Here is a 144,179-nt window from a genome sequence, read left to right on the forward strand (position 1 = left end):
ATTCCAAGATCAAGGTGTCAGTAAGGCTGGTTTCTTCTGCGTCTTTGGCTTGTAGATGGCGGTCTTTTCTCTGTGTCTTCACGTGGTCGACCTTCTGTATGCCTGTTTCTCAGTCTCTTCTTATAAGAACACTAATCTGATTAAGACCAATCCCGATGACTTTGTTTTGCCCGAATGACTTTTTAAAGACTCAGTCTCCAAACACAGTCATATTCTGAGGTACTAGGGGTTAGGGCTTCAGCACATGAATCTGGGGGACACAATTCAGCCCATGCTCCGCATCTGGCATGATGCTCGGACCTGCCGTGGCCCAGGAGCGGGGGCCGCAGGAGCACAGCCCGCCAGGGACTGGGGCGGGACGGGCCAGGGGGTGAGAGCAGAGCCTGAGAGCCCACCTGCACTGGTCCCCCTCCCACCATGTGCAATGACAGATTCCCTTCCCGTTAACCCCGGTGGAGTTGGGGTTTTCAAAGGCATCCTAAGGAAGGGACGTAAACCCCCCAAAGTGAGAATTTGAGCAATCGGTGTTTGCAGGGCTCCTTGGAGGGGAGAGGGGTGCCCACTTTGTTTCTTCCTCTTTTGGAGGCTTGACTCCTTGGCCCAGCTTGTGAGCACATGCACACACTGCTGAATACCTCTGCCCACCCCTGTCCCCCCAGTCATTCATCCCTGGGTCCCCACCTCCCTCCTCAGCCACACCCCGCATCCTCCTCCAGTCTGGGTTCCGGGCAGGCAAGAGCACCGCCGTGTCCCGCGCAGCACACCTTCACCGCGCTGCGCCAGGCAGGTGAGCTCTGCCTCCTTCTCCTGCCAGGAGCCGTCTACATGACAAGCGGAGACTAAGAGCTGTTCTCGTCCCTACAAAGCAGAGACACTGGGCGTTTCCGCCACACAGAGACGGGGCTCCGTGCTGAGAAGTAACAGAAGTACACGTGGGCCATTCTGAAAGCACAGGGGAGGGACGGCGTAGGAAACCCGGGTTCAGGGAAGGATCCTAGTGCAAGCGCCTGTCCTGCCCCGCCCCCCAGAGTCTAGGGCGGCTGATGGGGGTGGGGGGATCAGGGCTCCTTTCCATTCCTTGGCCACATCCAGAAATCCCGTCTACTCGGCCCCTCCTCCCACACACTCATTCCCGAGTTCATTCCAGGCCAGCTTCCATCAGGGTGAGGGTGGAGGCCAGCTCCCTGGGTGGGAGGGATTCCAGCCGTGGGAAGAGCAGAGCTCTGAGGACATCGTGTTACACCCACTCCAGCGATGTCAGGAAGCGCAGGAAGGAGGGGCTCCAGGCACAGAGAGTGTACGAGGAGGCCTGGGCTGGTGCCGGACCATCTACGCCTTGCAGACGCCCTGCGACTGTGAGCGCACTCAGGTCCTGCTGGGAAGATGCCCCCCACCACGCGCGGTCCTGGGGGCGCTGCTCCGCCTGGCACCCACCCCCTAAGAGCCGGGATCCCCGTGGCCTTGCTGGCCTTGGACACCCCTTTGCCTCCAGGGTGGGACATGTGTTTGGGGAGATGTCCTGATTGGAGTTTGGACTTCCTGCTTCCCTTATGCTTTTCATGTGGCTGCATCAGAGTTGGTTTTGGTTGCTAAGAAATGCTCTATTAATTAAACACAGGGTTGAGCAGTGACAGTATGACACTAAGCACACAGGTGTGCAGAGAACAGCCCAATGCCCAAGCAATGGTCAGGCCACTTCTCACGACAGGCACCTCACACCACACAAGTGTCTCCCCAGATTTCCCTCCCAGGGCACCGAGGCGTCGATCTGTGATTGCAAACGCAGAGCTCCCTCCCCAGGTCTGAGGCACGGTCCCTCAGTGAGCTCTCCGTGCCTACCACCAGCTCAGCTTTATTTCATAGGCTGATATTTTGCGGGCTATTAGTCGGTGTGAAACACTATACTAACGATCAGATCGTTATGTAATGGAAAAGAACAAATCTGACTCCATATTAGATCTGTTCCGTTGGCTTTAACTCTGTGCCCTGTTTCCTGGGCTTAGTCTTGTTCTGCATCTTTTGTAAAAGAATGTTGCCTTTAGCCTGAGGTATTCAGGGGAGCCCATTCTCAAGGCTTTGACCTTTAAGGATATTAACACTTTTGCACTCATATAAACATAACAAGTTGCACAATAGAAAGTAACGTTTGTTTTGTTAGAGGTTTTACAGGGGCACCATGACCTCACCCACGTGAACAGCTGCAAGAGCAAAGGATTCCAAGAACAAAGAATTCCTACACCAAGAAGTTTGCACCATCAACCACACCCCTCCCCATTTTAATATGAAAGGAGCCTGAATTCTGACTTGGGGAAGATGGTTCCCCAGGACATTCGTCCCTCATCTTCTTGGTCTGCTGGCTTTCCAAATAAAGTCACTATTTCTTCCCTCAACACCTCATCTCTTGATTTATTAGCTTGTCGTGTGGCGAACAGAACGAGTTTGGACTCGATAACAATTATAACAGTGTATTAATTCGACATGGGTAATGAAATATTGTCACCTCCATCGGGCGGGCTGGCTGTTGCACATCTGATCTCCTCATCCCTGCTTACCAGAGGCCTCCTTGCTTTCTTTTGTAGGACCAAGTGGGTACTCGGTGGAAGACCTCTTTGGAGAAAGGGCTTCAGTGTCATTTAAAAAGCAAAGATGAAAGTTTAATACTCCTAATTGCTTTCTATTTTGTTTTTCACAACTAACAAACATGCTTGGGCTGGATCTCTAGGGGGAGGTGAGAGGAACTGGCAGAAAATCCCAGCTCGGAAAACCCTGATAAAATTAATGTGTTCTTTTACATCAGAGGCATTGTTTGCCAGGCAATTTTCTAGCACACGGACCCCATGGGCCACAGGGTGGGGCTCACATCTGTTCACGAGGAAGTCGGATGCCAGCCCGGTGGAACTGAGGACGCCGATTAGCATGAGGTCCCAAGAAATGCTTTCTTTCTCACCTTGATGGGCTGATCTTAGTGTGAACATCGTGGCCTGCATAACAGCAAAGTAGTTTGAAAGTTGGCTTTTAAAGATTTTAGGGCATGGAATTCAAGTTGTTTTTGTAAAAAAAGGAGTTATTTCCCCTCCCTGTTCCCCCGCTAGCAGGTGGTACCCCATCTGTGGCAACCAGGGTTCTTCAAGTGCAAGCAACAGCAACTCTGAGGACTTTGCTCTGAAAAGGAGTTTATTAAAAGCATACTGAGTGGCAAATATCCAAATCCGAACAACCTGGGATCCAGAGCAGCCCGTATGAGGGTATGTAAAGGACGCCAAAGTCTGGACACAGGGCTTCAAACATTTCTGTGTTTTTATTACTTTGTGATTCAAATGTCAGGAAAGAATAATCTGCTCAATTGCTCTAAGTGACAACTTGAGAATTCTGATGTGGGAGGGACTTCTGTCCTGTAACGACTACACTGCTTGTGCTGAGTTTGTAAAGGAGCTTGCGAGGGGGCTGGTGGGAGATCTCTGAGCGCCTTGCAGCATCTGAGTTACTTCCTTGTGCCAACACTACACAACCACCCCTGGCCAACGAGAGCAGAAACGGCACTGGCCTGAGAGTCCTTCAAGACCGGGGAAAAGAAAGCAACAGATTCTTTCCACCCTACCTCCTTTAAGCATGTTTTTGGTAAATTCTCCTGACTTGGGTCTCCGGACCTTTTCTAGGGCCTAAAATTACAGTTGTTCCTTCTTCCTAGAGCAGCGCCTGCTGTCCCCCTGGCAATGCCATGGACTGTCTACTCAACATCCATTTCTAGCCCCCTTCTTTGCTGGTAGAAGCCACTTCTTGCAAAAGACTTGAAAAAATGCTGTATGTTTATTTTGACATTCTTTCCTGCAGCAGGGTCATGTGACCTAATTCTGGCCTATTAGACACAAGGGGAAGTCTGAGAAAGACTTGACTTGGATACAGATTTGATGCTGTGAGCCATGGCAGCCATTCTGGGATGATGGGGACAATGCTGAGGTGGAGTCAGTGAGCTGGGCAGATTTCAGTGCTCACAGATCACATACAGGAGGACCACACAGATACTCAGATGGGTATGTAATAGCAAAGAACAAACCTGACTCCATGCTGGGTTGTTCCTTTGGCTCTAACCCTGGGCTCTGTTTCCTGGACTCAGTCCTGCTGGTTCTGCACCTTTTGTAAAGGAATGTTGTCTAGAGCCTGAAATATACAGGACAGCCATTCTCAAGGCTCTGACCTTTAAGGGGATAACACTTTCCCATTCAAACAGAGATAAAAAGTTGCAGAACAGAGAATAACATGTATCTTCTTGGAGGTTTATAGGAACATTGTGACCTGCCCCACGTGGGCAGCTGCAAGAACAAAGGATCCCAACACCAAGAAGTTTGCAACAACCAACCACACCCCTCCCCATTTTTGTATAAAAGGAGCCTGAGTTCTGACTGGGGGAAGACGGTTCTCCAGGACATTAGTCTCCCATCTTCTCGGTCTGCTGGCTTTCCCAATAAAGATGTTATTCCTGCCCCATCACCTCATCTCTCAATTTACTGGCCTGTTGTGTGGTGAGCAGAACGAGTCTGGACTCGGTAACAGCACGACTGGCAGCCCAGTTCCCTGGGAACCTGGGTGTGGTGACCCTGCCTTGCACACGGGGCGGTGGCAGAAGCTCTGCTTCTTGCTGCCCCTTTTCTTTGGTAGTTGCACCTGCTCCCCAGCATGAGCTTCTGAATTTCCCTCTGCGCCTTCTGTCCATATTACCAGTGGGTACTGATGGGCTAAGAGACCCAAAAGCGTAGCATAAAAAGTTAAGTGTCCATTCACTCACATGGAAACAGCTCGGGGGCAAGCACTCCGGGACTCAAGCTCCTCCTGTCTTTCTGTTGAGCTCTAGGATGAGTCTGAGACCTTCAGCTGCAGGAACTCCAGCCAATTCATCCATATTCTAACCAAGGAGAAAGGAGACAACAAGCGGCTACTGTGAGGCTCTCCCAGAAACCTGCTGGCACCCCCCTTGCCAGCTTCTAGTCACAAGAGCTGGGGGACGTGCAGGCCCCACCTGGGCACATTGCTGCCCCGAATAGGCTGTTGCCAAGGAAGACGGGAGACTCGGTGCTGGCGGCGCCCCAGCACTCTGCAGCATCTTTTTCTTCTCTCCTGTCCACACGGATGCCGACCGCTGGCAGAGGGCTCCCTGTGCTCTCTGGCTGTCCCCACGTGGACCCCGTGCCGGCCTCCTTTCCTCCCTCCCCTCCACTTGCAGTGGACAATGCAGCCCCCGACCTGCTGTGCCACAGTGGGAAGACCCATCCCAGGGCTCCGTCCTCTCCTAAGCCGCCTCTCCAGTGACCGCTCCCTGGCTGCCCACTGGCTGTGTGACCAGGACCCAGCCCTGAGCATCTCTGGCCTTCACACATCCACCTCTGTGAATGGTGGTGTTTCTGTGTGTCTCCTCAAAAGCGAAGTTTAACTACGCAGGATGGCCCAAAGACCTGACCTCCCTAGAAATGACTTACCTGCCTAGGAAAAGGCCACACAAAAGGTCTAAAGTGACAATAGGTCTGCAGGTGGGTCCAGCTGGAAAAGCAAACTTGATGAAAGGAAGCATCTTTGCAATGGACGTGTCTGTGTTATTGACCCCCTCCCCACACTCCCCGAGGGTCTGGTGTCCATCAGCACAAGGGGCGCACGAGCCGCAGTCCCCATTCCCACCCAGTGGCCGATACTGCCTGTGTGTTAACCATCAAATGTTCATAATAGCGTTAAGTTCTTTTTTGAGGAAATTAACATGTTTTTGACAAACCGCAGGGTGGTCACTTTCCCTCCATCCCCAAGAATCCTGACTGAGGTGGTTTTCACAAGGTCTCCAAAATGCATCTTCCATTGCTGGGCTGGGAGAGGCAGCCCTACCTGGAAGAGAACGAGTGAACTCCCTGACAGCTCTAGTGCACGTCTGTTCTGACCAGAGTCCAGCCTTCCAGTCACGGCAAGTCTGCTGGGAGGTGGGGTCTCCCTTCCGACTGAGAAAACTTCAGGGGCTAATTATTCCCTCACCCCTCCTTTCTGGCAAGTGGGTGTAGATAGGACTTAGGCGGGGATGCAAATGCTCTCGCTTGGGCTCTAAACTTCGAGGAAGCGAGTCAACGATGGGGTGAGAGAGGAGAAGGCATCCATAACCTGCAGAGTCCAGGTCCCAGAGCCTCATGCGGGCACTGGCGCTGGTACCTCCCGGTGGTGGGGACGTGGCGGCGGGGGCAGGAGGGGGGGGTCCCACCAGGTGATTTCGTGGCACCTGGCTCTGTTCCCACCCTCCGCCTTCCAGTCCAGTTGCCAAACCGCATTCTCTGGCTTTGATCACAGGTTCTGTGAGCTCCTTGGTAGCCTTACACGAGACTCCTTTTTGCCTCAGATGAACCAGAGGTGTCATCAGCTCCCTGCCACAAAGAGCAGTCACGAGCTTGTATGACATCGGCTCCTATATTGGGACAATTTCCCCTCAGCTTTTTTCTCCATGGACCTTTTCCCACCCTCAGTGTGTGTCTGTGGCACTTGGTGGAGGAAGTGGTAGTTGCCCTGGGTCTTGGAGGAGAGAGAGGAAAACGTGTCAGGAGAAAAAAGCAATGTGAACAAAGTCAGGGCCGCTGGGACCAGCAAGGCGCACAGGGGAGCCAGGACAGGCCCCTGTTGTTGCTTGGGTGCACAGGGGGAGGCACCAAGGAGGGACCGGCAGCTAAGGGGCCGGGAGAGCGCTGACACCGCAGTGCAGCAGCAACCCCGGGCCAAGGAAGGTTCCCGAAGAGGGAAATGGCCTGAGGGAAGCAAAGCTAATAGAGACAAGTCAGGCAGAAGGTCTTAAAAACTCCAATTCCTACGTCTCAAGCTGGGAACCTGTATGGGAGAGTGGTACCTGGTGAGGCAGCCGCTGTGTCACGAGGCCATCGTGGGTCCTGGTGCAGAGATACATCAATGGGCAGCACTTAGGTTAAGGTGTTAGCGAGGAGCGGGAATTTGACCATTGCCATGGAATTGGCCCCTTACCAGGCTGAGATTCCATTACTTGCAGTGTTTAAGCCGATGAACGTACAGCCTGTTGTGCTGTGGATCTTGGGAGGAAGGATGGATTTGACTTCAAAAGTCAATTTAACTTCTGTGAATCTATGAGTCAAAAAAATAAGGAGCCATTCAGGTTTTTAAAAAATACAACACAGCACCACTTGCACGTAATAAAGATACTTGCACACAAAATGACAGTATACATTTTGTAAGAATATACACTTTGTAAGATTATATATACATGAACACAATTGGATGGCTTTCAGGGAGGAGCAGAGAATGAGGAATGGCATATGAGGTTAAAGGGAATCAATCAATCAATTAGTTGAGATGAGAAAGAAAAAGATGAGATCCAAATATATATATTTTGGGGGGGAGGGGATGGTTCAGTGGCAGAGCGTGTGCCTAGCAAATACATATATTTTTGTCCTATAAAAGACGTGAAACCGTGGGATGCCAGTTTCTGATTTAGCTGGTAGGATCAACGTCTCAGTAATCAGCAGTCGGAATCTTATTTTTAAGCTCTCATTATCTTGAGGAATGCTAGACTCGGGTTGTAAATGTTACTTTTATGCTGGGGCATTATTATTTATTAAAGCAATCAAAAGAGAAGCATTTCTCTTTATATTGCCATGTTCCAGCCGGATCTCTTCCTGAGAACTCCATAACTCACATCGCCACAGTGCAGGAGGTTTTAGCCTGCTCTTCATGAGAATATGAGGGAGAAAGTGGAGTTGATTTCTACATTTGTTTTAGTAGGTTTTTCTGGGGCAATTTTCTCAAGTGGTTTTCCACAATTACCTATATCATCAGGGAAATGTAATAATCCTTAAAAGACTGTGCATCATTATCCAATGTATTCGATTTTGGAAATAGGAGGAAAAGTCTCTGTCTCTCCGCAGTGAGATTCACTCTTGTCTGCCGTATATCAAAAGCTGGGTTGCAAAACTGCTTTAATGAGCCACCACAGCTAACTCAGCTTCATTTAATTTAAAAAGAGATGTGAAATTGCTTCTGTGTAAAACTTGACATTCAGATTCCTTACCACTGTGTCCTTACCAGATCAGTCACTTTCTTGGCTCTGTATCCTTTCTTGCATCCCAGACAGCCCCGATGGGATGACTCTCCTTCTGTCAAAAGTGCATTCTTTACAGCTGAGCTACTGAAGGCGTGGCCCGCAGAGAGGCTGCCAGTCTGCAAACTGTCAGTTACCACCGCAAAGCACAGAAAGGGAGGATCTAAGATGTGTAAGCAGTTCCGCATTGCTGTGTACCCAGGGGACGAGCAGTGTACTTGACTTGTTGAGCAAGGAATCGACCAGAGATCCAAGTGCATGACAGATTGGACTTAAAAAAAAAATACAAAATTAAAACCTGGTTCTTCCCCACAGAAAGTTTGAGAAACACTGCTTTAGAATTTCCTCTAATGAAGGTGTGATCTTGACAAGCTCATCATTTGTATCTTACCCTCATGTGTGGAGGAATCCTGCACTGGCTGTAGAATTCTATGTTGACAGTCATTTTCCTCAGTACGTGAGAGACCTTTTCCATTGGCTTTCAGCTTTTATTATTACATTTGAGGAGTCAGCCGTCAGTCTAACTGCACCCTTTTTTATTTTCTTGTTTTTAGATGTTTGCTCTTAGTTTCCTGCGGTTTCACTGTGATTTGTGGAGGCGTGAGTCTTTACTTGCTCTGCGTGGGATTTGGTGTACTCCTAAAACCTGTATTCTGGCATCTTGTATCATTCTGGAAACTTTTCCATGATTATTTCTTCTAACACTGGTTCTTTCTCCCTTCTCTTTCTTCTCCCCTTTAGAAATACCAAATAAAATGTGCATCAGGTATGGTCAGCCTGTTCTCTGTGCCTCGTACCCTCACTTCTGTATTTCACGTGTTTTCATTTCCCTGTGCTGCATTCTGGATCATGTTTTTGGATTATTTAAGATGGTGAGTGTTATGTTGGCGATGACTGTCTGATAAGCCACTGTCTGAAGTCTCTTTCCAACGCTTCTTGCCTCTGTTGGTTGCTACTCATGGTGTCTTGCTTCCCTGTTGGCCTGATTATCCTTGATGGCAACCCTTCCTCCTAAAGGGGTTTATGTTTGCTTCTGCCAAGTGCTTGGGGGCCTGACCCATCTCAGACACTTAAACCAAGTGTCAAGCTTTAGGTGGGCTGAACTGAGATGCCAGGCTTTGGGTTTTGGTGACTTCTGGTTCACTTTTACCCTAAGACTGCTCATTTTTTGGGCACCAGCTTATCTGAGGGCCTTCACATCTTTTGTAAACTCTGGACTGTGATTTGTGTCCACCTCTGTCATGAATTTATCAGGATGAAAATTCATATTTGCCCAGACCGGCAAAGCTCTCAGGACAAAAGTTGTACAGATTCCTTTCTATCTCATCACCTCTTTAAGAAGGCAATTTCTTTATTTTAATCAGCAAATTTTGATTTTTTTCAGAAGGATGATTGGTCCAAATAGCCCACCTCACCATTCCTCAAAACGGGAATCCACCTCTCATCCTGATTTGGAGTAGGGAAGCGACTGATGCAGGAAGCGCTTTTGACATGGTCAACAGGAGAGAATGACCATTAGAGTAAGAGGTCAGGGGGGTCATGTGGGAGAGGAATTTCACTAACCCTTGTTTCTCCAAGACACAAAACAAAGTCCCTGCTTTGACTCTTGGGTCACTTGGCATAATAGCGCAAATGCAAGACAGGCTGGGTCAGATTCAGCTCATCAGCTATGACCCACTTGGTAGATTAGTGGACACTTTTCAATCTGTCCTAGAAAATATTTTCAAAGACAGTTTAGACTGTTCATGCCCATTAAAGCAAAACTCTCCTTTTCTTTAGAAGAATCTACCTGAAAGAGGGGACCTGGGTCTTGTTTCCCACATTGGAGACTGTGGGCTAGAATTGCAAGCTGTGTGGGCAGTTCATTTGCATTTCCAGGACTGGTTCCTCAGCAAACAAATTGGCCTCAAATGAGAGTTGCCAAAATGCTGCATTATGTAAATACTAGAATTCTACAGCAGTGTTTCTCAAAGATTAATGTATTTATAGATCACACAAAAATCTTGTTAAACAGATCTCAATTCAGTTGGTCTGGGGTGGGGCCAGAGTTTCTGCATTTTAAACAAGTTCCCAGGTGATCCCAGCGGTCCCCACACTTTGAGAACATTTCCCAGTGAATTTGGATCTGTGTTTTTTCCTCATGCCAGGCTTCCCCATACCTGGGGAACAATTGAATTTAATGAGGACTGGAATGTCAAGAGAGGAGCTATGTCAATCAGCAATGCCCTGAAGTGCTTATGCTTGTGGAGCAAGCCCATCTCCTCCTTGGGGCCCAGAAATGTGGGCAAAGCAGGATGCCTCATGATCCTCTATGGAAGCAGAACCCCAGGCCAAACTCAGTCAGCAGGTCCACATCTTACTGTCATTGAACATACTAATGAATGGTTGATTTTTTAAAAAATTATTTTTCTTTTCTCGTTTTTTTTTCCCCTCAGATGAATCATTTTGTTTTTATTGTAATCAACCCTCTCCATCTTAATCCTTGCTTGCTCTAAGAAAACACATTTATTTGAAAAGCTCCATCTTTTAGGTGAATAATTAGATGGGAGGAGCTTGAAGGGTGGAGCTGAAGAATAGTTCCTTCCTGTAAAAGTCAGATCTGCTCTTTGCAGAGTTGGCCAGGCAGCCACCTGCAGGTCAGGGCCACGTGGAGAGCAGAAAATATACTGGAAATCTCAGAATCACAGTTACCAGCAGCCTCAAGTCTTAGGTGAGGCCCTGCTAAACTGGGGACAGGTGGGATCCCTTCCTCAATGGTCAGCTCAGATGGGCAGGAAGGAAGGTCATCCAGTTCATACCAGTGAAGAAAATCCCCAGAGTAAGACTCTAAACAGTTAAGCTAAGCCACACCTGGAATTCTCCATCCTCCAGTAGCATAGGATTTGAGCATCCCTGGTTGGGTGTGGGGAAAAGACTTTGGAAGTGTTTTACTGGGAACCAGGTGCCAGGTTGATGGAGGACATCGAGGTTGGATGAGGCCACCCATGGGCTAAGTGCTCCAGGAACCAAAGTACATCCCCGCTCCAGGCTCTGCTCTCCAGCACTGCATCCTCCCTCTAACTCCTTGAGAACCACTTCTGCATAAGGTGGCACTAAGTTCTCACACTCAGTCATCACCCAGACCCTGCTACTCAAAGTGTGGTCCACGGACCAGTATCATCAGCATCACCTGGGGGCTTCTTAGGACTGTAGGTTTCAAGGGCTCACCCGTGACCTCCTGAATCAAAACCTGACCTTTTTACAAGCTCCCCTGGTGGTTCACATGCACATTAATGTTTGAGAAATCCTTACCTAGAGAACAGATAAGTTGTTTTAACTGAAGATGCCCTTCCTCAACCAAGTTTGGAGAACTGACCCCATGTCCTGGCCAGGAAAGCAGATGAGGGCTCTTGGTAAACTCCTTCCTGAGATGGAAGTATCTCTCTAGGAAACTCAAGGTCCTAGATCATGTGTATAGACTCATTCTCACGCTCCAACTTGTGAGTACAGAGTTGCCTAAGTTTTTTTTTTGTGTGTGTTGATACAATGAGATAAAAATATACAGTGTTGGATCATCTTCCTCCTTCTTCTCTTGACTGTTCCAGAAACGGTCATCCGAAAGCCTTAGGGGAGTTGAGATGGGAACATGAAATTTTGGCCCAAATGGAATTTTTGCTGGTGTCACTAATTAAGATTCTTGTCAAAACTAGGCCAGCACCATGTGAGCCAGCTGGCAGCGTGCTTAGAGTCTCTCTGTAAACACGCAGCGGCCTGTGCAAATCAGGAGGCTTTTCTGTCCCAGCACAAGGGGGCCTGAAATAAATCCCAGACAACTCCAGAAGTTTGCCTCTGCCATCAAGATAGTGGAATTTATTGAAAGCCATCTCACAGCACCCAGGCGGGCTGTGGGCCGGCCAGTTAATTGGCCCTGGGAACCAGCGGGTGGCAGGTTTCACTCTTTTCGAACTGCGGGAGGGAGGCCAGTCCTAGCTCTGCTGTCCAGGGCATTTAAAACTGTGCATTTAGGTGATGCTGGTCTCCAGACAGAGTGCACGAGATGTCTGAGTTTCTCAGTGACCCCACAGAACGCCTCTGTCGTTGCTCTCCTTCAAAAAGTTCTCCAGCGCTTGACGTGGCTGCTGGCTGGCATCACTCTGCTCCGCTGTGAGGTAGAAATCATGACTGTCAACTCCTGACTTCCGTACAGTCCCTGAGAGAAAGGAAGGGAGGAGTTTCACCCTTTCTTCTCTAATAGACGGGAGGGGTGATCCAACGGCCTGAAGAGCTAAGTAGTTGGATGGAGCTGGGGCTTGAAGAGCCAGAATTGAGCAAAAGACACCAGCTGAGGGCTTTGCATATTTATGAGCAAATAACCATTTGTTGAGTGGGTGAGCAATCGATTCTCCACAGGGACAGAAGTTTTGTTTGCCATGGTCATCTCTGTACACTCAGAGGCAAGAACGGTGCCTGATAAGTAGCAGATTCTCAATAAATATTTGTTGAATGTGTGAACGGACTGGACCATTGCCTTTGGGAGGTACCTCTTAAAACTGAAGACATTTTGCATCACTGAACCCTCTCCGTTTCTGCCCACCTTCCGCTGCCTACAAAGTCCCCATACTTATTTCCCCTGCATACTCGATGGGGTCTTCCAGGATCTGAGCTGATCCAAGAACTACTGCTTGTGTTAAGGGAAAACTGCTCGTTCATCAAATCAGGACACGAAGACAGGGGCCGAAACCCAGTGTCCAGCTTACAGACTTTTGAAAAACAACAGCTGTGGGGATTTTCCTTTGGAAACTGGCTAAGAGCTGATGTAAGACTTAAGCACATCTTAATGTAAGATCTGAGCACATCTTGCAAGATTGCAAACAATTGCCCTAATTCCCGAGCCTGCTCAGGTGCTAGGTAAAGACGCGGCGTGTTTAGGCTCTAGAATTGTTTGCACAGAGAAGCCATATGAGGGTGAGGTCCTAGAATGCTGCCGGGATACACTTACCCTGAAGCTGAGGCGGTGAGTGGGGCTGATGCGGGAGTCAGAGAAAGTGGAGCACATCTGGTGTGGACAGTGGGATGAGCCTGCCCCCTACAACGGCACTCAGGCTGGGAGGCAGGGAGGACCGGGGCTCCCACCTGGAGCTGCGGTGTGATTCCATCAGCAGGAGAGGGAAGAGCTGCCCGCAGTCTCCTTTCCAGGCTGGGACAACGATGATGTGTCTTGACACCCAAGTGACTTTGCTCAAGTCAAAGGTGCTCTCATGGGAGAGAGGGTTTATTTTTGAAAATCTCTTCCTATTTTTTCCTCTAGGTCTTTCCTACCAAGGGAGTGGGTTTCGTCCAACTGAGTCAAGTGTAGCTGGGAGGGAGGGCGGTCTGACCTCCATCCAGGATCAGGAAGAGAAAGTGCTAATGACATTTCTAGCTGGGTGACCCTGAGCAAGCCTCTCTTGGCCTCAGGAAGACAGGTTACTGCCACTTAGGTGGTAATTACATTTCCCTTGATAAACACCTTGCTGGCACGCGGTAATCACACTTGCGGGTACTTGCTATTATTCTGACCTAGACTTTGAGAACTAACCATACAGTTCACAAGAGGAAGTATCATCCTTGTGTGCCAATCCGGGCACCCCAGCAGCAAGAGGAGAGACGGCGAATGCTTCTTTGCGCTAGCCCACCTTCCTCTTGATCCCTTCATTTGCGTTCAGCATCGGTATCTCCTTAGTAGAACCCACTTGCTCGGATTAGTGGCTAAATTTGGATCCTTCTCTGTAAGTGTGTGTGTGCCTGTGTCTATGTGTATGTCTGTGTGTGTTTTGAAAAGTTCCCTAGACAATCCTGTTACGCCCGTTGACCTCACATCACTATTCCGAAAGATGCCCTGCTGTATTAATTTATGCAAAATCCTTATAGATTACCTTCTGTACATGATTAAAAAAAATTTTTTGGAAGGACTCTGAGACTTAAAGATAAGTTGCAAATACAGTATTTTTTAATGAAACTGTTTGAGATCAGGTTGCCAACCTGACAGTTCATCATTTCTGAGCACTTTAGTGTGTGTTTCCCATGAGCAAGGACGTCCTTCGGGAGGACCACAATGCGACCGTCAAAATTAGGGTACGAAATATGATGCGTTTGCACAGTCTAATCCTTGACCTCATCCCAGTTTCACCAGTTTTCCCCATAATGGCTGTCACAGCATAAGGATCCCACCCCAAATCGTGCACTGCCTTTAGGCATCACGCCACGTTAGCCTCTCCTCCTGGAAATTCTCTGTCTCTCCTTGGTGAGCAGGAACTTGAAGATAATTTTGAAGATCACAACCTAGTAACAGGTAGACTGTCCCCCAATCTGAGTTTGTCTGACGTGTCCAGTCCCCACTGAAGTCAGCTCAGCACGGGCCACTCCCCACCACACTAGGGCTCCCACCCCCTGGGCTGGACCACTCCCTTCCATGCAGATGTCCCCCTTATCCTCTGTGGCTTCTTCATCCCACTCTGGGCCACTGTGGCCCCTCCCTTCCTCCCTTGCTTTGCCTCACCTAATAGCTGTAGGACTGGGCTGTTCAGGAAAGGGACAGGACAGGATGGTTGGTCCATACCAGGATTTTATGATTTGGAATACAAGCCTTGGCTTAGTTTGAAAGATGGTCCTAGTTAGTTTGAATCACCCTGAAACCTGAGCTGGCTTCAACCCCATCCCTCGGATGAGACAGAAACCCCAGTGCCACCACGGATGGTGTCACTGTGACACCTGCAGGTAAGCACAGTCTGCATTTTCTCCATTTGTCATCAGGAGCAAGGATTCCTTCCTCAGCCTCCCCGCTGTGCGGTGGGATGAGCCTGCCCCCTCCGATGGCACTCAGGCTGGGAAGCAGGGAGGATCGGGGCTCCCACCTGGAGCTGCGGTGCGATTCCATCAGCAGCAGAGGGAAGAGCAGCCCCCGGTCCTTACAGCATAAGCAGTGTTCACCTGTGTTCCTAGTTACTGCTCTCTGCTCATTGCTCCCCACACCCAGCAAACAAACAACACTTTCACAACCGTAATGCCTTCTGCTGTTGCTGCAGCATTACGGTTCTAGGTGAGGAAAAAACAAAGCAAACAAAAGCCCTTCTCTATCTAAGTGGCACCTAAAGACTAGGGTTTCACCCGCCCTCGCTTTCATCTCCAGGGCTCTCTGTGGCTCACTGCAGCCACCCCCTCCTGCGAGAACTCCCAGCACCCAGGGCCACTAGGAGCTTTGCCCCGTGGGGTGGGGTGGCCCCCAGGCTGGCCCCATGTCACATGTGACACTGGAGCAAGGACGGCCTCCTGCAGAGTCACCGTCCCGGGTCACACCTGTGCTCTGCTGCCCGCAAGCTCCCTGTCTCACGGCAACACCACTCATCCATTTCAGAACAGGCTTCTACTTAAAAGCATGCTCGTGGCTCCTCGTGTTCGGAAGTGTGAAATCAGAGTTGATGTTTTGGAAAAAGCTTCCTGAAATAATAGGAACTTTGGACTGCTGTTTTCACATAATTTCTTTCAAAGGCATTACTGACGTATGGCTAAGTGTTGATGTAGGCAATGCCACTCGGAGTGGGAGGAACGGCATTTAAAAAACCCTCTTAGCTGTTGGCACGAGCTTCCTGGAATGTTTTCTTTTCTTCTTCTTTTAAATAAATCTTAATGGAACAAATGACATGAAGAAATACTCTGCAAGCATCTGCAGCACGGGCCCCACCCACACCCTCCCCCAGACACCGTCTCGACGAGCCCGGCTGCCTGTTTCGGGTGGGCGTCCCGGGGCTGACTCCCGGCTCCGGCCCCGGGCCCAGGTCTCTGAGCTCGCTGCCCACACGCTGGCCTCTCTTTCCTTGGTGTGGCCGGGCCAGGCAGGGCCAGTGCCCCCTCAGCTGAGCCGGAGCCCCTCAGCTTCTCTCAGATGAGTTTGGCTTTCGGAAGGCACATGGGGGAAGAATTTCCCAGCACTAGATTTGCATTATGTCCCTGCTCTGCCTTAGACATCATTTTAAAATTCCATTCACACTATCTGAGGAAATAGTTTCAAGAAAATAAAGGGGTTGAAAATCCATCTCCTCTGCCAACCCATAATTCCCGCTCTGCCCCACTGTCAACGAATCAAAGAATCATGCCAGCACACGCTAGCTACAGTGACCTTCTCAGGAGGGTCAGAGATGATTTTTAAAAAACACAGTAGGAAGGGATACGGAGCCTTCAGATTGCTTCATTCCTCTCCCTGTGTGGACAGAGTTGGACGGCGTGTCAGCATGTGGTTCTGGGAGTCCCTCTCTCAGCCGCTGCCAGTCAGGGAGAGAAAACGGGGTGGCCAGATGGTGTGGCTGCCGGTGCGAGGCAGGTGCCAGGCGCGCCAGTTCACCTGGAAATGAGGGGCAGGCGTGCCCAGTCCTTCCTCACTCAGGAAATACAAGACGTCCAGGGCACCGGGGCCCAGCTCTCCTTGAGGAAGCCAGGGCCGTGGTGTCATAATGTTCACAGAGCTATCCTGATAGACTCTGGATAGCAAAGAGCTTATATTAAATCCTGCTCAGCCAAGTGTGTCCAGAGAATTCCTCGGAGAGATGCTTAGAGAAGTGATCAATATGGTCTGATCATGACTCTTAGCGGGGCTGATTTTCAGACCGGGTGTGGACAGCAAACTCCCGCAGTTTTGAAATTGGGCAGCTCATGGCCAAGCGTTCATTCTGTGTGAGGACCTGCTCCCGCTGGGGGACAGGGCCGGTGGCTCAGCTCCCCAAGTGAGCTGGTCCAGCAGGAAGGACTTGTCCTTGGCCAGGTGACATGCCCACCTTGCCAGCCTGAGAGGGTGGAGGGTCTGGGGACATTTTCTTGTACCTGTGGTCTATGTATCTGATGTACCTCCTGAGCCTCGTCTGTGATGGGAAGATAACATAATGGGAAGACTGTGGAAAATTAACTTACTATTGTTGATTCTGTTGCTCAAGCATAAACACAGGAACCCACCGAGAAGCTGACAGTCGTCTGCCATCACTAGTTTGGGTTCATAAATATTTCTCATACTGGCCAGCTCTCCATGCCCAACTTTTCTGTCATTAGGCAATATTTTAGTGTTAAGATATTGAAGATAACTGAATCTTGATTCTTTAATCCTGTAAAGCCAGTCAAGGCAGACCCCGAAAAAACAGGACAGGAGGCAGGTACTTTTTGGTCCAGGGGAAGGCAGGGAAGGCTTATACCTGGCTCACAGGAGGCCAGCCTCCAAGACAGATGCTCTGAAGTACTGTCCTCTCTGGAACAGTTGGCTTCCTGCTGGCCCGCTGTTGGCTGGCGCTGCAGCTCCCAAGGTCACACGGTGGCACAGACAGGACAAAGCTTCGTGGAGTGTGCCTGCCCCTCCAGCTCCTGCCCATCCATCTCCCTGCGTGCTTCTTGGCTTGGGGTATGCTCTGCACATTAGTGATGGATACTGTTTGCCATGAGAGTGCTTAGAAACGTACATGAACTCGAGGCAGCGTATCCTGAGCAGGAAATGAGAGGCGAGAGAGGGGTGAAGGCTCTTTTGGAAGGAGCACGGGTCCCCGCAGCCGGCTGGTACTGCCAAGCCTAGCGCTGCTCTCCTGGGCGGGACTCAGGAATCGCGTGTGGCTCCTGCTCAGGCCCGACTCCCAGCAGGAGAGTCTTGTGGATCTAGGTGTGGGAGGTGGGTAACGCCGTGCCCTTGGGGTTTGCGTGAAGGCAAAAACCAGCCAAGGTCTTTTCTATGGAAACGAGGCAGCAGTGCTGAGATTCCAGGGAAAGAAAGAACAGCTAAGACAGCGAAGCTTGGCGGTGGGGCTGCGAAGAGCGGGAGGGCACAGGAGATGGTCTGCGACTGCCTGGCTCTGCGCTTCTGAGGGAGGAACTTTTCAACAGGCTGGTGGTCTGGATCCGGGCAGGAGAGTTATTGGCTGTGTTTAGAGGACATTTTTGGACAAGAGAGGAGGGTGTCCTGTTGTCGGGTACTTTCACCCCTGTCTTGTTAATAACATGCTTTGGCGTCTCCTCCCCAATGGAATAAGAAGACAACATTTCATCGAATCGTACTCTCTATTTATTGTAATAATGGGGTGGGAAAGTCTCAAAGGCTCAGCAAGGCAGCTCTGGGATTGTCTGCGAGCCTGAGACTGGGCTGGAGATGCCCAGGGCTCACCCTGTCTCCATCTGGGACGCTGACTGTACAGCTGAGACGCACGCTGCATTTGTGGCAGATGGCCAGACTGCTCTCAGAGTTCAGAACGAGTATGTGGATATTTACATGTACACAGACATGCCTGGAGCAGCTGTCTGTCCCCGTGCCCCCCTGGCAAACCCCTAGCCAGGGCCCCCCAGGTCAGCAGCCCTGGGCCATTGTCATCACTCCCCCACAGCCCCTCTGACAGCACATTCATGCAGAAGTCCCACGAGGACCGTCCCCTGAGGGTCCGGGAAGCTGTCCTTCACTCTTTGATCCCACAATGTGGTGCAGTTGGAGACAGAGACTGGAGATAAGGAGGGCAGGTGACAAAACACCGTTACTGATTTGAGCTTCTGAAGACCCGCTGGAATTAGCCCGGGGTCCCTTCCGGCCCTCTGCTTTCTTCCACACCAGTGCAGCTTGATGCTAAATTATCCGATTAAAAAATATGTGACAGGAAGCTGTGGGGGGAAGTGACTTTGATCTGGGGTTGGATGTAAATGGGACAAGTTAACAAGGACTTCACTTACGCATTTAATATAATCTACAGGCAACCTGTTACAGGAAAGGTCTTTAAGATGTTTAACAAGCAGTTGCTCATCCATGTCTTCATCAAAAAGCCTCCCAGGGCCGGGTGGCTGCCGCCCTCTGTGCTGGACGTGTGCGCTTCACGGCCGAATGCCTGCTAGGAATTCACCGCGTGGAAGTGACCGCACGGACACGGGTACTCACATCAGTATCGCCACCACGTCAGTGACGGCATCGCTCAGTATCAGCAGCCTGAACTCCCCGTTGAACAAAGGACCCGTGGAAGTGGTGGGACCCCCTGGCCAGCTGGTGCCAAGGTGACAGACACTCTTCTCTTTCTCCAAGTTGCCCAGCACGAAGTGGCTGTCACCACAGGAGTGGTCCCGTGCTGACGGGCAGATGCATCTCTGCTGGGGCGGGAGGTCCTGGCTGCCCTGATGGGGGCCAGCGGTAGGCCCCACACTGGCTGGGCTCCGAGATCCTGGCCCCTCAGCTCCTGCTCAACACCCCTGGGTGCGTGGTCCCGAGCGCTGCGCTGCATTAGCCTCGAGGGTCTGGGGGGCCTTGAGCAATAGGACCCCACCTCGCTGGGACAAGTCCGTCCCACTACCCTCGCCCTTGCCTGGGCTTGGGTCACCAGCCCAGACCCCTCCCCTCTTACGAACTTCCCACTGGGGCCCTTGGCTTCTTTTCTGCCACAGACCAGAGCCTGAGTGAGTTGTCCTGTCTGAGTCTCAGACTCAGGGAGCAAGAGCCCGGGCCCCCCCGGCCTGAGCACGCCCCCACCACGGGCCCCTCCACCGCGGGGCCCTGGGCTGGCCCTCTGCGTCTCCCTCCTGCTGCTGGCGCCTGCTGGCTCGACAGTTGTGTAGCTGAGAAAAGCGCCCAAGTCGGTGCTCTGATGACAGTGAAGATCAGCTCCAAATGGACTCACTGGCATCTCTTTCTCGGGCAAGGGCCGTGCTGAGCATTGGTTTCAACCTCCGCCCTTCTCTGGACCCTGTGTCGACCATCAAGAACTGAGCAGAAGCCTCCTGACTGAGGGGTGGCGTTTGCACTTGGAGTGAGTGGATCTGAGCGTGTCCCCTGAATGCTGCCCAGGGCGGAGGCTCGCCTTGTGCAAGCAGCCCCAGCTGCTCCCGCTCCCCCCGTCCCTCTGCCATCTGTCACAGCCTGCCCGTCTCCAGGGCACACGGGAATCATGGCCTCTTTGGGGAGCCGCACTGAAGCCTTCCATCTGCCCGGGAACCGGCCAAGGCACCTCGTCCCCCCCCCCCCCCCCCACCCAGGGCCGTCTCCACCTCCATGAGTGTATTTCTGTTCTTGTCTACCCACTGCTTGTCTGGAACATAACTTCCTTGAGAAAGGGCCACAGTTTGGCTCATCCACTTGCCTCCCTCCCGTGGCGCAGCCCGAATCACCCTACGTGTCCCACAGCTGGTGTCACATAAACGTCAACTCATTGCCCAAAGGGCTGTCCAGGCAGCTGTCACGGGCACCCAGAAAGATGGATGGAAAGTGCTGTGCATAGGAGCTGGGATTCCTGAGGTGGGGTCCCGTTTGGTGAGCTGGAGGGTCATGGGAGACAGTCCTCTCCCCGACGGTAACTCTCTCTAGGCCTTGGGACAGCCCCCTCTTGTAATTTTTTTCCATTTTACTTTTTAGTTAAAATAGAATTGACATGTAACATTGTATTAGTTTTAGGCACACACCATAATGGTTTGATCTAAAAAGACAAATGAACTTATTTACAAAACAGAAACAGACTCATAGACGTAGAAGGCGAATTTACGGTTGCCAGCGGGGAGAGAGCAGGGCGGGGATACATGAGGAGTCTGGGACTAGCAGGGACAAACCACTTCCTGTTGCTAACAGTCGTTAGGAGCTTCCGTGCTAGGGTCTCTCCTTCTGCAATCCGGTCTCTTCCACACAGAGAGCTGGGGGGTTATTATTTCTCATTTTCAGGGGAGCGGAAGCTCAGAATTTAGCGCTGGGCACTGTGGAGCTAGGGTTCGAATGCTTGTGCGTCCGTTACATTCCTGTTACATCAAACTGCCTCCGTGGGGGTTTTCGCGACCCTGCTGTGGACCAGCGTGGGCGTCCCCCAGGTCCAGCACCCTCAAGTCCTCAGTGGTGTTGTCAGACGGGAGCCTGAGGAAGCACTGCTGTTGAAATGGTACCACGCTGTCTCCGCAGAAGCTGGGCTCTGACCTCCTCTCACCTCCTCGTGCCCGCGTCTGCCTTGGTGGCTTCAGTGGGCGGGGTTTATACGCTCTGATGATTGGTTCTTGATAGAGCTTGGTAACGCAAAATTTTATGAAGACACAAAAATGGGGGTTATTGGGAAGTTCTGAATGTACACTGAAGTGGGAAAGGCCAGTGGGTCTCAGCTAACTTGGCATAACCACATATGATGAACGTTTATGGGATGGGTGTCTTAGTTCCCTGTGGCCATGGTAGCAAACCACCACAGGTTTAGGGCCCTAAAGCAAGACAAATATATTCTCCTACAGCTCTGGAGTCTAAAATCCAGGTGTGGGGGGAGGGTAATTGCTCACGGGTAGAGCGTGTGCTTAGCATGCACGAGGTCCTGGGTTCAAACCCCGGTACATCCATTAGAAAAAAAAGTAAAACAGCTAACTAACTAAATAAAATCCAGGTGCGAGCAGGGCTGGTTCCTTTTTGGAGGCTCCAGGGGAGAGTCTGCTCCTGGCCAATTCTAGTTCATGGAGGTGCCTCCCCTCCTTGGCCGTGGCTGGTGGCCGCAGTGCCCCAATCCCCGTCTCCACCTTCTCATGGTCTCTTTTACACTGTGATTACATTTGGGGCCCACCTAGATAATCCAGGATATTCTATCCCATCCCAAGATCCTGAATCAGGTCACCTCTTTGAAGTCTCTTTTGCCACGTAGGGCGACGGTCCTAGGGCCTGGGGAGCAGGGCTGGGATGTCTCTGGGGGGCAGTCACTCGGTCTGCCGCAGTTGACATCCGGTTTTTATTTCTAATTTCCTCTGACTAAGGGATCAGGATGTGCCACCAGCCCGGTCATTGAGAGGAGTGTCTGCTCCTCTCAGGTCCAGCAAGCATCTCTGTTAGGTTTTTGTGTTTCATCTTAATTCTTGCTTCCCATCCTCAGGTGGGGGATTCCAGCCTCCCCCTCCCCTGACCCAGCCTCTCCAATGAGGTTCCGCAAAGTGTTTCTGGTACCCCACACACCATAGAGTGCGCCTGACCGCAAGGACATTTGTCACGGTATTGCTAATGAGCCTTGGCTTGCCTCCAATGAGCTCTACACAGTGCCAGCTGCCGGGCTTACCCAGCACCCCTGGGTGGCTCCTGGCTGTGGCATCTCACTTTCCCCTCGATTTTGAGGGCTCTGGGCCTGTTGTCCCTGATGCTCTAACGTGCGTCAATCACATGGAGGTTGGGACCCCACTGACAGATGCAAATGACAGGACACTTCCCAGAGCATCATTAAACCCCTGGCCATTCTGGCTGAGTCTGCTCAGCCGCGTCGCACAGAGGGAGCTGTGAGCGAGTCCGGAACCAGAGAGCAGTGGGTGGGGGAGGAGGAATTTCAGTGATGATTAGGTTTAGCGGTAGATGACAGATAATTGTTCTCATGGCCCATCAGGTCCAGAGAGGCCAGTGCACTCTACACATCCTCCTAAAAATGGAATCAGACCCACAAGTGCCCTGGACTACCCGCTGGCTCCTATTTCTCCAGCCCTCAGGGCTGCAACACGCCCTAGGGTTTTCAGTTACCTGTTCACTGGGAACTGAGTGATGAGCACACCCCTGCATTACAAGGTGAAGACTTTTTATGGTGGGATTTATTGAAAGAAGATTAGAACGAGAGCAGCAGACAGCTTTCTAGCTGCTCCCAAGGCTTGCAAGGGAAGCCAGGAAGCAGGGTAGCCTGGGGTTTGAGGTGGTCACTTCCAGCCAGAGGGTGGGCAGGGTGTGCCGGGGCGTGGGAGGCAGGGGGAGGGCAGCAGGAGAACACAGAGGGATTTGTTCCTCTCCAACCAAAATCTATGCAAGAGTTAGAGGACAATAGACACCCCAGTGTTACCCACCACCGTCATCACACATCTCCCTTCCTTCACTCCCATCACACACGTGCGTGTGTACATGCGTGCTCCTGTATCTGTGTGTCTGTTACACAGATACCAGTGCTTATTTTTTCTGAAACATTTGGAAGTCAATTGAAGCTGTCATGACACCTCACCCCTAAATACTTCAGAATTCGTCCCCTGAGACGAAGGGCGTTCGATTACATAAACACCTTATCATCATCACACCCAACCAAACCAGTCATTCCAGGATAAGGTTAGCACATAGCTTGCTTTCACACGTCTCCAACCTTCCAAAGGTTTCTTTTGTGGCTTGTGTTTTTCAGTGCATAAGAGGGAAAGAATTTTAATAGACAGATATGTTTTTGAGAATAGAGAAATTACAGGGGTGGGAGTGATGCCTGAAAAGGCCCGTTGGGGATGTTTTTGGTGTAAATTATTCTGAGAGTCATGCCCTGCCATCATCACGATATCTGCTGAAACAGGGTTTGTCACGGACTGTGCTGTCAGTCTTTTCTCTGCATTCAAGTCCACAAAGAATAAGTGTTGATGGACCCCAGTATTTTTTTTTGAGGCAGATTTCGGTTGTTGTTTTTTTTTTCTGGTGGAGAGGTTGCATAGGCTAGAATAATAAGAGCTACTGTTAATATTTAGTCTAGTGGTTCTCAGACTTTAGGCTTTTTTTCCTCATTTGGATATTTTATTGGCCCCCTTTCCAGTTCACTAATTCTTTCTCCTCCTCTGTCTAATCTGAGACACAACTCAGCTACCAAATTTTTAATTTCAGATAATTTCTTCTCTTTTTTAAGTTGAAATGTTGCAGCAAAGTGTGTCACAGCTCAGTGTTACAGCTCAGTTGTGACGGCAACCTAGATCTGGGTGAGAGACCAAGCAGCACTCGGAGAGTTGGAGAACTCTGGTTTACTACGCCAGCGGACCCAGAGGAGTTAACACTCCAAGCTCTAGATCCTGTCTGTAGGTTTACACAGGCTTTTATAGGCAGCCAGTATAGACTTTGCAACATCATATGCAAATAAAGTATAACAAAGTGGACCCAATCAGGAATGAACTTTTAAGAAATGGACCAATCAGGAGTGAGTTTTATGCAAATGAGGTGTTACAAATGGACCAATCAGGAGTGAGCTCAGGGAACCGATAGTACCTTAAGGGTGAGTTCCAATTTCCTAGAAGCAAGGCGTTTTATAGAGGCAAAAAGCGAGATAATGCCGCTGGGCCAGGGAACGAGATGGCCCTGGCAGGAGAGTAGTGGCCCTGCCTGGGGGTCCTGCCGGTCTTTTTCACGGGGCTTCCCACCTCAGAAGTATCGTTGACTTACGATATTATATTAGTTTCTGGTGTATAGCATAGTGATTCAATATTTTTATAGATTATACTCCATTTAAAAGTATTACAAAATAATAGCTATATTTCCTTGTGCTGTACAATATATTCTTGTAGCTTATTTATTTTATAGTAGTTTGTACCTCTTAATCCCCTGCTGGTATCTTGCCTTCCACCCCCTCCCTCTTTCCACTGGTAACTACTAGTTTGTTCTCTATGTCTGTGGGTCAGTTTCTGTTTTGTTATATTCATGATATGTTTTATTTTTTAGATTCTACATATAAGTGGTAAAGTATTTGTCTATTTCTGTCTGACTTATTTCACTAAATATAATATCCTTTAGGTACAACCCTGTTGTTTCAAATGGCAAAATTCCACTCTGTCTCTGGCTGAGTAGTATTCCATCATATATATGTATATATACAACACCTTCTTTATCCAGTCATCTGTTGATGGGCACTTAGTTACTTCTGTATCTTGACTATTATAAATAGTGCTGCTGTGAACATTGGTTGCATGTATCTTTTCAAATTAGTGTTTTTGTTTTTCTTAGATACATACCCAGGAGTGGAATTGCTGGATCATATGATAATTCTATTTTTAGTTTTTTGAGGAAACTCCATATTGTTTTCTATAGTGGCCGCACCACTTTTCAAAGGTTCCCTTTTCTCCACATCCTCTCTAACATTTGGTTTTTGTAGATATTTCGATGATGGCCATTCTGACAGGTGTGAGGTGGTATCTCATAGTTTTGATTTGCATTTCTCTGTTGATTAGTGATGTTGAGCATCTTTTCATGTGCTCGTTGGCCATCTGTATGTCTTCTTTGTAAAAATGTCTATTCAGGTCTTCTGCTCAATTAAAATTTTTTTTTTAAAAATTGAGTTGTACAAGTTGTTTATATATTTTGGTAACACCTTATTGGTTGTTTCATTTGCAAGTATTTTCTCCCATTCAGTAGGTTGTCTCTGCATTTTGTGGATGGTTGCAGACTTCAGGTTCTTAAGAATCCCTCAGAGTGTTTGTTGAAAGCACAGATCCTTGGCCTCTCCCACCCAAGATTCTGACTTCACTGGGGCAGGGCTAGGAAGCTGGAGTTTTAAAGAACATTCTAGGGGACAACGATATTAGAAGAAAGAATGATCGAATCAGTTAGGCCTGTTGGAGTTTTACTAAAACAATTCTTTCATGGTCAAGAATATACATTATTTAGTTCCCAGTGAGCGATTCACTGATGATGGGCTTCTAGGCAAAAAAAAAATCACTCACACACACACACATACAGACACACACACACAGACACAGACACACGCACACATACACAGACACACACACAGGCACTCTCTCAGCTGTGCATGGACAGTGTTGTGAAGTGATGAAGGGCCTTCCTGCCCATCACCACACCATGTGAATATCTCCTCCACTTACATATAAATTTGGAAAGAGCACTGTAAGAGGAAAATCAGGTGTCCTAAAAGTAGCGAGAAACATGGCATTCTGTAATCTCACTTAATGAAAAGGAAGGTGTGAGGAACCCAAGTCAAGGGCATCATTCCCAGACCGCGCTCTCCTGATGGCCAGAAAGAAGCCTGGATCGGATGACCCAGAAGAAGGAAGAAAGAGTCTTCAAAACTCTATGCGCTAGGTCCGGAGAAAATAAACCAGGGCAAGAGTCTTGAATAGACGACTTCAGTGGCTCCAACCTCCTCCTTCGTCCAGGCCTAACGGGGCTCCGGGGTCCATCTAAACATGATCTGTCTAAAGGCGGAAAGTGCCCCGTCACTCTGTGGGTGCATCTTGAGACACAACAGCCTTGGTGACACAGGGACACTCCTGGGTGGACCACAGCGTGGGTGATCCAGTTCAAACGTTTGAGACCATGTCATCTAGCAGAACAGGAATAAAACTTCCTGGCACTTTTCATCGGGTGAAATACGGTGCAAGAACAGAGTTGTGGCACCTGGAGACGTTACCAACAGATTGGGGGCCTCAGGGATGTCATTTCGGTGGTGGGGACTCCAGGGTTGGTCAGAGTCCAAGGCAGACTTCGTGGAACCAGATATTATGCCAGAAGGCATATTTTGCAGAATGGAGCAATTTTCAAAAAGAGATCAGAGGGCTTAAGGAGCCCTGAAGAGACTATCTGACGGCGAGATGAACATGACCAGAGTAGAGTTTACAGATGGCGGACGGACTGAATTCTCTCCGTGCCTTCAGTTCCTCTTTCATGAAAGAAAAAGGGATTGGCTAAAATAGTTTCTGTGCACAGTTACTCAGAGTAGTGATGCTATTGGGTGGGGGTTGGGGGGGGGGACCAGCCAGCTGGTTGAATGATTGCAATAAGCACTCAAGTTTTGTCTGTATGGAAACATAACTGTATTAATTAAGACCCAGATGGATTTGCTGGTATCTGCCGGTCTAGAAATACCTGTGCTCTGGTGACCTGGAGATGTTTAAAATGCCTGTAGGAGAAAATTTGATGAATTTCAAGAATTTTGCATTTCATGCATATAATGCGTATATTAATATGCATTATGACACTGAAAGAATAACATTGAAAGAGACCCTTTGCCACAGGATATTTTTGAGATATGAAAACAACTTTCCTTGAATCTTCCTTTTTTTGTGAGAAAACACCAGACATTTTTTTTTACTGAAGTGTAGCTGATGTAACAGTAAGTTACAGGTGTACACTGCCGTGATTCACAGCTTTTAAAGGTTCTGCTCCGTTTAAAGTTATTATCAAGTATTGGCAACTCTTCCTGTGCCCCAGTCTTTCCTTGTTTTCAATTTTGTCTTGTTCCCCCATTCAAGCTTTAGACTATCCTGTGACTCTTAGTTCTTAAAGGGGAAATGAAAGTAGAAAACAGAGAAGAAACCTCTTCTTGGATTTTTTTTCCTTTCAATGGGAAAGGCAAGGACTCAATGCAGAAGATGAGGGAGAGAAACCTCATGAGTGAAGACAAGGCTCCCACCTGCTCCTCCCTCCCACCTGCTCCCCCCTCCCCTCAGGCCCTGCACTGGGACAGACGTCCAGCGGTGAGAGGATGGAGAGCCCGGGCAGGCAGGAGAGACATGGGGTCACGCCACCCAGCCTCCCTGGGGCGCGCCACAGCCAGCACCCGGCCCGGCTGCTCAGCTGGTAGGACCGTGTCCTCACTGGTGCCTTTTGGTCTGATTTACCCCAGTTGGGGAGCTTCCGCGAAAATATCCCTGAAAACGTTCAAGAGGAAGATGTGGCACTCTGGACACCTAGCGGGGCAAAGGAAGGGAAGAGAACATGGCTCTCTCTGCACGTGGCTGAGCCATGCGTTGACGGCGCCCTACTTTTCCTTGTCGCGGTGCCACTTTTGTTATCAACACATCGGTGTTGGAGGTGAGAAAGGGGACGCTCAGGCTCTTGCAGTTCATTAGCAGGTGAGAGCCACCGCTCTGCTAGGGCTGGCTTTCCTAAAACACAGGGGCAATCAGCTCCTTTCCCAAAGCACGGAGGGCAGCGCCCTTCACAGTCAGACCCCAGCGTCCCTCGTCCCTGCGGCCTTCTCACCCCCACACCCCCTCCACGAAGGCTCGCTGGGCCAGCCAGGCCCCCCCGGAGCTCACGTGTATTCACCCTTCCGTGCCTCTGCTCCTGACCGCCCTCTGCCAGGAACACTGACTCTCCCTCAATCTCACTTACCCCACGCAGCCCCCCCCCCCATGCACATCCCTGGAATTTAGGACAATCCTGGTCCTCACTCAGAGCCCAGGGAAACATCACGTTCCGGATGCCTTGCGGCCGCCCGCCAGCCCCCCTGGAGGAAGAACCATGCTAGCGCGCGGCACGGTACTTGGTCTCGGTACGTCTTTATGAACTGTGTGCCCACCCTTCTCACGGCAGGGTTGTGCTCCCTGAGTGCAGATGCCAACATCCCTAACAGACTTTCAGTGACGCTTGAGAAGCTGTCACACTTTGTGTTTCTGCACCAAGTATTTCAATGCCATTTATAGAGCGCACTCTGCGTGCCAGACACTTTTTCCCCTTTTCTACTTGCTCGGAGCCTGGGGAGGCTGGGTGGTACCCAGGGCTGGAGGAGGGGGCGGACGGAGCTCAGCAGCTCTGAGTCCCTCCTGCTGCCAGTCCTATCCGGCTCCAGTGCCCCAAACATTCCAAGGTGAGAGGAAGTCTGGGATGCTCTCCAGGGAAAGAGAGGCGACACCATGGTGCAGAAATCTGTGACTGTTGGCAGAGCAGAGCCCAGAGCGAGCTGGTGCCTTTGTGCTTCCGCAAGTAAGGTCATCGGAGAGTGGAGGGAGATTGACGCTGTGGAGGAAGAAGTGGGCTCTCACATCCTGCGCTTGGCCCGAGGCCCCTGCAGGGGCTGGCCCTTCCAGGTCTTTTGCTTGAGAGCCGAATGAGTCATCTTTGGCTGGAGAAGAGCTTTGCAGTGGGGAAAATTTTGGCAAACGTTTACGCTCCTTTGCCACAGATGGAAGTCATATTTCCACAGATAGAGGACACTTGGGATGGGGAACGAGGATGAGGAGCAGAGCCTCGAAGTCCACGTGGCCACCTCCAGCGCTCCATCCCGGTACGCAGCCGGCCCCGCTCCTCGCTGTGCAGAGAGTCACCGTGACTGGGGCGCCGTCCTCATCCTCAAAGGGCCTGTAGGACCAAGGCGGAGGACGAGGCTGACGTGGGCCAGCCATCCGTCAGCCACGACAGCCAGGGAGTCCAGCGCCAAAGTAAACGGCTGTCCCCCTGGCTTGTGCAGGACGGTGTCCCCCACTCTACGAAAGTCTACTTTACACCGCTCTGCTTTTATGAAAACCTACCTTGGTACCTGTTTCCCAGCCAGAAGAGGCCTGAAGCGGACTTTCGCTTTTATGCCGTCTCAGCCTAGGACAGGCTTCACTGGAATGCTCTGTTTTCAGACAGAGGGAGAAGCCTGTACCCTGAAAGGTGCACACCTGGGCCTAAGGTGCGCAAAGCCCCAGGGAGGCCTGGATCCCTTCACTGCATCTAATGTCCTGTCTGCCCAGCAGCCATGCCTGCCCTCTAGGCCAGATCACCAGGGCCACGCTGGACACAGTCCCACGGAAAAATCTGCCCTGCCCAGCGCACTACCCGGTGGATGGAGGCTGTGGTGGGCGGGGTGGGGGGCACACAGGGACAGGGCGTCCACAGCAAATTCTGCAGCCCAGCAACCTGATGGGTCAGAACCTCCCGTGGGCACAGCTGGGCTTGTACCACTGATGCGATGGGATGGGCCGTGCGAGGAAAGTCATCAAATATTCTGATGGCCCTTCTGACTCTGCCATGAAGTCCTCAAACCCTCAATCATCGGTGTCTCCTGCGGGTCTGCAGGTGGGTGGGTTCTTGCAACCGTAAGCCCCACATAGTCCTTGGCCCATGTGTGCCTCGTTGTGCACAACCACCGGTGGCTCCTCCAGGTCCGATTCTCGCCGATCTCCCTCGCGTCCTCACCTCCACGCTGGTGTCCAGTCCTCCACTGCTTGTCCTTTGCTGCCCCAGCCCTTCCCAGCGTCATTGTCATTCCCGCCCTTTCTAAGATGATGGAAATCCTGCACTCAGAGAACAAGAGGGCAAGGTTTGGTTCTTACCTAGGTGAACAGGTCCCCAGAGCAAGGTTGAGAAAATCCCTGGGGCAAAGCCACATGGACACTGTTCTCTATTCTCAACCCGAGGGCAGTGCTCAGAGGTGAGGCTCTGGGCTGACAGAGGGGACCCCGGTTCATGGAACAGGTGGCGTATTTGCAAGTCGAACAGGGAAGTTTTCCCCGTCTGACAATTTTTCACTCTTACTGGTATCGGAGGCCAGCACTGTTCCCAGGGCGGGAGCAGCTGCTCCCAGGTTCTGTGCCAGGGCCTGGAAATTCCTTCCCAGCGGGACTCCTGGTGGCACTCACATCCTCGTCACCTCCCTCTTCCCATGCTGACTGACTCCGCAGCAGGGCGGTCCCACCACAGGAGAGGGAGCACAGATTGCCTTGACTGACTCACGTCCACACTGAGGCGAGTGGAATGGTGGAGCTGGTTTAATTCCAGGAACTCAGAAACAAATCCGAACTCCCTTTGTGGTATGCTCTTCCTGTAAGTTCTAGAAAGTTCTCAGGAGCATGGAGATGAAGGGACGATGTGCCAGCTGGCGCACGCCGTCCTTCGTCCTTTCCAGCCATGACCCTGAAGGACACAGGATGGACCCCTGGGGGAGGGCCCCCACGCTCATCCCTGCAGCAGTCCAGCAGCTTCTGGCTTACAGAGCTGCAGATGTTGGCACGATATGTAATTCCTGTGCTCACTCCCTCATGTCTTCTGTAAGCACGCGTAAGGCTGTCATGCTTTGGGTGGGACAGAGCACCCTCAGCCGGGGGTCGGCATCACTGGCAGGTGGAACGGGACAGAAGCTAGGACTGGATGCGTTAGGAAGAAGAGCTCAGAGGTGGAGGCTGGTGCTGAGAGGCAGCGCGATGGCCCGAGTCATGGCTGGGCAGGTGGCGAGCTCAGCACAAGGGCACGCATCAGCTGGGTTCCTCGCCTCCTGACTGAGCACAATTCGATCTTCATAACAAGACTGTGAGGTCAGTGCTATGCTTATCGTTTTGAAGATGAAGTTGCCGACGCTTTGAAAGGTTAACTTTCCTAAGGCCACATTCAGGACTTTAAGTGATGGAGCGAGGATCTGAACCAGGTGTTCTGGGCCCAGAGCTTTAAATGACAGTACCCCTGAGTGTGTAGTTAGGTAGATGTCAGTGATGCATGACATCTGTCTATCTGTCTAATCTATCTTGTCTTGTCTTTTCTGTCCATCCATTCACCTACCCTCCCATCTATCTGTTGTAGGATGGGCTGTGCGTGGCCATCGGAATCAAGAGGGCAGGGAAATGACATTGAGTCTTTTCCATTCATGGCAGGACCCAACTATTGCCAATGAGGAAGGGAATTTGCAAGAACATGGCAGTGTATCAGGACACAGGCTTGAGACTAGGCTCCAGTCCAGTGGGAATAATAAGAAATGACAGGAGGGGAGTGAAGTGAACCCTGGTGGTGAAAATGCATTTGAATGGCCTGAACAGGCAGGCAGATGGAAAAGCACAGCCTGGCACCTACTGGCAAGGCTGATTCCGAGAATTTAACTGTTCACATACTTGGGGCCCGATAAGTCCGAATGGACACTAGACTTAGTCTTGAAGCAAGGTCCTGGTGAGCCTTGCTAACCAGGTGAGTCGGACGCTAGCCCTTCAGCTGCTGGACAGTGAGCATCCGGGGGCAGGTGGGGGTGTTGGGGCAGAGGGTCAGTGCCGCTCCTAGCCCTGCCCCAGGCTCTGCCCTGTGGCCATAGGTCCTGACATTTGCTGTGTCCCCGCAGCCATGCCTGTGTCCTGCATAACACCAGCTCCGTGGGAGGCAGCACCTCTTGAGTTCTGCCAGCCCCAGTGAGACCGAGCCAGGCCTTCCATCGCCTGGCAAGACTGAGGGGGACGAGGGCAGAGGCGGGCTTCTGGGAGGAAGGCAGGCACACGGTTGCCCCCAGGACCTGGGGAAGGAGTGGGGAAGGAGTGGGGAAGGAAGGCCAGGCAAAGGCAGGGTCACCTGTCTTAATTGCCTTAAACTTTTGTCTCCAGCATTTATTAGAGGGTCACATTTGCACAGGAAACTGAGTTTCCTAGTTCTGAGATCAGTAGCTACTTGGATGTGCACTTGGCAGTGCTTGTGAGAGTAGAAATAATGCCCAGCTGCCCTAACAGGACCAATGTCCAGGAATATACACCAGTGTCCACCAATATACACCAGTGTGTCCACCAATATACACCAATGTCCACCATGTCCACCAATATACATCAATGTCCACCAATATACATCAATATACACCAGTGTCCACCAATATACACCAATGTCCACCAATATACACCAATATACACCAATGTCCACCAATATACACCAATGTCTAGGCTTAAGGAGTCAGACGTCCTCTCTCTCCTGTGTCATGGTCCCAGATAACATGGGGGCTTCACTGTGTTGGGGACCTGGGTGCCATACCTCATGTTTTGGTCTCATCCGCATCACCCATGATGGTTCCCCTCCTGGTCTGCACACCTGCTGTCAGGAGGGAGGAGGAGGGCGGGGAGGTTGTGACCCGTAGGTGAACACATCACCTCCGTGATGTCCCATTAACCGGAGCTTGGTCGTGTGACCGCGCCTAGCTGCAGGAGGCTGGGATATGTATCCTTTATTCTACGCTGGTCCACCCAGCTAAAACCTGGGCATTCTATTAAGAGGGAGATTTGGGGGGATCATCGGCAGTCTTTGTCATAGTCCCCATTTTGGCCAAATAACCACATGACTTCTCTGCTCACAGACCACACCCAGCCCTTCCCCAAGAGACCACCCTGAAGTCCCAGTCACTGTCCCCATGTCGGGGATCTCTGGGTGATTCCTGCCACACTGCCACATCCACGGAGGCTCCTCCGCACAGTGAAAGGAGTCATCTCTCCTCACACTCAACACGCAATGTCCGATGGGCGAGCTGAGTGACAGTCAGCAGGAAGCACTCCCATTCTGAGAAGGGAGAGCTGGAAACACACAGTGGTCGTCGGTCCATATCAGTGACCAGACCCCACCAGGTGGAAGGAGCTTTGAACCCCTGCCCTGGCCGAGCAGTCATTTCCTTGGTGGGCGCCTGGGTACCCTCCGGGGAGAAGGAGCTTGAGCCTCTGACAAATTCACAGGGCAGAGCATCAAACCAGCTTTGAAGTTTTACCTGTGAGTAAGAAAGAGTTATATCAGGGCCCTTTGACAGCAGAGAAACACCCCCCCCCCAAGCAATACGGTGCTTTTGAAGTTTTTTTGACAACATGGAGGACCAGAGAGATGAATTCCTAGCATTCTTGTTACCAGGCCTTTCTGATTTTACGGGAGAGAACCCACAGCATGCAAGCCCAGGGGCGAGAGGGATGGAGCGGCCCACAGACCCACACTCTGGGAGGGCACAGTCGGATCTTGGCCTCGGAATGATGGAATTGGAGCGGACGGTCTCTGATGTCCTGGGTGTTCTGACCCCCGTCTCTGCAGCTCCGCATGTGTCCGCATGCTCTTTTCCTTCCACAGACATACTGCTTCTAATTGGTGGCAAACATGGTCACTGGTGGCTGCCAGATTCTCCCGCAAGGCACAGAGGGTGTCTTGTCTTAGTTCAAAGTCAGAAGTTCCCAGGGCAGCTGGGTCACGTGCAGCGAGCACTCCGACCCACATCCCCAGCAGCAGCAGTGGCGCCGGGTGGCATGGGAAGAACAGCTCCCAGAAGAAGCAGGGGAGGAGGCTGAGCAAACACGGGGCAGGTGCCTGGTGCAGACCTGGGGGGCCATGGAGGACTGAAGTCAAGCCTCTGATTCCACATCCAGTGTACATCCCATGTTCCACCTTTTCTTTTTTTCCTGTTTTTTTTTTTTTTTTTTTTTTTGAGGGAGGCTGTAATTTGTTTTTTATTTATTATCATGGGGGAACTGGGGATTGAACCTGGGACCTCGAGCACGTGCAGCTCTGCCACTGGGCTACACCCACCCCGCATCTTGTCTTCTGCTGTTTGGCTCTGTTGAATTTTATTTCCCTGTCGGTGATAGGTGACCTGGTCGGTGGTGGTTGGGTTTTGAGGCGTCACATCGCAAGTTCAGCAAGGATACACCAATGTCAGGCTGTAATCCTTCTCGTCTCGTGATCCAGTGAGCACTAACGGGAAGAGGCATCAATGTGCTTACTTTCCTCACAGAATAATCCTCTGGCAGCCTGAGCATCACTGATTGAGAGTCAGCCCTAATGAAGCTGGCTTGGAAAAGCTTTCTTGGTCTCCAAGGACGTTATTCTAACTGTGGGGAGGAAATTGTGTGTGCGTGTTAAAGCAGCTTTAATATCTTTACAGAAATGCACACTTTCCAACCTCCTTGCTGGGCCTGACTCACAGGGACACAATCCAAAGACTGAGGACCCTCTCTGACCATCTGCCAGTACCTTCACGACCAAGGGCTGCTGGCCCGTACCCCCGCCGCCGAGCCCCCTCCTCTTCCCCAGCGTGGAAGGATTCGATGGGTTGATTCAAGCGTCCAGGAGACTAACGAGGAAAGAAGTCATAAAACTGCAGACAGAGGGAAGGAAGCTAGCGGACAATAAACATGGCGGGAAGGGTCCCAGCCCATCTGCAACCCATTAGAACGTTGGGCACCCTTCTCCAGGATGGTTTTCCGGTGTTGTTTTCAGCTTCTGTGCTCATCGGGAAGAGCCCACTTGGGAACAAGGATAGGGAGCCCGAGGAAACGAACCCCTTTGAGGCACGACAGTCCCTGGGAGTTTCTTTGAAGGGTCTTGTTGGCATTGGTAGTAAAGTGACAAGTAAGAACGACCCACTGTTCATGTGGACCTGCCCTTAAACCAGCTTCCACAAAACTGATTTTCAAAAGACACAGTGTGTTTAAAATTCAAACCAGAGCCTTCAGATGAACTAGTGAAATACGCTTGTGTTTTTCACGGGAACTGCTCTAATTCTTGTCCTGCCGATAAACCCAAAGTGCTAAATACACGTTTCAGTTAATAGCACGGGCAAATGTTTTTAAACCTTTTCTTGTGCAGAGGTTACCTGCATTTTGACTTGTCGATCCCACAATTCCTGGTCTAAAAAGAAAGCGTTAAATATGCCAGCTGGGAATAGTTCCATGAATTTGACCCAAGCTTCATAACTATTTATAGAATTCAGCTAGAATAATTAAGAAATATTGGATGAAGGAAACTGGATCTAGGAAGTTTCAATAATATGGTCTAAACTTTCCAAAAATTCTTTTGAAGTGAAAAAAAAATGATTTCCATTTTGAAAAAAGTTAAATTTGGGGAAAAGATTAACAAGCAAATTGCTCTTAAGAGGGATGTGAAAAGACAAATATTGTGTTCCTGTTTAAATGTATTTTAAGATGTGTTTTCTGGGAGGAAAAGGGATGCATGCGGTCATTTTAAAAATAAAAAGATTTGGAAATGTCTTTGAGACCGGCCAAGTTTGATACAGGAAGCCTCTGTGTGTGTGTGTGTGTATGTGTGTTAGTGTGTGTGTGTGTGTTACTGTGTCTATATGAGTATGTCTGTGTGTGTCTGTGTTAGTGTGCCTGTGTGTGGGTCTGTGTGTCTGTGTGTGTCCCTTCCCGGGGGACCCCATCCTGCCCCAGGCTGGGGCACCCCTGGGGGAGGGCTCAGACCCTGGGGTCTGACTCTGCCCGGATCGTGGACGTTCTTCACGAGGAGCGTGTGCTTCCTGCTGTGGGCAACTCCCTCAGCCCTGGGGATCCCAGGTCCTTGCCGGGGAAGTGGGGGCCCCAGGATGGCCGAGTGATACACATGGAGCCGTGTCGGGTGTTTGGCCATGACGCGTTCTCCGTGAGTGTTGCTGTTACCGTGACCACGCCAGTCACCACGGCTTAGGGTCTTCTCGGGTCTGGGCTCCGCTGGTCCTCTGCTGGGAAGGCTTCCCGTCCCCCACCAGGTCCAGCCGGCCGCCGCTCCCGCTGCCCGCGGGGGCTTTAGAGGGGTGGCATCGCAGTCGCTTTTCATCCTAGCTTCTGCATCCAACTCGGCTTGACTAGGAACAGGCTCCCCTCCTGCCACCTGTCAGGGGAACGCCTCTGCCAGAGAAAAGGGTCTGCCCCCTGCCCCCGGGTGCACTGGCCGTCAGATGTTCCCCATCTTCCTCACCTGCAGGGCTTCAGGCCGGACCCGCTGAGGACCAGCAGAGCCAAGGCCAGCAGCCTTGGGCTCTGTGCCCTGTGTGCTGCTTGCCCGGGTCCCCGCCAGTCCTGCCCTGCTCCCCTTGTAGGATGTGAGCTGCAGCGCGTGGCCTGGTTCTCCACCTGGGCCATCACCCACGGTCTTTGCGTGGACTCTGGACGTCTTGCCTGGACTTGAATTTCTGAGAGGTCTCAGGATACGTTGCTGTCTGGCTCTCCTTTCTCCTTTGCGGGTTCTTTCCCAGCCCTTCCCGGCTCAGAGAGAGCGAGTTGGAGCCAGTCGGGGAGAGGGAGGAGGGTCACGTGCAGAGCGAGCTTTGCAGCCACCAGACCTGAGCTGGAATTCTAGTTCAGCCACTTTCTTGTCGCAGGGCACCCGGTGGGCTACTCCACCCCTCTGAGCGGCTGTTTCATAGGGAAAGTCCCCCAAACCCCGCTCCTGCTACAGGGGTCATAGGGCCCTTTGAGTGTGTGAGCAACACACCCATGCCTCTCCATCAGGGGAAATTGGTCAGTAATTCACAGGGTGTCGGAGCAGGCCCCAGTCTGCAACCCAATAGTGAAAAGAGAAGCAATTTGTCCAAACTAAATCAAGATGCCCATTAAACCAAAATAGCCACTTGCTGTTTGGATGGAAAATGCCGCCGTCTCCTACATGTCCCATTCAGGAAAAGGGTCTGTGTCCTGTGTCTCCATAAAGCCAGCCTAAGGCTGTGGCCCAGGGATCTGGGTTGAGCGACATGGCCATCAGTGTGGTGACCACTAGAGAGTGTGGTCAGGCCTCCTGGACATCCCATGAGCCACGGAGCCCAGGAAGAGCAGAGGGACACTAATGCCAAGTGTTGGGAAGGTGTCAGACACACCTGACTCGCCTTTCCTTTTGAGTTCTTTTTTGAAAACTGTATCTTGTTTCCTGGTGTTGCAGAAAATTGTGTCACAGCTCAGTGTTACAGCTCAGTTGTGATAAAAACCTGGATCTGGGCAAAGCAGCACTCAGAGAGTTGGAAAACTCAGGTTTTATATGCCAGCAGGCCCAGAGGAGTTAACATTCCAAGCAGTAGACCCGTCTGTAGGTTTACACAGGCTTTTATAGGCTTCCAGTTTACACTTTGCAACATCATATGCAAATAAGGTATAACAAAAGTTGTCTAATTAGGAACAAGCTTTGTAGAAATGGACCAATCAGGAATGAAGGAAATAACCAATCAGAATGAGCTCAGGGAACCAACAGAATTATAGGGGTAAGTTCCACTTTCCTAGAAGTAAGCCATTTCAGAGGCAAAAAGTGGGATAGAGCCTCTGGGGCAGGGAACCAGCTGGTGCTGGGAGATAGTAATGGCCCTGCCTGGGGGCCCTGCTGGTCTTTTTATGGGGCTTCCCACCTCACTGGAACTTCCTTACAGGCTGTAAGTGGTTCAGTGGCTCTCAGTTGAACATTTTATTCAATAAGATTACTTGTATCAGAGTGGTTGAATTGTGGTGTACCCAAACCTCCATCACTTTAGCAGACATTCAGAAAGAAGATCATGATTTCCAGCTTCACCTCCTAGCTGTTTCCCCAAATGACGACAGAGCATCGTTAGAGGGACAGAGCCCCAGGCCCACGCCAAGCTAATCTGGCCACATCATTAACGGCAGACCACATGTCTTTTTTGGGGGGCCCTGTGCCTTTTTTCTGCCTCTGTTTTCCTAGAAAGAGGAGTTAGATTATATAGTGCAGGGGATTAGAAGAACCCCATTCAGTCAAGCATCTAATACTGAGTTATTACCCGAGCCTGATTCTTAGAAATAGACATTGATCCTGCCCACGAGTGCGGCACTGGAAGAAACCGTGGTTTTCTTTTCAGAGGGGAGCAGGCAGTGTTTCCAGGCCCCCACGCTGTGGTGGCAGAGAGGTGGCACTGCCACTAAGCTCCAGGCTGCACCCCTGGAGAGCCTACCACCCAGCCCTAAGAGATGAAAGATGACGTCTCGAAGCATAGTTCTCATGATAATCTCTTTCAAATTAACACAGATAAAGGTCTCCAAAAGTGATCAAGCAACTTCTGACAGAGATGGATGTAACCAACACCCTGTTAAGTATATCCATTAATCACTATTTTTAGAATTTTTTATGAGCAAATTTTTTTCTTTACTATTTCACTTTTCGTTTGCTGTTGACCAAAGCTGCTTGGTTCAGTATTTAAAAGCAAGGCTAGATGCCATTAACTCCCTCTCCCCCATGGATCTAGCCGAGAGAGCCAAGGGAACTCAGCACATCCCAGCACACGGTCCAGAGAAGCCTGCTATCTCCACACTGGTCGCATCAGCCTCTGTCCCTCCCCAGGATCATTCAAAGGCATTTAATAGGCAGCCACCTGTGCACGGTGCTTCATATGACACAGCCCCATAGGAGGCAGAGAAGCTTTGCTTTCTGGGAAGTTGTGCTTGGTTCTTACCACGTTTGAAAACCCAGCAGAAGGTGAGGCTTCTACTCCACCGGGCGGGTAGATGGCGGTAAGGCTAGTGTTGCCAGATCGTGACGCACAGGAATATTCTGTTTGTTTTCCCCCATTTGTGTTCTTGTCAAGCTAAGTAGATGAGCTGTATCTTGGCTCAGGAAGTGAGGAAGTAAAATATGTGTGTGTGTGTGTGTGTGTGTGTATGTGCACACATGCTGCATACCTGGGGGTCCCCGAGAACACGTACATAATGTGTTTCGGCTCTGAAAAGGTAGAAGGTAACAGCCATTCTCCCAACTTGCTTCTGGAGATCCCAAGCAACACATGGTGTGACTGCATATCTGCAGGGAAGGTCCCTGAATCTGAGAGATGGCTCCCATTATGATGGGTTAGAAGTGCCCTTGAGCTGTCACATTTTCTCCTTGCTTGGCAGGCATGTTCTCTCACTGCCCCCTTTAAACTTCGGGCTGCAATAATTCTGGACCTCACAGGAAGTCCCCTGAAGCTCCCAGCCAGCTCGGAGCTCCTCCTCCACACGCAGGTCATCTCAGCCTCCTCTGGGCACTGGTGCCTTGGAAAGACTGTCAGAGCTGCCTGCTGCCCGGGCCCCCGGCCGCACTGTGCCCTCTGAAAGCTCTATGCCTGTGACCAGCCCCTCACCCACCCGTGCTCACAGAAAGGCTGCAACACCCAGTGTTTTCTTCCCTGGTGACTACGCCTTGCTGCACTGAGCCTTCCTCCCTCGCGTCCAGGCTGCGATCCCTTTGGACTACAGCTGCCTTGTCTTTGTGGAGTATCTTTTGCTGTGGGGTCTTCCTGAGGGGCACGTCCCATTATTTCATGGAGTATCACGCCAGGCTGCGGGTGGCAGCCGAACACCAGTCCATTCTGAAGGCCCTGGGAGCCTCCCAGGGCCCCGGATCATCATTTACATCCCATCGTGTGCCTTGGCTGTGAGGAAGGACCGGGCAACGCAAGGCCAGAGGAGGACGTCCAGGGGCAACTCAAATGACGTGATTTTAAGAGAATAATTCTCTTTCTCTGTGATATCAAAGTGACTTTAGGACCATGGTGTCCAAAACGTAGCCGTGGGTTCTGGTCCAAGACGGCGGCACAGGAAGTCCTGATCTCCCCTCCTTCCATGCACACGGACTCTGCAGCTGCACACGGAACAGCTTCCTCCTAAGGAGATCCGGAAGCTGCTGAGGGGCTCTTATGTGTCGGGCAAATGAGCAATAAAGCCCACATCTAAGTGGGGAGGAAAGGCCAAGACACGCTCTCACCACCCACCACCCCTTTCCTGGCCTGGCAACACAGAGTCAGGAGTAAACTCCCAACCCCCAGCTTCTCCCCGAGGAGTGAAGGGCTCGGACCCAAATCCAGTTTCGCCACCTTTAAGACTTCTGCCTGAAGGATGGGCCTCCAACACACTTAGCTGTGAAAGCCAATGGGGCTTGTGTTCCAGAGACCCTCCCCGTCCCCCAAGACTACAGCAAACAAAGAAATGGTTCTTGACAGGCTTGCAAGGCCATGCCGCACTGTCCTTTCAGGAGTCAGTGCAGAGGGAGCAGAGAGAAACTGCCACCTCCCAGTCTCTCCCTGAAAAAGGCCTATTTGCATAGCTTAAAAGCTGCAGCCTGAGGGTCAGGGTCTTATTTTATCAAACTTCTAGGGGCCACCGGATCCCCCAGGGAGGCCAGTGGGATCCGTCTTCCTGTTTCTCTCTGCCCAGCTCCAGGTTGCCAATATGTCACTGAAAGGAGCTTGTGAACACAAGAATAATAAAAAACTAGGCTTAATGAAATGCAGACAGGTAATTTACCTGATAAAGAGTTCAAAATAACAGTTATAAAGATGATCACTGAGGATGGAACAATGCATGAACAAAGCGAGACTTTCAACAAAGAGTGGAAATGTAAGAAAGTATCAAAGAGAAATCACAGAGCTGAAGAATTCAATAACTGAACTGAGAATTCAACAGCGGGGTTCAACAGTGGACTAGATCAAACAGAAGAACGAATCAGTGAACTCAAAGACAGGGCAGTGGAATTCACCCAATCAGAGCAGCAAGAAGAAAAAAGAATGAAAAAGAGTGAACATAGCGTTAGGGACTCAGGGGACACCATCTGCGGAGCAATATTTGCATCATACGGGTCCCAGAAGGAGAAGAGTGAGAAGGCGTCAGAAAACTTATTTGAAGAAATAATGGCTAAAAACATCCCTAACTTGGGGAAAGGAAGAGACATCCAGATCTGCAAAGCCCAGAGAATTCAAAATAAGATGAACCCATAGCCCCCAAATGAGACACATTATAATTGAACGGCCAAAAGTTAAAGACATGGATAGAATCTTAAAAGCAGCAAGAGAAAAACAACTGTTGTGTACAAGGGAACTCCCTAAGATGATCAGCAGAAGCTTCTCAGGCCAGAAGGAAGTGGCATGATATATTCAAAGTCCTGAAAGACAGAAACTGCCGGCCAAGAGTACTCCACCTGGCAAAACTGTTCTTCAAAACTGAAAGAAAAATAAGGAGCTTCCAGACAGATAAGCGGGGTGAGTTTATCAGCCCTAGACCAACCTTGTAAGAAAATTTAAACGAATTTTTCCAAGTTGAAATAAAAGGATGCTAATTCATTACAGGAAAACATATGAGAGTATGAATCTCACCAGTAAAGGTAAATATATAGTCAAATTCAGAATTCTCTAATGCTGCATGAATACCTCGTAATAGCCTACAGTGACAAAGACCGTGGAGAGGAATACTGTCCCACATCCGCAAGCTGCTCAGAGAGGCGATCCCGGCAACGTACACGCGTATCAAAACAGGCTGCAGGTCTTAAACCTGTGCCATGTTGTATGCCCATTATAGCTCAGCACAACAGCCAACTGGAAAGACACTCAGACGAACGGACGGAAGACTGCCCTGTGGCTTCGTTCTGGCTCTGCTCTTTTCAGATCAGGGTTACCCATCTGGGGAAGGGCCTTGGCTGCTTCTCTGCCCGTGGGCTCCGTCTCATATTTCCTGTTACCTGATCCCCCTCCCCGTACCCCCAGCACAGCCTCCAGTCCCCGATTCCAAATCCCGGCACCACAGAGTGCAGCAGAGCCCCAGTGCTGGGTTGTTTATTGACAAAAACTCTCAAAGGTTGCCGCGCTTACCAATTATTAGCATATTAGCTAGGCTGGCCCTGATCCTTTGTGATCCTTCTGGAAGTCGAACCTCCCTGGGCACTTTACAGCATTGGGCTGGCAGGACTGAGCTCACGTCTGGGTTAAGAGGGCAACAGAACGGGGCCGAGTGATCGCCCTTGCCCACGAGGGGCACCCGGGGGGCCGTGCTCAGTCACCTCGTTAGATGCTCCTTTGCTCTAAGGCACTGACTCTGCTGAAGTGCAGGTGGACTAGCGGAGCGGGCAAGTGGACAGCCAGGTACCTGCACAGTTGGCCCCCGCCCTTCCCAGCTCAGTGTCAGCTGTCTGCAAGCACAGGCTACCAGCCACGAAAGGAGCGCAAGAGGCGTGGAGTGAGACCCCCTCCCCGGGGTGTGAACTTCCCCTAAACCTCCTCCTTCTTTCCTCTGTCGGAGTGGATCACACAGGGAGCGACATCGCTCGTTGAAAGGTCCTCCTTTCTGGAGTCCCGCTCCTCTCTCCTGGTGCTGAGCCCGTGACCCCCGCCTCTTCTCTCCGCCAGCCCGGTCACCCCTTGTTCTCACGCTGCGCTCTGGCCCCGGCGTGTCTCTCTCTGGTGCGTTCAGGAGCGCACCCTTGGCGTCCTAGGAAGCCCGCAGAGGAGGGGGCGCCGCGCTCGTGATCTCTGAGAGCCATGTTTGCACTGACTTTCCAGGAGCCACATCATATTTTCATTTCTTTTCAGTTAAAATCAACTAAAGCTTCGACATCTCTTCCTGGTGAGCTGTCAAGTCACTCCTCTCCCTTCCCGCGGGAGAGTGGGTGCTGGCCCTGACCGCGGGGTTTTACATTTATCTCAGGTACCTTTATCTTGCTTAATGTTGAGCAAGTGACAGATTTTTTCGGAATCCACTTTCCCATCTCCCAGATGATAGCGATGCTACCTCGGCTGTCCACCACTCCTTCCTGCTGTGTGAATAAAGAGGTGACGCACGTGAGGGAGGCAGGGCGCCTGCTCTAGTGCCAGCTCCAGGCCCTCGGTGGTGGCTTCCTGAAGGGCTGTCTTGAAATGATTTCTGAGGACCTAGCTGGAAAGAGAACTGTGATCAGTTGGTGATGTCTGCCATGGCGTGTGTCCGTGTGTGTGTCTGTGTGTTGGTGTGTGTACACACTACATTGTTCTTGACACAGATTTGTCATACTATACCCACGCAGGAAATATTAACATTATTAATTCATTAACATTTGAACACACATTAATCATCCCACTTGCATTAGAGTCAGGTGCACTGCGATGAGAGCGGAGCACAGCATATGACGTGGAGGCCCCAGGGCACTGCAGGCATGAGCCGGGCTGAGGGAGGGGAGGGGAAGCCATGACCTGATGCAGGTACTAGTGCGTGGGTCAGCACAGGCTCTTGCAAGGACTTCAGGGAGAGGTTGCAAACTCTGATGCCCACAGGGTTCGCATTGAGGGGGTGACCCAGGCAGTTTGTATGGGGCGCTGGGGAGTGGGGTGAACTAAGGAGCAGATGTTCCATCCAGAGGGAGCAGGCTGGTCCCCACTTCCCGCGTTTACCATCACACGTGACTCTAGGCTCAGTGTTGCCAGAAAGCTCTCCTTTTAGAGAAGCTGAAAATCTGGCATTTTCTGTAAAATATTCCATTTTAAAATGTTGACTCAATTAAAAAAATAACTGTGGATTCAACAGAACACATCTGTGGGCCAGATCTAGCTTCTAACTGCCAATTTGGAACCTCTGTTCTAGATGGCACTAGAAAAGGAAAAATTAACTCTTATTAGCAAATGCTTATGCATGTGCAATGGCATCTCATTCATTCAGGCCGACAGATAATTACTGCCCACCGAAAGCTCGGGGTGAGCAGATGCGGTTTTGGATGAGAGGCATCTTAGGTTGAGAAGTGATAACTCTGAGACACAACTGATTGTAATTAAGATGAAAAGCAGTGAGTGTCACGAGAGAAGTGCAGTAAGAGTGCTGAGAGGGATCTGGGGCTGGGGGCTTCTAGGAGCGGAGTTGGTACTGGCAGGGACGGCACTGGAGGTGGGCCGCACGGGATGGAGGGATTTCCTGGGAGGAAACACACACGATGGACAGCAGCTGGGTGAGAAACACGGGTTTAATCCATTGAAGGGAGGCCCCCTGCTTTGCTTGGGCCTTGGCGAGAGCAGGTAGAGGGACTGTGAACTGGAGAGGCAGGCTATAAAATGTGATGGAGAGCTTTGGAGGAGCATCCAAGAAGTGTGTACTTGACGCATCAGGCAACGGAGAGGCCCTGGAGCTTTTAAGTCAGAAAAGCATGGGTGGAGCTGGACCTCAGGCCAAAATGTACAGCCTGTTGAAGAGGCCGAACGGAAGAAGCCCGGCTGGGGAGCTGTACCGTATGATGGGACCAGAAGAGGAGTGAACCCGCTCTCCCTGTTTGGGGAAATGGGGGAACTGGAAGGTGGGGAGGGCGTCAGGGCAGGGTTCAGTGGGGTGATCTTGAGTTTAAGATGTTAACATCAGTTTATGACGGTACAGAGCAGAGCGCCCAGGTACGCGTGGGGCTGTGGGGTGAGGCACAGAACTCACTGTCCCACATGGAGAGGGAGGGACAAGGAGAGAAGAGAGAGACAGAGAGACAAGAGACAGAGGGAGCTGGAGACTTGGGGAAGCAGCTGCGGGAGATGAGGTTTGGCCATGGAAGCGATGAAAGCGAGAGGGTAAGGGGCTGGGGTCAGGGGGACAGTTGGGGGAGCAAAGCTGTGTGGGGGCTGGACCTGCTCAGTGGGTGCGGGCAAGAGGAAGAGGGTCCAGGAAATGAACTGTCTAGGATGGAAGAGGGGAGCCGGCAGAAAACCAGAACCAAGAAGCCAGTGAAAACTCATGGGAGAGACGGTGAGTGGCTGCTGCTGGCCCGGCAGGGAGTCTGGAAGGCGAGCGCTACAATTCGGCTTTCACACACCCCTTTACTGAGCTGTTCTCAGCCAGACCTCCAGGACCACCTGCGCCCTCAAGCCCGACGTCTGTGACCTACCCTCCGTCTCTCAGGGGCACTGGGCACTGCCCACCTCTTCTCTCTCCGCGGTCCAGTCTTCCTCCATGTTCATCAGACTCACTTGGTTTTCCTTCGGCTGCCCCAGCTCTTCCCGCTCAGCTGCATCTCTGACTTCCTCTCCCCCAGCCGCTGTTAAATGTTACTTTTAATTTGGTTTTTGTCCTCGTTCTCGTCTCCTCTTAATTTCCCGTTTCCATCCTCCAGTGACTTCAGTCGCCGTTTGTATGTTAATGATTCCCAGATCTCATCTCCAAGCCAGAGCTCTTGTCTGATCAGCAGACCCACACCGCCCATGGCCGACCAGGCGTCTCCAGCTGGACGTGTCACGAGGATGTGGAAATCAACACCACAGAAACTCAACTTCGTGTCCCCTCGCCCTCCCCATGCCCCATCCTGTGTTCTTGGTCCCAGTAAATGATTCCATTTACCCAGGGACCCGCGTCAGAACTCATCCTTCACTGCTACACCTGCTGACCCCATATGGGACCAGTCAGCAAGTCCTCTAGATGCTTCCTCGGTGTCAGGAAGGACCGAGCGCTTCTCCCTCCCTCCACAGCAACTGTCCTTGCCCAGGGCACACCGTCTTCTCAAGCTCCTGACTGTTCTCCTTGTGCAAGTCTTGACCATCTTTCATTCATTCTGCTTGTACAGTACATTTATTCATTCTCTCACTAGAGCTGCATACCAATTTGATCATTTTACTCCTGTGTCTTAGGACACTTCTATGGGTTTCCCATCACCCAGAAGGTAAAGTCCAAACTTCTTAACATGGCTCACCAGATCCTGGCTTGTCTTGCCACTGCTCATTTCTCCAGTTTCTTCTCCCTCCCTCCCCACCTCCCTTCCTTCCACCACTCCCCACTCTACACCCTGGACTCCAGCTCAGCTTGAAACTGTTCCCCTAACAGTATATACTTTCTTACCTCCTCACTTTTACATGCCCAGTTCCTTCTGACGAGAGAGCAACCCTTGACAAAACGATCAGTCTCGCTAGATGCTATGAATCCTTCAGACTTCGGCTGGGGTAGCTCTTCCTCTGGGGAATATCCCCGAGGCAGGAGAGTGTTCGGCTCTCTTCCATCATGTCACCAAGCAGTGGCGGCCGCTTGTATATTTCTGCCTGCCTCTCCTGGACTGTAACCTGGTTTATCATTTTCCCTGACTCTTGTGTGGAGTACATTGCCTGAAATATAATGGCCTCTTGGTAAATATCTATTGAATTGGCTATGAATGAGCTATTCAGTTTGGCAGAGAAGAGACAGATGGTGACTTGAATACTCAATTCAATAGGATGCCTTGGATATTTTCTACCTTGGAAGATTTGTAAAAAGTTATGGGTCTTGGGGAAATAAGTCAATGACTGAATCCTGCCTTTGCCCCTAATTAGATGGGGTGAAGTCCATTTCAGTGATCTGGGGCACAGAACCACAGATTATCTTTTAAAAATATAGTTTTGTTTTAGAGCACCAAAGAAAACAGAGTTATCAAAATGCCTAAGACAGATTTATAATTAACTTGTCAATTTGAATCAAATAGATGTGCACAAAGTGCAAAAAAAAAAAAAAAAAAAAAAAGCTTTTGCTCAATCATTTTCCCTGAGTCTTATTTGTCAAACTCTATTAATTTGTCAACACTTTTTTTCCTAGAGGCCATGCAAAGATAAACCTTAGTATAATATTTGATTGCAAATGAGTGAATATAAGAGTCACAGATCATTAAAGCTCAGAAGGAATTTAAAGATCACCTAATTTAAATCCCTGACTTTGTGGCTGAGAAATGAAGTTTTGCCTAGCTAACAAAATACCTTACAGACATCTATTTAATCAACAGGTGTATTGATTACTTACTGTACAAGCTGTTGTGTACAGCAAAGTTGGGGGAGTTACAGAAATATTCGACATTAATCATTTACCTCATGTGAATGGCTACCGTGTACTTGGGCAGCATAAGTTTACATAAACAGACAACTAACTCTACCAGTCAGGGCAAGTGCCAAGTGAGTGCTCGAGATAAGAGTGTGTAGGAAGGAAGGAAAAAGCGGTGACTTGGGCGGGGCTGGCCAGGAATGGGCCTGAAAATCAGAGACCTCATTGTGTAGCCTGTCAGCTCCAGAACCAACCCTTCTGCTCTTATCTGTTTCCCTTGAGTATCAAGCCGACAATCTCGTGCTCCCAGGAGGGGCTGGAGTCAGGCTGAGCTGGAGTTCAGATGCGAGGCCAGGAGTCGGAAGAGGGCCTTGACGGACAGGATGGGCTCGTGTGAACAGACAGGGGGCTTCCCCAGGCTGAGTCTTTGGTGGAAGCTGCACTGTGTCCAGGTGTGGCACAGGCAGTCATTAGGATGCTGAGAGAGTAAGTAGTTCTTCTGTTTATAATAGAGCAGAAAGAGCTTAATTACATTTCTCATTTTCCTTATTAAACCCAGGGTTTTTTTTCTGAAGTTGATTATTTGGAGCCTCCGACATGCCAGCATTATCTCTCTGGCAGGTGACCTTTTCTCTCCTACTTTTCCCTCATCAGTTAGCACTAGAAATAGGTTCTCAAGGAAAACAATTTGAAGAAGAGTCATCAAGTCATAGTTTCAATTTATAAGTGTGTCTGTCACAGACATTGGAAACAAACTTACAGTTCCTGACGGGAAGACAGAGGGTGCAGGGACAAATTAGGAGAATGAGATTCATAGATACAAACTATTATGCATAAAAGAGGTAAGCAACAAGGACCTGCCACACAGCACAGGGGATTGTAGGCAGTATCTTGTAATAACCTAGAATGAAAAATAATCTGAAAAAAATCCCTTGGCTGCACACCTGAGTCTAACACAATATTGTAAATCAGCTACACTTCAATGCTAAAAAAAAGTTGTAAGTGTAAGTGTCTGGACTTTTCTGTTGGTGTTGCTTTCTGGAATGATGCCCTAAGGGTCTGTGTAATCTGGAAGTGGTGTTCCCCCAGCCTGCTTCTGATGGTGGTACCATTAAATGGCCCAGGATTGAGAGAAGTGATTGTGTTCTTTCCAACAGTCATGTACCTCGATCATAGAAGCTATGAAAAACATCAGAGAGCTTCTTTGTAGGTCTGAAGATAGGGGAATCTTTTAGGGAAATTAAGGTCGGAATTAGTGAATTTTTCGCGGGCATAATTAACAGATTTTTCGTGCTTAGCTGTCAAATCTCAATCCTGAGATCTTACAGTTTGTTTTCTCATTTCTCCACTGGTCGGTTACATCTTACATTTTGTTTCTGTTTTTGTTTTTCTACTGAAGTTCAGTCAGCTACAATGTGTCAGTGTCTGGTGTCCAGCACAATGTCCCAGTCATGTGTATACAGACATATATTCATTTTCATATTCTGCAGCCTAAGTTTTTTAGAATGGCCTTCTGCTGGTAAATGTTTATTGGAGAAATGCTTAGCATTCAAGATCCAACCTAACTTTTTAAATGATTGGTCAGTCAATCATTCAAAAAAGATGGTCCCCTTCCATCTTCCCATTTTTTAAATGGAGTTGAGGACTGTGTTTGGCACACATAACAGCCTGGCAGGCAGGTTCTAAACATATCTACAGAAAAGGGTTGAATTCTAAGCTGGTGGTGATTCCTATCTGTCAGCTCTTTGCTGCTGCTGCTGTAGAAATAATTTGTTTCCCAGGAGCTGACACCCCCAACTCCTTTTTAGAAGAGGTAGTTAGTCTTTACTTAGCGGTGGTGCAAAACGAAACTGAAAAACATGACACATGCGTTGCTTCAGAATGGCGTGAGTATTCGTAACTGTCCACGCACCTGTTGAACAGCAGGTGTGCTGTATACATAAACGCAGATCAAAGAGGAAAGAGCCGTGTCTCCTAAATCTGTTTCACCCTGCGAAGTGGTGATGCAGTTCAACGGTGGAATGAGGCGGCTGTGGTAGGTTCTGGGGTTGGGGAAAGGCCCCCAGGGTGAGCGGTTTACTGGGTGCCGGGAGCAGTGGTGAGAGATGCCTTCCTTCAGAGGTCCTTGTTCCGTCACGCTGGCTTTTAGCTAGTTCCTCTTATTCTCCCTTTGGGGTTATTTGCGAATGTTTCATCAGATTTTACATGGGGGAGACCACTCTCTCTTCCTGAAGCAATCATACTTTTGGGCCCTGACTTCCCAAATTTCTTTCCTCTGATCTTGACAGCAGAAGGCGAAATCAGATCATGGCCCTGTCCTTCTGTATTGTTGGCCGACAAGATATCATAACCTTGCATCTTCCTTTCAGGGATCATACTTACGGGCCATAACTAGGTAGAGAGGTTCTGCTTGTGCAGAAGTACCAATGGGTTTTGGTGAAGCCTTGGGGCTGGGACCCCATTTGACCTGAAGTCTCCCTGGCCATTGCACCGTCTCTCCCTCTGCCAAGACAAGGAGCCCATATGGGACCTGACCCTGCAACCCTGACTCCATTAGCATTGTTTTTGAAACAACCAAGCTCCCCCAGTCACGTCATCCGTGGTCTCGTCATGCTAGTTCAGGTGCCCCAGAGAGGAAATCACTTCCACTCAAGTGCTTGTGAATTGCAACTCCTCTGTCCAGCAGAAGGGATCCTCGTGTCTGCTGGGGTCACTGACCTGCTCCAAGGTCATCTGTAACGTTACAACTTTTTGGTTGGTTTTGCACCTGGTCTCCAGGCGCTTGCCTGATATGATTAGGAAGTCTTCTGAATGATGTCACTTCATCTCCTTTAGGGTCAAATTCTACATTCATTATTAGAATGGAATCCCTGTTCTCACAGACTGAGTTTATGCCTTTTTACTTTATTAATTGGAGAATGCTTTGGGGTCTTAACATCAGAAATGAGAATGTGTGTGTCCTGTTATATTTGGTGGAATCTCATTCCTTTGTGTTACAGTCTTTCTTAACCAGATGCCTCCCATAATTTGGCTTAAAAATCCTATTTTCCAGTACACTTGAAAATTAGTAAAGCAGCGGAAGGTTTGAATGCTTGTTTGTTCAAGCCTGCTGCGTGTTTGCACCCCCACACCCCATCCCAGGGCAAGTTTTCAACACAAGACACAAATGATCCATTTCAGAATGGAAACCACGGAGACAGGGCAGGGAGAAGGGAGTGATGGAGACATCGAGGGCACTGGCGGGGACTCCGTCCTTTCAGGATTCCCTGTGTGATTTACAAAGTGCTGAGGAGCAGAAACAGTCTATGTTTCAACGTCATGGTGGGATGAGCCCGCTCGATCCTTAAGAGGCTGGTGGATGTAGCTCAGTGCAATTAAAACACTCTGGTCCTGGCCCCCATAAAACATGACTTTGGGAGAGGACAGTTTACTGGTGAGCCTCCCTCGCCTCTCAAGGGCAGTAAGTGCAGGCAGCCTGGGCATCCTGACCTTGGGCTTCTGGTCCCCTTCATGTCTGGAGGGTCCCGGGGCTCAGGGCTGCATCACTCCTGCCACATCACAGGTGGTCTTGGCGCTTCAGCCGAGCCCAGCTGATGGTTCCACCGGCCACTTGATCTCGCCCGCAGATCCTAGCGGTGGCAATGTTCCCGTCTATCCTGTGCTGTTCTGTGCTGTCAGTTAGAAATAACCCTGCGCTCGCCCCACTGAATATTGATAAGATACCTCTGGAATGAGATCAAACGTGGTAAAGGAAGCATATCTTTCCAACGCGATAAAGAACTTCAGAATGCGCGGTAAAAGCTGCTACCAGGCTGCTGTGGGAAGAGCGCTGTGCTGCACCCTCACTGTGCTGTGCTCGGGGCGGGCGGGCGGTGCGGCGCGGGCAGCGTGCTTACTGTTTGGATCTGCTCTTTCCAAAGGTTTGGGGCCTTTCATTTGTGTTTCTGAGGGAAAAGCTCTTTGAAGGTCATGTTGGAATTAAAAGCTGTATTTATTATCTGTTTTTCCATGTTATCTATATTACAATTGCACATCGAATTTGGAAGGTAGCTATTTTCTGATTCCACTCTTATCCTACCCTCTGGTGCAGTATTTGTCAGCGCATGTTTGCATCTGCTGGGGCTGATAAGGGGGAAACGGCTACCTGACTAACATTATTATAGTTCTCCGGTCCTCCCTCTCCTGGCTAGTTTGAAATGATTATCGCCTCTGGACTCCAGTCACCTGCTAAAAGATAACATGTCTCCTGGCTGCAGCCGCTCCCCCATCACTTTGAAGTAACAGTGGCCCACATATTACCAGCCAGTAGGACATCCCGTACAGGCAAGAAAGGAAAAGGGTGTGAGGGAGGGGTCAGAGCAGGACTAACACGGGCAGAGTGGCTGCTGTTTTTAGAACCCAAAGCCAGGAGCTCACTCCCTGCTCAGATTTCAGAGAAGCAATTAATCTCTCTCATTGGAAAGCAGCGCTGAGTGTCTACCATAAACTGCCCTGGTGGCCAGGGATGGGCAGGCTGGGGCTGAGAGCAGCATTCTTGAGCTGACCTCGTTACGGACACATTTTCTCAGTCTATCTTTCTTAATTTTGGAGAGAAGCAGTAATATTAATGAACAACAGCTAATCTTTATGTTAAGCCCCCCACTTGTCAAGCATTAGCATGTGCACGATTCTTTGAAGCACCAGTGAAGCCGAGCCTGCTGAAATCACCACGTTGCAGACAATGAAAGCAGACACTTGCTTAAAAAGATTAAGTGACACGTCCAAGGTTGCAGAGACGTGTGAGAGAGATGAGCTGAGTGATGCAATCCTGACACTTTCCTCAGTGGAGTTTCTCTTGTGGTCCCTTCCCTGTCTAAAAGGAAGAATGTCACTTCTGAATGTAGCCCTCAGAGCATGGGAGGAATCTGAGGGATGGATTCACAGGTCCCCCCCCCCCACCTTTCTTGATATAACACTGTATATGTTTAAGGTGTGCAACAATTGATTGATACATGTATACATAACAAAACGGTGACCCCCATAGCTTAGCCAACACCTGCATCACATAACTGCCATTTCTTTCAAGTATATAATAAAGCATTACTAATTATAATTACCATGCTCTACACTAGACACTCCCCCACACAAATTTACTCACCTCATAACTGGAAGCTCTAACTTGGATGACATCTCTGCCCTCTGCCGCCCCCTCCCTGTCCTCAGTGGTCACCACTTGACTCTCTGCTTCTGTGACTTTGGCTTTTTCAGAGCCTCCCTGTACATGAGATCCTACAGTGCTTGTCTCTGTCTGTCTGACATCTTTCCCTTAGCACAATGCCCTCGAGGTCCATGCGTGTTGTATTAAACGACAGGATTTCCTTCTTTTTACTGACTGAATAATATTCCATTGTATAAAAACCCCACATCTTTTATCCATTCATCCATGGGCAGATACGAGGGTGTCTCCATATCTCAGCCACTATGCACAGGGCTGCAGTGAACATGGGGTGCGTGTACCTCTGACATCCTGTTTCCATCTTCTTTCTCTGTACCTAGGAGTGGGGTTGCTGGGTCGTAGGGTGGTTCTATTTTTAATTTTTTGAGGAATCTCCAAACCGTCTTCCACAGTGGCTGCACCAGTCTACATGCCCATCAACAGTGACCCACCCGTGTCCTCACATCTCCTTCTACCTGGGCCTGCAGCAGGATGGTTACAGTTAGCTCCCCTTCGAGCTCGGGGATATCAACCGCTCATTATAAACCTCGAGTGTGCCGTGAACTCAAAATTGTTTCTAAAATGGACTTGCCTCTTTATTGCTAATAGGCCCCTCTTTTGTTCCATTTTCCTTAACGATCCCTGGCTGGAGTTCGCACTTAATAAGGAACAGTCGCCGCGCGCTGACTACACGCCAGCCCGCATTATCTAATTTAACTCCCACTTTACAGACGAAGGAATTTAAGCCCAGGGAAGTGAAGGGACTTTCCCAAGCCTGGCTGTGGGATCGGTCTTACGTCGGACACGGTGCCCGGCACAGGCCCTCTGAGCAGGTCTCTGTCGTTGGTGGTGATGGTGGTGGTGGGGGGGGCTGGGAGGCAAAGCCAGGCGGCGTGTGTGCTGCGCCGCGGCCGCTGGGCAGGGGTCGCGCGCGGGCAGCTGGCTCAGGAACAGCACTGCCTTTTGCTCTGAGAGCTGTTTTCTCTCAGGCATTTCCCTTTCCCTGGAAGGTGCAGAAACCCAGAAGGACAGACACAGTTCCTATAACCTTGAGAATTTTGAGATTTAAAAAAAACCAGATTCCTGCTTTTTTAAAATTAAGCTGCAATTACGATTTTTCCAGAATTTTCTAGCTTGCGGGAAAAAGCACGGCCACAGGTTCCTCTGGGAAGAGAGGTGCTTCTGGCAAGTGCTGCACGAAGACTGAGTTATCACAGAGCTGCCCCTTTGCACAACCAGCAAGGGCTGGAGTTCCCCGGCTGCGCGTCCATTTTCGGCTGAGCCTGGCGTGGGTTAAAGTTACTCACCTGAGGTTTTTCCAGGGGCCTCGGAGCTGGACTGAAAGGGCTTTAATTCCTGCACCTGTCTTTGCCCTCCACTCAGAAACCCCATAGAAGGAGGGAAAATGAAGCGGAATGAGAAAGGTGTGTATTCCTTCCAAGACACACATGCACCGTCGTCTCAGCTCCAACACACCAAGCCCAGCAGCCTCCACGATCAGGGAGACCTGCGGAGGATGGAGAACTCACGGGAGAAAAACAGCATCAGAGGAAACTCATTTCCCCAGAAGGATGTTACAAGGTGAAGAGTGAAGCAGAAAAAAGTTCCTTGAATTTTTGCTTTTCTTTTTGCTAAAGGTTGAAGAGAACCCCATCTTCTGTCTTTCTTCCTTTGCATCTTAGTTATCTGTTCATTTGCCTTTAGTTCGTAGGTTTCTAGATAGAAGGTAATTTGGAAAGGCAAAGCATTTGCTTTTTTTTTTTTTTTTTTTTTTTTGCAGGAGAGGTAATTACGTTTATTTATTTGTTTAATGGAGGCACCAGGATGGAAGCCAGGACCTCGGGTGTGCTAGGCAGGCGCTCTGCTGCTGCGCTGTCCCTCCCCCTCAGAGTATTTGCTATTAATGTTTATCCTTACTTGCTTTTTTAAAATTTCCAAAAATATTCATATTCATCTTGTTTATGTATTTTATTCCATTAGCTTATTTCTGCTTTAATGGCAATTTTATTTCATAATGTAAATTTTCTCTAATCTTTCCTACTGAATGGGTTACTTCAATGAAAAATGGAAATAATTAGTGCTTCTACTCAAGAAAACATCTTTCTTTCACTCAGAGCTGTCAATTTCACTTGCAAGATAAGATTATTTTAAATGGAATAAAATTCTGTAAGGCAGACTGCATGATGAATTACTGACGTGCAGTGACGAGGGGAAACTTCTATTTCTGATTGAAATCAGAACATAGGGCATATATTTTACTAGCCTTGTAAATAGTTTTAAAAGAATAACAGCACAAAACTCCTGCAAAATTCTCATTCTTTCTTCTCTTCCCTGGAGCTTCTGTAGTCATTTTAACTGATATCATTTACAATCCTGAAATATATAATAGAGAATGTTAACAGAATGGTATTCTACACTCACAGTCACATAAGGAATAAAAAGTATCATTCCAGAGACCTGGGGAATCCAGATCTAAAAGTACCCTAAGCTAACAGGGGTTGCTGTGATGACATTGAAACAGTAACTTCCCTAGATTTTGATTTGCCTATTTATTATTGCTTACAATGTTTATAGCCGGATCCCAGGCTAGGAGATATAAGACCTGTAAAATACGGTGTACAGAGTTTTCAGTTGTGGAGAAAAGTCATTCCAAATCTTTGCAGTGGTTTGTAATACAACTTGTGAGATGTGTTGAGAGTGTGTTAATGGTCCAAAGCATCCATTCAAACACTTTTAGGGCAGAGTTACTCTGCTCAAGTTATTGTGAGGCCAGATGGAATGGAAAATACACCTTTGGTGATGAAGCGCTTCCCTCCAGACCTTTCAGAGGCCCAGCTGATGAGTAATGATGTTTATTTTCAAGGGAAAAGTAAAGATTCGTTGGCTATCTCAGCACTGGGTGGGGAGACAGACTGATTTCCTAGATCTTTCAGATATTTGGTAGTTGAATTTGGCACCTTTTATACCTTTAACTAAACTGAATCTCGTTGGAGGAGTGCGTACAGTTAATTAACATCCAAAGGTCCAAATGGGAGACAGGGATCTTGGTTTGGACAACCAAGTTCTAAATAGATGGGTGGTGGGAGAGACCTCGGGGCAGACCAGGTGGTACAGACCTCTGAAGACTTGTTTCCAAAGTTCACTCCATCCAGTTATTGAGAATCTACTGACTACGTATAGTGATAATAACCATGTGACAGTTACCACGTGTTCCATTGTCTTCCACAGCCAGACATCCCGTTACACATCCCCTTACTGAGTTCTCCTAACAGTGCTCGGGGGAAGGACTCTCATTGTAAGAAAGCTTAGCTGGTGCTCCAGACCTGCCCCCAGGCCCAAACCTGCTCTGTGTGACTCCAAGCCGTGCTCTGAGTCATCAGACGCCTTGACTTTGCCTCAGTTAAGCAGCCAAGGAACAAGGACGAATCTGACTAGTGAATGGTTGAGGGTAGGCTCTCTCCACACTCATCACCCATTTCAGATCATTTAGGAATATTCTGGGCAACGTGTGCCGTGATATGATTAGCCCTTTAAATTTCCCCCCTAAGTAACGGCTTCCTAAAGTATCCTTTTGTCTCAGGTGTTTGAAAATCCAATTCACTCCATAGATTGACTCTAAACGCAAATCAGAGCATTGATTTCCCCATTTCATCACCTCGAGAGAACAATTCATAAAGCACGGAAGTTCTAACTAGTCAATCAATAGTCACTACTTAAATCAGAGACTCAGAGCAGTCTATTATTAAAAAGTGTTCCTCCAAAGATGACATTAAATGAAAACACAGGAACCAATCTGGGCTGTGTGCTGCATTCAGCTTCAGGAAATAGTCTGGAGGAAAGGGTTCTGTTAGCTGTATTTAGAGCTTTTCCTGTTTCTGGTTCCTGCCCGAGGAGAAGTGGGGAAAATCCAATTTCTTCAAAGCCACTTAAGTGTTATTAAGCAATTCATGGAAACAAGCAGGGCGACTGGGAGGGCTTCCCCCTGACTCTGATGGACAAACCAAACTCAGTGCTCTGCCATCTCCTTCTGGCCTATATCTGACCACAGGATAAATACAAATCTGCATGAAATGTTCACTGCGTGGACCAAGAAAACCAGGCTCATTAATTACTGGAAATGCCATTATCTTATCCATTCTGTAATCCTATTTCTGGAGTCAGTTACATAATTTTGCCCTGACACACAAAAGGAAACTTTGACCTGAATTACATTTTACATGAGCTTTTCACTGAATCAGGAAGAAAGGTTTTTTTTTTTTTTCATCCTAAATGAATCATTGGAAGGCTGTAAGGGGTGCAAGTGTGGCTACCAGGAAGAGGAAGTAAGAGCTCCGTTCATTATTCCAAATAGTTCAAATACTTAAAGCCACACACACCCCACCCCTCCGAGCTGGGCTTTTAACTGGGCAGCTAGTCACGTTTGTCTATTTCTGTGTTCTGAAATTCACGATGCTATGCGTGCTGGCAAGGATTTTTTGAAATCTAGGTCTCCATCTGGATGAGAATGATGGGTCCCAGCCCAGGAAGATGTATTTTGTTCAAGATCTCACAGCAGGAGGTCTGTGACTGTGTAAGCTGATGGGGTGGAGGGTCCCTGCAGAAAGAGGCCCAGGCAGGCTTTCTTGACTTTGAGAGAAGCCATTTTTTGGCCTCAGCCATTTGGGGGGTCTAAGCACGGCCCCAGTGCTTGTCCTTGAACAGGTCTCAGTAATTAATGATCTCAAGGGATAAAAGAATGAAGGAACAAACTGTTACCAAGCAAGATAAGCAACAGTGGAAAAGACAGCAAGTCAGCTGCAGACTCCCAGTCCTGTTTCAGTAGGAAAGAGGAACCTGAAGCCTCGACCAGCACATCACCTGTGACCTGAGCCGACCTTCTCTGATCCTCACGACTTTAATCAGCTAAAGCTTGGACTCTGTGCACCATCCAAGCCCCTTTATGAATATGCACATACCCTTCACTTAAAACTTCCCCAATTTTGCTGCTCAGGGAGACCCTGCTTTGGAAAGATTCCCAGTGTTCTCCTTGGTGCAAGTGACAAATCTTCCTTCTCCCGGCTTTTGGCTTGTTTGTGTCTTGGCTTGACACCCACCAAGAGGCAAATCCAGTTTTTCAGGTAAAAATTTGAACGTGGAACTTTGAATCTTAGTCCAAATTGCATTTCACCCCGCTCTCTTCTTTCTCCGGGAATGACTCTGAAAACGCAAACTTGATTCGGCCGTCAGGTCCATGGACGCTCTCTTGTTCTTTCCCGGCAATCCGACACCTGCAGACGAGGACACCAGTGAGACTGCCTGCGGCTCTACACAGTGTCTTCTCTTCCTCCGTTCAGGGAAATCTTCTTTAGATACACAAAGGACAAAATGTGCTAAGTGTCTTGCTTTCTGTATTTTGAAGCAGCACGGAGGCTAGGAATGCTGCATTTATCATCAGATATACTAGGCTAAATGTTTCAGTTCAACATTACAGACCAACACTGCACAAAACACATGGTCTATTGTATACTTACAAGTAGTAGCTAGATTTACGTTTAAAATTGAGTGCTTTGTCACTTAGACAAGAGTAAGTCTCCACTTTGGCAGAGGCATGGAAGACCAGGAAGGGCGTTGCTTGGCGCTCCTGGACCAAATACTCCTTCCAGGCTGGCTGTTAGGACCCCAGATCTCAAATTTAGAGACTTAACTGTTTTCTGGAATGTTACAGATCGCTTATTAGTGTGCAAGTACTGTGGTAGAGGTAGCACTGAACGTTTTGCTGCATTCGCTATAAACACCTTCGTAGGTATGAGTCTGGATTCCCAACCAGGGGAGAGTCCTACCAAAGGGAAGAGCGCCTGGGCTAAGTTTTGCCTATGTAACAATTTTGCCCAGAGCTGAAACTGAGTTCTACTAGGAATAATAAGTGAAAATAGCTCAAATTCCATTAGTGATACGATTCTAGCCAATAGATTCTACCCTAGGAGGGGATGCTATTATAAATCATTATTATTTTATGTTCAGAAAATGAATACACCGATGTTTCCAGCAAGGGAAAATGCAAGCCAGCTTTTAGCTTTCCTCCTGAGAAAAGTGTTGAACTGTTTGCATTTAGAAAATGCTGAATGTCTTCTGAGTCTAACCAACTCCGTCCCTCCTAAAATGTCCATATGTGAATTAGGCACTCTGCAGATTTTTTTTTTTTAACTCAGCATTTACTGATCTTAAAAAGAATTGCTAGTGTAAAAATATACCTTACCTTTGAAAGAAACCTGTCATAAGAAAAGTTGTGAACAACATAAAATGCGCTCTGTTTGACATATTGCAAGTGGCTTATTGCATTCAAAGGTGTTTTTTCCTCCTCTCTCTCTTTCCTTTAAGTTCAAGTGCAGTGCAATTTAGCAGGTAGATGGCCAGATAGCCTTCCTGGCCTTGCCCACTGTCTGTGACGTCTTTCTCAATGTTTTCTTTCCTGAAAGGACCCAGCATTAGGGAACCAGATAATGGAAGACAGTCAGTCTTCAGCCATTTGTAGTCAGGAAACTTCGTGAAACAAAGACCATAGTTTTTCTCCTTGTTTTCTTACTTTTTCATGCCTAGTAGGTGGTAGGTCTTTAACATTTTTGAAATGAATAATTATTCTGATCATCTGGTTCTCAAAAACCCAATATGTGACAAATTTCCAAGGGTTTTTTGGAAAAAAAAAAAAAGTCAGTCTATTAAAATCAGGAAGGAAAAATTTAGTGTTATTTTGCTATTCAATGCGTATTATAAAACACATCAATTTCCAAAGGATACAGAAAATCTGTGAAGCGGCATGAATAAGGTTTTCCTGTGATCTATTTGCCAAAATACATTAAACCACAAATAATTGTCCCTGGGCTCGTGGACCACTGTGGGGGTAGAAAGTAACCAGATGCTTTGTCCTTTACACAGTAAATCAGCTTTACATGGTAATATTAAGACAGAAATAGTGATCCAAAGGAACATTTTATGAAGTATTTTTTAAATGTCCTAAATGTTTAGGAAGCGCAGATTGCTTTCTTTTCTTCCGAATGGCTCTACCAATTAGTCTTTGTGTCACTGAGACCCTTCCCACATTGCACACAATGGATGCATAATGTATGGTACGCCTCAGCGATTCACTTGGAAATTCAGGTCAACATGTGATGTGAAGATTTGAGTTTTTGTTTTTTTAAATTTAATGGAGTCAAAGTAGATGGGGGAGAAAATTCTTTAGATGGGTATTTTGGAAGACATTTTACGCAAAGATGTAAGTGCACTGGAGCTGCCTTAGACCAGTACAAATTAGACTAGATGCCCCCTCTCCCCTTCTGTGTTGAAGGCAAGGTGTGAGCCGGGGGATGTTAATGCTGAGCGTTTGTAAATTCACGGGCCAGATAGCCAGATGGGGGAGGCGCCAACTGGGAGAGCTGTTGGTTCTAGATTCAAATAGCTGCTAAGTCAGTTCATTTTGTAAGTGCTCCGTGGACCCAGGACCAGACTCCATTCTCCTTGTAAATCCTCATCATTGTCCTGCAGATATGGGAACATCTCACGATGAGTGAAGCAAGGTAACATTCTCTGATGAACGTTTTTCTGCGACGTTGGGGGTAAATGGAGCCGAGAAGAGACAATGTATCCCTTACAAGAGATTTCATTCCAAAGTGAACACGACTCATGGTCTGGAAGGGGAAGGCAGAAGTTTCTTACCGGAGAAATATTTACTCAGCTGATGGGAGCTGAAACAGTCTGACATCAGCCACCGTCAGAAGCCAGTTTGTGGGGAGGGGCGTGGTTCGTATCCCTCTGAAGCTCCAGCCAGAGTGAGGCCAAGTAAGGCGGCTTTGAAACCAAGACCACTGACCCCGCAGGGATTTGGCTGCGGTCTCCCTGCAGGCGCTTCTCTGGGTCGCAGATGAGATGCTGTGGCTTTTCCCACCTCTGCAGGCGCAGACTGGCGGGGGGGAGGCAGCACGGGGCTGTCGCCTCCAGGGCGGGCCAGCTGTCACTGTCCAGGATGGCTCTATTTCAGAGGGACTGTGCAGTGGCCAGGCAGGTGGCAGGGCTGCCGGCTGTGGCCTGCTGTCTGGGGGCGACAAGACCCTGCGCCCTTGGCCAGGCACTGACCTGATGCCCTGTGCTACGGCCATGGTCCCCAGGCCAGGGTGACTGCATCTTGCTTTGTTCTATTTCACATTGAAGTTGTCCCCTGCTAAGCAGGAGGTGATTGTGTGAGAACAGGAGAAAGAAGAGCACTGGCATCATGTTCAAAAAGTGAGGGACAAAGATCTGTGCACATTTTTTTCGTCCAGTAATTTCCGATTTTGTTTATTTCTGAGACTGGCTTCATGTTGCTTTTCTTTTTCTTTTTTTAACATTTTCTTAAAAATTTTTTTTTGTTAGTTGGTATGCTCACTTGTAAAAAAAAGTTCTTTCTTTCTTTTTAAAATTGTATTTATTTGGGGGGGGATTAGGTTTATTTATTTATTTACTTATTTCAGTGGAGGTGCTGGGGATGGAACCCAGGACCTCATGCATGCTAAGTACGTGCTCTACCACTGAGCTCTGCTCCCACCACATGGCTTTTCAAGTCACTGGTTTTTTCTTTCTGCAGGTGCTCTTCGAAACCTACAGATGTGTGCCTGTGAACACACACACACACACAAATTTAAATTAATTTTGTCCAGAGAAATTTGAGATAATCACAAACTTAGCATAGGGCCAGTGGTGTTTCCATGCAGTTCATGCATCTCCAAGAAAGTCTGTGTTGCCGTTTCATTGATTGATTTAAAAGAATATTTTTCTACCGCCAAGTAAATATCAATAGATAGGTTTTCCTTCCTTCCTGGGATTTTAACACCAAATTCGCTTTGACTGGTTCCCTTCAGTTTGAACACGTGCGTCCTACAGCGAATGAAGTGTCAGTCGGCGGCATCTCCCTGGAAGCTGTGACTGCTGCCGACAGTGAGCTGCTCGGGGGGAGGTGGCCGCGTGTTCCGTGATGAGACGGTGAACAACCACAGGAAGGGGACAGTGACGCTTGCTGGGACCCAGGCTTTGAAGGCTTGGGTTGAGAAATAAAAGTGCCTACACCAGCTTTTAAATTAAAAAAACACCATCTTCCAGCGAAGAGAAGGAAACGGGATAGTTTTGCAGAGCGGAGCCAAATTAAAAGGTTTTGGGGAAAAAGTCTCTTTGGCTTGAGAAAGATACAAAGACATTTATTTTACTACTAACAACACAGATTTCATTCCATTTTTGAGTTCATTACAGGCTCTGCCCTTTAGCAAAATGGACTGCGCTGTAACGTTAGGCAAAGCAAGTTGCATTTCCGTCACTGGGGTGCTGAAGAGGGCCCGGGTAGTTAACTGCAGGCCAGCAGAGGGCTAACAACACTCAACACGACTTAAAATGGGTTGATTTCATCGCTTTTAATCAGACATCAGGAATTAGAAATAAAGAGAAAAATAAAATTACCGGGAAAAAGAAATCTGCCAGTTAAACTCAGGGAGGCGAGCATGGCCATCACGCAAAGCCACCTGCGCGCAGCCGCACGTCACGCTCACCAAATGGCTCAGGGAGGCTCAGTCCGCAGACTGCTCCGCGCCATATTGTAACCATCAGTCCTTACCCCCAGACTTCTTCATCGCGCCATCGGCCTTCTGGAACTGGTTAAGCTAATGCGTGTTTACTCGTTCTGGTCCCCCTGGATTCCTAGACACCATCTCCAAAAGCCCCTTCCCTTCTGTGTTTTATCTGCATCTTTCCCAGCTGGTCTCACACACACGCAGCCAGCCAGTGCGTCTTTTTTTTTTTTTTTTTAACCTTAGCAAACAAAACACTTTTATTTGGTCCTTTGGAGCCTGAGTCTGGGAACACCTGTGGAGTCACCCTACAGGGCTGGTACTGACAACTGATAAAACAGTGTCTGTGTCAGAAGAGCTGCCGTATGTACAGGGTTAAAAATGCTCACAGCTCAGGGAAAAGGAGAAAGTGTAAAGGAGGCCCAAGGGGTAGTCTGGTGCTTCTGGGTGCTTCTGCAGGTGTAAACCCACCCCCTGAGAGCCCCACGGGAAGTGAGGGGGTGGGCAGGGCCACCTGCTACCTGGGGACGCAGGGCAGCGGGGCCGGGCGCGCCTCAGGGAAGCTGGCCTCAGACGTCCCTGGGCAAACACAGAACTCAGGGCAGAGTAGCCATGGGGAGGATGCTGGGCTTCTGAGGTGGGGAGAGGCTGGGAGGGGCCGCACCCTGTGTATGCCTGGACAGGGCTGGCCAAGGAGTCCTGCTGGGCTGTGGTCCTCCCGGCAGAGGTCAGGTGGTGCCGAGGACAAACTGCCTCACCCAGCAGCAGAGCCGGGCCCAGGCCCACCTGACGGCTGCCCCCACCCCAGCCCGGGACACGGCTTCAGTCCTGGCTGGTGCTCCCTCCTCACCCCTGCTTGAGCCCGTGGTCACCAGGCACCTGCTTCCTCCGGCAAACAGCCGGACTCCGGGGACTCCTACGTGCCTCATGGGGGCTGAGTGCGGAGATGGGTACCAGGGCCAAACTGGGGAGAAAAGGCTCCTGACCTCATGCCCCACTAGGGGAATGGTCCCTGCTTTTATCCTGGGGTTCTGGCCTCAGATCCCCCAAAGGGGTGGTCCCTGTTCTCATCCTGGGGTCCTGGCTTCTGACCCCACAGAGGGGTTGGTCCCTGCTCTCACCCTGGGGTCCTGGCCTTTAAACCACCCAGATTTGGTTCTGTGAATGGAGCTCTTGGCTGCCCGCCTCAAGCAAGAGGCCCTAGTGGTCTGAGCCCGACCTCAAGGTGGGCTGGTCAGAGGGGCTGAGCTACAGGCCAGTTCGAGGGATTCTGCCTGGTGGCTGGGGGGCCCTGGACAGGAGGAAGGCCCAGGGGAAGCTGCACCCCACGGCTGGCACTCCCTACGTCAGGTCCTGAGATTCTGGTTCAAGCGTCCTGTGTTGGGGTCTCCCTCATAAAGAGCATGTAGGGGTAGGCGGGTAGGCGTGGGGCAGTCACAGAGGCCGGGGCCCATGAAGGCCAGCAAACTTGGGCATGACTGGGGGGCTGTGGCTGCCCCTGGAGGCTGCCTAGTTGCTGAGGTGCCAGGAGGTGGGTGATGGAGAAGCCGGTGCTGCCCTCTAGCTGGGACAGGATCACCAGGACCTGCCTGTGCAGGGGCAGGACGTGGTCCTGGGGGTGAAGGCTACCGCACGTGGACATCAGGTTGAAGCTGTCTGAGCAGGTGCACTGTGCATGCAGGTAGGAATGGGGGTGCCATTCCCCACTACCACGATGAGCCCCGCCTAGCTGCGCATCAGGCAGTAGCAGGTCAGGCCCTCGCATCCCTCGGGCCACGCGCCCCTGCTTTCTGTGAGCAGGATGATGGCATCGGCTAGTGTGGTCCAGCCAGAGCATCTTAGTGGAAGAAAGTGTCTTTAGGACATTCCTTGTGCATTCAGCAGATGAACAGGACTGTGCCTGTTAGCTGTCTCTAACAGCCCCCGCGGTTGGTGAGGGGGATGAGTTGCTGAAGGAGCAAGGGTAGACTGGTGGGGAGAAGGTTCTAGAACCATCAGCAACAGTGCTGGGATGCCTGGAGGTGGGGGAAGGGGAGGAGGAGGCAGAGTGGAGAGACAAGGGGTGGATTAATCTGTATTTAATTAGGCATTTTCTGTCTTACGCAACACTCGCTCAGGATAGATGTTGGCAGCATGGACGCCGTGGAAATAGATCAGGTGCTCTCTTAAGATCTGCACGATTTCCTGTCATGCTGTGTCTCCTTCCCTTTGATCCACTCTCCTATCGATACCCACTGACCGTTGCCTGCAGGTCCAGCCCAAGTCCCCAGACCAGTCTGGCAAGCTATTTACTGATGCTGTTGGGCAGGTCCATTTGTGACCCAAAGCTGGGTCCTGGTGCCTGTGGGATGCCCCCGCCTGTCCTGTCTGGCCATCTCCAAGGAGAAGGTCATCTCCAGAGAGATGGCCAGCCCCAGAGGGCAGGGCAGTCAGCTGCAGGCAGAGCATGGCTGCGACTGGCTCTCCCGACCGCTCAGTGCTCTTCAGTTCAGTGTGCGTGCACTCCAAACAACACAGAGCAGAGAGTGGGGAGAACACAGGCATTGTGGCATTTCTGTCCAAGTTGCAAATGGAACTCTTGGCAGTGAAAGAGGGGAGGAATTCCCTTGAGGCATATCTTGGAAAAGGTAAAGATGGGCGGACAGAACGGCTGTATCACATTCTAAGTTAATGGAGAGGGGAGTTTAGACCACACAGCGAGAGGGTATTTGAGGTCAGTTTTAGAGGTCAAACAAAGGGAGGTACTTGGAAGGAGAAAGGCGTGGGGGTCAGGAGCAAAGATGGAGGAACAATTTTCCAGCTCCCCTTTGGAGAACCCAGTCTCTGCCTCAGCGAGTTCCTACGAGGGTGGGTGATCTCTTGCCCTATAATCATTTCCCACAGAGACATTGGACACAGGATATTTTCCCTTCCAAGTATCTCGAGGGCCCGGGCTGCATCTTATAAAGGACATTGGGAAAGAGACAGGAGGAATGCTCCTGGCTGGGCCATTTTTACCATCTTCCTTTGATTTGCAGATTGAGTCATTCCCCTGACCTTTCACGGTGTGGGGGACCCATCTCTAGGTTGGGGTTTTGCTCTCAGATGAGGAAAGATCTTTGAAGATGAAGAAGCTTGAGCAATTCCACCAACCCATCATGGGTAACTAGAGGCATTCCTGCACACAGAGCCAGTTTATTAGCAGAAAGCACGACAACCTTAATATAAAAATGCAAGTTGAACTGAGAAAAAAAAAATGAATGGGTCTGAATGCTACCTGTCTGTTTGCCTCTTCAGAATATTCTAGGAATGACATTTTGGTAGAGAAAAGTAAAATATCTCATTAAAAATTTAGTCTGCACATGAAAACTGCATTTTGTGAACAAATGATCGTCTTTCAGGGTACATTCTGTGCAGGTAGACATTTCAGCCTCCTCAGACAGAGGTGAGCTCTGCTCAGCCCTCAGTCCAGCCGCGTGTGCTGGCGGGTTCTTAATAGATGTTCTTCAGTGAGGGACTCATGCTAAATGTGCGACTACACGAGCTGGCTTTCCTGATCTTAAAACTCAGAGTTGTAATGTCGGTAATCTTCCTTCCTCCGGGCCGGATGACAAGCTGCCTAATATGGTCACGGGTGTGATAATTCTCTGGGCACCTTCAAAGGAAAGGTGTGTAGCCGGGCTCCAACCACACACACGTCGGGGAGACCGTGGACTAGAGCCAGCACACTTGAATACACGAGCCTGCCTCACTTAATTTTTCTGTTTTGCATTTGAAAAATTCAGCACCACTGTTCTAAGACCTACTTTTACCTCCTAGGAAGCCAATTAAATTTTAGGCTGGACCAATTCAAGACAAATGAATTTGGAAAATATGATTGACACAGGAAAAGGAAGCCAAGCGTGCCTTCGGTTCCCCCAAATCACACACCCCTTGCTCAGCTGGGAGGAGCATTTGCTCGTTTAAAGATAAGGACAGCTCCCTTCCAGCGGCCCTGCGAGCGGGAGGCAGTGAGAATTTCATCGAAGGCTGTGTGACTCCGTGTTCTTGGGAGTTGTAGACGTTCCCCCCTCCCCGCGTTTTGCACGCACCCTCCTCTGTGGACGGGGCTCCTGCTTCGTCTTGGATGAATGATGTCCTTTTCTAATTAGGCAGATGCTTCCATGTGAGAGGAGGCCCGGAAGACAATGTCTGACTGAGCTTTCTTTTGTGCGTGTGGGGGGGTGGGGTTAGTTTTGGACCTGCTAGACTTGGAATTTGGTCTCCTGATTGACTCATGTCCTAATTAAAGCCCAATTTGATTGATCCTGCCTGTGCCTTTCCGAAGGGGACACAGAACAGTGTCCCACGTTGACAGCTTGTTGGATTTGCTGGCTGTTCCTGATTCCCTGAGATGTCATGATGTTCAAACCCCCTGCCCAGAAGCCCAGCCCGCCGCGGAGTGTGTGTCTTCAGCATCCCACCTTACTGTTCAGCCTTCACTGTGCTGTCATATACACTCAGATACAGCTACAAAGCAGGGTCTTACGGACTGAATGCAGTGATATTGGTGGTTTCCATTATCTTAATAGTTTACATAAGGCAGAAAATCACTTCCAGAATCCAAGTGCGCCTATGTTGGTCTCACCCCACCCCTTTCTCTGACTTCAGCTTTGAAGGCTTGGAAAGTACTATTATCCTAAAAATTAAATTGGCTTAGTCTAATGCATACAGATGGCACTGCCTTGTGCTGGGGCCAGCTGTCACTCTCTTCCTCAAAAGAGAAAAGGGGAAAGTACGTCCCATCAGCTCACCTGCAGCATAAAACTGACGGTGGAAAGGCGAGCGCTCTGCGGAGGGCGGGAGGGGCCGTCTGGTGCCAGGTGTCTGCACGAAGCAAGACCTCCTTGTTGTGGGGAAAAAGGAGCTTTCAGGGTAACTCGTCACCCAGATTCTTCCGAACATACTTTCAATCTTAGGAGAAAAACAACAGATTTTGTATCTCTGCTAAGGATACCATCGTTTGAAAGCTCTCACGTTTGGATAAGAGAGGCATGGCGTTTACTGAGTCACCCGGGGAGATGATCTCCTAACATTTTACATTAAATGTGCACAGAGTCTATCCGTCCTCTGGCCCCAGAGTCAGCCTCTCTCCGGAGGGTCCACCCGTTTCTCCCAGAGAGTGTCGAGTCCAGTCCTCCCTTCTACCTCGAGTTCCTCTCTACCCAAAGGGTAAGGTTCTTCTTACCTTGTCATCTTAGTGTTTGCTAAATGTTTGTTAAATAAATGCATGGACTTTTATACACAGATAAAGCGTTTCCTCAACATATTCAAATAGTGTGTGCACCGTCCTGCATCCTTTATCGTTATGTAACGTCGTGTAATGTGAGCTCAGTGAAGACACCCGTCCTGGGTCTGGCTTCTCATTGAAAAAGCCTAACACATTCATAGCTTCAAATGTCATCCAAGGTTGTGCATTTTTCACTAGATAATACAAATGAGGTGAACAGAGAAATGATCACACTTCGGCTCGTGGAGGGGAGAGATGGTCACTTAGTAGGTGCCACCCCCAGCAGCTTGCTGAACAGTCTCCAAGTTTATTTTACACGTGTGCGTGGGCCCGCTTTGCTGGAACAAACTTGGCCAGAAATCTGGAGTTAGGCTTATGTCGATGCCATGGAGGAAAACTCTGTGGGCATCACAGAAATCTGTTTTGGCTATTTTTCAAGGCTGCATTGATGCCTGGGTCAATAACAGGAAAAAAAATCTGTTATTAATTACAGTCATTTGAAAGGAAGTTTTAATTGACCTCCAGCAATCTGGCTTGGCAGAGCAAAGCCTTTTACCACGCGGATTTTTGGAACCTGCCTTGGCACAAACATGATCTGCTGACCGCAGTGGGAAGGGTTTTTTGGTGGAGGCATATTCGGCTCCGTGGACGTGCTCTGCTCCAGGAAAGGTGGTGAAAAAGGATTTTTATTTTTCATGAATGGAATCCTATTTTAGAGAGTGTCCCTCTGTAAGGGAGCTGGTCCTATGGTACGGCCACAAGTCACCCGTGCGTAAACTTGGATTTCCAAATGTCAAGTTTAGCTGAAGTGACATGCTTCTGTACTTGAAGATAAATAACCATTTGGTTACAGACGGCAGGATTATGTCATTTCAGGAAATGAATTACCATCCGACCTCGCGTAGACCTGGGACGACAGCGTGCCAAGACGGGGCCGTTGCCAAGTTCCCGTCTCGTGTATGTGATTTGGACGGCATCTATCCCTCTGATTTATGATCAACCTGCTTTGATAAAACAGAATGTCTAAGTTATATTTAATTGAATGTTCGTTCCTCCTGCTTTTCCTTGAAATGTGGGTAACTTCAAAAATCCAAGGGTCTCCTGGAGGGTGGAGTCGAAAGACGCTGGTCCTTGAATGTGGACACAGGCTCACGGACGGAAGAACCAAAGAACTGAACAAATAATGAAGCGCCAACTGGGAGGCTGGACTAGTTGGTCCCCAGGATCCCCTCCTGCCCAGTGGTGCTGGTCTAACCTATTCTAGAAGAAAAGGAAAACCCACTACACTCAAAGCCCATCCAGCACATCCACAGGAGCATTCAGGGACGACTCCCAGAGTCACTGTCTTCCCAGCGGTGTGGGCCGGGAGGTGGGCACACAGACTCTCCGATCTCTTTGCAAAGCTGTCCCAGCCTAGGTGGCCAGACGGGCAGGTGTGAGCAGAGCGTCTCCAAGATAACAAGATGTGCTCCTTGTAACCCTGCCCTACCCTGAACTCGCTCTGCACTTTGTTCAAGCCCTGCTTCCAACGTTCCTCGCAGCCTGCCTTTGGTCAGAAGTATCTGTGTCTGTCTACCCCCCTCTCAACTAGCCTCTGTCCTTTCCCAGGGCCGGAGCCAGTCTCACTCATCACTGGGCTCCTGGCGGACTCCTGGGCAGTTCTCTTAGGAGTAGAGACCCTCCAGCCACCGAAGAGGCTTTGGTTTGGCTAATGTTTCCTTAGTTTTTCTCCACCTTTCTTTAAAATTGAAATATATTCTATTGTCATCATAAGTGAATTTTTGAAATGACAACATGTCAATAGCACAAGCAGATTTGATTTTGTGCCACATAAACCTATTCCAAACCTCTTCCCTGTTTCAGCTGCACCAGAGGACCTGATGGCAGGTGTTTTCTGTGTTCTCAGGTGCCATGCGTGGTCTGGCCCAGGGGAGCAGCTCAAGATGTGTTCATTTGATACACAAAAGAATTCAGATGTGCTGTACGCCAGGCATTGTGCGGGTGCTGGAGACACACATGAAACGGGACCTTTCCTGGAGGAACTCAGTTTACGAGATGCTGACGAGGGCATTGTCTGCTGAGGTCTGTGTAGAGCTTTACTCTGCATTTGTACAGCACTTTTAATAAAAGTTGCTTTCAATTGCATGCTGTCATGTGATCTCACAGTTCAGTGAGGTTGTCAGTGCAGTGACTTATTCCCCTTGTCAAAATTTTTCCTCTTTTCCTTAAATACAGATATTTTCCTATTATTTCCATGTATCTTTACTGTAAAAAATACAAATAGGAAAAAGGCAAAATCTACCTATCTCTCTCTATATATCTGTGTGTACAACCCCCCCCCCCCCCACACACACACAAAGACACACACGTAAACACATTCTATAGTTTACTTTCAGGCCTTTTTCTGATGCCATCTTAGTTTTGATGTAAACATGGATTAATGCCCAGAGTTCCAGGCTGTGTCAGAGGCTTTGGTGAACATAAAGTCAGAGGAAGTTTCCGTTGTCAAACTTGCAATCAAGTGAGGGAGTCAAAATTGAATCAATAATTACAATGGAGACCTGCAGAAAAGGAAGCAACACTTTTTTTTAGAAACAGAAGGAATTTGAAGTGAGATCGGATGAGAACTGGAGGGCGGCTGGCGTTGAAGGCCATGAGAAGAGAGGGTTTCCAGGACTGGGAGGATCAAGACTGACCCTGTCTCACACCACACACAAAAATCGACACTGAATGCTCACGCTGCTTCTGTCACCTGTCTATTTTGTTTTCCCATGATTACAAATGCTTTCCTTGCTACTGTCCACTTTATAAACAAAACTTTATAACTGATGGTTCTGTCTATGGTTGTAACACAACTCATGCATCTCTTGCTACATTTAAGTTGTTTCCAATTTTTCAGTATTAAAACAAATGCTATGGTGAATACAATTTATCGCCCTTTTCATTGCATATACATTTGCAGGAAAAATTGAATTTTGAATTCAAACAGTTGTTTTGCTTTTTAATTGAACAACTGATCCAATTTGATCAAATCGCCATGTTGACTGATTACCTGAATTTCATTCCAACCATTCAAGAAGTAGGCGCTGCCCCGGTCATAGTCTCAGACTCCCAGTCCACCAAGAGAATGTAGTCGAGTGATAGGTAGAGGGGTCCTCAGTACTTCAGACGGGCAATTAGGTATTTTTCTGTTTTCCAAATTGAGAATAAAGTTTTCTGACTCTCTCTGGACCAGGGAATTTGCCAGATCTGATCTGTGAGGTTATTCACTCTGTAAATTAGAACTTTAGGCACAAGAATGTCTGAGTGTGTCATAGCTATTGGGAGCTATTTGAGTGATTAATGATTATGCCTTGACGAGAAATGGACAGTAAATTTCTGGGTTAATTGTTGGAAAATCAAGATTGGTTCTGCATCCCTAAGAGGGGCACATGGGTCCAGAAATCCCAGTAAATCAGTAGAAACCTAGGTTTCAAGGATGGAAGCAGAAAATGGTGCAAGGAGGGGAAATTTATGTCAGAAGATAGACGGCTCAGATTACCAGGAAGAAATTCTCCACCGGAAGTGAGAGGAGGAGGTCCTCTTGTGGTTTCATACTGGGAGGAAAAGGGGAAAAGGAGTGAAGGTCAGCAGGAGGTTAGCATGTACTGGGAATAAAAGCTGGTTGCAGCTAGAACAGACTGAACCTTTCCTGAGAGCCTGCGAGATGCCAGACATGTTAACACACTATTTCACCCTCATGATGACTATTCAAGAGAGGTGTTCTCATCAAGTAGGATTAGGCTGGGCTGCCTATAAGAGAAAATTCAAAACAAGGCTAGCTTAGCCAAGAAGTGCTTCTTGTCTCAGTTCAAGCAGTGTGAGTGAGTCAGTCCAGGGCAGATGTGGCAGCTCTGTGGTATCACAAGGGACTCAGGCACCAGCAGTTCATTTCCAATACTAGAGTGTGGCTTCATTCTTGAGATCCCAAGATGACTGCTGGAACTCCAGCCATCACATCTGAGTTCCAAGCATCAGGAAGGAGGGAATGTGAAAGAGTTTTTTTCTTCAACTACTCCTGCTTTTAAGAAGTCTTCCCTGAATGTAAGTTGGTCCAGACACTATGGAAAACAGTATGGAGATTCCTCCAAAAAATAAAAATAGAACTACCACATGATTCAGCAATCCCCCTTCTGGATATGTGGCTGAAGGAACTAAAATGACTATTTCAAAGAGGTATCTGGGGTGGGGGTGGGGGCAAAATGGGTGAAGGGAATCAAAAGGTACAAACTTCCACTAATGAAATAAGTGAGTCTTAAAGATATCCTTTCCAGCACGGCAATTATGGTTAATAATACTGTATTGCATATTTGAAAGTTACTAAGAAGGTAACTCTTATAAGTTCTTATCACAAGAAAAAGATTCTGCACCTATATGTGGCGACGGACGTTAACTAGACTTACTGTGGAGATCATTTCACAGTGCGTACAAACACTGAATCATTATGCTGCACACCTGAAACTGATAGAATATTGCTTGTCAATTATACCTTGATTAAAAAAAATCCACACTCCCAGCATTCACAACAGGCAAGGCATGGAAACAACTTAAGAGTATATCCATGGGTAATGGATAAAGAAAATGACATTTATATTATATTTTTATATTACACATTATACAGATATTATATAAATGCCACACACACATGCAGGAATATTATTAAGTCATAAAGAAGAAGGAAACCCTGCTATTTGCAACAACCTGGATGGACCCTGAGGGCATTAGGCTAAGTCAGAAGTAAGTCAGGCAGAGAAAGACAAACACCATATGAGCTCACTTATGTGTGGACCCTAAAAACAAAAACTCATAGAAACAGAACAGACTGGTGGTTGCACCAAAGCGCCCGGGGTGGGGGTGGAAGGTGGGGGGAAATGGATGTTAATTAAAAGTACAAGCTTCACGTGTCAGATGAGTAAGTCCTGGGAAACGAATATACAGATGGTGACTATAGTTAATAACATTGTGTGCCTGAAAGTTTCTAAGGGAGTAGATCTTAAATGTTCTCACCACACATACAAAAAAAAGATAAGTATACGAGGTGATGGATGAGTTAACAGATCTCACTGGGGTGATCATTTCGCAGTATGTGTCACGTCATGATGCTGTACACCTTAAACTTTTATAATGTTGTATGGCAGGTATATCTTGATAAAGCTGGGGAAAAAAGTCTTCCCAGGAGTCCCACATCAATTCCCTTACATCTTACGGTCAAGTTCTAACACCTCAGGCCACCCCTAGCTGCCAAGAGAAAGTGAGTTTGTCATAAATTCACTAGGGATGGTGCTTCCCCAAATGAAAGACAAAGTTCTGACAATAAGGAGGAGTGGAGAGTGCTGGGCGGCTACCTGGCATTCCCGGACACTTCCTTCTCTTATCTTCACTGTGTCTTTGTCGAAAGCAGTCCTCAGTGCATTAGCCAAGGTCATGGTCAGGGTCAGAACACTGGCCTGCTGGCTTCAGAGCCCAGCCTCCTTTCACTACGTGGCACCAGATCTCAATAGAAGCAGGTCTTCCCGCAGGCGGGAAGATGGCAGATCCACAAACTGCAACAGTCAGCGTTGTGCTTTGAGGCCAAGAGACTGTTACCTGGTCCTCCTCTCCCTAGGATGAAGTTACACTCTGGCCTGAGTGTCATTTTTCATCTTCAAAATACTCTTGCTTTTCAGTCTTTGGGCAACCCCACTTCTAGGAATTTCACATATGGAAATAATTAAAATGGGTGCAAAGATTTATGTGCTAGGATGTTCACTGACGCTTTATTTATAATAGTGGAAAATTAAAAACAACCAAAATACCCAACAAAGGAAATTGGTTAAATTACAGAATGCCGGGACATCCATATGGTAGAACACATTGCAACCATTAGAAATCATGTTCTTGGAGAATATTTAAGGCCACGCATGATAAAGCTCGTAAGTTATGTTAAAAAGATTAAAAATAGTTATCCCACCATCCCAGTTTTGTAATAGATGTGAACAGAGGCCAGAAAGCAGAACAAGCATCGAAATGTTTGCTGGGGCTCTTTTGTAGGCGATGGGAGGATTCATTATTTTACTTTTTACTTATGCTTTTCTGAATTTTCCAAATTTCTACCATGAATATGTATTACCTTTGTAATCAGAGAAGGCTCACAAGTGTCATTTGGAAGTATGCGTCTTCCTTAGGAAAACAGTTTTGTTATTCTCAAGTCGACTGGCTTAGACGTTTAGCATCGTCAAAGCGCTAGCATGAAGAAGGTTACAGCAGATTGACTCCAATAAATACTTATTGAGCACCAGTGGTGTGTGAGCCGACGCGCGGGGAGCCGTGGGAGTGGCAGGGGCAGGGTTTGAGGTGCAAAGAGGAAGAAGCTTTGCCCCAGAGCGGTGTCTCTTTGAGGACTCTGCCTGGAGGTCATAGTAAAGGGCCTCAGGCTGTTGTGGGCAGACGGCCATGACCTGAGACTGTGTTTAAGAACACGGTGAATGGGAAATACAGTTATTAAAACGCACGTCTCCTCGTCCTCCACGTCAGGTGTAGGGCATCAGCAGAAGTACCGCCTGGTCTCCCCACAGGGGGCCCGAGACCCTGTCTGAGTCAGCCCAGCAACCCTCCCAAGGAAGCCGCCATCCTGACTCAGAACCATAGCAACACAATAAGACACCAGTGAGTGAGCCCACGAATGGGATGCAGTCAATAAAGCATCGCTATGCAGCAAGCGAACTGGTCTGTATTCCAATCCTGGTCCCACCATTTTTCAGGATTTTAGTCCCCCCCCCCAAAAATCAGTTTCTTCTTGGTTTGAATTGGCGGCAATGCTGAGCCCACTCTGGGTGTGAGTGCAGGGTCTGAGGACCCAGGCAGCAACTGTCCTGCGTTGAGCTCCCCCAGAATTGTTTCTTCATGGGCCTCTCTCTGCTGCATTCAGCCCTGGGATGCGAGCTTCGGGTGGCAGGTCCCCAGAACAGCTGCAGGAGAGCCTTCTCCTCCATCTGGACTTTGCCCCAGGTTCACCTTAAGGACCAAATGGTAACAATCACACCCTCTGTGCTACTGAAGGCAAGTTCACGTGCCCGCCATACCCTGAGGCCAAACAGACTGAGAGGTTGGAGTTTGGAGCAGAGAAAGCTTTACTGGGGGGCTGAGCAAGGAGGACGGGCTGGCTCTTTCCCAAGAAAACCCCTGAGCTCCCCTAAGGGTTTCAGCAAAGCCCATCTAAAGGCCAGGTGAGGGAGGGGGCGGTGTGTTGCAGGGCAGGTGACCAGCTGTGCACAATTCTCTGACTGGCTGATGTTGAGGGAACAGGGCAGTCAACACCATCAACCCCCAGGCACCAGGTCTGGGGGCCTCGTGCTGGCCATCATCGAGTTCATTTCTTCCCTTTGGTGGTGGTTTTGAGCATCTGAAACTCTCAGGAAATATACGTGACATACTATTACCTGGGGCCTTCAGAGACGAGCTGAAGCAGAGGACACGGGGAGGGGCCCGACCCTGGATGGCCCCACAGGGTCCCCTTGGTTACAATTCCCCCCTCTTCTTTGATCTGCTCAATGTGGAGAACACGTGATGGACGCGGAAGGGAATGATGTTTCGGTCAGAGACGTTAACCACCAACTCAGCCAAGGAACCCGGTTTTGGGGGTTGGTTTCAGTCTCCAGTCCTGTTTCCTCCTCCCCAAATCTTTCAGGGAATGGGGCAATGACCACTCCAGCTACTTCCTGCTGAAATGGGGTGCAGTCCTTTCTCAGTTTGGGGATGGACACCAACCTGAAAATATTTCCATGTTTCAAGTCCTGGATCTGAGTCCTGTAGGGTTAAGACCCCAGTCCTTCAGTCTCCGCTTTTGGTGCCAACAGACCCAACTAGAAGTAGCTGGAGTGACAACCAGAACTTTAATAGATAAAATAGATCTCATTCCCTACTTCCAAAGGAATTCAGGAGACTAAGCCTGAAACCAGCCTGGACCTGGCACTTCAGGGGAGACTCACAGCCAGGCAGCCAGCTGTCTGCTTTTATCTGAGAAGGTTTTAACTTCTGATGTGGTGTTAACAGGAGCTACTGACCATTACACATCTCCTTTTTTCTACTAACATCTAATCTAAAATGATTTTATTGTCTAAAAATTTAGTAGTTACAAGAGGAGACCTTGAGGTCATAAGGTTGCAGCTGCCCTCTGCCAGCAGACACTGCTCTGAGAAGGGCTGGTGCCACCCCAAGTATGACGCAACTCAGAAAATTCGAGTTCTCAACAATACACATATGTGCCTGAAATCATGTCCACCACGGCCACCAAGGTTTACCCTGGATGTCTGAACCACAGCTGCTCCCTTTGACTTTCAAATGCATTCCCCTCCTCAAGACCAAAGCAGATGGACAATGCATGACCAAAAGGCCATAAAACAGGCTGCTCTGGTCAGGAAAGTTGAAGTTAAACTGTGTATAAGCTGATACCTCAGTATGTGCAGCTTTTCCCACCATTTCCCCTTTTGATTTCAAATCTTTCAGTATAAAGCATTGATGATCAAAATATTCATCCCTCGATGCTGGGGTGGTGGCTCCTGCCCCAGGTTCCGATCATGGCCCTCGGCGCCAGGCCTCCTTTATTTACATTTGCCTCATTTTCCACGTTGGGGGAAACTTATCAGCTGTGGTGAACAGGCTCAGAGGTGTGTTAATGCGGAGACACTTCGTAGGCCGTGCACTTTATCACCTACACACAGTTGTGACACAAGCATCAGGCATGTGCTTTTAGCAACAGACCCAGAGCAAGCGTTGTTGCACATCATGAGTAGTTATGCTCTGTGACGACTCCATCAGAGAGTTCTTCTGTCCTCAACAGTGTTGACAACAGTGTCCGCAACAGTGTGGTTGGAAGTAAAACAATAACTTTCAATGATGATAGGGAGACAAACATCTGATAAACAACTCAATGCAAAAATGCAGATTAAAAGCCAGTCATATTCCAGACAAAATCAAAAAATTATAACCACACTCAGCTGTTTACTCAGTCCTATGTAATTAATCCTTTTTACTAACAGTTTTACAAAATCAGAGTTTTCATTAGACATTTTAAATATCCTATCCAGCTCGGCAGTATGATTTAAAAGAAATGTGTACTTGTCAGAGAGTCCTTTTTACGAATCTTACTGAAGATGAGGCAGTTTTACAAAGCGTCAGCTTAACTGTACGAATGGCAGAAGACTTAAAAAGGCAAGGTTAAAGATCTGGTTACAACGTTTCTAACAAGGAACCTTCTCACACTGCTGTGGCAGACAGCATTTTAAGATAGTCAGACCAGAACTAGAATTATGCCTAGAACAACTAGAATTATGACAGATCACATTCTGCCAGGGCGTGTCTAAATTTCAGAACCCTTGTAATTTCCAGAAAGTCTATATTAATGACATTTATCCGTACCATACAGTCAGAGGAGGCTTCTCACTCATTTGACAATGCCGTGTAAGTTAACAACCCAGCCAACCCCAGTCAGTTTAATATTTTCCTCTGAGATGACTCAGGGGTCCTCTGAAACATCCCAAAGTCAGCTGAAGTCAAAGGCACTTTGATTAGAATTTGATAGGAAGTTTGTCAACCACATCAAAAAGGTTCACACAATCTGTTATCACAAGCGTCTGTTTTCCATTCTAGTCCTGAACCAGGATTTTACTAACGAAATCCATTTACCTACTTTATTGTAATCTAATCTCAGCCCGACCGTGCACAAGACCCCTTTCTTAGGGCTCCCTCCCCACAGACTTCCCACAACTTTCTGTACCCATATTAGTTTGTCCTTTACTATTTCCCATCTAGACACAATCAACTTTAGGACAAAACTTTTTTTAAACTCAAAACATATAACCTTCTTTCCCGTTGTATACTGAAATGTTTCCTTTAGTATTTTTAGTAGCTTTAATAACATATGTGAACAAAAATACTGCAACCATATCAGTAAACAGAGAATGCTGAAACCAAGTCATCAGCATCTGCCCCCCGCCCAGTGAAGACAAGCCTGCAGCCCGGCTCCTGCAGCCACTCACAGTGGTGCACTCTGAGCGGAATCAGAATAAATAAAGGACAAAATAATGGCCCTAGATAGCTAAATGCTTGTCAAAGGAATGAATTCAGTGAGCCCAAATGTTTGCTTCCTCCCATACATAGAAAAGCACTACATTCTTGAACTTGAGATGCCTGGTTTTCTTTAGATAACAAGTAATCTTTCATTGTTCCAGCTACCTAGTCTCTGTTGTAAAGCTCCTATATATCCCAGCTCCTCCCCTACCTCTTCAGAGCAGTTCCTCAGAGCGATCAGAGGGACTGTCATCCTGGCTCACGTCCTCCCGCCAAATAAAACAACTCTCAACTTTTAGGCTGCGTGTTTATTTCAGTCGACACATATATAAATTAGAATTCTCAACTCTAACAAACTTTAACTTCTAATCAAAACAAAGAAGTAAGCAAACATGAGCTGTCTTTCACACGAGCATGCTGCAGACCGGCAAACACACATACCAACAATAACTTCTAGAAAACATGTGCTTTTTATAGGAAATACCTCAGTGTGACACCAGATTTACTAACAGTCCTAAACACCTTTAGTTCCTCTGTAAAGGGAAGCTGACGTTCAGTAAGTACTGTTTCAGGATCTTTTTTTTGTGTGGGAATGACCCAGCTACTCAACATGCTTCCATCATTTAACTCAAGTTAGCACAACTCTGAACTTTCAAGTTACCAAGTAGCTGGAGAGATAATTTTTAAGTAGACATTCCTAAAACAGAGTTATTTCCAATGAGTTCACCCAAAAACTCTCATTTAATTTACTTGTAAGAATTTTGTTATACCAAGTTAATTGAATTTTTTTCTTCCTGACAAACTCTGCAGTGGAAACATGAATTTACTGACCCTCAGTAAACCCAGGTACAATAAAAGCCATGCCTGTGTGGATTACAGCAACACGCTTAAGCTAGCTTTAATATCAGATATCAGTTTCACATTGCATATTTCCTAGATCACGTGAGCCTGAGATTTGTTGTCTAGTTTCCCTTAGAAGTATTTAGTTTGTAAGTACTTACTTTTAAGTCAATTAAAATAGAGCTCTTTTACATGTTAATTTTTACCTAAAGACAGAACCAGGATCTGACAGTTTTTCTGCTTGAGTTTTAAAAAACTTTTCTCCTTGAGAGCTCAGGTAGCTCATTTACAACTCAAAGGCACAGAAAGGGAAGTGCAACCTCCTCCTCTAAAGGTTTATACAAAACCCAATCATCTTGGCTACTTTCAGGGATTTTTTTCCCCCAGTTCCCAAACAGCCACTTCAGCTTAAAGAAATAACAGCAATAGACAATTATATATGTATATATACATCATTCACTCACATTCAGACGCCTCCCTTACAGCAAAACTAGGAAGCGAGAACAGGATTTGGACTCAGGTGCCGAGACGCTCACCCACCCTCCCACCAAGATAAAAGCCAAATTGCAAAAGCCCCACTTTGAAATAACAGCAGGGCCATTAGGGCCACTGGTCTCCAGATCTCAGGGAGCACAGAGGTCACACAGTGTCACAGTAAAAATATCTTCTTTCATTTATGGGAGCAAAGTGGAAGAGCTCCCCGTTTTGCAAGATACACTGAGGAGGACTACATGTAAGACGGAACACAGCTCTGATCGTCCGCAATTATTCACAGCCAATGCCATCAAACAGTAACCAAACAACAATTCAGAAGGGTCTCTCAGGGTCACAGTTCCCCAGCCCCAAAAGGGAGGTGCCTAACCAAAGCCCCGTCGGCCCATAAGGGGAGAAACCCCAACCAGTGCCCCATCAGAGCTGAAGCTGAATGAAGGACCAAGGCTAGAATGGAGAAGTCCCGCCCACCGCTCTGCCAACTACAGGCGTCTCAGCCGGCTGCTGCAAGCGCTGATGCACACACACCCCCCCCAAACACGGTCCCACAAGCAGAACATTAGACGAGGTGGAGCCCCAAGCTTCCACTTCCAGTCCCAGACGGAGGCCTGCAGCGTGGCCTGGCTCCCGAAAGAGAACGGACCCAGAGTGGCTCCCAGTGAGGCCAGAATGACTCTCCTTCAGGGTGGGCACAAGCTCAGGTGGGGCGGGTAAAATCCTCCATCCTGCACGAGCCGGAGCGGCTCGCCCCGCAGTGATGCACATGAGAACACAAACAACAAACAAGCTGCCGTCGCACAGACAGACAACCAGAGGAGGTGGCGCCTAAGACTCCCCCCTCCACTCCCAGACGGAGGCCTCCGGACAGACGGGCCCAGAGAACAGACCCAGAGCAGCTGACCCCTCAGAGAGCGAGCGCAGATGGAGGCAGAGGATTCCCAGCCCGCGCAAGCCGGAGCCGCTTACCCGCAGCGACGCCGAGTGTGGACGCAGCTCTGGACGGCTCTTGTCTCCAAATAGCTTCGTGCCGGGGTGGCCGGGCCTGTCGGGGAGAGTACGCCCAGGGTCCTGGAGTGGAGTGAGCTCCGGCCGCTGCTGGGGCCCAGGAAGGGGCGGCCCCCGCCGGGTTGCCCTCCCTTGGGCACAGACTCCTAAACTGGCTTAGCCAATCATTACCGAAGGCAAGTTCATGTGCCTGATGCTCAGTGAAGCCAAACTGAAACATCAGAGGTTAGAGCAGGGGAAGGTTTACTGGGGGGCTGAGCAAGGAGAACGGGGTGGCTCATGCCCAAGAAAACCCAAACTCCCCGAAGGGTTTCAGCAAAGCACATTAAGGGCTGGGCTGGGTGTGGGGTGGGTCGCAGGGTAGGTGATCACCTATGCACAGTTCTCTAATGGGTTGGCATGGAGGGAACAGGGTGGTCAGAACTGTCAACCCCCAGGTGCCAGAAGGTCTGGGGCCACGTGCTATCCATCATCAAGCAGTTAATGTCTTCCCTTTGGCGGTGGTTTTTGGCATCTGAGAAACTCAGGACCTAGGTCTGAGATCCTATGAGCTGGGTCCTTCAGAGAGGAGCTGCAGCAGAGGACCTGGGGCGGGGTCTGCCCCTGGACAGCACCACAGGGTCCTTCTGGGTGACACCTGGGGTCTCTGCTTCTCCCAGGCACTCTTCAATCCCAGCCAGCTGTGGTCGTGACCTGGGAACACCCCTTCCCTCCTGGCGTGGTCATGCGGTTTCTCCTTCTGAGCCTTTTCTAGATTTTTGCCCACAGCAGTGGTGTTTTTATGCTGTACTTTGGTACTGGGAGGGGTTTGAAAGCTCATTGCTTTGGGTAGATGATTAAATCCTGACTTGGTCAGAGACGGATGGGTCCTGCCCATGGAGAGGAGTCCTGTGGACAATGTCCTCCGTCCCACTGGGATGCGCAGCCGGGGCTGGCGGCCGGTGGGGACAGGGAGGTGGTGGGGTGGGCGCCTGCGTTATTGCTTCTGATGTTAAGGGAATAACACGTGGACACACATTTCCTTCTTTAAGGTTTTTTTTTTTAACATGATCTGGTTTCAGGAAACACCACACCTGGTCTAGGAAACCCGTCTCTTAAAATTATTCTTTAAAACAATTCAGCCAACTCTACCCTGTTCAATACCTTTTTCCTCTAAAAATAGAGCTGTTTGAGAACCTTTCCTTCCATTCTTTCTTCCAGGAAGTTAGACCACATGCTTTCTTGGCTGGAGCAGCTCTCCTTGAGTTCTCTTTCACAGCAGACGAGCAGCTTCTAAATTGAAGTGCCTCGAAATGCAGGAAAGGTCCGGGCATTCACAGGAGGCCAGGGGGCAGGGAGGCGACATTGGAGGCTCAAATGTGGAGCATGTGCAGTGGACGGGTTGGCTGAGGGCATCCAAGCACCTGTGATGCTTTGTAATCCACACTCGCGAGCTGCAGGCAAGGGCACCATTGTACGAGCTGCCCTTTGGAGCAAACACTACACAGGGCATTCAAACGGGTATCCTGGTTACCGAGACCATCCTCTCTTCCACTCCATGGGGAAAGCACCCCACCCGGCTGTCGCGGTGCTCCACAAGTGGCACTTAGGAGGCACTTCTGCAAGGAAGCAGACCCTGATGCTTTGTTCAAGGCAAGGAGAAAGCAAAGTTTTATTTTATTTATTTATTTATTTATTTTTAAGGCAGACTCTGCTTCGGAACAGTACTAAATATTGCAAATTAAATCTTCAATGAAATAAATGTCTTCCTGTATTGTGATGCAACAGGCTATCTTCTTATGCTCAAGGGAAGCGTTGCTGCCAGGGGTCCCCAGGATGCAAAGGGTGGGGCAGGCCCAGTCGGGCTTTGGCGTCTGTTACCTTCACTCACTCTCAGGAGCTATGGGATCTTGGAAAAGCGAGAGGAACTTCCCACGTCAGTTTCTTCTTCTGTAAAATGCGTTTTCATCATCTCAGCCATCTCCCCCCCGGGGGCCGGGGCTGTGCTCCACCAGTGTTTCCACCAAGAGTGCAGACCCCAGTGTCCACACCACGGGCTACAGCTCAGGTGGGCAAATGGTCCTCCTGAAAATTAACTGTCTACTGACTATGGCTGATGGCTGGGTGGATCTTTATTGGAGCAGGTAAAATGTTGCCTTGGTAGCTCAGGGATGAAAAATAAACAGCTCTCTCTATTTGACCATACTCATTTCGCGTTGTCCTTTCTCCTTGGGTCAGGGGTAATGAGCACTCAAGTCTCATGTCGTGTGTCCTAAGTCAGAGTTGGGGGAAGTGGGAGGGGGCCCCAGGAGGAGATGTTCCCAGTTCACTTGGGCAGAAAGAGCAGCACATGGCAGCCCGGCCTCCCAGCGGCTCCAGTCAGAGCACAGTGGCCGTTAGCACTTTGTTTTTTAAGCTGAGTTGCCTCTCTGTTTGTGTGGGTACGTTTGGCATGACGGCGTTCCAAAGCACTTGTTGGAGATATGGCAAACACAGCAACTGAATGAGTGGCAATAAAAAATTATCTTTCCCCGAGCAGTGTCTTAGGTTATTTGTAGAGGATATATATGCATTCGCGTTTTGCAGCTTTCTGGATGTGAAACAATCTGCGTTCTGAGCGAGCCTGCAGGAGCACGCCCCGCGGGGAGAGCCGGGCAGCTCTGCTACAGATGGTTAGCATCCTCGTGGGCAGGCTGCGCCTGTGCGGCTGTGCGGTGCCAGCCACGCAGCACACCTGCCGGTTTCCTCATCAGGCAGCAGGGGAGGGAGTGTTTTCCCGCAACACATCCGTCCAAGCTGTGTTATACTTTGTGCCATGAATGGATTGCTTTGATATGAGTTTTTTTTTTTTTTTAAAGCCATGTTACGCGAAGGGTGATAGAGCATTTTTGTTTAATTCTAAAGGAGTGGGTTGAATTACTGGAAAACTGTTGGGTGGGGACAGGACAGCACTGGAATTGTGCCTCACTAAAAAGACTAATATTTATTATACCCCGGACGTGGGTGGTCAGGTGGTTAGATGACACTGGCACCACGATCATTGGGTAAAATGGAGGGTAAATTACTTAATCCTTAGTATTTGAGTGAGTGTAATGTTTTGGCACTAGCCAGGGACACATCAGGAAATCCACAAGGGACTTTTCTAGGCACCTGTTGAAAAACCCTCCTCTCTCCACGCTGGGAGCACATAGATGCTTTGCCTGGTAGCCTGACTTCACAGAATTTGGAGAACTGGGAATTGTCCCCTCTTAATCTTGGCATGGCCCCAGGGGACGTGGGTGTAGGACCTGTCCCAGACCTGGGGGTGAAGTGAACCCCTGGCCTTGGCTGAGGGTCAACAGAGCCCTCATCCCAGGAATCTGGACTGACACTGGGAAAACCAGTTACTCTGGGTAGTCCTCACCTACAACCAAGGCGATTTAGGGAAGAAAACAACAGTGGTGAAATATTTGGGCAGCATTTTCCAAATTTGTGTCCCATAAACTGCAAGACCTAAAAGAGCAGAGGAGAGAAAAGGAGAGGGGTGTGTAGGTTCAAGTCAGTTTGGGAAATGCCGTATCCCGGGCTCGATCTCTTTTCTGAGTTCAAAATGAACACTAACAAATAAAAGCTTCCAAGAATCAAGTGTAAACAAGAAATCAGTTTTACTTTCCTGAAGGTGTATGTTCCAAACTCGTTTGGCCTTGAAATCCTTCACGTGTGTAACAACCGTGTGTCAGAATCCTAGGGCACGTTCCTTAAAAAGGACTGCACTTTGTGCTTTCCCTGAAAGGCAGGAGTAACACAAGAATATTTGCTTTCCTCTCTCTCAAACTCTTTGCCAATGCAGTAAGTTAGAGAAGGAACCTGGCAGAGGGAGGTGTAGCCACTGGAAAGGAGAAATTAAGTAATCATCATGTCCAGAAACCCCAAGGTAATCAACTGGAAAAAAATTAGATGGAAAAGTTAATACTATTTTAATGTAATGAGTCACAAAATAATTACTGAAGCCAGAAGCTTTCTCATATGCCATACAAAGCGGCCATCAGGTAAAAAATACTTTTGGAAAAAAAGATTCTACATCATAATAGCAATAAGGAAACACAACTCCTAAAAGCTGGCCTTGCAAGAAGTATCTGTGACTTGCACGAGGAAGGCAAGCGAATATTGCTGCCGAGGGTAAGGCGGGTGTGACTGACGTAAGGCTGAGCCTCGTTGCTGGTTAGAGGGAGTAAATGTGGCACAAAACACCAACTATCCACGGGCCTCTTCATAGACTGAACTCAGTTCCAAATGAATCACAATGGGTTTTGGATTCCAAAGTGACTTGGGAAAATCCCATAAATTATCAAGTCCATTTGATTTTTCCCTCGAAATATTTTTCCCGTCTCTCTACATCCCATCGTCTCTTCCACCATCCAGGCAACTATCAGTTCTTGGATTTGCATCCCTTTCAGCCACTGCCCACGGCAGCCTCCATTCTTTACTTCTTCTTACACAATAATGATAAGGGAGGTATCTGATTTGTAACAACACTGCTTCAGATCCTCCCACTGCTTCTTATTATGGTTCAAATACAAGCTGCCTCCTCCTGGGGGCCACAGGGTCCTGTCCCACACGGCTCCTGCTGACCTCGCCAGCCACAGCGCGGCCCCTTCCCTGAGCCGTGCCCTCCTCCCGGCGCGGCAGCTTTAGCTCGCAGTTCACGAGTAGGTCTGCAGCCCCAGGTCTTTCCTGTTCCTTCTGCTTGAACCTCTCCCTCCTTCCCCGGTTATGTCTCCCCTGCCCTCCGAGAACCAGCTCCGCACCATGGACTGCAGGCAGGACTTCAGGACCTCCCCCCTTGTTTACCTGCAAAGCACTTCTTCATAGACTGTAAGGGCATTCTCATGAATAGTTGGTGTCATGAACTGTTTAATGACCGCATCTCCTGCTAGAATATGAGCCTCCCGTGGGCAGACTCTGGTGTAGGATTCACCTGCACACTCTCTTGCCTGTCACAATTCCTTGCATCAGCAGGCACTCTAGTTTTGTGGAATACTGAATGGAAACAAGGAAGGAAAACACGACAGAGTAGCCGAGGACCTGCACTAACAGATAAATAAACACAACACAGATGTGGTGACTTAAAACAAGTGTTGCTTCTATCAGAAGGACCATTGAGGGGGGCGTGTAGAGCTGAGCTGTAGAGTGTGTGCTCAGCCCGCACGAGGTCTGGGTTCCATCCCCAGTCCCTCCATTTAAAAAAAGCTCATTGAAACAGAATTCAGTCATCCATGGGTATCCATGGGAGACTGGCTCCGGGACCCCAGGACCCCCAGGTCCCTGGTTCTCAAGTCCCCCATAGAAACGGTGCAGTACCGCAGGGTCCCCCTGGCCTCGGGTCCTGTATCCATGGATATGGAGGAGCGACATATAAGCCTCAGAGACAAACCCTAGTTTAGGTAAAGTTGGTGTCTGATAAAGAATATATGACTGGATAAGGTAAAATCTATTTCACATCTGGCACCAGAATAATTAATCGACTCTTTGGATTATGGATGTGGAACTCTGCCTCCTGGGTAGCAGTGTAAATCCCAAATAAGAGAAAACAGCATTTCCTAAATGTGTTCAAAAGACCATTAACTTGTGGGCTGCTAATAGGGTTAACATGAGAAACTAGTTCTATGGCTGCATAAGCTTGGAAAGTGCCAAACTAAACTGAGTTAAGCTGGTTTCTTTACTGCAAGAACTCTAAGAATGATGGTAATGCGCACTGGGAATCCACAAGCTGCATCAGAGTGCAGCGTTAGGCATAATTATGTAGAGCTATTTTTATTTTCAAAGTATAATACCAATTTGGGAAATTTGGATTAAAAACTAAAAAAAGAAAACTAGGGGACAATTCCAAGAAACATTTTTTATAATTTGGGTGTTAGGAAGGCCTTTCTAAACATGGCATCAAAGGTAGAACTCCAAAAGGAAAGTCGTGTTATTAAACATTACAGGTCCTTTGGTTCTAAGCAACAGGAAATGTCTCCAATTAACTGAGAATAGTTGGCTGTTCACAGGGATCCCCGCTCTCTCCTTCTGGAAGGACTGGCCTGGTCATGTGACGTGCTTTGACCAATGAAAACGAAAAGTAAGCAGAGAGGCTGACTTACTCCCGCCCCAAAAGCCATGGGAATGTGGACTAACGTGAAAGCTTTGACAGCTGGGATCCTAAGCGATTTTGAGGGGCAGAACCTTTTCGCGAGCACAGCACTTGAGTGAGAAATGGACTCTGGTGACATTTCTGGGTTCTTTGCTAACCTGGCCCAGCGTTGCTTACAGGGCTGGTTCCTTAAGGAAAAAGACAGTCGTTGGATTAATACCAGGAGCTCAGAGAGCAGACGCTTGCAGCCAGGCAGGCTGGGGAACGGTAGTTATCCTAAGGGCTTCGGAGACTAGGAAATCAAAACTGCGGGAATGATTTAGTAGCGGGAACTGGGCACTTTGGCTGGAGTTGGAGGAACTCTGACCCTTTTCACTTTCTTTGTTCCTCAGCTAAAATTTTAAATTTCAAAGAGGGTATATCCTAAGGGCCTAATTAAAAAAAAAAAATCACATATGCACCCTTTCGCTAAGGGAGGTAAGGCTCCTAATCACGGCCCCTCCAGACGATGTCCCGTGGGTGTGCAGAAAGGAACTGGAATCCTATTAAGGAGAGGGAAAAAATGCTGAGAAACTGCTGTACGAATATCCACTACCTAAAAACCAACAGATTTAACCACGAAGAAAAGATTCAGGACCTTAAAAACACCTTTTCATACAATTAAAGAGAAAATGAACAAAATATTTATAACATGTGAGAGCAAAAGGCTGATACCCTGCATATGTAAATATACAGATGGAAAGTAAGAGAAGGAAACATTCAGTAGAAGAGGTACAACCTAATGCAAAAGACATAAACAAAAATGCACAAAAAGTGAACTATAAATAGCCAGAAAATTTGAAAAACAGTTCAATTCACCAGCATTCAATGAAATACAAATTAAAACAATGAGATTTTTTTTTCATCTGTCAACATTTTCCAAATTGATACCACTCTTTTTTTTTTTTTTAAAGTCCGAGGAAATGTCCCCAGACTGATATCAGATCACAGAGAAAACAGTGTTTTTCTCATGCTCTGTGGTGAGTGTAAATTACTCAGTCTCTCTGTAGAAACATTAAGCAGTATATGTTCAAAATCTTAATAATACCTACAACCTTGGACCAAATCATTCCACTCTGATGAACTTAACCTAAGGAAATAGCCTCAGATTTGGGAAATCTATTCACAGGAACGTTTATTTCAGCATCATTTACAATAATGAATAATTAGAAATAACATGAATGTCCAATGATAGAGAATTTATGAACTAAATTATGACATATCTGTATACCATTGCAGACATTAAAAATGATGTTTTAGAAAACTATTAATGACATGGAAGACCATTTATGTTATATTATTTATTATGTCAAAAAACATGCTATAAAACAGGTGCTAAAAAATGCCAACTAGATAGAAAAATATTTATGTCAGGGAATTTATTTGGGACGTGGTCTTGGAATGATAGTATAAAATTTCTTCTATGTGTTTTTCTTCTTGTGTTTTTCTGTATTTCTTAATTGTTCTATAATGAACTGTAACATTTGCCAACAAAGCCTAATTAATAAATGTTAACAAAATGTATCACTTCCAGCGCATTTTAAGAAGCTATTGATTAACGTAGTAATTTGCACTTCATAGTTTCTTAATACAAAGAACACGTGCCAGAATTTTGCTTTAACATGCACTCACCAGTAATTAGAAACTGCGATTTGCAGAAATATTTGTCATCACTGGGAGATTTCTCTGTGAAAATTAAATTTAACAAGTAAATGTCAAATGCTTTTATGTGCCTGACACCACGGTATAGGATGGTGTGAGATGTTCCCTTGGGAAACCTATAGCCGGTAGGTAAGACCTACCTATAGAAGAGGGTCAGGGTCAGACGGGAAGAGGCGCACAAGTCTCACCTGGCATGGACACTGCTGGAGACCTTCGGGGTGCCAGCTCCCAATGGGGGCTGCATTTCACCTTCTCTATGTGGGGTTTATACGCAAGATCTATAGTTCTAGCAATTTTACTTTCAGATACCCTCTTTCTCAGGAAATTGGGTTTTTTGCCCAATTTGTAAAAGGAAGATACTTTTTTTTTAAAAAAATTTAATGCCCTGATATTAGTCTTGGGAAGTTTCCTTCTCTGAAGAACGCACGTAGGCTTGTGTATTGTTTCTAGCAGCCCAGGAGACTTGTTTCTCCTTAGACTCACGGCTGTATTTATTCTCTGCTTCTTGTTTTATGACTATACAACAATGGATGTTTCTCCAGAAGTTCCCTGGTTTTGCTTGTGTTTAGGTCACTGCTTTAGTCATCATCAGTGATGCAGAGATACAAGCAAATGTGGTCCAGATTCTCCAATCAGTTGTGATATTACGTTTATTGACCTCTGTGCACACACTCATGGGTGTGTCATGTACGTGAAATAAACAATACAAGGTTCCATTGATAACGTGTTAAATAGGTGACATATATGACAGGGACTATTAGCATCTCATGGAGAGTCATCAAAAGGGATTTTAAAGACTATGGCTTCATAATATAGAAAGATAATTCATGTGAAATATTACTGATAGCTGTTATACAGAGATAATAAGCAATGCAGCAAATCTAAATTTAAACATCTTTTCTCAAAAATCACTGTTCCACGTCTGGTTGCAGAAGTGAACTGTACTGTCTAGGAGTAATTTACTTCAGGCAAGAGAGGCATTCCTGAAAAGTCAGGGGAAACCGTTACTTGCTAAATTAAAATATTTCCGTAACATCTGCACTTTGGAATAATAACTCCAGGGCTGTTCTGGGAGTCATATGTGAATTTAAGAAAGAAGCCAGTCTATTTTCATCATTAGAAAAGGATCATTGGACTCGCCCATCTCCACTTCATCTTCTCTGCTGAAGATGATGGAGGAACTGTCCCTGAGCTTTTGCTAAAGCCAACTGCTCCTGTTGTTCACGACATCTTACCCTCTCTCAGAGGAGGAAACTGTTAAACGATGTTCATAATTTTTCCCTTTCCAGTGGATTATTCCCATCAGCACACAGTATGTGAGTTCTCTCATCTTAGAAAAAACAGAACAAAAAACCCTTCTCTAGAGAACACTTTCCCTACAGCTACGCGTCTCCGTTTCTCTCTTTTCTTTTTAACAAAACTGAGAGTTTCCCAAGCAGTCCCTCTAACTTCCCTCCATTTGTCCTCTCCTGCGTCCTCTCCATCAGGCTTTTGCCCCACCACGTCCTCAGATCTTCATCCGCAAGGTCATCCATGACCTCCATGCTGCTCATCCCAGTGGTCAGTTCTTGGTCGTCGTTGCACCTGACCTACAAGCAGCATCTGACACGGCTGTCTATGCTCTCTCCCTTGGTGTCTTTTGTGACTTGAATTCCATGCTCCACACTTTCCTGGTTTCCTTCCTTCCTTCATAGCCAGTCCTTCTCGGACTTCTGCTGGTTTCTCGTTCTATACCACCTCTAAACATTCAAGCGTGCTCCAGCCTTGGACCGTCCTCCTTCCTATGTCTACACAGCTCCTTTGTAGTCTCACTCAGCTCTGTAGCTTTAGACGTCATCTGTTCGCTGGGCATTCCCAGCTGATGTCTTGGCTGCGGCCTGTACCTTGGACTCCAGACTCCATATCTAACTTTCTGTTTAGCCCCCTGCTTAGATGTCTGCTGTGTACTCAGACCAAACAAGTGAAAAGCCGAGATTGTAATGTCTCCCTTCAAACCTGCTCCCCACCCCCACCCAGTGTCAACACCCCAGCCCACAGACCCCGCTTCCTTCCGGTCGCACGTCTTTGATTCTCCTCCTTCCCTCTGACTCCAAGCCTTACTTGTTAGTCCTGTACATCCAAACCCGGCAGCGCTGCTGTCACCACTTGTCCTGGCGGTGACTGGTTTTTACTGGCTCTACTGCGACGGTCCGACCCACTGCCACCTCCTTTCCATCTAAGAAGCAACAGCCTCCGACCTGCTGCCCTTGATTCCGCCCTACTTCCCCACCCCAGCTGCACCCAACTCAGCCGCCACAGTAGCCCACGGATCTCTCCAAGTCACCTCTGCTCGAACTCCACTCAGAGTAAAAGCCGAAGCCTCCGACGGGCCCCGTGAGACCCCGCACGACCCGCTCCTCCCCTGGATTAGCTCTGTGACCGCGGCTCTCCCTCCAGCCTGGCCACACCTGCCTCTTCCTGCGCCACCGACAGGGGAATCAGCCCCCGATCCGGGCCTCTGCCCCTGCTTTCCCACCAGAGAGCAAAGGGGCTGGCTCTCTCCCTCACGCTTTCCTCTTTACTCATACGTCACAGTCTCAGCGAGGCTGCTACCATTCTAACTGAAGTTACAAATGTCAACACGAGGTTTCTTTTAGCCCTCCCATCCCTTTCTTTTTTTAAATTGAAGTATAGTTGATTTACAGTGTCGTGTTAGTTTCATGTGTACAGCAGAGTGATTCTGATATGCACACAGGTATATATAGTCTTTTTCAGGTTCTTTTCCATTATAGGTTATTACAAGCTACTGAATATAGTTCCCTGTGTGGTACTGTTGGACGTTGTTGTTTATCTTATATAGAATAGCATGTATCTGTTAATCCTAAAATCCTGATTTATCCCTCCCCCTCATCTTTCCCCTTTGGTAACCGGAAGTTTATTTTCTATGCCTGTGAGTCTATTTCTGTTTTGTAAATAAGTTCATTTGTATCATTTTAAAAAAATCCACATGTCAGTGATATCATATAATATTTGTCTTTGTTTGGCTTATTTCACTTAGTATGATTTCCAAGTCCATCCATGTTGCTGCAAATGGCATTGTTTTATTATTTTTTATGGCTGAGTAATATTCCATTATATAAATATACCACAGCTTCTTTACCCAGTCATCTGTTGATGGACATTTAGGTTGTTTCCATGTCTTGGCTATTGTAAACAGTGCTGCTGTGAACATTGGGGAGCATGTATCTTTTTGAATTGGAGCTTTTGTCTTTTCTAGATATGTGCTCAGGAGTAGGGTTGCTGGGTCATATGGTAAATCTATTTTTAGTCTTTTAAGAAACCCCCACACTGTTTTCCATAGTGGCTGCACCAAACAACATTCCTACCAACAGTGTAGGAGGGTTCCCTTCTTTCCACACCCTCTCCAGCATTTATCATTTGTAGACTTTTTGAAGGTGGCCGTTCTGACCAGTGTGAGGTGATACCTCACTGTAGTTTTGATTTGCACTTCTCTAATAATTAGCAATACCAAGTATCCTTTTTTAAAAATATGTAACACTTGACTATATTCTCCACAAAGGCAGAGATTTTAGGCTGAGTGTTCCCATCAGTAAGTCATTCATTCATTTACACATTTGCTTTAAATCACTCCATGAGCTGAACATTGGGATTCCAAAGGTAAATAAGACATCATTCCTGCCTCCATAACCTTTACATCTGCTGGGGAGACAAACAAACACAGACAAGCATGATCTTAGTTCCCACACACTCTCCTTAGCGTCATATCTCTACATCATGCAAGACTTCTAAAATAGAGGCTAATGTTTTTGTCAATGTTATTATTGTTATTGTTATTATAATTGATGTTATTGTCATTTGAATTACCTTGTGAGGAATTCTCTTGTAAAGTGTAGTCCTTCTCTGCTTCAGAGACTGTTATACCTGGAGGAACCCTTGGATACGGTCTCATACTCTGTGTGATGGGGCTGAAGAATTTGCTGCCCAGAAATAATGTCTTCCTGGTCACAATGACACCTGCTATTCTTTGGATGTTATTAGCTACCAGATGCTGTGCTAAACGCTTCACACAGATTATTGCGTGTAGTATTTACAACAACCTTATAAGTCGGGTACTGTTACTGTTTCGCTTTTATAGATGAAGAAAACTGAGGCTCAGGGAATAATTTGCTGAAAGTCACGCAGATGTACATGGCAGAGCTTCTGTTCAAACCAAGGTCTGTCTCTTTATCAATCCCAGGCTCTTGTCAAATGAACATGGTTCCTGTGCCCACAGAGTTTCATGAGTAAGTGACAGATTGGGCTCTGACACTCTTCTTCTGGTTCCCAGTCCAATGGTTTTTCCATACAAAATTACTATTTTTGTTTCCAAAGTGTTTTCTATGATTTTATCTTATTTCTTTTTGTAATTGACATGTCCAGATAAAGTAAATCTTAACGCAAACAACTATGTTACCAGTTAGTTCTATGGCCATCATTCCCCATCCACTTTCCAATGATTTAGGAATAAAGGAGAAAATTGAGATGGAGTCACATCTTTGTAACAATGTTAACAGCCTCTTTGGTTTATATGCTGTTACACCAGCGTTCTACAGGGGAGCCAGACATCGTGAACAGGTCAACAGTAAAAGGGCAAGGAGGCGGCTCTACCGCGTGGACCTATGTTGCACACGACTGTTTACAGAGGAACACACGCTGCAACCGTGGAACAGTTTGCTGTCATCAGAGAAAATGACCACAAAAGTTCTTCCCGGTCCTCGCCTCGTTCAAAGAATTGTTTACTCTTGTTAACGACGGAACAGTCTGTGATTCTGCCATCGCAGGAAGCATGGAGATGACAGTGGAAGCACAGGATGGTAAAATGTACAATTAACGCGCGACACGGAAATCTCCTTTGTAGGCAAGTCATAGTCTGTAACACAACGCATGCTCCCCTCTAGTCTGTCCTCAGGAACCAGGCAACGTGGGTGTTGCAGTGGAGCACCTGAAGGTCCAGGGACTAAGGGAGGTGGGTGTGAGTGGTTGGTGCACGTAAGGTGTAAGGAACCGCGCACACCGCGTGTGCCTTTGCTCTTTTTGGATTTACTTTTTGATTCTCTCATAATGGCCGACAACATGATTGCAACTCAACTGACTTGTATTTGGTAAAATAAATAATGAAACAACGTAAACAGACAGGTGAATGCCACCTCAAGCTTTCCAGAATGACGTAAGATGGGCGATTGGCAAAATGCACAGAGATGGCCTCGCTCAGCTCAGTAACTCCTGACGTCGTCACCGCGTCTGGGATGCCGGCTTCCCTGCCTGCTGTCACGATCCAAACCTCTCAATGAATCCTGCACCGGCATTTGAATGAGGAGGGCTGTGGTGTGCTTTCAGACTCTCTGTTCAGAGGGGGTGGCATCGCAGAAAAGCAAAGGAGATCACGAGGACTGTTTAGAAAGTAAACGTTTGATAAACACTGTGCAAATCGTGTCACCTCAAAATAATTCAGGAGGTGTGATCTGACTGAAGCCCACAGAGAAGGCAGAGGCGGTGTTCCATTCAGAGCCGCTGCGGTTCCAAGCGAAGAAAGCGTGGCTCTGTAGGGCTTGTTTTAATTGCCACTTACTTTTCTTCTCTAAATTACGGTTTCTTTTGATAAGCTTGTGGGCTGGTGGAGAAAGATGTTGAAATTGTCTGTGGATGTAGTCAACTACTTTACAATGTTTATTGTTTAAAAGAGTTTTATATGCCAATTGCAGGCAATGGGAAAACACGTAAATATAATAGAAAATTACTTTTAATGTTACTGCCCAGAGAAGAGCAGTCTTGTTATTTTGGTATACAGTCGGCCCTCTGTACCTGCAGGATCCGCATCCGTGGATTCAACAGATGGTGGACTGAAAACACTCAGAAGGAAAATCCAAAAAGTTCCCAAAAGCAAGACTTGCGTTTGCCACACACCGGCATCCATTTACATAGTGTTTCTGTTGTAACAGCTATTGTAAGAATCTCTCTCTCTCTGTCTGCTCCCCTGGCAGAGTTGGGGAACCTCCTTCGTGTCTTTCCATCACATGGAACAGGCCTCTGTTAGGCTCCCACCTCGTGCTAAACGCTACTTTTCATGTCAGTCTCTCGGCCTCAGAGGAGAGCTGCTGGAGGGTCATGCCTTGTCCATCTTTTTCTTCCTAAAACTCAACACAGTGTCTGACAACTGACAACTGGACCGAGAGCTAGCGCGGAGCCACGGACACCAGCAGCGTGCGGATCTGCCGAAGAGCTGGGATGGCGCTGCCCACGCTGCTGTGCTGAACGTCAGGTGACTGCGCTGGTCTCCTGGACATCTGGGTCTTAGATGTGTGGAGACGTACTGGCAATTTGAACAGAGCTGCTCTGATGCCAGACAGATGGCTCTTTACTCACAGAGCACAAGCAGCATCTCATAAAATCTTTCAGATGGGTGTCAGCACAATGGCTGCACTTCCTGCTTTGGAGACAGGAAACTAGTCATTTCTCAGCTCGCAAGACCTCCCTTATCGGTATGTTACAGTGAAAACAGTAAATCTTTAGAGAATGGTGTAAATATTACATGAGCATTTATTAGAAATGATTGTGGAGGTCTTGTCTCTATATTTTATGCATTTTTGTATGTATTGTTTTATCTGGACTTAAGTTGACATTTTAAACCTAGTGGTCATAGAATAATTTTGTTCCAGGGAAGTTTGCCAGTTGCATCTAGCAACGACGGGCCAGGAGTTTGCACGTGAAACTACCCTGTAGCTACTTGTAGATTCATTTATCTGAGGAAAACCTTGCTTTCCCCCATGCTACCTAAGTACTGATCTCACCCCACCCCCCGCAAAAAAAACCACAAGCCAAAAAACACTGTGCACTCACCATTGATAGTAACTAGTATTAATTAAAGCGTGGGCCACATCTCATCTTTATTTTGTTATGTACAGAAATCTTTTGAAACCAAATTACTTGCCTCCCTCAAGGACTATTGAGAGCAAAATTTATAGCTGTTAAGAAAGGATAAGTTTATTATTAGCAAGGCTGTTGCTAGGGAAGATTTATTCATTCATTAATTTAGTTAGCCGATGAAAACTTTTCAAGTGCTTCCTCTGTATGAGACACTATATTTATTATAATGATGTTCACAAAGAAGTGTTAGCCAGACCTCCAGGAAGTGAGCCTGTGGAAGAGCTGAGCTCTGAGCAAAATGACAGTGCAAATATGGTGATTATAATCCTTTGGGCACAAGACACCATATCCACTTGATACACAGCCTCAGAAAATACACAGACAGGAAGAGACTGCATACTTCTGATTGGAACTGGGAGGAGCTTAGGCAGTAAAGATGTATTTGGTTGGGTCTTTGAGAAGCACAGAATCTTGATAACTGGAAATAGCAGAAGGTCTTCAACCCAGAGAGGCGGACGGTGTGGAGTTGGACTGAATGAAATATCTTGGTGGTCAGGGACCACGAGGGAAATGTGAGTAGGTGGAAGGTTTGCTGGAGAAGAGAACTTACAGACACTTCGGAGGCTTTACCTGTGAGGCTGAAGATTTCAGACTCTGTTTAATGAGTGAAGGGAAGTCACAGCCTTTCTGAGTAGGAAATGAACACAAACAAATAAAAATCCTCTGAAGATTAACCTGGTATCAGTGTACACAGTGGATAAAGGTTTTTAGAGACTGGAAGCCAGTTGCAGGTCCTAAGAATGAGATTAAGAGTCTGGACAGAGATTGTGTGAAAATGAACCTGATGGAGACTCTGAGGCTTCCAAGTACAAGGAAAGACGTTCTTCTTCATTCTCGAGGGAAGGGAAGTTGGCTCTGGTTAAGTGTGCGGAAAGCCTGGGGTGGTGAGGAAAGATGGAGACTGAGGATTTTGAAGGTGGGGAGTGGGAGTAAATTTATCCAAGCAGACTCTCTGCAGGGCTGGAAGACTCCACAGACTCACAGGCAGTGGTGAGTCCTCCATCCTCTCTGAAGACAGAGGACCAAGGAGAGGCTGTGAGCTCACCTTCCTTCCTGCTATCATTCCTCATTCTTTCTCCTCCTCGCTTATCTGTCAGACTCTCTCCTCTGAATCTTCACTTGCTGTTGAGAAAATCGCTATTGTGATTCTGGCTCTCAAATCATCCCAGATTCAGCCCAAAGACAAAAGTTTTGTCAGCTTAATTTTGCTGCCCTTTGGACCTGGGGGAGAGCAGGGGAGCTCTAACAGAGCTGAGTAGGAGAACCACTAGAATTTAGTGACAATTGTATATGGAAGGAAAAGAAAAGCAAGATAATGCTGACCCTGTGATTTTGAGTCTGGGACACAAGGAAAATTTCCAAAGGAGGAACGGGTGGTGGGGGGAGGGGGAGGAACAAACTATAGAATCTCGTTGTTGATTCACTGAGCCCAGCATTCAGATCTTCTCTACATCAGTTTGCAAAGGGAACGTTCAACCTAAGGATAGACGTCTCCCATAAGAGGCACAACCTATCCCCTCAAACAGCTTAGCCTACCTTTGGAGTTTCATTTCAGATTTCCTGAGTTCATGGGAAAGAGAGGCTGCTCAGGTTATTGGAAGTGAAGGGTTTTAAATCAGTAGAGAGACCAGAGTTGGAGCTAAAGGTCTGGAGCCAAGGAGATGAGGTGACTTTGTGACAAGTAGCTTGGAGAATCAGTTGCAGGTAAGAGAGAGAAGAGATGAGGAGAGAACCACGGCTGGCTTTTGGAGGATGAGGCAGCAGAAGAAGAATCACAAAGGAGAAAGACACCAAGGGAGGAAAATTAATTATATATAATACAGCGTCATGGAAGTCAGGAACAGAGGTACTTCAACAGAGGGCAAATCACGGCCAGTACTGCAGAGGTTAAGCATCCAGAACAAGACCAGGAAGGCAGTCTCTTCAGCAAGTGGTGCTGGGAAGACTGGACAGCAGCACGTAAATCAGTGACGTTAGAACACTCCCTCACACCATACACAAAAATAAACTCAAAATGGCTTAAAGACTTAAACATAAGACAAGACATGATACATCTCCTAGAAGAAAACATAGGCAAATCATTCTCTGATATAAATCTTAGCAATGTTCTCCAAGGGCAGTCTATCCAGGCAGTAGAAATGAAAGCAAAAGTAAACAAATAGAATGTAATTAAACTAATAAGCTTTTACACAGCAAAGGAAGCCATAAACAAAACAAAATGACAACTTATGGAATGGGAGAAAATATTTGCAAAAGATGAGACTGACAAGAGATTAATTTCCAGAATATATAAACAGCTCATACAATTTACTAACATAAAAACAAACAACTCAATCCAAAAATGGGCAGAAGACCTATACAAGCAATTTTCCAATAAAGACATACAAATGCCCAATATGCACATGAAAAAATGCTCACTATCACTAATTATCAGAGAAATGCAAATCAAAACTATAGTGAAGTATCACCTCACACCAGTCAGAATGGCCATCATTCAAAAGTCCACAAACAGTAAATACTGGAGAGGGTGTGGAGAAAAGGGAACCCTCCTACACTCCTGGTGGCTACGTAGTTTGGTGCAGACATTATGGAAACCAGTATGGAGATTCCCCAAAAAACTAAAAATAAACTTACCATATAATCCAGCAATCCCATCCCTGGGCATATATCCGGAGGGAACCTTAATTCAAAAAGATACATGCACCTCAATGTTCACAGCAGCACTATTTACAATAGCCAAGACATGGAAGCAACCTAAATGTCCACCGACAGTTGACTGGGTAAAAAAGTTGTAGTATATTTATACAATGGAATACTACTCAGCCATAAAAAAGAATAAAATAATGTCTTTTGCAGCAACATGGATAGACCTGGAGAATGTCATTCTAAGTGAAGTAAGCTACAAAGAGAATGAAAAATACCATATGATATCACTTATATGTGGAATCTAAAAAAAAAAAGATAAATGAACTTATTTAGAAAACAGAAACAGATTCACAGACAGAAAACAAATTTATGGTTACCAGAGGCGGAATTGGGTGGGAAGGGATAAATTGGGAATTCAAGATTTGCAGATAATAACTACTATATATAAAACAGATAAATAACAAGTTCATACTATATAGCACAGGGAACTGTATTCAATATCTTATAGTAATTTATGGTGAAAAAGAATATGAAAAGGAATATATGTATGTTCACGTATGACTGAAGAATTATGCTGTACAACAGAAGCTGACACAACATTGTAAACTGACCATACTTCAGTAAAAATACATTAAAAAAAAAAAAAAGAACAAGACCAGGAAACACTCCCCAGATTGTTTTGGATCAGATCCTCATGAGGTGTGATTTGGTTATTTTGTTAGAAGTCATTTCCTAGAATATTAGACACAATGAAGCTAAAATTTCAGGGTAACATCATATTCCAAATCCAAATATAAATCTTTTTTTTCCTTTCAAATTGAAATGTGTGCATCGAGCAGGTCCAACAGTGTATCATACAGTAATAGTGTCTTGTAGTGGAACCAACAACATAAATTCCATCTTGTCAGCAACGAACACTTGAATATTGAAATCAGGGAACCCTGAGATAGTACATGGTATCCAGGAAGAACAATACTGAGGATTTGCATGTCCTGTGTATGTCTTTATATAAATGCACCCCCAGATTCTTTTATACTGCTTTACATTGTGGACTCCATGGTGAAGTGGCTTGAGTAATGAATGTACTTTTAGGAGAGATGGTTCAAGTCTGTCCTAGGTTGTCAGTGTGGGGCCTGTGAGGATTTCATTTTAATCCATACTGGACCTTTTTCCATATCATAGAGTCACCGACCATGAAACTTGGCAGAAGTGGCAGTTTTGTTCACCGCAGGACTAGCAGGAACACGGTGCAGGATATTACAGATCAGACGTAAAGTGTTTTATTGCTTTTCCCCAGGAGAGTCCTCTAGTACCTAAGGCTGGTTTCCACAACCTGTAACCTAGCCTATAAGCCCGATAATCGCAACTAAATCATTTGTTTTGTTTTTTATGGATAAAGACACTGTTGAACCAGAGGCCTAATCTGACTAGGAGGAACAATTTGTGGGGTTCAGAAAAGCATCCCTCAGGAAAAAAGTTCACCAAAATGACCTTGCTATAAAAAAGCTTTGACATTCACACGTTATTTACATTTTAGGGAGGTCGAGTTAAGGTCCCGGCTCATGAGTGTGTTGACCTGATTAGTTATCCTGGCAGGCAACACTCCCCACCAGGGGTGGGTGAAGGATGGGGACATTTTGATGGAAAGAAAGTTTGGGAAAGAGCTACGATATGGGGTGTTGTGAGGAAGGTGTGCGGGGAGCACTGGGGTGAAGCGATGGGGACTAGAAGGCAGCAAGGACACAGGGCCCCTGGAGAGAAGTGAGCCCCCAGGCCCGAGGGGAGCACGCAGTGTGCTGGTTCAGTCCACACACTTACCACTCGTCAGTCCTCCTCTCTCACTCAGCTGTGTAGGTTTGTCTCTAGTGCTCAGAACGGACGCTAAGAGGAGGCTTTTCTGCACCTACAGAAGACAACAGTGGGGACAGGCTTTGGGGGAAGCCAGGTTGGGATTCAAATCCAATCTCCATCACTTTTCTTTAATTAAGTATTGTCGATTTACCGTGTTGTGTTAATTTCGGTGTGCAGCATAGTGGTTCAGTCGTATACGTGTGTATATATATTTGCTTTCACATTATTTTCATTATAGGTTATTACAAGGTATTGAATACAGTTCCCTGAGCTTCACATAGGACCTTATTGTTCATCTATTTTACATACAGTAGTTAGTATCTGCAAATCTTGAACTCCCAATGTTTCCCTTCCCACCTCCTACCCCCACTAATCACATACATTTTTTTCTATGTCTGTCTCCATTTTGTATATGTGTTCATTTATGTGTTTTTTTTTTTTTTAGATGTCATATATAAGAGATATCATATGGTATTTTTCTTTCTCTTTCTGGCTTACTTCACGTAGAATGACAACCTCCAGGTCCATTCATGTTACTGCAAATGGCATTATTTCATTCCTTTTTATGGCTGAGTTATACACACACACACACACACACACACACACACACAATGGAATATATGCATATTCCAACTTTCGTCCAATCATCTGTCGATGGACATTTAGGCTGTCTCCATGTCTTGGCTGTTGTAAATAGTGCTGCTGTGAACATTGGGGTGCATGTATCTTTTCAAATTAGAGTCTCTTCCAGATGTATACCCAGGAGTGGGATTGCAGGATCATAGGGTAAATCTGTTTTCACCTGTGGAGTAAATTCAACCTCCATCACGTGTAAGTCGTAAAAGTTGGGAACGGTGCTCAGTTCTTTGACCTTCTTTCATCTGTTAAGTTGCTGTCCCTTCCTCAGAATGTCATTTCAGGAGCTGAATACAATGGCAGGCGTTCAGCACGACTTTCCCGCGACATGTGTGACGCTGGCTGGTGCTCTTCTCCGGTTCTTTCTCTCCCTCTACACCCAGACTGCCTTTCCTACTAACAGAGCAGGACGTGAGACGGAGGGAGGGCAGCAGCCCCGCAATTCTCTCGCCTGTTCCCGCTGAGACCCTCTCCTGGGCTCCGTGTTCCAGCCCGTGTGTGTGTGTGTGTCCCTTTGCTGGGAGCAAGGTGGGCGTCAGGTGTGTGGAGCTGAGGGAGGCCCTGGGCTTGGTTAATGCTCCACTGTTGCCACCTGGAAATTCCTAATCAGTTTTGAAATAGGGGTTGGTATTCCATTTGGGCTGGAACCCCACCAGCTACAGCCTGGCAGACGCTGTGCCCTCGGTGCTTGGGCGGGTCCCCTGTGTACGCAGGCACACTTCCCCTCCGCTGCCTGGACCAGTCCGAGGCGATGACTAGGCCAGCCCCCTGCTGCGGGGAAGTGCGGGCTGAGGATGAGAAGGGCTCTCGTGAAGTCCTTTTTCTGATGCGAAGGAGTGAAGAAAAAAAAAAAAAGAACGAGGGAAGCATAACTTCTGCTAAGGTTTACTTGGTCAGTGAAAGCATTGTGGGATGTCAGGATGAATATTTAAGTATATTTCTTCTCTCTCTCTTTTTTTTTTTTTACACGTTACATATTCAGAGCTTTAAAATATACATAGTCACATATCCTAAAACATATAACCAAATAATACAGCTGCCAAAGGATTTAGATATTTTAGGACACATTTGTTTCTCTTACATTGTGTTGATGTCTAAACACAGCCCTCCGAAGTGAAAAATTCCCTCATCTAACTTAATTTATTCACATCTTTACATTGACTCTCGGGGCGGCTTTGAGACTGTGTTGTGCTGAAGCTCTGTTTCCAACCTCTGAAAGCACAGACCAAAGTCCTTTAGAGCATTTTTGCTGAAGAGATGAGACATGGGTGGTTTTAATAAACTTGGCTGCTTATTTTGCTGACCTCCCAGGAAACTGCCCCCTTGACTGAATTAACAAGGACTAGAATAGACATCACCCTCCTCTGGCAGCTGGCGACCCCAAACACTAGCCCACGATTCGGGAGTCAAATAGGAGCTGGTGTGAAGTGAGATGCGCAGAAGAGGCAGCGTCGAAACGAAGGCTCATGAGCCACTAAACCCAGCTGATGAGGCGCATCGTGGCGCTGACAGCGATCCAGCCCCGAAATATAAGGAGATTCTTTGTCAGAGCCTCTCTACTGTCTGTCTGGAGAAAACTTCAAAGGCCCTGAATAGCCAGAAAAAGGCATCAAGATAAGTGTGTGCACAGGTGACTCGTCAGCCTGGCTGCTGCGCCCGCGGCTCTGAGACGTACGTGGCTTCAGTCGAAGACCCAGAGGGCTAGGGGCTGGGGTGGGGAGGGAAGCGGGGCTCCTCCCTGGTCCATCACCCAGGACCACGGCTTGTCCCCTCTCAAATGGAGCTCAGTGTGGGAGGGAGAGAAAAAGGAGCCGATGAAAGATTTTTATTTTGATTTTCCTCTAGGTTTCTGACCAGGCTGAGGATTGAAATGCCAAGATTACCATATGAAAGCCCAGTCACTGAATCCTACCTCCTAACTGAAGGCCAGGTGGCAGAAGCACCCCAGACCTCTTGACCAGAGCTCAGAAATCTTCTGAGCGTGGTGTCATAAGCCAGAGAAGTTCGGTAAGCATCTGAAAGTTGAATTATCTCCAGCGAAGACATACAAATGGCCAACAGGCACAGGAAAAAATGCTCAATGTCGTGAATTATCAGGGAAATGCAAACCAAAACGACAGTGAAATATCACCTCACAGCAGTCAGAATGGCCATCATTCAAAAGTCCACAAACAATAAATACTGGAGAGGGTGTGGAGAAAAGGGAGCCCTCCTACACTGCTGGTGAGAATGTGGTTTGGTGCAGCCATTATGGAAAATAGTATAGAGATTCCTCAAAAAACTAAAAATAGACTTACCATATGATCCAGTAATCCCATGCCTGGGCATATATCTGGAGGGAACTCTAACTCAAAAAGACAATTCACCCCAATGTGCATAGTAGCACTATTTACAATAGCAAAGACATGGAAACAACCTAAATGTCCATCAACAGATGACTGGATAAAGAAGTTGTGGTATATTTATACAATGGAATACTACTCAGCCATAAAAAAGAATAAAATAATGCTATTTGCAGCAGTATGGATGGACCTGGAGATTGTCACACTAAATGAAGTAAGTTAGAAAGAGAAAGAAAAATACAATATGATATCATTTACATGTGGAATCTAAAAAAAAAAATGATACAAATGAACTTATTTAGAAAACAGAAACAGACTCACAGACATCGAAGACAAACTAATGGTTACCGTGGGGAAAGGGGGTGGAAAGGGATAAATTGGGAGTTTGGGATTTGCAGATATAAACTATGTATAAAACAGATAAAGAACAAGGTCCTACTGTACAGCACAGGGAACTATATTCAATACCTTGTAATGGCCTGTAACACAAAAGACTATGAAAAGGAATACATTTATATTTTATATGTATATGAAAAACTGAATCACTGTGTTGTACACCAGAAATTAACACAACATTGTAAACCGACTACACTTCAATAAAATGGGAAAAAAAGAAACTTGAATTAAATGGATTAGTGGACATAAAAGGACTTTGCAAAGTATAAAGTACCTTTTCATTGCCTGGTGTTTTGATTATGGATTAAAATCAATTAAAATTTTATTTGAGTCTTGTGTCCTTTCATGAGAAATAGGCAGATTGTTGTTAGACACAGTACTTAATCTGAGGATAAGAACAGTTTTTATCAGGGGAGGAAAACAAACTGGGCCCTGCTGAGAACAAGGGAACGAGGATTCTTGGGAAATGCAGAAAGAAAGTGGTATGGTTAAAGTCAATTCTCTGAAACATTCATTCCTAATTTTAAAAAGGAGGGGAAAGTTTTGCATTGGAATGTGGACAAACCGACAGGAGGCTAGCGATGGGTCTGGAAAATGGAGGGAAAGTGAGTACTGCATTGCTAGGCAACAGGTTCCCAAGCTGAGTTCTCTTCATTTCTTAAAGGGCCGGTGCAGTGTTTTGGTTTTGCAAATGCCAGCTATTTATTTACTTATTCACTGTGCATTAGAAGGACTAATCTCAGAACAAGACTGGCAAAGCCAGAAAGAGCCCAAATGCAGGCAATTAGAATATGATTAGGAAGCCAGCATCAGGCAGGGAACAAGGCATTTGCTATGCAGGGTGCAGGGCTGGCTACCTAATGCTACTCTGATGAAACACAAACTTTATATGACTGAAGTGATTCCTGATTAGAGCTTCAAGTCGAGAAGAATTATAGATGACCAATAAAAATGTATTGCAAAAGACAAAATGATTCACGGAAGACAACTGCCTGAGTGGCGGACAGCAAAGAAAGTGAAGAGTTGTCCTTTGGAAAAGGATCCCGGATGTGTGTTCAGGGGTCAGGTCCCACAGGGGGCTGTCCCTGGTAGGTCATCGCTTCACAAACACGCAAGACTGGTTGCTGCCAGTTCTCAGGTGTTGACTCTGACCCCACAGAGCAGGGGCTCCAAGGGGCCAGATAAACGGGAGATGGAATTTGTGGTCTTGGAGATGAGAGCCCCTCGGGGTCTCCCTCACAACAGAGCCACTCCATCAACTTTCCTAATATGGAATCGGACTTAGAGCTTGAGGGAGGAAAGGAAAACACTTCTGGTGCTTGAGGAAAAGGGGAGGATTTGATTAATGCCCAGATAGGGAGTGAACCAGTTCTCAGGGAAAAGAATCTTTGATCAATGGGATGGAGAAGCACCTTTCACCCCGCCCGCCCCCCAGATTCCAGCCACTTTAGAAGGAGCAAAAGGAGCTGATTCAGAGCCCAGCTGTTGTTATTAAAACCAAACAAGAAAAGGAAAAGGGAGACTCTGCAAAATACCATCTCCAGTGGGTTACCTGGAGCAGCAACACGTGCCGGTGTCTCTTATCAGGATTCACCCCAAACCCGGACTGGGGACTTCGGGGCCACTGTGTTGGAATAAATACAGGTCTTCTGGAAGAGCGAGGGGAGAGTTTACTGGGCTTTTCCCTACAGAACAGGCCCTGTGTCTGTGTAGAGGGGCATTCTCTAAAAAGAGCAAGTTGACCTGTCAGAAAATAAGAACAAGACATTATTAACAAATAAGAAGATCAATTGCCTACTGTGTGAAGGACACTCTCATACAGGTCATCTGATTTACACAATAATTTCCTTCTTGTACTAGAGGAGAACACACCTACCTCCACAGTAGACCTGTGCCTTTGGCTTTCATCCTGTGCCCTGTTTCCTGGCCTCAGTCATGCTGGTTCTGTACCTTTTTTAAAAGAATGTCACCTAGAGCCTGAAATAGACAGGGGAGCCCATTCTCCAGGCTCTGACCTTTAAGGGGGTAACATCCATTCATTTGGAGATAAAAAGTTGCAGAATTGAAAATAGCATTTGTCTTGTTGGAGGTTTACAGGGACATCATGACCTGCCCCATGTGGACGGCTGCAAGAACAAAGGATCCCGACAACAGGAAGTTTGCAGCAACCACCACACCGTCTCCCCTTTTAGTATAAAAGGAGCCTGAATTTTAACTTGGGGAAGATGGTTCTCCGGGACATTAGTCTGCCTTCTTCTTGGTCTGTTGGCTTTCCAAATAAAGTCCTTGCCCCAACACCTCACCTCCCGGCTTATTGGCCTGTCGTGTGGCAAGCAGAACGATTTTGGACTGGGGACCCCTCTAAGCCCTGATACTGTATGAAGTTGCTGACAGGAAACACAGATTCTCCGTGCTCACACTAGCAACTGTCGGCCAGGTGCATTCGCGGGCGTGAGTAATCACCTCATCTCCTGGCTCGGTGTGTGAGTTTGTCCAAAAGGATCCTTTTGAACTCAAATGTCAGCTTTTGATGTCAGCTTTTTTCTGGAAACCTGTTTTGCCCTTTAATTATTTTCTTTCTGTTTAACAGCCAAGCCTTCATTTAAAGGTTTAGGATGTTTGACTTTTCTGATCCAAACATCCCTATGAAGTATTGCACATACATGCAGATTTAAAAAAAAACTATCTGTGGTTTCTCTTTAGAAGATATAAAAGCATAAACCCAGAAAGACTCCTTCCGCCTGTGGTCTGCGCAGGTCAGCCCTGACTAGCTGCCGGGATGTTGCTGCTGATGGCTGCGTGTCTCTTACTTTTTCGTCATTGCTGTGGTTACCGCAGGTCTGGTTGCTCTGATACTGCTACTCTCAAAATTTTAATGACTCTGAAAGTGCTCTAGCAAAACTGCACAATGTTTGTAAAGCCTGCTTTCTTTCCCATTCAGGAGAAAGAACCGTTTCTGCACTTTTACATACCTGCCCAGCGAAATCAATCTGCGTCTTAACCGGCAGAACCGTCACCTTGGAAAGCTGTGATTCTCTGTTGCCACGCGCCCCACGAGGTGTGTGATCTGCAGGGGGCTTACCTTGTGCCCCGATACTTGGGACGCTGTAACTGCAGTGATGTTTCCCTCCCAGCTGCCGGTCCAAGCAAGCTGTAGGGAGCGAGCACATAGGAGCAAGGGCAGCAGTGCATGTGGTTAGTGCCCAGGACCCCACCTCAGGGGCGGGCTCCCCGGGCTGGGCCGAAGAGTGCCCTGTGGTTGCAAACCTGCTTTTGAGGCAGGCTGGGACCTGGGACCCGGGGCTGCAGGGCTCGCACCTGCCCAAATAGCTCCTCCAGCAACAAAATACAAAGAAACTCTAAGGGACTGAGGGACTGAAGATAACTGCTTGCGTGAGCAGTTGGAGCAATTAGGAACAAGAAGATAGAAGAAGTCACAAACCGACTGCCACTTCAGTGTGGGGGCGGGGTGGGGCAGGGGCAAAAGCAAGATCCCGCACGCGACCCCGGCACACAGCGCGGCCAAGGGGGCGGGCGCACCACCTACAGACCCAGCCCCCCGCCCCCGCCGCCGCTTTCTTGGTTCAGGGAGCAGCACCCGTGGGACGTGAGCAAGCGCTGCAGAAACTGAGAGGCCAGGCGACACTCGGAGGGTCGGGGAACGCAGGCTTATTGCACCGGTGGGCACAGAGGAGTTAACCCTTCAAGCTCTGGAACCTGTCTGTATGTTTACACAGGTTTTTATAGGGCTTTAGGTTTCTATTAAGTTTGCACCGTATGCAAATGAGGTGTTAGAAATGGACCAGTCAGGAGTGAGGTTTTGGGAACCAATGGAATTTTAGGGGTAAGTTTCGTTTTCCTAGAAGCAAGCCATTTTTCAGAAGTGCAAAAGCGGGAAGGCAATGGCCCTGCCCGGGAGGCGTTGCTGGTCCCTTTGTGGCTTTTGCCCCTTCATGAGTACACCTGTTCCTTGTCCTCACTTCCTCCTGCTGGAGCCTGAGTCCCAGTCAAGCCTGCCCCTTTGTCTATTTCTCCTGACTAAAGAGTCCAAGGGCAGGGCGGCTAGCACTGCGACCACGTGCGGAGTCCAGGGTTCCCACGAAGCACGGGCGGCACCCGGGCCGCGCTCTGTTGGCTTTGGGTGTGATCCTGGGTCCGGGCTGGTCAGCATTTCCCCAAGACCCTTTGGTTGTTGTCATCTGGTTTTCCACACTGCTTCTCGGGGCCGGGCCTGTCAGAGTGCTGCTGGGGGGGGGGGGGGTGTCATTCAGGGCAGCTCTCCATCCCTCCTCTGCAGTGGGGAGCTTGGGCGCGGGCAGGGCCTCTGGCTCATAACCAGATGTGTAGAGCGGGGCCTGCTGGAGTCTGGGCCTCAGGCGTATGTGGAAGTGGAGTCTGCCGTTGTGTGTGGAGCTGAACAGTCCATCTTCTACTGCGGGACAGAAGGATATCACTCAAAGAAGCCACAGGACGGGTGATCAAGGAGGTGAAAAGCTATGGAAGGAAAAAAAAATCAGTTTTTCAGAATTGATTGCAATATTTCTAAAGAGATTCTTTATCTCTTCACAAAATCAAACTTTCCATTTAGACTTGTCAGAGTCAGCTTTTAGTGAAACCCATTTTTACAGTTCTTTTTGATTAATGGAAAGGAGCCGTTTTATTTTTCTTCGCTGTAATAAAAATCAAGCTATCGGATGGTGCCCTTCAAAATAGAAAATCAAGGGGTGATTTGAACAGAATATTAATCTCTTTCCAACGTCTGTTTTTGTCCCCTGGCTTAATAAACTTAATTTTCACCGATCTCTTCTCTCGGAAGGCCATCTACATTTTGTGAAAATATGAGCGTTTGCAACAGAAGTTGATCACAATCTCTCATCCATTCTTTCCTATTTACAGATAGCGGCGAGGAGAAAGGCGGGGACGTTGTGCCTGAACAGGCCAGACAGAATGTGTGATGAGAGGAATTAGGGCATCTCAATCATGATATTGTAGCTTTTGTAATCATTCAGAATTCATGGGGCTTAAGTTTTAATTCAAGAATACAGAGCAGATTTTTCTCTTTGAAAAAATGATTTCTCCCTTTCCAGTGATAAGGCTGTTTAGAATGAGGCCATGAACTGACAGCCCAGTGGAGGCACTTCACTGAGTCCTGGCTTAATTTAACCCCATCCTACAGGTCGCCTTAAAACTTTTGCCAATTACAACGTCTTCCAGAAGCGCCGAGGCCCCCTCCGAATTGGCATCAGGCATTGGGATTGTTTTAATGGTTCGGCCTTAAAATCTCTTTCATCTGAGCAGCCTGAGTTTTTCTGCCAACAACTTTGCATCAGCCTCGTCCACTGAAACAGTATGTCTCAACCTTTTTTTCATTAACATCCTCCTGCACCACCTTGCCAAGGTTTTTGAGACTTTTTTTCTTAATTGCTCCCTTTCCCCATGAAATTTTAATACATCAAATATACTGTGTGTCTGTTTACGTACTGTGGCCTCCCTATGGCCATAAACCATTGTAATGGCTGAGATTCTTCTGCCCCCGAGAACCAAATTTCAACACTGTGGGGGCAAAACTCCCCCTCTCACCCACCATCTGCCCAAACACACTTACTGAAATATTACAGACAATACTGCCAAGCAAGCATTACATTTTGTTTGCAGAAGGCACTGTGTGTGACTAACACTTTTTGAACCGACTGGCTACTGATCGAAATGTACTTCTTACACTCGATGTGTAACTAAAAGATGATGCACTTAGAGCACGTACCTCGTACCTCCTCCTGGTCAAGTCAGGGCTGTTGGCAGCAGGAAGGCCACAGCTGGACTCAAGCCGGACATTGGAAACTTGGCGCGCTACCAGATTCAGCCCAACCCAGTGAGGAAGGGAAAGCACCCTCGGTCAAGCCTCGTCTGCACGCGGAACCTTAGTCTGTGTGGTTTCCACCATAACAAAGATTCTCTCCCTCCCAACCTCCTCCTAGTCTTTTCAACCTGGTCCTGACAGCTTCAGCCACAGAAAGGCACTTTCTCTTCGTCCATCTCAGTCCAAAATGTTGAGTTTTGATATCAATGAGGCAGAAGAATAGGAAAGACCTAGGAAAGGGGGGAGGGAGGGTAGGAGGAGACACTGAGAAAGGCTTTAGGAAGTGCCCGACCGGAGGGGAGGGAAGAGGAAGCGTGCATGGGAATTGTTCTGGAAGCTTACAGACACTCACAAAATCTTCCCAGCAAGCCTTTGCCTATCAACATCCTGTTTTTGTTTGTTTGTTTGTTTTCATTTTTTTTAGTGGAGGTTCTGGGGATTGAACTCAGGAAGAAGAAATTTGTTTTTTTAATCTATTTATATATGTAGTGGTTAACCTTTGTATATCTCAAACTTCCAGATTTATCCCTTCCCACCCCTTTCCCCTGGGAACCACAAAATTGTTTACTATATCTACAAGTCTGTTTCTGTTTTGTAGATGAGTGTCCCCTTTTCCCTCTTTTCTGAACAAATTGGCCAGTGAGCTTTCCTTCAACTTAAGCAAAGAGGGAACGCTATCAGTGTTCTCTGTAATAAAACACTTGCCCAGGAGTAAACCATTCCTCTGGTCGGGACTCCAGAGAGATCGCCTCCCCTATCAAATGGCACTGTGTGACGCTCTGCGTGGCATCTCTCAGTAAACCCAGTTGTGACGTTCACCTACTATTTCTACACATCCATTTGTGTAGTTTGATGGAAACTCGGCAAAGCCAATTCAGTAGATGTGATCTAGGTAAAGGTGTGCTGAGGGAGTCAGGTACTCCGTCCTCCAATGATCAAGGATGCATTTTATTTTATTTAAATTTTTTTTAAAACAAGCTTTTAATTTTGAGATGATAGTAGATTTGCATTTGATAGAAATATCAATACGGAGAGATCTCATGACCCCTTTGCTCTCAGGGATGACATCTTACAAAGCTATACCACAGTGTCACAGCCCAGATGTTGACATAGATACGGAACATTTCCACCACCACAGGCATCCCGAATGCTGCCCTTTGATAGTCACACCCACCTCTTCTCACCTCCAGCCTTCACTTCTAGCGACCATGAATGGCGCCTCCATTTCTGTAATTTGTCATTTTGACATGTGTTACGTTGTTAACGTAAACGGAATCATAACGATAAGGAAGGATGCATTTTAAAACAGCTAGACCCAAGGATAAGTTGTCCAACTATGGCCTGGCGGTCAAATGTGATTTCTTTTTTTTTTTGATATTTATAAGTGGTTGAGAAAAAGAAGCATATTTCATGGCACGAAAGTTGTATAAAACTCAAATTTCAGTATCAATTGTGAAACCTTTATTGGAACACCTAATGCTTATTTATTCACGTCTCTTCTCTGCCTGCTTTTGTACTAGGATGGCAGTTACACGTGCTGCTCACAAAGCTGAACAATCTCCCAGCTGGGCTTTCCCAGAGAAAGTCCGGCCGCTGCTCTAGGTGAGCGAGCGCGGGGTGGACGGCGCATCCTTCAGGCCTGTTTCGCTCACTGCCTTTGCAGAGAGGCGGTCGGTCAGAAGAGATCATCGCTGGCGAGTCGTAGGCGGCAGTGCGCTCGTTCCCTCCTGTGAAGGTAAGACACCCATTTTGAAACAGTCAGTTGAACTGGGAGTAGAGACACCCCACCTCTTTGTGAAACTTGAAAAGCTGAATGGAAACATGTGACATGTTGGTGACTTAAAACCACCGCCAGGAGCACACGTGGACGTGGGAAAGGAACAAGCGGATGAACCAGCAGGATTGGCGGGGACCGAGTTTCCCCAACTGTTTGCTGTCTGTTCATCCACGTGGTCATCTGCCAACACACTGTCACGCACACATGCGGAGCACGCTCCGAGGGTTTAGGAAAATCTGTATCAGAAAACCTACGGGACCATCATTAACTCCAACTTTTTCCTAGTGATGATTATTTCTGTCTGACATTCCTGGATGCTACACGTGCAATATTTTGGCCCAGCTTCTGGAATCGCTGTTATTTCAAGGAAGCAGTTGGAGAATGACTAGTTGAAAACAGAAGTGGACTCTCAACTCCTCTAGTGCAAGACTGGTGTCTGAGGTTTTACGGAGAGAGAATCTAGAACTGACTCCATTATCAACAAACGACTACGGAATTTTATCACAACAGTATTTTTATCCCCTCTGGGGGCCTGGATATGGAGGTTCCTAAAAGTGCAAAATGTAAACGTCACTAACGAGCCTGTTTGGGGCTCGTTAGAGTAAGCACGTGCGGGTCTCCTGAGCGTGCTTCAGTGTGGCAACAGAATTCTTAGGATGTGCTTTTTTTTTTTTAGTGGAGATGAGAAATGTTGGGTAGGCTAATCTAATTTGCTCCCTAATCATGTTCCAAAGGTGAGGAGAAGGCTGCCCTGGCTCCAGCTGTCAATCTGCGTCTAGAAGTGTCGCCCGTAATTTGTAGCCTAGAAGTGCTTGACATAGGGACCCCCGGAGCTACCTGGACCCACTGATTTCTGTGAAATCCCGCCTGCCAGCAGCTCTGCAGTTGGTGTGATACTGAGGCGCTCACGAAGCCAGGGATCACTTTAAAAAGAGTCAGTCTGATTCTTCTGATTTTGTTATTGGGCAGAAGTTTGGATTTTTAGGGAGGAAGCTTCTTTCTTTTATTGAAATTTAGTCGGTTTACAATGCTGTATTAATTTCCGGTGTGCAGCATGGTGAATCAGTTATGCATAAAGGCATATATATGTACTTCTTCTCATTATAGGCCATTACAAGGGATTGAACGTAGTTCCCTGTGTTTTACAGCAGGACCTTGTTGTTTACCTCTTTTATATATTGAAGGTTGTGTATGTTAATCCTGAATTCCTGATTTGTCACTCCCCACTTTTCCCCTTTGATAATTATAAGATTGTTTTCTATGTCTGTGAATCTGTCTCTGTCTTGTAAATAAGTTCATTTGTGTCTTTTTTTTTTTTTAAGATTCCACATATAACTGATATCATCTGGCATTTTTCTTTCTTTTTCTGGCTTATTTCACTTAGTTTGACAGCCTCCAGCTCCATCCGTGTTGCTGCAAATGGCAAGATTTTATTCTTTTTTATGGCCTGAGTCATATTCCATTGTATAAATATACCACATCTTCTTTATCCAGTCATCTGTTGATGTACATTTAGGCTGTTTCCATGTCTTGGCTATTGTAAATAGTGCTGCTATGAACACTGCAGTGCAGGTGTCTTCTCAGATTAGAGTTCCCTCTGGATACCTGCCTAGGAGTGGGGTTGCTGGATCATATGGTAACTCTATTTTTAGTTTTTAAGGGACTCTCCATACTGTTCTCCATAGTGGCTGCACCAATTTACATTCCCACCAGCAGTGCAGGAGGGCTTAGGGAGGAAACATCTTTTACTGTCTCATAACCGTGCATTAGGATCCAAGCTGGTTAGAGGTGGTCAGGTTTTATTCCGGAAGATACCCCATTCTGGTAGAAAGCTTAGTCCAATGTCGGGACTCGATCAGGCGGAGACTGGTGAGAACCTGCAAGGAAGATGAATCTGGAATTTGTGTTAACTGGGAACCGACTTGTTTCATGACCACAGCAGAAAAATCCATTCCAGGAAGAGGGGGCGGGGGCTCTGGGGTGCTGCCTGATTGATTCACTTGGGTAGTGATTTTCTTTGGCGCTTCAGTGTCAGAGCAGAATCCCCTGGCAGATCTGTCTTATCTCGCTGTGGGAGTTCCCCGTCTAAAAGCAGAGACTGTCCTGTCGCAGGGGACTGTCCTCTGGGAAAAGCAGGAACACATCTGGTGGGTCCAGCATGCCTGGCTGTCCTTAGATACTACAAATGAGGCCACCAGTGTCCTTTTCTTAGCAGGGCGCTCACAGGAACTGTTTGCAATGAAGGGGGCGTGGGCTGCTCTGTCCACAGACTGTCACCAATATTCTCCTTGTGTTATCTGGGTTAGAGAAATATGTGGTTACATTCTTTCTAGCTAGATGGATAGAATGCAAAATGCCTGCCTTCCCCAAACACATCTCTCGACCCACCTGAAAATCCCATAAGGATCCACGTTCTTCAGAAATTTGTGTTTACTGTTAAGAAGCATTTGCTTTCCTGGTGATGGAGAACTTGAGTGCCAGCTGGGAAAACACACTGGGATCCACTATACCGTTTGCCCAAACTGGCAATCTGTTACCCTGTCCCCATCAACCAAGATCTAATTGCTATCAACTGAATGATTGCACTGATTTTGTTCTTGTTCAGGGAGCCCCTGGGGTCTCGCCGCAGGTCTCATCCAGGCACCAAAACAGAGCATGAGGAGAGACGTGTCGGGTCACGCAGCTGGTCCTCGGACCCCGGTGGTGTGTCTTGCTGATGCCTGGACTTGTCCGGATTTGCGTGACATCAGCAACAGGACTTTGGCGTCTTCCCCTGGGAGTTGATAATGATGTCTCTTCTTGATTGGGGCATTTTTTCATTTCTTGATCTCTTCAGTTGTTCCTGGGGGACGGGCTCTCTGCTTTCGGTTCCTTCCCTTCCCCTCTGGGTATTTTCTGAGATTTCCCCGTCAGGGGATGAGGGGCATCTCACACCTCTGCTTCTCCTCATCCTTTGGCCAAACTCTCTGGCACATTCCTTTGCGGCGCGGGCTCTTCCTCCCCTCCCCTGTGTTGCTGCTGCCTGTCTGCACTTTCCCTTCATTTTTCTCAGCTCCTCGCTCTTCGTGCTGTTCATGGGTTGGTACCAGTGAAGGGGAGGGTGGGAGGAGAGACACGTGTGGAACCGGGGGCTGGGGGTGTCCCTCGCCAAGGACCCCGCGACAGAGTGCTCGGGTTCAGGGCTGATTTGGAGTCAGAGACACCAAAATAGCAAAAAGACTAGAGATGCTGGCTTCCAAGATCTGAAATGGAAACTGTGAAACTGGAAGCCAGACTCTTGCCATCGGCCACCTGCCATTTTTTTGGATTAAATTTCTGGCCTGGATTTTCAGGCCTGAACTACTTTCCTTCCAGGCCACTGTCTCTCCTCTTTGTTCACAGTTCTCCCAAGGACTGCGCCTTTTTCCTGTAACCATAGACGGTATTAGGGGTGGGGGGCCTTTGAGACCATCCCGGCGGCCCCCTCCAATTAGATGTGAAGACTCAGGCCCCAGAGAGGCGATGACTTCTTTCAAAGTCATGCCACAGCTGGTGGAGGAGCCGGGACCACACGCCCAGCTCCCGAATCCCAGGCCAAAGCTGTCTTCTTTAATGGATCGTTGCTTCAATCTATGGAACTCTGCAAAAGGTAACTTCTGCTGAAACAGCTGCCTCCAAGTGTGCTCAGAAAGTGACGATGTGCGTCAGTTTGCCAGAGAGAAATGGCGAGGAAAGGCACTCACAGCACTGAGAGAAGCACCTTCACTCAGCCTTACTCTGCAGCAGGGAAAAAGGAAATCAACAGAGCATGTGACCCAAACGAAGCACGTCGACTTGGAAGCCCCAGTCATTAACATCTTCTGGGGTTTCTCCCCTTCAAAGTTTTAATGTGTTTTTCTCTCTCTTTTTAGAACAATAAAGGGTAAATTTTGAGACAGATGTTCTAGGCATTATCTCTTCATCCAGAGTTTCTTTACCTGTAATCCCTGAGCAAGGTGATGTATAATTGGATAATTGCAGTTTGGAATTTGGAGTAAGGCATTTAAGTAGACCCGCTTGTAGGCAGCAACATGCATGATGAATAGTAAGGTGGCAGCCCCGGGTTGTAAGTCACCATGCCTCTGATCCTGTTCGTAATGTGCCCTCGCACTGCCTGTGGTCTGTTACACAGTCACCGGTTTTCACTGACAGGTGCATGTGAGAATGGCTTGTTAATAATGTGCCGTCCCATATGTGGAGCCTCCTCTCAATCATGAAAGAGCTTTTCTAGGGTATTCATTATATAATTTCTCAATTCTTAGACCTAATATATTATCCACTAAGGCAACGTCTCAAAATAAAGGTGGAAAAAAGATCCTTATCTTCTACTTTGGTTTTGAATACTTGAAACTGAGAACCTAATCTATTTCTCATGTTATAAAATGTAAAAAGGAAGAAAAAAGTCAACTAAAAATTTCCCCAAAGATCTATAGGGCTTCATACTCTAGCTCTGTTCCCTGTAATACCAAAGTACTATTTCTAAAGTGATGGAATATTGTCAATGTCTTCTGTCTAAGAAGTCAGAGAACTATAAAGCAGATTGAATTGAGTACCCGGACAAGAGACGTTCTACAATTTTGGGGCGGTGGGTGTGAAGGAGCAGTAGGCTAGTGTGGAGATTTCCCCACAGACGAGGAAGGGCTTCCTAGAGACGTCACAGGATTGGGTATCAGCAGATGCGTGTCATTTCTCCCCCTTCACATGTCTTGGTGCCTAAACAGCTATGCGTGCACTCACGTACCCTTGGCTTTTATATCCTTCCTCCAGAAGCCAGCTTTAGTTGGAATCGTGTCCTTGTCACTGGGCGTAGCCTCTCTGAGTTCCTGGGGGGGGGGTGTGGACAGTGCCCAGTGTGGACCCCCTCTCCAGAGCATGCACCCTGTCTAGCCTCCTCAATGCAGCGCTACAGAGTTTTATTAAACAAAGGTGTATGTAGTGATCAATCTGTGGATTGGGTCTGGAAATGCAGAACCTTGGCAAGTAGCCTCAGTCTTTAAAGTCTGTCTCCCTTGGGCACTCTGTTCGTTGGGGGTTTTCCTACTTGGGGTCTCCCTATGTGATGTTTCCTGTTCTTGGATCCCCACGTGGGGAGTTGAGCAGCTCAGCCCTGGCAAGGCTGCCCTCGAATAGACACCCAGACACACAGATTCCCAGCTCATCAGGTTCATTTTACACCATCTCACTCTGTTGTTGTCCCCGAACAGCTCTGGTAACTCCCCACCTCACCCCCTCCCAGAATGATGCACCAAGCCACTGCTTTCCCACCTGGACACCCGTCCCACTTCCTGATACTGATCTGATTCTCATTCGCAGTGACCCCATGACAGTGGTTTGAGGACTACCTCCTGCCTCACGGTGGTTGAACCACCCTCACCTGTGAGCTGCCCTCGTGAGAAGCCCAGAGACTCACGGGGGTGACCAGCAGAGTCGAGCTGCTGGTCTGGACACATCCCCATTGCAAGATATACTCAGTCGCTTCCTTGAAATTAGCCCCCAGGGACTTTCATTCCCAGACTGAGAGGACGAACCTTCTTTTCCTTCCTCACCTACTCTGGGCTCTCGCTTCTGTTCTGAGAACCTCCATCTTACTCCCCTGCCGAGTTCTCCACCAGGAGGACCTGACTTGCAAATTCTGTGCAGCAAACCCCTGAATACGCCAGGGCCACCTGGATTATCTACAAAGGACAAGTTTTGCAGAGCGTTAGATGCATTTAATTTAGTAGAACCACACACGCGTGCTTCTGGATCCTGAAACAACAGCTTGGCATTCTGGGACATTTCCCCCAGCAATGACTGAACAGGCTCTGATGCCAGACGGCTCTGCACTGAAAATCCGGCTTTGCCACGGGAGTGATCACAGACAGCATTTAGCCTTGTACGTCACTCACCTCATCTGTAAAATGAGAATGATTTGCAGTAGAATTTACCACAACGGGCGGTGGAGATTAAATGAGACGATCCACGTAGAGCTGTAGTGCGCGGCGGTCACATGCTGTCGGATCAGCACCACAATTACCAAGTCAAGAAGTACGAGACGCAGCAGCAGACTCTGCCCCCTTGCAGTGCAGTCTGGGGCTCTAATTTAGGCTGACACTGAAGAGGGGAGCTGGGAGGGAAGCACACAGAAAGGCATGGCACCCCCCCAAGGCAGTCACTGTCATTAAATTGTCCTCATTTCCCCCCAGGGCCAAAACGTATGCCTCCTGCTCAGAAAAGCCACCATTCCTGGGTCTCTGTGCTCCCCTACCTCCTGCAGGGTGGACGGCTCTCCACCTGGGCCAGATCCTGGGGTTGTGTTTGAGGCTGGCAACTTTTAGATGTAAGGTTGCACTTCTCCCCAAAGAGCAGGCTTGCTGACTGCTTAAAAGCAGGGGGTTCTCCATGCTCGGAGTCCCTCAGCTGTAATTCAAACCAGCCGTGGGCGCAGGATCCATCGGGCTGCCCACAGCTTTACACGCATGGGACCTTGCGGGGCAAGGAAACCATGACAACAGGTGGTACCAACGCTGTGCTGTGCTGGGAGTAATAAGTCTATTGTCTCTGGCCCTGAAATCTTGTGTTTTCTGTGAACATCCATGACACAGTCATCAGCTAATTTATTAGCTTGCACATAGGGTAAAACCCCAAGACCCCACAGCTCCCCTTTCCCGAGGAGTTAGGGTTGTGTTAAGAATATGTCTGTACTCACCCCACAGGATCTGATCTTCATCCTTCTGAACTTCCTCCTGGAAAGGTCCCATCAAAGAAGGATGCACTGGTACAGTCGTGCTCCAAGGATGTATCCAGGTGCTGTCACAGGTCCTCTTGAGGACCAAGGCAGGAACAGGCACTGACATGTGGCATTTAACTCCAGGGAAAAATGATGATGGAGTTTTTTCCATGTCCGTTTCTGGAGATAATTCTTCACTGCTTCTTGTTACCAGTAGAATAAGCTGCAAACTCCTTTCTGACAAATACGTATGACTCTTTATGACCTTCCTGCTCCTAAAAGCTCATTCTTTGACATTCCCTTCCCCCAACTCTGTGTTACAGATGTACAGAACGATCCCATTAGCCATCAAAATTTATTCATTCAACACATAACCGCTGATAAGGTAGACCTGTGTTAGAACTGGGGCAAAGCCGAGGCCAAGTGGGTCCCATCGGTCTGTTCTCTCCAGCGCATACATGCCTCTTCTGGATGCAGTGTTACCTGCTCTCCCTTCTCTGATTGGCTCGTGTACGTCCCAGTGACTTCCCTTGTGATCCACCTGCTACCAGAGATCTCCTCTGACCCTGAGTCTTAGGTCTCCTTTCTCGGTGCTGCTCCAGCATTACAGATGTATCTCTCACAGAAAAGGTCATCCTTAATTGTTTTCTTCTGGGACCTGCTTCCTTCTGTTCCACACTCCACTCATGTTCAATGTTCTTTTCAGTTTTAAACCAGGGTCTATATCTTGTTCACATTTTTAACTTTAGGGTCTTGTGCAGCCTAAACATTCAGTAAATATGTTGTGGGATCAATGAGTGATTAATTCACTGAGGTTACCCTGATATCTGGTTCCCCAATGTACAGAGTCATAGATTTCCATAACTGTAGGCAGGAGAGAATTTTGTAAGACCATCTCTACACCTGCCATGCCCTAGATGAGGCATTTCCCAGTCGAATCACAGGAAACAATACAAATACCGAATACTGAGTGTTTGGAACTGCAGAAAATCTGTGAACAGAATTAGTAATGATGGAAGTCGGAGGAGACACTTCAGTTCCACAGTTGCTCTAAGCGCTGGTTAGTACAGCAGGTAGGACCTGTGTGTAACAACAGGTCGTGTTGAATGAAGTCTGTTCTGCTTTGCTGGGCTCAAGCTTCAGAGTCAAGAGCCATAAAACACTCACTCAGCTGTGGGCGTGTTACTCATCCACCATCAGGCAGCTGCACGCATGCAGGGGTGGCCAGTGAATGACCACAAGGTGGGGGAGAGGAACTGACCAAGGTTGCAGTAGAATGCTTGAGACGGATTCAAGCAGAGAGGGGAGGGGTGGAAATGGTTTTTATTAGGTAAATGGAAGGAGACTTGAGTCTGTGGTGTAGAGGGAACTGTTCTGGTCGGAGCTGTAAGGCAGGAAGGAAGGGGAGGAGTTTGCTCCTCTAGAGGAAATTGACTTTTTTTTTTTTAATCCTCTGATGTTTCCTCTCTTTTCATTATCTCTTGCTTTTTCTTTTCTTCTCTCCTTGTGTTTCTCCCAGAGAAATTGCCTTTTGTCTTTGGCAACAATTCAGTTCTTTAAACTGCAGCCACCTGTGCATGTTAGGGAGCACATGCTTTTAATCTTCTCCTAAGTTGCATTTAGAGTCAGTTAAGTTCTACCAGAGTGGAATCTGCCCAAGAAGACATCCACAAATTTGTGGAACAGGCTTAAACTTTGATGAAAGCAATTCTTTTTTTTTTTTTATTGAAGTATACTTGATGTATAATATATGAATTACAGGTGTACAATATAGTGATTCTTGAGTTTTAAAGGTTATACACCATTTATAGTTATTATAAAATATTTGCTGTGTTCCCCGTGTTGTTCATCCTTGTAGCTAATTTTATACCTAATAGCTTGTACCTCTTAATCCCTTACGCTTATCTTGCCCCTCCCTCTCCCCTCCCCCCACTGGTAACCACTAGCTTGTTCTCTGTATCTGTGAGTCTGCTTCTGTTTTGTTATATTCACTAGTTTGCTGTATTTTTTAGATTGCACATAGAGGTGATATCCTCCAGTATTTGTCTTTCTCTGTCTGCCTTATTTCACTTAACATAATGCCCTCCAAATCCATCCATATTGCTGCAAATGGCAGAATTCATTCTTTTTTATGGCTGAGTAGTATTCCATTGTATATATATACCACATCTTCTTTATCCATTCATTTGTTGATGGACACTTAGATTTCTTCCAAATCTTGGCAATTGTAATGCTGCTATGAACATTGGGGTGCAAATATCTTTTCGAATTAGTGTTTTTCTTTTTGTTTTTCAGACATATACCCAGGAGTGGGATTGCTGGATCATATGGTAGTTCTCTTTTTAGTTTTTTGAGGAACCTCCATACTATTTTCCAAAGTGACTGCACATGTAGGTTCCCACCAACATTGTGCGAGGGTTCCCTTTTCTCCACATCCCTGCCGACATTGGTATTTGTGTTCTTTTAATGATGGCCATTCTGACAGGTGTGAGGCAATAACTCACTGTGGCTTTGATTTGCATTTCCCTGACGATTTTCAGTGCTGAGCGTCTTTTCCTGAGTGGTGAAGGCTCTCTCACTGGCAGTCATGACCAGGCCAGCGGGGATGTCTGATGTCCGTCCTCCACATCATGAGTTCCTTCTTTAGCTGGTGGCTACTGTCCTCATCAAGCTTTTTCGCCCATCAGCTTATGATTGTTAAAACTGGCCAGAACAGGACAACAAAACATCAGTTTTTAAATGTCTACTTGAAACAAAAGACTCCCTTAATGCATTAAGGTCTTGAACCAGGACTATTAGAAGAAAATACTTTTTAAGATAGAAAGAGAAGTGTTAACAAAGCTTCTGATATTTACAAATGCAGAGCAATGGCTATAAGCTTAGATTCTATATCTTCAAATGACCTTTACAAGGAAGAACTGACCGTGACCCGATGCTCCTCTGGGTTACAGCGCTTCGTAGGGCTGCTCAGGGCGAGGCTCCACCCCCAACCTATTTTATTGTGTAAGCTTGTTTATACCAATATTCTTCCACAAACTTAAAGTAATGCAGTTGCGGGTCATTTTGATAGGTAGACATTTACAAATCTTTACCTAGAAGTTTGACCAATAAAATATTTCTCTTCTTGTATTTGCAGTCTGGTAAAAGGTTTTTATCCTAGTAAACATGCTCTTTGGTTCCTGTACAATTCCATTTCAAATGGTTTCTTTTACCATTTTCCTGATTCACCTTCTCTTGTTTCTATATTTCTACATTTCTGACTTTGTTTTAATAATCATTAGTTTTTAAAACTTAATTTAATTTAGAAATTATGTATATATTTAGTTTTTAAAGGAACTAGGACCTGTGCATGCTGAGCTGCACCCTCCCCCCAATAATCATTAGTTTTATCAGAAACTTCTCATTTCCTTTAAATGTGCAATTTTAACAGGATTTCGTACATTCTTAAGTACGTCTACTCCATCTCCTAGCAGGTATTTTTTTCCTGAAGCCATGTCAAAATGTGTAATGGAGTTTGATATAATTTTAAATATTTGATGGATTTTTAATTTTTAATATTTGAATGGCTTATCTATTACACAGTAAAATATTCAAAGCATATAAAGGATGTATATGAAAAGTAAACCTTTGCCCATTCCCTGCCCTCGGTTTCCTATTTCCAGTTCCCCTTTCCTGAAACATCCAAGATTACTCATTTTTATATATCTTTTCAAACATACACTTATATACACATAGTATTTATACCTGCTCCTCCCCCTCTGTACAAATGTCCGAGTGTATCACACACTGCCCTGAATTTTGTTTTCCTCACATATCTACATATCCCAGAAAATGTTCCAAATTGTGTTTATGGAAGGACTATCTCATTATTTTTATAGCTACACGTTATCCCAGTGTATGGAAAATACTGCAAGTTATCCAGCCAGTTCCCTACTGATGAACATTCAGGCTGTTTCCAAGATTTCGCTCTGACCCTCCACTCTGCGATGACGGCCCCTGTCCGTATGTCTCTGTGCACACACGTCTGTAGGATAGAGTCTTAGATTCAAACTGCCTGATTGAAGGGCATATAAGCACGTTTCAGTTTTGAGAGCTATTGCCAAATGGCCCTCCAGAGATGTTTCCCCAATTTACACTCACAGTAACGTGGCTTGAGAATATGGGTTTCTTTTTAAAATGTGTCCCAGCTATAAAGAGAGGTAACCTGCTCAGTATGTGCCACTACATCTTGCAATCAGCAACTAAATGAACCTACCAGACACTACATATAATTAAGAGTCCCTTACAGTTGCTACTGAAATTAGTCAGCGTAAGGTGCCTTCTCACCTTCCCCAACTGATTAACCGCGCTCTTAGCATCCACGCCTCAGCTTGCAAGCTTGCAGTGTTCAGCGGCTGCACCCAGAGCGCTTGACAGGATCTGAGTTCTGTGTGTTTTAGACAGATGAAGGTCAATGTCTTCGGCCTTTGTTAGACAAGTATTTAGAGTGAGATCTTATATCTCAAAATTCAGCACAGTATTAAACATGACGGGAAGTTCAGCAGGTGTTTGCTCTCACTGCTGAAAACTGTCTACACATTTGACGTTGGCTCATAATCAGGTCGTTCAGACTCAGCCTGAAACAATTCTGTCTGCTTTTAACATGTCAATAAAAAATAGAAGTGGTTCCGTTTCAACCTCTGATTTTAGAATCAGGAATGTTAGTTTTTTTTTTTTATTATTATTATTAGTGAAGTGAATATTGTATAATGGAACTCCTTATAAGTAATTATTTTTTCTTATTGGAAGTTCTCAGTTAACACCATGAAGCCCCTTTTTTCCCCTTGATGTGTTACAAGCAAGCCCACGACCTTGTTGGAAAGCTGAGGTGAATCCCTGGACCTTGATTTGTCAGTCTGACTCAGTGCTCTGACCTCTCTGGACACCAGTCGGCCGTCTACACTTGGGGTCAGTGTTTTTCTGATAGGATGTTAACAGCTTATAACATGAAAGCCTGATGGTGCAAAGTAAGACTTTACACATATGTAAAAATATAACAGCTTTTACGGAATTCATTATGAAATATCTACTCCATTAATATGAAACTTTCACATTGCTAGTCCTAAAATCAGAAGTTGAAGCTTTTTGTTTTTTATTGACATGTTTAAGTAGTCAGTATTGGTCAGTGAGACTTCTGTTTCTAAGTCTTAAATAAATGCCTCTTACTAAGGAGAATATTAACAATCCATAAACTACTACAGAAAGGCAGCATTGTGACTCTTGTCCTCTGCTTCTAGTCTTTATAAATGACTTTCTTTCTCACTGTTTCTTCTTGTCTTACCTTTTAATGTCACTGCTCACTCCATAAACACTCTGCTCATCCAAATCAAGCCAGACCTATCCCACATTAAACTCATGTTACCCCAGATCAGGTCCTCCTCACATCCCCTGCCTTAGTGAGTAGGGTCACCACCGTCCAGTGCCACACGCTGACTCTCCTTCTCCCCCCATCCTTGCTGCACAGCCCACCAGTCCCCACTGCCGCTGACTCTGCCCTCCAAATGCCTCTGGATACGTCTCTCCATTGTTAGTCTTACCCAGACAGAGTCTCTTAAGTGGCATCCCCACACTGACTCTTTTTTAAAAAAAATTCATTTACTTTTTAAAAGACTTTTTGGGGAAGGGGTAATTAGATTTATTCATTTATTTACTTTTGATGGCAATATGGGGATTGAACCCAGGACCTCCTGCATGCTAGGCACAGACCCTACCACTGAGCCGTACCCTCCCCCATCCCACACTGGCCCTTGTTTATTCCAGACACGTTTGTATCAGTGGGATCCCAGAAGGAGAAAAAAGGGGCTCAAGCAGAAGGGAGATTTCTGCACTGGAAGCGGAAATATGTAGACGTGAATAGATGAGCAAAAGGTAGACATGTCTTACGGGCACAGAAAGGCAGATGCCCGCACAGGCGTACAGAGTGTTGCTATCATGCTGTGTACGTATGTGTGTAGACTCAGAGCAACTGACAGGAAACTACTCATAAAGCACTCAAGCCCACTGTCAGCCAGTCAACAGGGAATTCTAAAGTTAATTTGAACTGGAATCCAAAAGAACCTTCCATGACGTAGCTCCTCATGAAGTCATCTGCCCAGTTCAAATGATCAGAGAATTTTATGGCTGGAAGCTCACTTAGCTCAGTGTTTCTCCATCATCAGCACGTATTTTGATCACCTAGTGATCTAACTGTAATGCAAATTCTGACCCACTGGGTGTGGGGTGGGACCTGAGATTCTGATTCCAAACAAGCTGCTGATCCCAGGACCACACTTTACCAGCAAGGATGTATTTCAGTCCCTCTCTGTAACAGATGTGGAATAGATGGCTCTTTTCCTGGCTTTTTGGAGCATCACTAAGGTTGGGGGACCCAGTGCCACTGGACCCGAGTTTTATTAATAGCAATTTCTCACACTCTTATCTTGGAAGTGAGCCTGGCCTTGGATGCTGCCCTTCCTGGGTCATGGTTTTCAATATTCCTTCAGTTCTGTGGCCACATTAAAACATTCCTTTCAATTAATTTCTCCCTTTTTTTACTTTAGCCATCCGGAGTCAGTTCCTGTTGCATGGGATCAAAAGAAGCCTCACGGATACACTACAGACTGGGTGTGGGACTTGGGGTGCCCAGAATCATAGCGTGTATGTCTCAGAATAAAAGGAATTCTTCTTCATTTGGGCCATCGCAACAGAGATGTTTTCTTAAGAGTTTCTTAAAAGTTTACACAGCCCCGTGGTGACTCTGAAATCTGCCTCCACAGCATGACCTTTCCCCTCATCTTCCAGGCTCCTGTGGAACAGCCTCACCGATCTCTCCATCTGAGTAGCTCACAGACGTTCCAAAGGGAGCACGGCACAAAACACAGCCCAATCTTCAGCAGCAAATGGCACCAGCTTTCATGCCATTGCTCAGAGGAAAGCCTGGAAATCACCCCTGATTGTGCTTTCTCTTTCCTAAATCCAATCGACTTTAAAAACACCGCCAGACTCCCACCACTCCACATCCGAGTGGTTGTCTCATGCCCCGCGCAGCACTCTCCAGCGCGTGGAAGGCGGCAGTGGCCTCCTAACCGCACTTCTGCTTCTAGTCTAGCCTTGCCAAGTGGCAGCCAGAGTCATTCTTTTAAAATATAGGCCAGATCACGTTACGTTCATGCTCAAAACCTGTCTGTGGCCTCCCATCACACTGAGCCAAAGTCCAAATGCCCTACCACGAACTACAAGGCCTCATGGGATCCGACCCTTGGCTGAATGTCTCACTTCCATTTCCTCCGGGCCCCTTCTTGCACACCCCGCTCCAGCCAGGCCGGCCCCTCGTTCTCCCTCCGAGGAGAGCTGAAGTCTCCGAAGGCAAGGGTCTGCCTGTTCTGCTCACAGCTGTATTCCCAGAGCCCAGAGCGATGCCTGCCGCAGAGGGGATGTCAATGAGCAGCTCTTAAATAAGCAAATTTTTAAGATACTGAATCCAAAAGAAAGCAGAGAAAAAGGACAAAGGGAGCAAGAACTAGACAGGACAAACGCAAGTAAACAGTGAGGAGAGAGATATAACCCAACCATTTAACAAGAAATAGACGGGCCCAATAAAAACAAGCGGTGAGAAGGTAGGTATAAGCCAGGCAGCTCTAAAATAACATTAAATCACAATGGCTTCACCCTCCAGTCAGAAGGCAGAACTTGTCAGATGGGGGAGGAAAGCGGAGGCACCACATGCTGTCTGCAAGGAGTGCGGGTTACCTGTAGTTGACTTCTAGGCACAACTAGGTTACAAGGAAGAGTACGGAAAAATATATACCATGCTAACACCAATCCTAAGAAAACTCCAGCAGCTATATTAGCATCAGACAAAACAGTTTGTAGGGCAAAGGAGATTAGCAGCGGTAAAGAAGGCCATTTCATAATGACAACCACGCCAATTCATCCCAGAACACACCCTTCGTAAGGGTTACCCAATCTGATAACAGAACTTCAAAATATAGGAAACAAAAACTGATAGATCTGTGAGGAAAAGTAGACAAATCTTGAAGAATGTGCATAAACAAAGCCACACATAAATGGTCGATGAAGTTTTGACAAAGCTGCAAAGGCAATTCAGTGGGAAAAAAAAGAGAGAGACTTTCCAACTAATTTTCCTGGAACAACTGGATGATTATACTCACAAAACAAGTTCAGTTCACATCTTGTGCTGTGTATAAAAATTCATTCTAAATGGATCATAGACCTAAATATAAACCATAAAACTACAAAACTTCTGGAAGAATACTTCTATCCGCATAGGAGAAAATCTTCATGATGTTTGGTTAGGCAAAGACTTCTTACATTCAGCAGCAAAAGTACAACCCAGAACAGAAAGAAGTTTGATAACTTAGATTTCATCAAGTTAAGAAGTCTGTTCTCTGAAAGCACTGTGAGGAAAGTGAAAAGACAGCCACCGATGGGGAGAAAATATCTGCAAATCACATACTAGCTGAGGGACTTGTATTCAGGCTACATAAAGAAGTTTCAAGACTCAGCAGTAAGAAGGTAAATAAACCAAAACAAAATGAGCAAATTATTTGAATAGACATTTCACCAAAGAAGATATCTGGATAGCAGACAGACTTATGGAAATATGCTGAAGCCAGGGAAATGCAAATTAAAACCACAGTCACACGTCACAACACACCAATCAGAACGTGCAAAACTGAAAAGACCGATGACACCAGTGTTGACAAGGATGTGGGGCAACTGGAACTCCCACATTCTTCCGGTGGGACTAGACAGGCACAGAACCTCCGTGGAAACAGTCGGTCAGTTTCTTAAGAGCTTGAAGTTACACTTACGATATGATCCAGCCACTCTGTTCCTAGAAATGAAAACACCTGTCCAGATAAAGATTTATACACGAATGTTTCTAGCAGCTTTATTTGTAATAATCCTAAACTGGAAACAACCCTGATGTCCATCAACGCGTTAATGGATAAACAAACAACTGAATAAAAAAGGAAGAGATGATCAATATTGGCAAGAACATGAATGAATCTCAAAAGCCAGATCAAAACCCAATTCATGCTATATATTTGTACTCCTATAAAATGCTAGAAAATACAGACTAATCTGTAGTGAATAAAGCAGATCAGGGGTGGCCTGGGGATTGGAATGGGGTGGGAGGGGGCAGGGAGGGGGGTTTCAAAGGAACACGAGAAATTAGGGTGATGGAAACGGTCATTATCCTGATTGCGGTGATGATGGGTACGAACATAAATCAAACCTTATCCAATTGTACACTTTAATTACATGCCATTTACCATATGCCATTTCTACCCCAATATATGCTTTTCAGAAAGGATAGAGAAGGTGACCTGTTTGAATGCCTCGTACGTGGTCATCTGACCTACAAGGTACTAACTTGCTTTAAGGCCGTGCCTCTTTGACTACAATGCACTCGTGCGTTCCTGAAAGCCTCCGTGGATCAGATTCATAATCTGATAAGATATACAATCAAAGGACCTCAGAGATTCTTCACTAACATTTTTTAGGTGAAGAAACTAGCCTGCACGGGATAAAGTGATGTCCCTGGATCATACGAGAATGCAGCGTAGCTCATGAAAATGAAAGATCCTTGGTTTCCTGCCACCCGTAAAGCTAAGTCACAGCGACATTTTAACAAATGGTCAAAATGTTGTGTTCATGGGGTCTCAAGTCTGACTTCCTGATGGGGAAGTCCACTCACTGAAAAAATTCAAGCAATCTTTTTAATCGTGGTTGAGTGCAGCACAAAATATCCAATAATTTCATCTGACCACAAATCTCAATCAGAACATTTTGGTGTCTTCTATAGACCATATGGATGGCTTTAAATGGACCGCATTTCATATATTTAGTTTAGTATTTGCTTCTGGGCAAATTAGAAAAAGGCACACTTTCCCGAGGGTACTTTGCTTTCTACTCTCAGAAGATCGTCACAATACGCTGTTTTGGGTTCCTGGAAGATCAGAAGGCTTTAATTTCATTTGCTGGAGAGTGGTCATAATAAATACACAAATCTATGACTTTTTCAACGTCAGTGCCGCCCTGTAGAGTCTGGCCACGATGGGGACCATAGAGGTAAATTTATTTCAAAAGAGAATGTGCCGCTAAGTTATTAGAAATATCACTGTTATAATTTCAACCAAGGCATTTAAGGATCATTGACTCTGAAACTTTAATCTCCCCCAACTAGTAAGCAGAAGTGTATTTTCATACCAATGTATGTAAGTAACTTTTAAACGAATTTCATTCATATTGAATTTTTTTGGACATTTGGGAGTTAGAGACAAGATTTTCTCCATCTTTAGGAAGAAATGCTTAAAACTGTGCCATTTACGAGTTGAATGTATGTAAATAAGCAAACTCAATTATGCTCTGGGAAAGTTTTTTCTGCAGTCTTCGTCTTTCTAGTTTAAGATGACTAAGGATGAGGTAATCCCGGCCCAGCAGTGTTGTAGCTATGGCTGCACTCAAGAGAATTTGATTTGCTTCCCAGCTCCACAGTTGGGCCAAGAAAAGTAATTACCATGATTAATAATAATATTTGATTTTCTAGTCCCCAAGCCCACTCCTCAGAGCTGGTATTCTCTGGGGGCAGAGAAGCAAACTGCAGGAAGGAAATGAGAAGTCTGTCCCAGCACCTGAACCTGTGCACGTTACATGGTCCCAGAGCTGTCATTCCAAGCCCCGCCTGTGCCACCCACGAACTTTTACCCGGGGTTTTCAATATCTTGTTTTCCTGGTCACCTGGGAACTAAGGGCAGATCAGAGGTGATTGTCCGTCTTTAGGGACAAACTTTGATTGGCTCCCCTGACGGAGCACCTCCTCGTGTTTCTTAAGTGCTGTTAAGGAACTGGTAAGTGGTGATGGAGAGTGGAGATTTAAATGAATCAGAGCCTCTGCTTGGAAACCCCCAAATGAAACAAAACAAAAATAACACATCTCTTGTCCTTAAAAGGATCTCATGTTCTCATCTCCGGCAGGATTTTGATGACCCATGCAAGGAGAGTTCTAAAATACCCAGGGTTTAATATAAACAAATAAGTGAAAGCAGAGAGAGAGAGTGAAATCTGCCCAGGGCAGGGCTGAGTTTCAAGACTCCAGTAGCCTTCAGCGCTGCCACTACCAGGAGGAGTTGCTATGGAAACCACTGCGAAAGATTAAGTATATCAAGGGTACATGATTGTGAGAAATGGGTGGGAAAGAGAATTATATTCATGTCGAAGTGATGGTTCTTCTATTTGTGGGGTTTTCACATTTTTTTTTCCTTTCTAAATCACATACAAAAACTCCTTTGCAAACACCAAACTCATTAACAAAGAAGTCTCAGCTGTAGGTTAAACAGAGAGGAAATGAAATGTCCCTATCTCATGGTAAAAATTACAGGGTGATGATTTTTTACAGCGCTTGCTGACCCCAGCATCATTTTTGGAGTCAACTCAGCCATCTCCTCTTAACTGGCAAAATGACCTTGGAGGGTTGTCAGCAGAGGGTTCTGGAGCTGGCCAGCACGAGGGTCCCCTTCCTCTCCACCTGCTGTAGTCACATTTGCTATGTTTATTTTGTCTCTAGGTGAAGAAAAACATTTCTTAACTCTGTTGCTTATTGCAATGCTCCTTAGAAAAAATTTTCCAGGGGAGTCAAACTGGAAGGATGAGTCCCCCAAAGAAATTTCTTGAAATAATGGAAATGCTGTGATTTGAATTAAGTATTTTACCAAGTTCAGAAGTTTTCAACAGAAGCTTCCTTCCTATTATTCTTCCGATGATAATGATGATTTTTTTCTCAAATACAAAAACGATGAGAAGTCAGTTGTTGAACGTCACCTTTCTGGTGGGGAAAACTGGATCAGAAAGATTCAGTAACTGACTCTTGGAGTCCTCGTCCCCCAGAGGCAGAACTGAAACCCTGCGTTGCTGGGCCATTGCGTGGTCCTTCACCACGTTGGCCCTTTGCCCTATTGAAAGAATTTATTTATTTTAAGAAGTAAGATTAAAATCTGGAAAGTCCGTCGTTCCTTCATTTTCAATCAACTTGTTCAGATGAAGTAGGTTTCTAAAAAAAACTACGGGAAAGCATTTCCCACTTTGGCCATTATTATGGGTCACGTTTCAAAGTAAATCTCTGCAAGGAACACACTGCACTTTTTTGTTTACTTTGTCTTTTCTCACGGCGCAGATCTGCGCCCTTTATGGCTGCTGTCACAGTTGGCTGCGGAGGAGCAGCACGTCCAATCAGATGACGCTCTCCAAAGATTTATCCTCTTACAAACATTCTGTTCTAGAGAAACAGTCTCAAAACAAGAAATGTATCTTTAAAAACTGTAATGTTACCGCATAGAGGCATGTCTAAGTTGAAGTGTTTACAATTAAGAAGTAGACCACATAACATGTCCATGCTCTTGAAAACATGGCCTCACATTATTTCAAAAGTAATCCATTTTCCAGGTTGGAAAAAACGAACAACGAGGAGCAGGAAGAAGAGGCGTTGTAGTCAGGAGGTGCGGCGGAGCCCGCCCCTTCGGTGAGCTGGCCCCTCCAGGCCGGGTCCCCAGGACAGGTGAGGCCCCTCCTTCCTTTGCCCAGAGCTGCTCTTTGTCTGTTCTAGAAACGTGGTAAGGGTGGTGAGGGACACCAAAGGCTGGGGATAAAAGGCCGGAGATGGTCCCGTGGAGGGTAATATCTTGGGACAATTGGTAGGGAGGTCGTGAATAAAGCTATTTTTGTTGGGGAGAAAAGAAGGATCACCACGTTTTCTTCTGTTAATCAATAAGTGACACTAGACCACACTGCCACCAAACCTGACGTGGCGAGAGAGACAAGCGTGATGATCGCCTTCCATCCATGTGAACAAGGGCTGTGCACACGTGCCGATGGTGTGACTCACTAGCTGTAAATGACACCTCCATACCACCCACAATTTTGGGAGGTGGCCAATAGCAAGGGTGAGTAATCGACATTCCCTTCATCTGATGGAGAAGGGTCTTTGAGGACCAGGCTGGTGACAGTGGTCCTCTCCAAGTCAAGCATCACTGGTTCTTCTCCTCCATCCCTTTCCTGAGCACTTTTGGTCTTTTCAGCCCTAGAAACAAGCCCACACTTACTTCAAGACCATGAGAGTTTGGTAATTGCCTGAATCCCACCATCGCCCTTTGCTGGAGGGCTCTGACGAGAACATGTTAAGTGCACACACCTTGTTTCTTTTATAGATTTGTTCCGAATGATCTCACCGTGGAAGCAAATCAAATGCGAAGTCGTACTGGAATGCGTGTAAGACTGAAGGTTGACACTCAACCTGCTTCTGTTTCACGTGTGGGTGTTTTCCTCCTGAAACGCCGCCAGTTGCCCCTTGGTTTGCTGCTTCTCAAATGCGGCTTGGCAGTTAGTGCTGACCGCACCCACTGCACGTTCGCCTCTGTCTGACTCAAGGATAGCAGACACTGCTTCACCCTAATGAGGTCTAGTTCCACTCCTATCACCAGGCGATTTTCCTCTGATAAATCACAGTGTCCCATGGTGTCACACACCTGTAATAGTGGGCAGGTGAATAGTAACCCCCACGCTCCTTTCCTGACCAAGCGATTGCTTTTCTGTCTCAAGGCCTCCAGCCGTTCCCCGTCCTGTGGGTTTCCCCGGGTCATGACGGGGCTGGCCCCTCCCGGGTGCTCTGGTTCACGGTGTGAAACAAAGTCTCCTTGAGAGGATACGACGTGCAGCTCAGTTGAAAGGTTTCCGCTCCCTGTGAAGGGTCTCTTTTTGGTTTTTAAGGAATGCCAAAGCAGGCCCCAGACTGTTCCTCCTCCCCTCCCCAAGGACTGTGTTAAATAAATTAAAAATATTGGAAAAATTCTTATTTTTCTGCATAATGCAGGCCAGAGAAAATTCTGAGATGAACATTTATGCATTCACTTATCTGCTCAATATTAACTGAACTCCAGCCTTGGGAAAGACACTGTTCTAACGGATATGCGGGGTACACAGCTGACAGGCTTGGAATGCTGGGTGGGATCTGGGCCTCACTTCGGTCAGAGAAGTATTCCCAAAGGAGGAAGCAGTGTGAGAGCTGGCAAAAGGATGGACCTTTCCATTCTGCAAGTGGCAGAAATGGTACGGGATAAGGATGCTTGGAAAGGCAGGTTGAGATCCAAAGGTGATGCAGCTTATTCTCGTACATAAAGACAATGGGACTTGTGGAATCAGAGCTGTGCTTTAAAGATCTAACACTTAATGGGATCTAAACTATTTCAACTCTTCCTGAAGCATCCAGACTGGAGATTAAAGTTCGGTAATTCCAGGTAGGATGCAGTGAGGACCTGGCGTAGGGCAGGGGCAGAGAGAAGACAGAGAAGGCCGGGACGAGGGCTGAGGCCTCAGGGTGCCATGACAAGGACTGCAGTTATTTTTTACTAAAGTGCAGCTGGCTTGCAGGGTGGTGTTAGTTTCAGGTGTACAGCATAGTGGCTCAGTTATACACATACATCTATATTCTTTTTCAGATTTTTTTCCATTATAAGATAATTATAAGATATTGAATCTGGTCCCCTGTGCTATACAGGAGGTCCTTGTTGTTTGTCTATTCTATATACAGTAGTGAGTATGTGTTAATCCTAAATTCCTAATTTATCCCTCTCTCTTCTTTCCCCTTTGGTAACCATAAGGTTGTTTTCTATGCTTGTGAGTCTCCTTCTGTTTCATAAATATGTTCATTTGTATCATTTTTTTAAGATTCCACATATAAGTGATATCATACAGTCTTCCTCTGTCTGGCTTACTTCACTTAGTATGACAGTCACCAGGTCCATCCATGTTGCTGCAAATGGCATTATTTCATTCTTTTTCTGGCTGAGTAGTATTCCATTGTATAAATATACCACAACTTAATCCAGTCATCTGTCAGTGGACATTTAGGTTGTTTCCATGTCTTGGCTATTGCAAATAGAGCTGCTGTGAACATTAGTGTGTATGTGTTTTTTTTCCACAAAGGCTTGTTTTCAAGATAATATCTGGGGACAGTTGTGTAAGGATGTGCAGTCCATCCATCTTTCTAGGTAGACCACATTATCTTGGATGAAGCCGGGTGAGGGTGCAGCTGAGTCTCTGGAATGCTCTGGAATTCTCTGGGCTGCCTCATGACATTCTCTGATTGAGCTCTCCTCTGGGGCTGGCACATGTTCAGGGATGTATGGAGCTCAAGTCTTTTAAAAGCTGTTACTGCGTCATGTAGGAGAGCCGCTGCGAATACAGAGAATTCTCTCCATCCAGATCGACCAGATTAAACATTTTCCCTCGGGTGTTTGCACCAGGATCAGTTATGCTTCTCTTGAGCAATTGATTTTTTTTCCCCTAATAGTTTCAAAAAGAGTGTTTCCTTCTCTGGGTCGGCTGCTAAAAAGTGTAGATTCCAATATACAGCGGATTTCTAGTGAAGTGTACTTAGAGAAATTATTTTTCCTTTTTCCTCATTTTCTTGGGTTGCTTTTTAAAGTATTGTGTGTACTTATGTAAGTCACATCAAATCATTTTAGGAGAAAGAACTGACATAAATAATAACTAAAATGTGAGTTACAGAAAACACTTAATCTTTCAAATATATTCTAGGCTAAGACTTGAACATTCTCCCTTTTTTTTTTTTTTCCCCAAGGATTGAAGCTGTGAGTCATAGCATCATTCATTTACTGGAATCTGGAGTCGAAAAACAAGATTTGAGAAAACTTCGACTTGTAGAGGGCCAGACATGTCCTCAATTCATACTGTCTTTTGGCATTGTCTTATGTGACCAGTTTCCAAATAATTATTTAAAGAAAGTTCTCAAACATAAATATGAACCAGGAAAGAAATGATTTGGCAACTTTGGAACTCAGGAATTCCAAACAAAAATGAGGACAGAACATTAAGTTCTTAAACTTTCTGATGCAGAATTTCTGATATCAAGAGCCATACAACAATACAAACTTGAGAAAAAAAAAAAAGATGTTTCTCTCTTCTCATATACACAAAGGGACAGACACCACATCCAGGATAATAGTTCTGCTTTATGCAGATTTAAACTAATTTTCCTTTTTCAGGCAATTTTGGTCACAACTTTGCCTACACGATTTCTCCTGCAAAATATATGCATTAATCCTAGAGTCAGATACATCTGTAAATAGTTGAAAATCAAACAGCTCATGCCACTTACACTGCCAAAGTGACACCCCATTTAAATTTTTCACAAATGTTTTCCAGATTCACAAATCCTCTTTGATGTTTTAAAGTTAGTGAACAAGTGGTGAAATGGTTTAACCGCACAAGTGAGGATTTTGCACCAACAGCTTAAAGTGCCTGTCTCCCCCAGATCACCTGGGGACACAATTTCTAGGGGGTCAAACCAAAGATACCTGTCTGGGAGTCACAGACTTTTTCAGTTCTAAGTATCGTGTGTGTTACCATAATTTCCCTTGGAGAGCACTGGGCTGGTCCTCACCAAATCACATTCAACACAGTCAGTGTGTTGCATAATATCACGTGATTCTTGGCTCTCTGGAGCTAATGTGATTCTCGGCTCTCTGAACAGGTGTTCAGACGTCTCCAAGGACTTTAAATAGGGCTAGCTATAAACCATTGCTCAAGAAGAAGGGGAGAAACAAATCCCAGTATAATATGCAGAGATATCTTGAGTTGTCTTTTTAAAAAAATTTATTACTGAAGTGTAGTTGATTTACAATGTTAGTTTCAGGTGTACAGCAAAGTGATTCAGTTACACATATACATACATACATATATTTTTAGATTCTTTTCCATTATATGTTATTATAAGAAGTTGAATATAGTTCCCTGTTTTATACAGTAGGTCCTTGTTTTTTTAAAATCTATTTTATAAATAGTAACGTGTATCTGTTGTTCCTAAATGCCTAATTTATCCCTCCTCCCTTTCCACTTTAGTAACCATAGTTTGTTTTCTGTGTCCATGAATCTGACTTTGGTTTGTAAATAGAATTTCTATCCTTTTTTTTTTTTTAAGATTCCACATATAAATGATATTGTTTTATATTTGTCCTTCTCTGTCTGACTTACTTCACTCAACGTGATAATCTCTAGGTCCATCCATGTTGCTGCAAATGGCATTATTTCATTCTTTTTTATCGCTCAGTAATATTCTATTGTGTATATATACCACATCTTCTTTATTTAGTCATCTGTTAATGAACACAGGCTTTTTTTTTTCTTCTGTGTCTTGGCTATTGTAAATAGTGTTGTGAACACTGGGGTGCATGTATCTTTTCAAATTAGGGGTTTCTCTAGATATATGCCTGGGAGCGGGACTCCTGGGTCATACGGTAAGTCTATTCCTAGCCTTTTGAGGAATCTCCATACTGTTTTCCACAGTGGCTGCACCAAACTGCATTCCCACCAGCAGTGTAGGAGGGTTCCCTTTCCTCCACAGCCTCTCCAGCATTTGTCATTTGTGGACTTTTTTTATCATGGCCATTCTGACTGGTGTGAGATGATACCTCCCTGTAGTTTTCATTTGCATTTTTCTGATAATTAGTGATACTGAGCATCTTTTCGTGTGCCCGTTGATCATCTGGATGTCATGAAGACCGAGAATGCCAAGAAGTGGAGTCACAGAGCTCTGTGGCTTCCCGCTGGTGTAGAGAAGGGCTCAAAAACTGTCTGGAATATCTGAACCAAACTCTTCCATGCGCCACCCCTGGGGTAGAAATGGCTGTTGGAAAGAAACACTTAGCAATGAGTCCTCTCCCTGCTTCCTGGGGACTTGGGCCCCGCTGGACACTCTGATGCATCTCAGCCGCAAGTAAGTTCACATCATCCTCTGCTAAGAGGCCTAACAGAACACACCGGCGCACCACTCACTAGAGAAACGTGGACGCCGGGTTTCCCGCGATAGCCCCCGCTGGCAGCGCGGTACCCAAGCTCTCCTGCAGAAATGCATCCATCAACAGGGCCTGCAGTGTCGGTGCACCTGGGAGTCTGTCAGACATGCAGGTGTACTGGCCCCATCCCAGACCTGCTAGATCAGAGCCTCCGGGGGTTGAGACCCCGCCCCGCCCCCACTGGCCCCACCTCCCCATACGTAGTACCCAATGATTCTGTGGATGCTCAGCCTGACTCGAGACCACCTTCGGCTCTCTGGGCTCTTCATGCCTTTGCTGTTGGATTCTACCGGTGCCTTGCTCTGAGCTGTCCTCAGTGTGAAACCCTCATTCAGACTCCCTGGCGATCCCCTTCAGGTGTCTCCTCCCAGCCTCCCCGCTGGCGTATTCCCCTGCCCCACCAAAAGTGCAAAGCATCCTCCATTGTTTCTCCTTAATACCAGGGCCACTTTAAGCTTCTCTTCTCTCTATTGAGGCAAGAGAAGAACCCTTGACTATTTCTGGAAGCAGACATTACTCTCCCTTCCAAAAAAAAACAAAACACTTTTGTCTTTCCATTTCTTACTCTACAATACCATATACTTCAGTGGCTTTTCTCGCCTATTTTGTTCTTAGTCATCATGTTGTAGAAAAGCGTGGGACAGCTCAGTGGGACAGCAACCTGGATCCAGGCAAGAGACCAAGCAGCACTGGGGGAGTTGGAGAAGTCAGACTTATTGCACCAGTGGGCCCAGAACAGTTAGCACTCCTAGTTCTGGACCCCGTCTGTAGGTTTAAACAGGCTTTTATAGGCTGCCAGTTTACACTTTCAAAATCATATGCAAATAAAGTATAACAAAGGTGACTGATTAGGAACAAGTTTTGTAGAAATGGACCGATCAGGAGTGAAAGAAATAACCAATCAAGAGTGAGCTCCATGCAAATGAAGCACTACAAAGGGACCAGTCAAGAGTGAGCTCAGGGAACCAATAGAATTTTAGGGGTAAGCTCCACTTTCCTAGAAGTGAACCATTTCAGAGACAAAAAGTGAGATAAAGCTGCTAGGCCTGGGAAATGGATGGGGCTGGCAGGAGAGTAGTGGCCTTGCTTGGGGTTCCTGCTGGTCTTTTTTTTATGGGGCTTCCCACCTCAATAAAACTTGAATAACTTTCACAGAAGGGGAGATGGGGCCTCATCCAGTTTAAAAATTGCGTGAGACCATCAATCATCATCCACGGTCAGCGTGACTGCTAGTGGGTCTTTTGGCAGGGACTGGGGGCATCCTACCTCTGGCATCCATGTGGATCTGTTTGTAGTGGGACTGGTTGCCCACTCCTGGTGGCGCTTGTGTGTGTGTACATGGGTGCCCAAAAACATACCTGGAGGAAGAACTAGAAAAACCAGCGACATGGTCAGATGCCCTGACATTAACTAAGGCTAGCAGCTGAGTTTTCAAAGGCAAGCTTTGGGGTTTGTGGAGGATGTGACTGCATGTAGGGAAGTGAAGATTATTTCCTAGTCCTTTTCATTAGGACCTCAAATTCATCACAGTTCTAGAGAATGCTTCCAAACATGTTTTTTAGGATCTTAAAGAATTTACCCCACCTCCCGGAGAAAGTCTGGGGTAAGGTCAAAGGGCTAACTGCATTCCCCCTTTTGAATATACAAATTACAGGCTCCATTTCCCAAGAGCTGGCTTTAATTATTCGTCATATGGAAGACTTGGGACCCTAAGTCGGCAGTCAGGATATTACGTCGTCTTCCTATCAGATTGTTTTGAGCCGTAACAGACTGATCCAATTAATTGCCCCTCCCACTTATCGCTGTCTTTTGTGAACCATCATTCCACCTCTTTTGAACTCCACTTCCTGCTCAAGACTCACTCTGCACAGTCACGCACAGATCCTCATCCCCTGCCCCTTTCCCCTTTATCTTGAACTCATTGGGCTTAAATATCTTTCCAAACCCTGGAGGAAACAATTGGATTGCATAAGGATGTCACCTGTATGCTATGTTTGCTAGAAAAAAACACATTGTTCGTTGCAACGCCAGAGCTGGCTGTCTCTGACCGTCATTAGCCCACCCGCCACGTACAGTTAAAGCTGCTGTCTTGGTGGATTCACAGAGCAGCTTAGTAGCCGATCCTATTTACCTTTCCTTGCAAACTTTGAAACATGCTTGACTCTGTTTCAATACAATCTTCCCATCCAGCCTGAGGACAAGAAAGTGCTTCCAGGTGACTCCCAACCAATCGGCTTTGACCTGACACCTCTCCCTGGAAGCTGGAACCACAGGAGCTGTGCTCCTTATATTCCTGAATAGAGGATGACAAAGAGACAGGCTTGCTGTTCTAGGGCCGTTGTCTTAGTCTGTTTGGGCTGTTACACCAAAATATCGTCGACTGGGTAGTTTCTAAACAGCAGACATTTTTGTGTCACAGCTCTGGAGGGTAAAAAGTCCACGATCAGACGCTGGCAGATTCCGTGGTGGGAGCCCACTCCCCGCTCAGGGAGGGCTGCCTTTGCCTGGTGTCCTCGTTTTGTGAAAGGGGAGAGGGGACTCCCTGAGGCCACTTTCATGAGAGTGCCGTAGGGAGAACGGAGTCAGGCAGGCTCGGGCGGCAGGTGCCTGTGATCCCGCATGAGCAGTAGCGCTGTGTGGGTACAAGGACGTGCGCTGCGCACGCGCACCGGTCAGCCACGTGGCGCGCGGAGCGGCTGGATGCCGAGCTGCTGGCCTTGCTATGTAGGGCCGAGGGGCTTTCTGCCCATGGAAGCCCCCTGTACTCCTGCCCGCAATGAGGGCCCGTCAGAGGTACCCACGGCTTCGTGATCTTCTCCGGTCTGCCCGGATCCCTGAACCTGCCAGGCCTCCCGCCTGCAACACACCCACTAATGCCCTCCAAGAGGGCTCCACCCTCAGGACCTGATCACCTCCCAGAGGCCGGGGTTAGGTTTTAACACATGCATTTTGGAGGGACACAAATTTTCTATAGCAGTTGTGTATTCACTTGTGAATTTTAGAGAATTGATGGGTATTCTAAATGGTGCTCCTTTGGGGAAAATGTCTGAGTATTTAGGGAAACAATGGACAAACCTAAGGGAAAGATGCTTGAAACTGGCCAAGGCTGATCCTCCCTGCCCCTCCCCCTCCCCTTCAGTTTCTTTAATACCATCCATACCCCATTTCTTGAGGTGGCATTTCTTGTCCAGGGACTGACCTCAGACCCTTTCCTGAGCGGCAGGAGGGAGCTGTGAGCCAGAGGACGGTGTGTCTGAAATGGCCAGTGAGGGGGAAGGGAAGAGAAAAGCGTGGGACCGAGACAAACTAAATAACTCACACCTTTGCCCTGTCCCTTCCCCTGAGCAATGAAGAGTGGGCAGTAGGAGGGTTGCAAATAGCCCAGGGCGCCTAGAGCAAAGGTCCTTTGGCCCGGCCATCTCCAACGGTGGCAACAGATGGGGACTGTCATAGTTTCATCCTTGCGAGGGTAGGATTTATTTTTGAATCCCTCACGAGACTAGCTCTGTACCTGAGGACTGGGTGGAGGGGTATTTCCACCTTTGCTAACCCCTCTCTCATAAGCCAGCACTGCCTCTGCTCCCCACTGCCTGCGGGGAGACCACCTGATGGACCAGGAAGGCAGAATCCTTGCGACCCGTCTCCTCCTTGGAGGGTTTGTGGCAGTGGGAGAAGGACAGGGGCTGAGAGGAATTTTAAATGCCTCAGCTGCCAATTTGTTTGAGGACCACGCAAAAGGATGCCAAAGTTGAAAGATGCCCAGGGCTTTTACAAATGATTTATGAATTCTGTTAGCTGGAACTCATTTTACCTGGTCCTGGATAGCTGGCTTGAGAACAGGCAAGAAGTAACTCAGACATTTCTGGACTCCACTGACAGAATTGGGATGTCTGTTTTTTGATTGCTTGGTCAAAGCGAAATGTTGCATGTGATGGTTTCCCTGTACAACCCCCATCTCCCAGCTCACACCTTTCTGTCTGCCACTATCCTCCACCATCACTCCTGTGGCAAAAGTATTTTCTTTTTTAAAAAAAATTTTTTTGTGGGGGATGTAACTGGGTTTATTTATTTATTTATTTTTAATGGAGGTACTGGGGATTGAACCCAGGACCTCATGCATGCTGAGCACACTCTCTACCACTGAGCTATACCTTCCCTCCCACAAAGTATTTTCTTTCAAAATGAAAATCCATAATTCTTCAAATTATGAATTCTGCCTAGTCCTGTAGCCAAGGGAACTTCAGTGAAAATCATTTCAGATGAGATATTCACTATGGAGGTTTGGAAAGCACTGACCATTCGTGAAAAGAGGACTCAGATTTAAGAGTTGACATCTTAATAATACTCCTTATTGGTAGAGTACAGAAAATTCTATTGATCAAACTAAAAAAATCTATCACATGAATACCATCAATATTTTCCATCCACTCTAGTGCCATGAAATAGTTCTAAAACCATCCTTAGTTCTTTCTACTGAGGATGCAGTATGAATATCAATCGTTAACATTATTACAGTTCCCCATTTCTCTCTGCCCCTGACAGTTTTTTGGACAAGTGCACACACTTATCTTCCACTAACACCCAGATTCTCAAGAAATGAGAAAAATAATCGAGTGCTCGGAGAAATAACCATTGTCTATAACTTCAAGGCTGTATCATGCTGCTAGCTTCAGGAGGGAAAAAAAAACCCCTAACAAATCTGTGTACAGTAGCTGATGTGCTGAAACATTGTTCTCAGAGACTCAAAGGACTGAACAGCCTGTGAAATGGGCTGATCTTGACAGCCGGGTGCCTGGATTCTCAGATGCAGAAATACCACTATTTTGGAAGAATGCCATAGGTCCATTCTGATTACACGACTTACTGAGCAGAGCAAGTCCTCTTGGTACTTGAAAAAATATTCTTGGGTTTTGTGAGTGTTTGCTATAGTGCATTAACGCCAGTTCCGCTCCGCGATATAATTACCTCGTGTTATGTCTGTCCAAGTGCTGTGTGCTTCTTTACGCAGCTCCTCTCACCTTTCCCGTAACACATAACATTGCCTACGCTGACATTTATTGAATGGAAATATTATTATTTGATGGAGACTTCATGACACTGTGTTGTTTGCAAACCAGCGCGCCCTCACTCTGTCTAGAACCCAGTATCACTTTGCGTTTCCCTCCAATGTCCCCTGGTAGGTGGATTTGACAAGGACTGGCGTCATGCCTTGGTTTCCTCCATGGTGCCACAGAGGTGATGTTCACTTTGTTGTGATGACCCACTACTTCAAGGCAACACACTTTCACCATCAGTAGTTAGGAGGTGACCGCAGTCTGGCACGTTCCCAGAAGCCTCATGTGCAGAGAAGACCGCGGGGCTGGGCAGGGCAGGGGATCAGAGCCAGAGGGGGCAGAACCGGGAGGAAGTGGTGTCTGCAAGGCTTTAAGCAGAAATGAAAAGGGAGAGCAGACAAGGACGAGACAAGTCAGGTGCCACAGAGAAGATGCCTTCTGGGCAGGAGAGCCTTGGGGCTACATTGACAGAAACAACGCCCCCTACTTGACGGGATGACCCAAATCTTCCCTTATAGTCCTGTCCAGGGGCTGAGAGACCCCGGCCAGGAAAAGGAGACGCAGCCCTTTAATGAGGAACATATTTGCAGTGTGCATGTCCTCGTCGACCAGTTAATAATGAATAATGAGGTAAAACACATCTTGAAATGACTGACTCCAGTGCATGGAAAGATGCCCTAGTAATCAGGAAAAGTGATCATCTCCTGTAAGTGACCTGTGTGAGAAATCACACAGGGTGCCATGACCACTTAGTCATTTACACAGATAAGGACACAAACCCTGGAATTACGGATTTCATCTTAGCAACAATAGGTCAAAATAGAATGGTTCACATATTCTTTTGTCTTTGGATATTAACTTGAACTAAGGAAATTTACTAAAGAGAGCCTGGGACACTGTCCTTGTGAAGGGCCACCGTGCTTTCCTGACGGATTGTTTATTTCTATGAAACTATTCTTTCAATTTCTGTCAGCCCTCCTCCCACGAAAGACGTTAGTAACTTCCACAGATGTGACGGCTGTGTTTTTCAGCTGTCTGCCAAGTGGAAATAGCCTCTTCTTTGGCTTCTTAGCATCCCATGTGCAACTCATTTTGCTGCAGAAATTTCTTAATATATGTGTATGTTGGCCTTAAAGAAAACTTTTCTAAAACTGGGAAGATTTGAGGTGAGGAAACCACGTGCTAAGTGGTCCACTTTTATGAGTGTGAACTGGGCTAAGTTCTCTTTGAAAAGAGTAAGCTTTTGGGCACCTCCACCCTCATCCAGTGTATTTGATCCTAGACATCATCTAGGCTTGTTTTGAACAGGAAGATGTCAAACGCTGGAGAGCTGAGACTCCGAGAGTGTTTTCACTCATCAGGGGGCTGATTAAGCTTATTATTTGCTGTCCAAAAAGTTCCAAGTGTTTATTGACCCGAATCAAACTTGAAAACAGTAAAGAGGGAAAAGGAATGTTCTCCTAGTTGAAAGCCCCAAGGAAGCCAGGTCAACAAAGTAGAGATGGTCACTTCTGAGTGCAAGGGGAGGAGCTGAGTTTTTCTGCCACCAAGAGTCGGAGGTCCCATCCCCTCCGGAGACCAGTGACGTCTGACACCACCTTTACAGAAGCTCAGCGTGTTTTCACACCTGGTGAAGTCTCTGTGTTTCTTTGCATCCAAGCAAGGAATGAGTTTTACACGTATCTTTTCACTGAAGGTTTGAATTCTCAGGAGAACCGTTGAGCAGTCTGGTTCTAGAGCTGATCAGCCCCGAAGTTCAGATTTATTCAGTGTCCACAGAGGAGCTCGCGCTTGCCAAGGAAAACAGCAGGGCAACTGCATCCTCGCTCACGCCGTGCAAACTTTAAAAGATTATTTTCAAGTCACCACTTACGGGATGGCCATGTTGCTATTTTTAGTGAGGGCTAATCAGTTAAATACCTTTCCCCAGATTGTTGCTTTTTCTCCCATTTTGTTCCATTGGCTATAGTTCTCTCAATTGATTAAACCGCTCAAACATTCTCCTACATAAATTATTTCACTTTTCCTACAGAAATTACAGAGATCCTGTATTTACAAGAAAAAGATGTCGATGAGAGAATTATTTGAAAGCCTCCTGTGTTATTTTTATTACTTTATACACAAGTGGATATTGGTGGTGGAAACTCAAACTCAGTGTTGTGACTGCACAAAAAATTCTGCTTTAAGAAAAAAAAATGGGGTCATATCCTGAATGGTCTGAGGCTGGTATAAATTCCCCTCGCTCAGTCTTAGCAAAGCCTGTTTTCATAAGTTTGGGGAAGGCAACAGATGGTGGGGGGACATTTAAAGACCATACATGTCTTCACTCTTCCTATGAAGTATCTGAGGCCTCCAAATGTATTTATTTTATTCTGAAGGGCAGGTTTTCTTATCTCTTCTGTAAATTCAGTGTTTTTCGACCCAAGAGAAGGTCGGAGATGACATGTGAAATCTTAGCAGCCAAGATAAACAATCTTCCATTAAACCAAAATATGCTGTGTCACTGGCCAGCTCCTCAGCGCCCTGGGAGGTTTGCTTTGCGGAGGGGCCACAGAAACGCAGAGTTAAATCCACCAGGGATTTAGAATTGAGCTTTTTCCAGAGTTTCTTTTGTGGTAAACAATCACAGGGGTTTGGCCAAGGACGGTATCCTCACTTAATCTGCTCCATTGTTTAACCTTACTCACACACTTGTGTGATTCGCCGTGTATTTTTTCCTGTGTTGGTCCCGTAGTAACGTCTCTTGATGGAAAGAAAGTTGCCCAGAAACTCCCCTTTTGCTCACGTCCCCGGAGGTGCTGGACTTTGGCTCTTGTCCCTCTGATATTCCCTTTCATTTTTTCTCTGCCCTTGCACTCCAGCGCCGAAAGCTCCTGCAGAAACCAGAAGTTTCCGGGCATGATGGGGGGACTTCTGGGGGGGGGGACTTACATCTCTAGTATATGCACAAATAAATCAGCTGGAGAGCCCCGAAGGCAAGGGAGACATACAGAAGAGCAGAGCTCTCACCAGCAGCCAGAATTCCACTTCTCTCTGCAGGAGGATTCTGCCAAATTGAGGGGGAAAGAGGGAAAGATGCAGGAATGGAAATTGATGCTTTCTTCAGAAATTTGAGCCAATGGGGGAATTGCCAAGAATTCATATTCCAGGCAAAGAAAGGATGTTGGCTTGTCCAGGTAAGGAAGTGGGGCAGCCACCCTCACTTTTCTCTACTTGTGTCCTCGGGATAGATGTGGGGTCTCCGGGGGCCTCCATATGGCCAAGCTGCCCGCTTCCCCCACGTCCCCAGGTCAGAGAACCTTCTGGGCTATTCCTCGGGTTTGGATCCACGAATTCTTCCTCAACTGCTTGTGTGCGGAATTGTTGGCAATGTTCTGAGAAGCCATTGTTTGTTCTTGTCTCCTTTGTTATTTCTCCCTGCACGGAGCCTGCTCCCTGAGGAGCTCAGGACCACATGCTACAATTAAGGGACTCCATTGGAAGGTCAGTCATGCCTCGCAGGGTCAGCAATCTGTGAGCTGAATTACTGAGACCTGCTGATGACCCGACAAGGAGAAAGCTGACCAGGGCAATTGGAACCAGTAAGGAGTGAAGAAAGCTGGAAATTCTAAGATGGGTTTGTGAGAGAGACTTGCCTGAGGCAGAGGGTCACTGGGAGGTCAAAATGTAGTCAGGGACTGGAGGAAAGGAACCCAGGAAGTTTTGGGAAAGCCACTGAAAAGGTGCACTTTAGCTGGGAGGGACGAGAAAGAATTTTCTACCACTGGGCTGTTCAGAGCCAGGGTGAGACACACAAAATATTCCAAGTTCTAACTTTTCACCGACAACACTTATTTTTTAAATACAGTGGCCAGAGGGCATGTGCAATGGTTATTGTAATAGTAATTTTTTTTTTATTGAAGTATAGTTGGTTTATAATACTGTGTCAGTTTCAGGTGCACAGCATAGTGATTCAGTTATGCATGTATATAAATTCCTTTCCAGGTTCTTTTTCATTATAGGTTATTACAAGCTATTGGATATAGTTCCCTGTGCTCTACAGTAGAACCTAGTTATCTATTTTGTATATAGTAGTAGTTTGTAATGTTAACTAATAATGTTATTATGCATTAGTAATGATAAAAATAGTAAAATATTGACCATTATTCAATGCTGAGGTGGGCTGAGCATGCATGGTTGGCTGTATTCCCTGACAAGTGCTTCAAAGCTGACAGTAAATAATTTTAAAAGGTTGAAGACCAAAGGACAGACAGACTGAGGGAGGGCATGAAGTGGGCGAGAAGCATCAGTGAAATTTCCGAGGGATGAAAAGTAGAGAGGGAACTGGAGAGAGACTTACCTGAAATCTCTGGGATTGAGTTTTAGAACGGCACCAGACTTCTTTGTAAAAACAGTGGAAGCTGGAAAAACAATATGACAATGCCTTTCAAATGGTAAAGGAAATGTTATCTGACCTGAAATTCTTGATCAAGTCAAACTAGCAAATGACAGTGAGGATTTTTAAAGACAGATTAATGTCTCAAAACAATGACCTTCCCTGTTTCTTTTCTGTGGAAGTTACCTGAAGATAGTTCTAGTAAGACAAAGGAGTAAAGAGAAAGGGAATCAGGAAACTGTGCATCAGGTGCACAAGAGGGAAAAAAATGAAGCTCCCAGATTGATGGTCAAGAGAAGGTATAAAACTGCAGCTGTGCACAGTGAACCCAGATCAGATCAGAGCAGGAGACAGAAGGTTCCAGGAGACATGAATCCAAAAAGAGTTAATATTCTTTTTCAAAATTTAATTTTTAAAAATTGAAGTATAGTTGACTTACAATGCTGTGTTAGTTTCAGGTGTACAGCATGGTGATTCAGTTATACACGTGTACACATATATATCTATTCTTTTTCGGACTCTTTTCCACTATATGTTATTGAAAGATAGTGAATATAGTTCCCTGTGCTGTACAGAAGGTCCTTGTTGCTTATCTATTTTATATACAGTGTTGTGCATCTGTTAATCCCAAACTCTGAATTTAACCCTCCCCTTGCTTTCCCCTTTGGTAACCATAAGTTTGTTTTCTATGTTTGTGACTCTCTTTCTCATTTGTAAATATGTTCATTTGTATGATTTTTTAGAAGGGTGAGTATTCTTGATGTCTGTGGCCGTATTAGGGTGCCCCATCTCTATTAAAGAACGATTTAGTGAAAACCAAACACAAAAACCAAACTAAGGCTGTTATTAACTGGAAAGCAATTACATGGAGAAGGACGTGTCACAGCGCACTGTATAGTTCAGCTGGGAATAATAATTGTACATAGAGACAAAGCTGTTACGTAACACCATGGGAGGGTGGCGG

General features: G+C 46.9%; 1 long non-coding RNA gene across 2 annotated transcripts; it reads right to left on the reverse strand.

The window, feature by feature from the left end:
* Nucleotides 1–2,449: 2,449 nt before the first annotated feature.
* Nucleotides 2,450–78,983, reverse strand: LOC135319408 (uncharacterized). 2 transcript variants are annotated; one of them, XR_010377961.1, is made up of 5 exons: nt 78,849–78,983; nt 6,863–7,110; nt 4,784–4,900; nt 4,055–4,158; nt 2,450–2,981 (listed from the first exon to the last, which is right to left on the reverse strand). It is a non-coding gene; the product is annotated as an uncharacterized LOC135319408 (long non-coding RNA). The 2 variants fall into 2 exon arrangements; XR_010377960.1 differs by lacking the exon at nt 2,450–2,981 and having other exon boundaries at nt 3,157–4,158.
* Between the last annotated feature and the right edge of the window lie 65,196 nt (nt 78,984–144,179).

Source organism: Camelus dromedarius, chromosome 26 (genome assembly GCF_036321535.1).
Source record: "Camelus dromedarius isolate mCamDro1 chromosome 26, mCamDro1.pat, whole genome shotgun sequence".
Lineage (NCBI taxonomy): Eukaryota > Metazoa > Chordata > Mammalia > Artiodactyla > Camelidae > Camelus > Camelus dromedarius.